This window comes from Parasteatoda tepidariorum, chromosome 3, assembly GCF_982258835.1.
Source record: "Parasteatoda tepidariorum strain Cologne lab strain chromosome 3, Ptep-v5.0, whole genome shotgun sequence".
Lineage (NCBI taxonomy): Eukaryota > Metazoa > Arthropoda > Arachnida > Araneae > Theridiidae > Parasteatoda > Parasteatoda tepidariorum.
Window position 1 is genome coordinate 95174443 of NC_141757.1, and position 144179 is coordinate 95318621.

The following is a 144179-nucleotide window of genomic DNA, read 5'->3' on the forward strand; positions in this document are numbered from 1 at the left end:
TGGTTGTCAATCTTTGATAAAATAATAGAATTAATTACTTAATTTTAGCAGTTGTAATTGAGACCAAACTTCCTTCAAGTGTTTTCATTAATTCACTCTGAAAACCAAGTTTATATTTTCTTAATAATTATGCTATATACTATTGATTACGACTATTTAATAAATATTATTTAAATGGCCGTACAAAGCTATTTCACTTTAAAATGCACTTTCACTATAGTCTCAGATAAGTATTCCCCCCCCCCAAAGTTTTTTATTTAACTAGTTGTACAAACCCACATCTGATACTTAATCACAAGCTGTGCTGATTCACATTCTTTGTGTGTTGATTTACATTTCATTGATACCACAAAATTAAATTTCTCTTACACAGATAGCATAATCACATTTCTTTAAGTCAGGGGTCACCAAAGCTGTCGATATTGAACCTTAGGGGGTCGATGAACTAGTGCTATTCAATCACAAATTGGTAATGCAGTATTGTATATACAGCAATGCAGTATATCCAAAATGCCATTTGTAATAACAATATACATCGTAAGTAAAATTTTTATAATAGTCTATATCTAATTTAATTTCTCATTCCAGCACATTTTTTAAAATAATTAGTTTTTTTTTTTTTTAGCGATTAAAGTGATTTAAGAATGAAACTAACAAATTTCAAGTAAACATTTCTAATCTAGCCAAGCATCATCAAGCACATCCTTCTCATTTATGTGGTATTTTTAAAATAAAATAAATTATTTAAAAAACAGGTAATTTCTTTTCTTTTTTATCATTTTTTTACAAAGGAAACAATATGATATTTTAAAAAAAAATTTGGTGTTCAGTGAGAAAAGAAATTTGGTGGTCTCTGCTTTAAGCAGTCAATAAGAAGCATGAGGAGGCTAGTAATTATTAAAAGATGAATGAAACAAAGAAAACCTAAATTTCTAAAACAAAACCGAAGTAACCCACTTACAAAGTTTGATAGTTACAAAAAACAATCAATTCTATGTGGACATGCAGTCAGCTAAATGTCAGACCACTAATTTGACACAGACAACCATGAGTTAATATTTAGTGATCCACTGGACTAGCCATAGGTATGAAGGAATTGTATACATTTTTGTTCTTTTTAATTTTCAATTTTGTTGTTTGGTCTGAGTTAATGTCCAGCATACTTCGTCATAATTCTAATAATAACGCATTTTGGTGTTATAATTTTTTATTAAAATTAACTTCATTAACTTTCCTTTATAAAAAAAATCAAATTCAGACAAATAAATAAACCAATGAAAATGTGTCCTAGTTAATGGTTTGCGAACCAGTGACTAAATTTTCTTAATTTATACCCCTGAATGGAGTGCAAACAGCGTTTATTATTTTCAAGACCTCATCAATTATTGAAGTCCTCTAGTTGCATTATGACAATATTTTATTCAGATTTTGGAAGGAGGGATACTTCAAATAAAAATATTCAAAAGAAAAAAGATCAAATAAATAAAGTTCAATTGTATTTTATTTATAAAAAAAATAGAAAAAATTCAAGATTATAAAGTTTTTATTTAATACTTTAGCAAAACTTTCTATCCTCTTATAGTCTTAAAGTCTGCAGTTCATCATAATTGAAAGAAATAAGTCAGTGCAATTTATAATCTCTATATCAAGCAGGGTTGGCAAGATTTTGCCGCAGGTGGAAAAAACCATGGTAAATACCGGTAAAAACCGTCCTGGCAAAAACAGGTTTTTGCCAAGCAAATTGGCAAAAAGTGGCAAAAACCTATATTTTCCAAGATGAGAGGACAAAAACACATTTTTGATACAAAATTGAAATATATACTATGAATATAAATAATTACAAAAAATTAACGAAATTATTATTCCATAATTAAATGATAATGTAATAATATATCATTTTAGTAGTAATTTAAAACATTATTGATTGGAAAATTTGTGATTATTCTCTTTTTTCCAGTGAAATGAACTTATTTTAAAATTAATATAACTATAATTTAAAGCATAAAATATCTATCAACATGTGCTGTTAATTATTGTACAAATAATAATTTTTTATAATAAATAATAATATTATACAAATAATAATTTATTTGTAAAAAAACATTTATTTTAGGATTCTAAAATGAAAAGAGATCACAAACTTTCAATCTTTTAAAAATTATTACCCTTATATTAATTATTAATGTGTTAAAAATAATTTTTTCATGTAATGTTTCAAAATTATTATTCCTTATGATTGATTTAAATTTGTTTCAAGTATTTTGTAATAATATTTAATCAGCAATTTAGATAATTTGGTTTTTGCCGGTTTTTACCAGTTTTTGCCGGTTTTTACCAGGTTTTTGCCACTGTCCTGGCAAAAAACCCTTTTTGCCGGCAAAAACTCCAACCCTGAATCAAGATAATTTTACTTTTCTATTTTTAAGGATATATATATATATATATATATATATATATATATATATAGTATAAAAAATATAAAAATACCAATACAAAAAAACAAAAGAAAAACTGTAATTGGTGATTAATATATTTTTACAAATTATATGAGAATGTGGAATTGAATGAAGGTGACAAAGTTAATACATAAATTACTTTACAAAAGAATGATATTGAACAAGTTTGGAAACACGAAGCCAGTGAAGCACATTTCAAAACTTTTAAGGTTTTAAATGTTTACACAGGCAGATTTTCGAACACTCCAGTTCATAATTTCTCCATGATTTAGTTCATTGCTTCTGGTAATAAAAAAAAATTATTTTAAAGATTTAAAATAATTTTGAAAAGGAAAAAAAGTTAGAAGCTTTCCATACTAAAAAAAAACTAAACAAACATTAAAATTTAATTTTTAAAAACTTTGAGACTATTTATTCTGTACAGATGAAACTGTTGTACTGAAATTCCACCAATCAGTTTCTCAATTTTTCAATTCAGATTTCATATGAATTTTTAATTCCTTTAAAAAAAGTTACAATAAAAATTATAGTACTAGAAACAGTGACAGATATTTTTTATTACCAATAAAAGTTTGTTACTAAAACTATTTATTTAATTTTAAATAAACTATTTAACTATTTATTTAATCGTAAAAAAAATTAGAAAGGTGAACAGGAAAATTAAGGAGGATAAAGAAATGTCAGAGAATTTTATCAATCTGAAAATTTAAAAAATACCCAAAAAGTCAGGAAAATTTTGAGTTTGTCTAAACTAATAACTAAAAATTGTAAATTTTTTTCTAAAAAAAATGTATAAATCTGAAAAATAATTTTCTGAAAGGAGAAATTATCTAGTCTTTGGCACTTCAGCAGTCTAAAAGCATTTTATATTATTTACAGACCACACCAATTTCAAAGATTTATAAAATCTGTGTTGAACAACTCGAGATTGAACCTCATTAAATGAATTACAAACAAATTAAATCAACTGAAGGGAGTCATAAATCTTGAACAGAACAATTTTTCTCAGTTTGCTTATTTCTAATACTAACATATACACAATCTTTAACATAAAACCTCAGAGGTTTGTTAGCCCATTCATCACCACAAGAATCAATTCCAATTCGTTTACAAGCAATAATGTCAGAAACATCTGATCCTTGCTCGAACCATAGATTATTAGAAACAGACAAATCATCCATGTTTAATTCCTCTTTAGTAATTTTGAATGCTTCACACAATTTTGATGGACCATTGCATAAATCCTTATGTTTCAATAAATTATCATTTTTTCGCTTTATGGACCTTAACTGCTGCATCAATGTTTCCCCTTGCAAAGGTTCAATTGATCTAATCAAAACAGCAGATCCTTCTTCAAGACTGGATATATTGAAACAATGGTACATACCGTATATTTTATAAACATACACAGTACCAGGTTTTTCAAACATGGCCCTGTTACGTTCAGTTATTTTACCTTGATAGGAATGACTCGCTTTATCCTCCTCTCCTAAATAGCATTCAGTTTCTACGACCCTACCTTTTAAAATTTCTCCAGAAGATAATCTTCTGCATAGTATTTTTCCCAATAAACTTTTTCCTAACACAGTACATGGCTTTTTAAAAAATTGTTCATCAAGTCTAGAATTTGAATAATCAGAAACTTCGCTTTCACTGATCTTTAAAGATTTATGAGTAACATCAGAAGTATTTTCTAGATTTTCCAAATTACGCTTTTTAACTTTGAAAGAAAGTCTAGCACTTAATGATTGGTGCAGTTTTAATTCGTTACTCATGATTAGATTTTAAATAATACATTTGGCAGAGTGAAAAGAACTGCATACATAAGGGAAAAATATTAAACACGACTCAATATATATATTTTTTTAATATATCGCGGAGTTCAGCGATTTATATTCAATTAAACATAAAACTAAACACTTTCAAAACAACTGATAAAAAAGTAAACAAGAGAAGACAGCAAATGGAGAATTTCAACGCTTCTGGTGGATTGTATTTGCTCAACTTTAGATTCAATTCGTTTCCTCATAAGATTGAGTTAGACAGAAGGAAACGGATTAAAGGAAGTTAATAACTTTGTAGTCGTTTGGCAACACATATGGCCAAAAAATATTAAACCCGATTCTGTCTAAGTTTAACTATAACCACCGAGAAATGAGGTGGCCGTTGAAATCATCAAGGTTGTATCGTCGCAAACAATGCTGTATAGCTGATAAGCTATAAGCCGCCAATTTCAAATATTGGTCATTCAATGAACAACAGCCCTGTTTGTCCGTCAGATACGTGATTCGTTATAAATCATCATTATAAATATATAAACCATTATTATACAAATTTTGACAATGCTATATACATGCGTAGTCCCAAAATGTAAAAGAAGTTACAAGTATATAAAAACAAATATATTAAGTTAAATAAAGGACTTGGAAAAGGAAGAATTATATTTCAACATGCGATGTACGATATTCGCTGTATTTAATTACCTTCACGTTAATTTGCAGTCTAACTTACGTAGGAAAATTTAACTCAACTGTAACGTGCCATTTTGCTCATAAACGATCAGCTGGCCGGGATAGCCTGACTGGTAGGCACTTGGCCTATGTCCAAGAGGTCGTAGGTTCGATCCCCGCCGGCCGAAGACTCCCCGTGTAGTAAATGGTGACTGATGCACGTTAAATCTGTCGAGTCGCTAAGTTCTCCATATCCTCGAAACAAATCAAACCTCTGGGGGTACTGATCCAGGAGTTTCCTTGTCTTCTGGATTGGTTCAAAATTACAAGGCAACGGAGTTGAACATCAGTAGTTGTAAACCAAAAATTGGGTCGGCTGTTCAACGACGGTTGTAAAATGAAAAGTAAAATGGACCAACCTAGCATGATGGATCTTTAAAATTGGTTAACATAGCCAACATTTTTGTAATGGCCCATTAAAAAATCCATCATGATGCAATAGAATTTGCTAATACCATTAAAATTTTAAATCACAAACCATCATATTTTTGTTGGGACTATCAAAACTGCCAAGCACCCCGATATTGAATTTACCCAGCTGTATTTACCAGCCAATACAAATTCCATCATAGTTTGATTGATAGCAGACATAAGTAGGCCCACATGGCTTAGAAGTGGGTTACCGACATTGGTCCGCATGGTTTATCCATGTGGGGCCCTTACAGGTTACCCACTTCAATAGCCGGATTATACCTTTCGTAGGCCCTAGGCATAGCCGTTTTGGGGCCCTCCTTCCCCCACTCCGCCCCTCTTTTCAAAATATGTGCTAAAATTTTCTTGCGTATATTTTTTTACATTTTTATTAATATGGATTTTAATTTACAAATTTGTTTATCGAACTTTATGTGCAATACCGACATACTGCCGATATTGCAGTTGATATCGATAATACCATTATGATTAATTCGATCGATAACTATGTAAACACTATATGTAACTATGTATAACTATGCAAAGAAAACAGTGAAATTGATAGTGAGATTAATTACAAGAAATATACGATATTGAATACGACATTTTGCGTAGTTTGGAATTCGACAGCATAATACAAGATTTCATTGAATCCAAAAATCGCAGAAAAGTAATATATTAGATCATAAGATTCTGCAAAATAATTTATTACCGAAAAATATTATATTTTTATTTGTATCTTCATAATTTTGCGCAAAATACGCTTGTTGTTTTTAAAGCTAAATTATTTTTGTCAACAAATTTTTTTCTCCCAAGTTTTTCGTAGGCCCCTGAATTTGTTAGGCCCTAGCCACGTGCCTATAGGTTAATCCGGCCCTGCCCACTTCTATACCATGTGGCAAAATGCATATGAGGGCACATGTAGGTTTCACACTTCCGTGCCATGTTATGCCCTAGCAAAATTGTTTATAGGAGACTCACCTGGTTTACTGATATATTTTTAAGTAGTAAAAAAAATGTGTTCTATTCATAATGACTATATGGTTTACTCAAATGGGTTCTTGGGAAAAAAAGCAACTGTTTTCTATTGGAAATATAGGATTTACTAATACGAAGCTAGTTGAGAAGACCCATAGAAGACTCTAAAAGGGGAAAAAAACATTTCTAGAGGTGTGTGTAATCCACATGGTTACTTTGATTACCTACCAGAAAGAACAAATGTCTTTAGATGTTATCAAAATGGGTCCAGGAAACGAGTAAAAGAAATGATAGTCGGGGGCCGTTCAAAAAGTACGTACATCCCGAAGGGGGGGAGGGGATTTGCTGTTTTGTACGATTTTGTACGATGGGGAGGGGGGGAAGGTATTATACAAAGTGCGTACTTTATAAACATGCATCAAATTTAAATGACTTTATCCTACACACTCCTTAAATAAATATTGAATTTGATTTAAAACATAATTATTTTAATTTTTATGAAAAAGGGGGGTAGACTAATAAAATGTACGTACTGTAAGGGGGGGAGTAAGACCTTTTGTATGGGAATGTACGAAGGGGGGAGGGGTTTAAAATTTCTCCATTTTTGTTTACGTACTTTTTGAACGGCCCCTCGCTCATCAATTTTTATATCATTTTCACCAATTCATTAGTGATTCATAAAATTTGCCACTTTAAATTGTAAAGTTGTTCAATGAAAATGAAAAATTGGTACAGAAAATATTTTCCAAATTTATTTTAATTTAGATTAATGCTTAAATATCAAAATCATATATATATATATTGTTAAATTTAATAACGCACATTTGAGATAGGTAGGTATTTTATATACATCACACTAGAGCTGCACAATGGGCTATTGGCGACTGTCTGGGAACGATCCCCGAGGATGATTCGAAAACATACCATCACAATTTTGATCCTCTGTAGAAGGGATGGCTCCTCCACTTTGATAACTCGACGACCTGCTCGCGAAGTTGACCACTTTACGGTAGAACAGTTTAACGAGGACGTATATCACGCACCCTTGGTCTCAGTACAGGCTGATGAAAGTGGTCACCTACCCGCTTACTGAGTGAATGCAGTGATGCTTGACTTCTGTGTTCTACTGGGAGCCGTGTCTATACGATCAGTCCACTGTGGGACGACACTCATTTGAACATAGATAACAGTAAATACCCTGTTAATTTTTTTAAAGCCTAATAAAGCTTTTTGGTATAGAAGGCATATGAAGAAGGAGCAAATGGAATTTCAACTTTAAAATTGAAATATTTAAAACTAAAACATTTCAAACTAAAATATAAATTGGACAATATTGACTACTGCTAGATTTTGTAATTGTAAACCAATTAATTTTAAACCCCAAGCTTACTAGGGAAAAGTCTTTCTGTTGTTGCTTTCTTGATCAGAAATAAATGTTAAACATTTATTTAAAATATAAAATAGTAAGATCAAAAATAAGACATTGTAAAACATTTCAAACTAAAATATAAATTGGACAATATTGACTACTGCTAGATTTTGTAATTGTAAACCAATTAATTTTAAACCCCAAGCTTACTAGGGAAAAGTCTTTCTGTTGTTGCTTTCTTGATCAGAAATAAATGTTAAACATTTATTTAAAATATAAAATAGTAAGATCAAAAATAAGACATTTATACAATACAAAAATACAATGCGCAATTGATTATATAATAAAATCTTCCTTCCTCATTTTCAATATCTACATTTTTGCCGTTGAGGTTGCCTTATAAGCTTTGATGCACCTTGAAAAAAATAAATAAGATTAAAGCAAGATTAAATCATGCAAGATTGAAGATTTAAACTTACTACCTTTTATAAAATAAATTTGAATAGCCTTATTTGTTTTGTTCAAGATTAAATACCATTAATATTTTTCATATAAAATAGCATCTAATATTTTCCTACAAAAGTTTTGTTTAATCATACAAAGTTTAGTTTTGTATTATCATACAAAACTAATTGTCCTGTTTTATTTTTTTGCATTCTTATCGGTTAGAATTTAAAGAAGACATGATTTCAAATACAATCCTAGAAAACCTAAAATTTTAGCAAAGAAGACTGGAAGCACAAAACAAAAGTTTTAACGGAATTTGCAGGTAATGCATAACTTCTCTTAGTAAAATCATTCCGTGTTTTTCTTTTCTTTTTTTTTTCTTTTGTTATTGATAAAGATTCAAAATCAAAGATTAAAATTAAACGCATATATTTTTGGAGTAGTAAGCAAGGGTATATACAATTCCTAGGCATCTGATTTCCTAAAGAATAGAAGCTATACCCAATATAGTAAATTTAACACAAATCCAAGAAACTGCTATACTACTTTCATACATACCATAACATTTTCATTCCATAACATGCTCATTCCTAAAAATTGGCCCTAGTGCCCAGAAATGTTGCCTTTTTATTAAAAAATAACTGTAAGCATTAATTTAAAAATACTGTATTAAAATATATTTTAATTAGCAAAAAAAAATGTTTTTTGTAAATATCGCAATAGATTTTAACAAAATGAGTATTTTATACGAATATGAAAAGATTTATAAAGAATGCCACTTTAATGCACCAAAATTTATCTAGCAAATTAAAAACGAAATTGAGAATTAACTTGTTCGATTGTTCTTATTAAATATTCTAGCAGTTCCTAAATAGTATTCTGCGAAACTCTGAGGTTGTAAGGAAGAGTTAAAAGTGTTCCAAGTGATACGAATTTCGGCAGTTTTATTTTTAAAGAAACATTTTTGATACCTATCATTCTATTTAGACTCGATCAACAATCGATTATTAACTTATTATTGCGGTTGCCTTTGTGCAATTAAAGTAAAATACCAATGGAAAAGAAATGAAAATATATACATATTCTAATAATAAGATATTGATGAAAATCTCAAGTATTTGTAAAAAATTACATTAGTATTTCACATTAAAATAAAATAACTGAATTCGCTATTAAAAAGAACCCTCCCTAAGACCTTTTTTTTAAAGAAAACATTTATAGCAGTTCATTTTGTTTTCATTTCAATAAAATCCACAATTCAGCTTATTTCATTCATTTTTTACACCAAAAACAAATTTATAGTTATAGGAAGTTTTATTATTGTCAGTTTTGCTTAAATTTACCCGTAAATTTACCATTCATAAGAGTTCACTGTAATTTAAAAAATTGTAGCAGATCGTGAGCCTAAAACAAATTTAACAAAATTATCTCACAGCATTAATAAATTGTAAAGTAAATCGTATTTTGAGTTTTATCCCTTATTTGGCTATGGATGGTGTTTTCAATAGAAATGTAAACAATAACAATCTCGAGCTTGGGACCTACTCTAGTTCCGGTTAAAAAGTTTGCAGCTGCTTACTACATGTTATTCTGATAGGCGATGTTTTCAAACGGATAATTTTGTTTTGAATAAAAGAAATAAACTAGATAATTTCTGAGCTCAAATCTGCCGTATTTCATAAAATATTAATGTTATTATGAAATTCTGGGGATTTTGGAGCGAAAATTTGTTTTAGTTATTTTGTTATTTATTATTAAAAAAGGTGACATGGTTGCTAGATTTTGAATAACTCGCTTTTTTAGCAGTCTTGATTTGGCCTCTTTCCATTTGTTTATTACAGTTTGTTCGTGTTGCAAGCTGTGCACCATCTTACGTTAGTGTTAACACTTTTAGTATTGTAAACACAAGTATTGTTAGCATTGTAAACATGAGTAATAAGTAATCAAATGCATTGTTTGCAAGAATCTCAAAACACAATTATGCCAAATGGCTTTAAAATACAACTGAAACAGTAACCCGGAAATTTAGGCAATCCCGAGCTTGCAGCGCTTCCTAGTGTAGAAAACACCATCCATATTTGAGTAAAATATCCCTGTTTTTGTTGTTTCGTTGAAAGTTAGATTGAAAGAATGCGTTATATTGGAAATTCAATGCATTATATTTCAAGCTGAGGCGTAAAAATCAGACGAAAGTAGTAAATCGGAAGTCTTAGCACGAATTTCCATTTTTAGCGCCATCTGCGCATAGTTTTACACGGTCAACTATCCATATAAATGTATTATTTCGAAAACGAAATTGAACTGAAATGAAAATATAAATACTGTTGTTGTTTTGTTTGCTATTTTTTTCGACGAAGATCGCGCCGTTTGTAAATTGCGTATATTAAATTCAAATTTAAGAATAAATTTATTTTATTCACTCAAGAAAGTGATTATTTAATCATGGTGAAACTTACAGCGGAACTAATTCAAATGAGTCCTCAGTTCATCAATACAGTTCGAGACAGACAACTAGATTTAAGAGGTATGCATATAAATTCTACAAGTATTATAGTTAAGGAAATAAAATTTAAAAACATTTATGAAATAAATATGTTACGTTTTAATTACAGAGTTTACAATTGTTTCAAAATTAAACAATTACTTGTAAACATTTTGTTTTAAATTATACCTTTTATAGATGCTCATCTCTTTCACAAGATACTCGAACACATCTTGAATAAACAAAGAGAAGATAGTTTTAATCGTTTAAGTTTTAATTTAAGCTCGTTTTTGAATAGTATCGAGTAATATCCTTATCGGGAAGCAAATTATTATTTTATTTCAAATGTATAATTGTTAAACCTGTGTCTATGATCACATTGTAGTGATCTTAGTTCATAATTATCTTATCGGAAAATCCTAGAAAAGCCCACCTCTGGCGACTTTTTGAAATCTTACCAAATTGGTGGTTATTACTGAGATCAACGTTGCCTTTTGATTACTTAAAAAAAAAAAAATTAAATAATTAAATTTTATTCAGCCAGTACTGCACAAATTTTTTTTAAAATTTAATAATAATGGTAGTAAATGAAATAACTGTTAGAAAATGAAATAATAACGATGGTTGTGACAGCAGGAGAACAGAAGCATAAATGGCAGAAAAATAAACTCTTTTCTTAGGGAATCTAACTTTCTAAGGTATACATATCAAAAAACCAATCAGGATTAGGAATTTTGGTGGTGTGATGAGACGTTCAAAATAATCTCAAAGAAATATCTTCCGGAAACCTAGTTTAACATGATTTCAAAAACTTACTTAGTGAGATTTCAAAAAATCGCCACGGGGTGGGCTATTTTAGGATAAACACATCTTATCAACATGATAATTGTTGAAAAATAGTTTAATCACTAATAGTATCAAATAAAAAGTAGGCATAATTATGAACAAGAACACTTAATGTACTTAAAATAAATGTAATGTTATGTAATATTAATTAAAACATTATATACAAATTTTAAAAAAAATTTAAAACTTGGAAAAATACTGTTCTAAAAAATACTCTGCCAAGCATTTGGCTGATCATTCAGCCAACTGAATTTTTGACAAGAGGGCCAAATACTTGTTACATCCCTGATCTTAATGAAATATTATTGCAACCTGAAAAATTCGCAATTGGAGGGAAACTGCTCAATGTTTGCAATTCTGATTTAAATTTTTTGTTCCTTAAGTGATCTTTTTTTGGAAAAAAAGGAAATCGTTTACTATATAAAAATCTAATAATTCAATAAAAAGAAATAATAAAGTACATTACCAAGTAAGTTTTTTTTAATCTTACTTTGAACTATAGTGGCTATGTTTTTATTTTAGGCTTTTATATAACCTTATAAATTTTCTTCAATTGAAATATAATAATGTGAAACTTAATGATGTATTAAATTTTTTCCTGTTTTCATTCTGTGAGCAATGCAGTTTTTTTTTTCTTCATATTTTTCATATTTTCCATCATAAAATTAGCTGTTGAATTCAATTTTTGTCCATGAAGCAGCATATCATTGCATTCTGCAGATTATTGAGTTAGCAAAATTCCATTTCATTTAGCCAATTATTGTAAAAAGTAACACCACAACAGTTAGGTAAAAAAGAAATATGGACTCGAGACAAATCCATAGTTTAACTTTTAATAATTTAGTATTAATTAAAATGATATTTTCTTTTTCTCCTCTGAATGAATCTTAATTTTTTATCTGATATAATAAATTCACTCTATTTCTGAATTCTTTACTACTTTTATTTTCAAATTATTTTATTTTTCTTAGATTCAAAAGAATAAATCGTTTTTTTGACTTTATAAGTCTCCTTAAAGTTGATTTATTCCTCTTGCAATAAAATAATTTCTCTATTGTTATTTTTGTATAAAACTAAGAAACAAAGACATATTTGTATTATTATGAAAAACGCGTGTGTATTATCTTCTAAGATACTTAGTTTTTTTTTTTTCCATTACTGCTGACAGCCTTACTTATGTAAAGAAGCTTTCATCTTGACTTTTACTGAAAGAGTTTTCTTTCTAGATCCTGGAATTGTGCAGATGGATGTTAAATTTTCAAGAGTTTTCTTTTCTTAATATCTTGATAATAATCTGATAAAAAATTGTATACTACTCATTTACCAATGTTTATTTCTTTAATTTTCTTTTTGGTTTCAATAATATATTTTCAATTTACAAAGGCAGACAAGACAGATAACAAAGGACAGAATAAGGAATTTTTTTAAAAATGCTATTTAAAACTATGACTGTTCATTTTATAAATTATATTTTTTATGGATAAATTAATGTGTTCTTAGATATAAAATTTATTTCTACTCGAATTAGATGACTTTGCATTACTCTTTTAGTAAAAGGCGAAAGATTAACTCATTCGATGAAAAAACACCATTGAATGTTATTTTAGTAAAATTAAAGTGGCTTCTTCAATTTGTTGGTTTTAGTGTACAATATATTTTTTATTCCTATTTTTAAGTTTAATAGATAAAGTTTTATTTTTTTAAAAAAAAAACAAGAAAGCTTTTAGTGTGTCAAGGTTATACTTGTCTACCTTTGTTTGAGTTCCCCATGGGCCCAGAAGCGATATGGTTAGATAATGTAAGATTGGTAACTATTCAAAAATAACATGCAGGGTCTCAGGAAAACATCAATGGAAAGGGACACTGCAGTGTTCAGGTAAGTATTTATAACTACTTGATATGTCACTTCAGATTTGCTCTTTTTCATTTTTATTGCATTGGCATATAGATCAATTGTCTAACTCTAAAATGTAAGAAAGTTTTTTTTTTATGATTTATAAAACATTAAGTTAGAAAGAACCTTTAAAATTGATAACATTTAGGTTGACACATCTTACTAATGGGTATACACATAGTAAACATATGTACATTGCCTGATATTGCAGTTTCAAATAAAGTTCTGCTTTAAATTAAATTTTTTTTATGTTTTGTTTTTAAGTTAATTATTTTAGTTAGGGATGCACAACCTGTTGTCTGCCAATTGTTGATGTGTAACCTGCAAGAGGTTCTAAACGCAATAAAAAAATTTTTTTTTTGAAAAGTAAAAAAATTTTAAAAATTCTATCATTCTATTTTGTTTTTTGATTGCTTTTTTTTATGGTTGTTGCTAAGAAATTCTGCATGGTTTTAAGAAACTTAATATTTTTAAATTGATATTATGATACGCAAATTTCGAATTTAAGTAACCGCTTTTGACTCGCTTTATTGTTGCTGATTCCATCATAAATTAAAGTGACGTTTTGATGTGTTTTTTTTTCTCTTTTCGTTATAACGCAATTTTCATGTGGTTTTTAAAATCCCTCTACATTTATTACAATATTATGACTCGTGAATTATAAATCACACGTTTAATTTATCACTTTTTGACATGTTTTATTTCTGCTGATTTCATCGTAAATTTAAATGATTTTTTTAAAGGCAGTTATTGCTATACTTTTCCATGTGTTTCGTAGCATAGTAGTAAAAATCCTGTATTTTTACTACTATGCTATTATGACACGTGAGTTTCAAATGGCACATTTAACTTATCACTTTTGGACATGCTTTCTTTCTGTTGATTTTATCTGAGGTCCAAGTTATTTTTTAATTTGTTTTTCGGCAGTTTTTATGCATTACCCGAAGGTTTTAGTAATTCTGATTTTTATTACGATATGCAAATTTTAAATCATGCATTTAAGTAATTACTTATAGATGTACTTCATACATACTGATTTCATCGTAATTCAAAGCAATTAAAAATTTAAAAAATAGAATTAATATCTCAAGTAAAATACCAAATAAATATGGAATCTTAATTTTGTACTAAAATGGTTCTGTTTTAATTTCAGGTTTTTGTTCAAACTATAAATTTTCTTTAAAAACATTTTTATCTGAATTTATATAACTTTTATATTATATATATTTATAATACATCTGTATTTTTTTTAACACTTTTATTCTGTGAGCATTACAGTTTTTTTTTTATTAAGAATTTATATTTTTCTTCCCCAATATGTATATAAGGATATATATAATTATATAATAATATTAATAATTTTTTTTTTTTGATAAATCAATTATTAATAAAAATAAATTTGGAAAAAAGCATGTTTTTTATTTTTTGAACAAATTCCAATAATTTAAAGTAATTTTCTACAAACACATTACTAAGTTTACTGATAAAAAATTTATTTCTTTGTACCTTAATGTTTACGTAAAAATCCTGATATTTGCCACAAACATGACTTAAAATGCGTGCGGCCCTTTGTTAGTCAACCTGCTGCACAAGTGGCCCTTCACTGAAAAAGGTTGTGCACCCCTAATAGATATATTATCTAATTTAGTTAAATGCTTTTATCTAGGGCTAATTCAGTTTAATTTTATTACCTTTTATTGGCAACTTTGCTAAACTTGCATTCCTTCATGAAATAAAAAATTCTTCAAAATTGAAATTTTTATTGTGTAGTATCTTCTAAAAAAATAAAAGTTATCAAAACTCAGTATGCTATGCTTTGTTGCATTTTAACTTTTCAGTGCTGCGAAAGGCATGCAGATCATAGCTGCCAAAGTAAAAATTATCTATCATGTTTAGTATGTACGCATTTGTTTTTTTTTAGAAGCCATTTATAAATTAGAGCATTTAATGCAGAAAAACTTTTTATGTATTGTATATTTCATAAATAAAATATATTTCACATCAATTTTCAAATTCATACACATATATCTACTTTAAATTTCAAATATAATCTAGAACTTTTTTTCAAAATGCTCTGTTAAATTTTTTGCAACTCTCAATGCTACCAAATTAAAGTGAATCAAAATTTCTAATTTTTGTCTCAAATAATTCACATTTTTAGTAAAGAAATGTGTATTATTTATTTTCAAATTTTGCACATTATTGAAAATATTGGTATATAAAATAATATGAAGCATTCTTTGTTGTTATGTTTTGAAACTCATAGCTAACATTTTGATGAATATTTTATATTTCTTTTAATTTCATATTAAAAATATATTTTGAAAAAAAATGTACTTCAAAAAAAAAGAGAAAAAAAAGGAAGCAAAGAATAGGCATCAATATAAATCTTGAATTGGCCTTAATAGTAAGCAAAAGAAACTCAAATCTTGGTTTATTTTTTCTTTCTTATATGCATTGTTCATATTAATTTTTTTTTTCTTTTTCTTGAAAGAGATAGTTTTTTATTAGTAAATTAAATGTTGTGTTTTATGAAAAAAAAATAAGTTTAATAAATACTGTTTATTTTTTATATATTTTACAGTTAAATTAAAGAAAGTTAGAAGGCAAATAAAATTATTAAACTGAAATATCTATCTGACTTTAAGGTGTGGTTGTTGGTTTTTGGTAGTTATAAGATAAACTTTCAATGATATATATTTTTAACTCAATGATTGACTTCACATTATAATTATATTTAATTTACTTTCTTTCACAGGTTATAAAATTGGTATTGTAGAAAATCTTGGAGCCACATTGGTAATAATTTTTTCAAAACTATTTTAAGATAATTTTTTAAATAAGGCATTTATCCTATTTTGATTTAAGTTTACTGTTTCTCAATCATAGGGTGTGCATTGCAACGATTATATGAGAATGAATGATCAAATATTAATTTTTTATGACAATTGTAATTCATTTTTATTTAAGCATAGAATAAAGGTTTTTCAGTGTTCTGCTCTTAGGAACTTTAGTTGAATAAAAAGTAATTGATTAAAAATAATTTTTAAATAATAATTTTATAAATAATAAAAATTTATTATTTATAAAAGCAATAACATAAAAAAAGTTAAACTTTTTTCTTGAATTACTAATAAGAGTATAAAAAAAAGTATAGTAAATTTATTAAAGATATATTTTTTTCCTTACTAGTTATGTTTTAAATGATGAGCATGCTACATCGCAGATTTTAATGCACATTCTAAAGGAAAAACTTGTTGAATATGAAGCTTTAATTTTACTCCAATGTCATTAACAAATTCTTTGAACATCATTAATTGTTTGGTTAAATTAAACTATTTGTTTAAAAGTATAGCTAGTCTTTTTTTTCCCCAAAGTTTTTTATTTTCAAAAATGTTTTGTTTTAGTGCCTGCTCATGGAATAATACTCTGAAATGAGTGTCCTAAAAATACTAGGTGATAAACGTATTTGTGTGTGTGGTAAAACATTAAATTAGCATCTATTTTTTCTTTTAAATTATAAAGTTTAGACAAATTACCTTGCTATTTAATAAGGAAACTGGCACACAGAATTCAAAAATTATTTGCAGTGCAAGAGAATTCTAAATAAGGCATTGACCAACACTGGGCAAATCTGGCCTATTATTCTGGTGATAATATTTTTAAGTTTAAAGTGTATAGTTGTCTTTAACCTGATATTTTATTTTAAAACACATCTCCAAGTTTAAAATAAATATTTTTAATTTTAATTTTGCTCATTATTCAATTAAAGAACGATTGCTTTACTTTTGCAATGCATTTTTTAATATTTTTTGTTGTATTAAAAATTTTATTAATTAACAAAATTAAATGAACAATACAATTCTTCATTTTGAGATGTAGCCAAGTTAACTGTTAATGAAGCTTGAAGCTGAAACATAAATTTACATTTTGTCTTTATGTGATGATGCAAATGGATGTATAAAATGTTTATGTTTGGTCTTATCTTTGCTCTGAATATGAACAAAAATCCATTCTGAAGCATACAAAGAGATTTCTCCTTTCCTCAAATATACACAAAGTTGATCTAGTTATGTATGTATATAACAGGTTGAACCTCTTTCCTGGCTTTGAAGAACCTCAATATGATGGAGGCATATATTTACATTGAAAACGAAACAGCTCAGAAGCGTCTCCTCCACATTCCTGTTGTGCATTGCTGATAGGAAAATTATTTTTTTTGATTTACGATAACAGTGACTTAATATTGAATGGAAAAAAGAACTAGGTTTATTATTTCCTAGAAAGAGTCAAATTTTTCATGCAAATTTCAATTGTTTTCTTTTTAGGATCAATTTGACTGTATTGATTTATCTGATAATGATATCCGAAAGCTGGATGGATTTCCATTGTTGAAGCGTTTAAAGACAATCTTTGTGAACAATAACAGAGTTTGGTGAGTTTATGTTATGGAGTTAAATATATTTATCTTTATTTTTGTTTTTAAAATATTACTAATATTTAATTATCATTGTTTCTTTCTCTTCCAACCTTCTTCTTTTTTTTTTTTTTTAAAAACTAGATTAAATTTAGAATGAAAAAATGGGAAAGGTTTCAATTTTTTGCAGTTCAATTTAAATAAAAGAATCTTATCACATCTAATTGAAATGAACGCTTTCCGGCAAATGGAGTGATAAACCACATTCTTTCCAAAGTTGCTATTTATAAAATCTAAGTGTTCCATAAAATTGTTTTCAGATAGGTACTTCACATGTTTTTAAAATTTTCACTAAAAATGCTCTTTTAAACGAAGTGAACTTATCAATACATTACCTGCAGCTTTTTAATTAATTGTAAGGATTACATATGGTCAATTCCATGAAAAGCAAACAATAAGACCACTTTTTTAAATTTTAGCTAAATAATCTTTTTTAGGTCTTAACTCAGAATTCTATGAAATTATGAAGAAAATACATTATATTAATGTTATTATATTTTTTATAATTTATTATCTTAAACTGTCTTAAAAAATCTGAGGGCTTTTGACTTCTCATATTATCTTAAAATTTAAAACAAATATTTCTCCTTTTTTTTTCTTGTATGAAACAATAATTTATAGAATTTGCAACATTTCTTTAAAGAATCGAATAAAAACTATTCAAATTTTTATGATAATTTTATTATTAGTTATTTTATTTAATAATGGTTAAAAAAAAAATTTGATGTATAAGGTGCACAAAATTTTGCATCATTTTGAAAAATATAGTTTTAAAGGGCAAAACAAAAGAATTGAACTCTCTTACACAAATAGAGTCTGAGTTACAAATCGGAATGTAAAAAGCCGCATAGAAACAACCTAATGAATAATATAGTAAATAGAGACAAAAGCATACAAGATTTAAAAAAATAAAGCAGTGTTAATTCATGATAGGATCATTGTGAATCGAGTGCATCAACGAGTAATGTTTTCGAGTAATCAACGAGTTTTTTTTTTTTTTTGTCGTAATAATATCGGATCTCGGAAACCCATGCTGAAATTGTCGAAATAATGATTAAAAAACCACATGAATTTATACAAATTGAGTATTAATTCTCTAGCTCTCCCTTAAGGGATTACTAGCAATTTTTGTTCCTTTGTTTTCTGTAATTAGCAATTGATAATTTACTCCTTGCTAGTTGACCAAGATCACACCATGCTTGTGTGCATGCACTTTATTTTTGTATAATTTTAAGTTTTCATTTTCATAGACCATTGCTATACTACTGTTGATGAAATTATTTCCTTTTTAATGGAAAATAGAAAATTTATTTCATGTTAGTTGGTTTGGGGAAAAATTTCTAAAACTATATCTTTTATTTACTTTGTAGTCGATTTGGTGAGAATTTGCAAGAATGCCTTCCTAATTTAGAATCTATCGTATTAACTAATAATCACATTCAAGAACTTGGTGACATTGATCCATTGTCAACAGTTAAGACACTTACAACTTTGAGGTTCGTATGATTTTTATATATCTAGTTAATTAGGTTTTTTTAATTACTGAATCCTGTTTTCATATGCTTTTGATTCATATTTTTTTATTATTTTCAGTTTATTAAAAAACCCAGTAGCTTCTAAGAGACATTATCGACTGTATGTGATTCACAAGTTACCTCAGCTTAGACTCCTGGATTTCCGAAAAATTCGTCTGCGGGTATAAAACAATTATTTATATATTAAAGATTATGCTTTTTTGTTCCAATTTTTATACAGCTTCAGTACATACAAATAGAGATTTTGTAATCTCAAACATAAATCAGGGATTAATGAATGTAATTTTTACTACTATTTATCAGCATCTTTGCAAAAATATTAATAAAAATTAGTTACCGCAATTTCGAGGAGATGCGCTGTGGCATTTATTATTTAAAAATAAACTTGTGGTATGTTCGTCGTATCTAATGGGGCGACCTATCCGATGTTTGTTCTTTTATTACTACTTGAGCTTGAAAATTATATTTTGTTGAATTGATTCCCCAAAATTTCCTTATTACATTTTATTGTTTGCAATGATCTATTTTTATAATTTACGATCAGTAATAATTTGAAGAATTAACAGTGTGGGTGAAAACAGTCACCAAGAATTTAACAATAGCACAACAGATGTTCTCCCTTTCAACCAAAGAAGCCATTTGTGAGTTCCCTTCCCGCAATCACCTAGCGAATACTTTCTTACGAGGAGCAACAGAGTACGATTCCCCCACCCCCTTTCTTCTGCTGTAGGTATGGGAAAAAAGTGAAAGTAAAATATACAAGTCATTCTCTTAAACAAATGAGTGGGGTGAAATGATTAAATGATCGATCTTGAAGGTCAAGTTTATTCCTACTTTTAGCTGAAGATTAACTTCCTTATTTTTACTTGTATTTTTATCGTATATTTCCTAGACTCGGTAATGTACAATTTTGAAATTTAGAGATTTTTTAATAAAATAATGCAACTTATGAGAACGTGGATAAAAGAGAAATGCGTGAACAGTTTTATTTTTTATATGCGTTAACAGTTTAATTTCTGTACATGTGCAATTGCGCATAATTGTACACAGTACAATTTTGCTTTCATTTGAAAAGTTAAGTTATAAATATTATCTAAATACATCATTTTTGATTTTAAGTATATATTATTTTATTGTATATCTAATAATCATTTTAATGATTTTTAAATGTTTAATAATTTATTTTATATATAACTTGTTATATAAAACAGAAGTGTTAACTCCTCGATTGATCACACCGTAAATTTATGTCTGGTGTATTCAACGGTGTGGCCTTTCTGAAGAAAAGCTTTTCCTTTTTAGTCAAATTTTACAGATACAGCGTCTATCCCAGGGTGGTATATCCCTGCAAAATTACAGTATTTTTGTTTTCTTTTTAATTCTCCTAAAAATTTGAATTTTAAAATTTCTATTCAATGAGCGACACTTTCAAATAGTAATAATGCTATTTGCTGGTAATATTTACTGCACTACAACTATTAGGTATTTTATGATTTTGATTTTTGTGATCTTCTTTAGATACAAATGTTGGATTTATAGGTCAGACAATCTATCTTGTTTGGCAATCTACAATAGATTTATAAAATTGAGATGGATTTTTTTTTGTAACTTTACTATATTTCATTTTTTTTTTTTTTTTTTTTTTTGTAATTTTATTTCTGACCTTTATGCTGCCTAGTTTGTGTGAAAAATAACAAACTTAACGAGCACTTGAACTTAATATGTTTACCAATGCTCACTAACCATTTTAAGATTTTTATTTTTGAAATCTACAATATGTCAAATTTTAGTTAATGCATGACCTTGCTGTTACCAAGTTTTTTTTTTTTTTTTTTTTTTTAAAGATAATATTCACACTAATTTAGTATTTGAAGTAAGTTTGTTATTTCTCACAAAAACTAGAAGTTTTTTATGTTTCAGCAATTTTATTATTGTCTTTGTTTTTAAGATATATATTTAATTACAGGAGAGAGAGGAATCTGCCAAATTATTTAAGGGTAAAAAGGGAAAAAAACTGGAAAAAGAAATTGGAAAAAGAGCTAAAACATTTGTTCCTGGTGGAGATTTGCCTAATGCTGCATCAACATCCAAACCTAGTGGTCCAACTGCTGCTGATATAGAAGCTATAAGAGTAAGTATTTTTTTTTAATGCAATTTTGATTATTTTAGCTTACAAAAAGTTCTTAGTTCAAATTAATATCAGACTGCATCTTATTTGTTTTTGTAATCTGTCAAAACATTTAAAAAATGCATTTATTTATTTCAATTAGCTAAAATTTTTTGTTGGCTTCTTTTTTTAATCTCTGTTATAGCCAAAAATAGGAGTCAATTCATTCAAGATCCTAGTACACATAAAAAATTCTCAGCATTCATAAAAAAATTAATACTTCATTTTAAAAAATTTATTTATTTATTTAGCAATTATAGTTATGTTTTTTTTAAATTACTTTTAAGATTTATATTTCCAAAATAATTAAATTTTTTAATATTTAAATGTTGCATTCTTGCACATACATATAACGACTGAAACCAATCAGCTGTTTAAAACACTTTTCTCTTCATGAAAATATAAAGCTTGTAACTTGAACTGTATTCTCACTGAATGGTTACATAATTTATAGCATTTTTTTTCTTGTATATAATTTTCACTGATTATTCACTAGATTAAATTAAAAATACCAGTTTTCAAATTATTGATTTTTAAGGAAAAGTGTTTAGATTGCATAATATTAAGTGTTATCTATTGAATTAAGAGTATCAATATTTTTGTATAAATTTATTTATATTTTTCTTTAAGGATTTAATATTAAATATCTATTAAATGATTAATCATCTATAATTTAATAGGCAAAACAAAATGTGCAGTTTAATCTGCTTAATTCATTTAAAAAAATTTAATAAATTAAACTATTAAAATTTTAGTCATTCAGTTTCCAGGGTTGATTGTAAGTTTACTGATTATGTTTGTAAAGATGTGAATTAAATTAAATCATCTGAAATATTTGTGTTGGATTACAAATAAATTGAATTGTCATTTTATTTCTTCAGGAAGCAATTAAGAATGCCACAACTCTGGAAGAAGTAGAAAGATTGAAACAAATGCTGAAAACTGGACAAATACCAAGAAAAGATTCCATTTCTTCTAGACAACGTAAGTTTTATAATCTTGTGTCATATTAATTTCTTACCAAAATTCATATGATGCTTATCTTAAATGTCAAATTTAATTATTAACATTTTGAACTAATGTGTATGTCAGGACATAGACTACATTTCAATAAAGCTGGAAAAGATAATTGTGAAAACAAGACCACATGTATTGCCTATTGCAAAAACATTGCATGTGAATTCGATTTTTTATTTATAATTTTTTTTTAATAGAACAAGACTAGTTTTTTTTTTTTTTAAGTGCTTGAAATTTGTTTTGTATGTATTTTACAAAATATGCATTTATGATTTGAAAATTCATTGAATCACATTTTCAATTCAATTATTAGTAATTCCGCTACTTAAGATCGCTTTTTCTTTTATTTACTGACAGCATGTAATCAAATTATTACCAAGTAATGAGGTAATAATTTGATTAGATGCTGTCAGCCATGTATTGTGTTTCACGAATCATCATTTTGAACTAAAGTAGTGCTCAACCTTTTTGAGTGAAGGGCCACTTCCATAGCAGTTTGACTAGCGAAGGGCTGCACACATATTTAGTCATGTTGGTGGCAAATGATAACTTTTTTGCAAACATTAGTGTTTAAAAGATTAATTTTTTTTTTTTATCAGTAAACTTAGTAGCGTATTTGCAGAAAACAAAGTACTTTTAATTGTTACAGGGATGAAAAACTTCTGCAAAAAAGCAGAAATCCGTTTTTTTTTCACTAGATTTTTAAAATTTTCGACCATGTTTCAAAAACTTAAATTTTTGGGGAATCCAATTAGTAAAACCTAAGCAGCCTGAACTATAGTCTGGCTTGGAACGAACTTTTTTCTCCCTGCAGTAGCCTCCTGAAAAAATGATCTTCAGACGAAAATGGGTGGTGCTACGGCAGGTGTGTCATTGTCTTGACAATTGTGACTTCCGCCATAGAGTGGGAAGGACTTCTAAGCAGTTTTGTTTCGACAGCCGATATTTAATTTATTTTGTTTTGCTGGTTTTCAGAATTTTAAATATTAGGAGCTGAGCGGAAATCTGCTAAAGTCGCGATTCTTATTCAGATGATTTTTATATCAGTCATCGATTTTCGTATTTAACTGATTTAAAAGTTACATGTTGCAATTCGTTTTTACGTGATTTAAAAATCGATTGAAAATTCCCATTCACGTAATTTAAAATCCAATATTGGGATTCATATTTGCAAAATTTTAAAATTGCAATGCATATTCACATGATTTTTAAAACCAATATCATGATGCTTGAAAGAAGTAAGTTTTTTGTTGAATTAGTTACTATAAAGATGTGATATTCTTCATTAGTTAGTAACTTAATTAAAACTGTTAGCTCAAAAAAATTATGTTAAATTTGAAAAGTGTATTGTTAATAAATGTATGGATATTTCGATATTTTTATGTTTTTGTTCATAATTACACCTAATTGGCTTATCAGGCTTTGTGTTCCTATTTTTGTTTTTGACAAGTTGACAGCTATGAGAAAGATGAATGTATTTTAACGATGGTAGTCAATTTGAAAGGCGAACACAAAGTGCATACGATTAATGCTATTGAAAAAAAGTAAATTCAGGTTTGATTGGTTAATTAAAACAGTCAAAGTGACTTGAATTGTTAGTAACAATCTATCAGAAGATATTGAGGTGGCAACTGTTTTAATTTTAAAAGATTGACTGGATTAGCCGCGACTTCCCAAATTGCTTAATTTTATAGTAGTGGTCAAAATTTAAACATTTTATTTAAGAAAAATTTCAATTTCACTGTGTAAATGCTTCTGCCACTTTAAATACAAGAAAATCTCCCAGCAAAGTTAAATGTTGCTTTTATATATCTCGTCGATATCACAGTATTATGTAGAACACTCCTCCCCCCCCTCCTCTCAGTGACTGTGTTGTAAAAGTTTATCTTTTTTTTATTTTTGTCCACTTTCATGTCTGTTGTTAGAATTCACTCAAAATTTCCAAAACTTATGCTTTTTTTCCCTTTTTATCATTAATTGATTTATCAAAAAAAAGTTCATATCTATATGTGGGGAATAAGAAATATAAAATATGTATTCTAACCAACAAAAAAAACTTTGACGTTCACAGAATGAAAATGTAACAAAGAAATGCGTGTATTTTAATGAGTAATATAAATTTGAATTAAATATTTTAATTAAAGAAATTATTTGTTTTAAACAAAAAGCAAAATCATTATAGTAATACGAAATAAGTTTAAATGTTTATTTGTTACTATACTTTTTGTATTTCTATTTCTTGAATTAATAGAGGTTTTAAAAATGTAAGATAAAAACTTTTCTTTTTCGTTTTTTGCACAAAAAAAGTTACAAAAACTTTAAAGCCACATAAATTGCTAGCTGTGAGCAATTTAAAAAAATCTCTCCACTTTTCGAATTTTTCATGTTGCAATAATATTATATTAAAATATCGAATTTCTAAATACAATGTACAAATGCAAAACTATTGCCAAGAAACCAGCAAAAAAATAAATAATATTGGTGATGAAATATGCTCAAATAAATTGTATAAAAAAATGATTATTTAAATGCATGATCAGAAATTCGCTTGTCGTAATAACATCTTAATTTAAATAACATATTAACTTAAATTAAGTTGACTTGGACAATTGTATGTAATATTGTACGTAAGAATTACAAACTATCAATTACTTGTCATTGTGATGTCTAAATTGTTTATTTAGCAATGTTTGTACTTTACTTCTTTCAATATAAAAGATAATTATATGCTGTGATTTGAGTCATCTCTTATTAGAAATCTTTTAATATTTTATTCAGAGAAATTGCAAGTGTAGCCCTTGTTTGCTAGTAATCCATTCCTTATATTTGTTTGTGATCATGATTATAATGGTAATAATAAATTATGATCACTGTATATAATTAAAGTTTAAATTGACTTTTGTGATTCATTTCCAACCCTGCTTTGCACTAATTAAAATTTCTATAAAATAAAAAAAATATTTATTAGTATTTCGCTTAGCATTACTTCCAGTGTGTGGTTGCTCTTGCAACCAATTTTTCAACTAATTGAATTATGTAATGATTAGTATATGTTAAGTTTTTATCTTTTAGTTTTAATTTTCTATAAGCTTGTCATATACCATTTCAAAGCAGAGATGGCAAGTTTCTCCCACAGCAAACAAAACTGCCGGAATAAATAGTTTTTTTTCCATCACAAGTGGGGAAAATGAAAGAAATTTTTCCAAAAAGAAATATCTAATATTAAAAGAGTTTTTCAATCTAGTTTAAATAATAGTATTAATTTTCAAGCTATTTAATATGTCATTTTTTAAGTAGGTGGAAACAAGAAAAGCAACAATTGTAAAAATATTAATTTAATGTTTTTTTTAAGAAATTAAAATAACTATAATTTTGCAATATTTTATGTAAATAAGTATAAATTTTTTTAACTATGAAAAATCTGTTAAAATAATGTGATCAAATTATATTTATACTACTAAATTAACAAATAGCATACTAATTTTTTACTTAAATACTGTTAAGTATGAATACTCAAAATGATTCTTAAATAATATGATGTATAAATTTTTAAAATTATGTATAAGAATAGTTTTGTTTTTTATAGATGCGAAGAAGCTATTAGCTTTCTGTTACTATATTTAATTTAATTTATTTCAATTTAAGCAAATCTTATATTACTTCTAAACATTTGTATTGGTCTTTTTTAATTTCTTCCATTTCGTCCTGTTTCTTCCATTTTTTCTAGTTCCTTCCAATTTTTTCCAGTCTTCTGGATGAAATTCTAATGCCCCTTTAAAACACTGAATTGTTTTGTTTGTGTCTGTTATATTTTATATTATTTATTCACACTTTTTTTCATCCCATAGATGATGAGGAGGAAATGGATACAGATGCTCCAACGAATGGAAAATGAAGTGTTTTTGAAAATGTAAGTTAATAGATTATTCAATGCTGACTTATATACAGAATTCATTAGTTTTTTTTATTTATATATTTTCTGTCTGTTAGTGAAAGTGAAAAAGAACTCAAATTTTAATTATTTTGATGAAATAGTTAATTTTTATTTCTTTCCTTTTTTCTAGCAATTTTTTTTATCAAAATATTTGCTTACTTTTTTTAGGGCAAAATATAGATATATATTTGTGTCCCTACAATTTATGTTTTAAATATATCACTATTTTTATTTTACTTTTCTTATCAATTCATTCAAGCTTTTACAACTTAATGTGTTGATCAATGCACCCAATGTTAAGGATTATAAAAAAAATTGTGCAAAACTTTTTATTTCTTTTTAAAAATATAGGAGAAGATTTTCTGACTCATTAAACAAGTGCTTTTCGTATGAATTAAGTAGCATCCATTAAAAGCATGTTTAAAATTTAATAATTATAAAAGGATTCAGAAAGGTCAATCTGTACTCGTTTTACATCAAAGTTTCATGACTACTTTCGAATGGTAAAATTTAACTGTAAATTCACAAGTTTATTGACTATACTAATAAATCAGCTTTACTAATTATCTTCCTTTTGTTTCATTTTTGTATGCTTTGTTAAAATGTTTAATTTGAAGCTTAATTTGTTGTATTCATTTTTATGGAAGTATGGAACTTGCTTTCAAAATAGAACAGAAATAAGACTTATGATAAATTTACATTTGTTTTTGAAAAAGGGCCATTTTAGCCCCTCTCGTTTTTTATTGCTCTGTGATTCGAAAAATAATTTACTGAGAGTATTAATTATTTCTGAGTTTTTCATAATTTGATCCAATTAAATGTCTAGTTAATCATTCAGGTATTAGTCTTAAGAGAGCGTACATATAAATAGAACATTTATACCTAGAATGATGGCAGGAACCAGAGTAGCCCAATGGTATTTTGGTAGGTACCCTCTAACCCCAGGTAGATTTGGGTATAAGGAAGTCTTTTAATAGGTATAAGATACCCCAGTTTCATAAAAAAAGGAGTATTTCAACATATTTTAAATTATTATTTACAGAGAAAAGGAGACAGTCTGAGAAAATAATGTATAAATTGAAAAGTCAGTGTTCCATTTAATAAAATATTTTCATTAATCAAATTGAATAAAATGCTATAGAATTTTGATGACTTAACCTGAAATATATTTATTAAAATAGTTAGAATTATATTTTAAGATTTTGGATGCCTATTTGATATGCACACAAGCAACCTGGGAAGGTTGATCAGTCTTTCTACTGTTAATAAAGTGAATACAAATCGTATGACTCTTAAGTGCTTGAATGATCTTTTAAACTTTCTGTTCTTATATGCTCTCTGATCAGGACGTTTCATATATAAAGTTGCATTTATTATGTCATGATAATTCTTGATAAATAATTATTATTTTCAGGTTGATTGCATGAAGTATTTGTTTTGAAGAACCATCTTTTATACTGAGCATTTTTGAGTCATAAATTATCCATTACTTCTTTTTTGTAAATAATAAGGAAATAAATTTCTTTTCATTTGTGAAAATGTGTTAATAATTCACAGATTGCTTTACATTTAAAAACAAATAGCTTTTTTAAACTCACCCATTTATGTTTTATTTATAATTAAAAGTTTCTTACTGGTTTAGTTATAGTACTGGTTTAGTTTCTATGTAAATATGGCATTCTATTAAGTGTTTAGTGGTTGAGTCTGTCTCACAATATGAATAATGACAGCTTTAGCCCATGGTTCTTTAGGGCTCTCTTGAACTAATGCTGTATGAACACTGAATTGAAATTTTTCTGAGATCAATTTATGAAGTAGAATAGTGGACTGCCAAAAACATTAAAATACAATGTATGGAGCCAATATAACTGAAAGGAAATGGTAAAGGAATTAAATAATATATATTAATATTGGTTTTATATTTGACTGCCATTTTTGAATACTTTACTACTTTGAAACTGAATGTAAGTTATTATTTTGAAGATAGACACAAGTAGATAAAATAAAAAAATTTAAATTTTGGAAGTGCATATTTTTTTAATATGCTTTTTCATTGTTCATTTTTATAATAAAGATTGATACTAGTAGAAAATAATCTCTGAATTAAAAGTTTTGCATTGTTAGTTTGTTTTTAAAAAATTAATTGCTAAATTTAAATAATTTTTTCTTGCATTATTGCTCACAGCAATATACTTGTAGGCAGTCATTATTAACCTAATTCGGGCAACTCTTTTGATTATAGCTTTCTGTGTTTTAAGATTTGAAAGTTTTTATTTATGGAAAAGCTTTTATAATATTTTTTAAGTGTCCCTTATGCCACTGAATATAAAGAAATTTTTTATCCAAAGTAAACAATGTTTTGGACAGCCATTGCCAAATTGACTACTTAAATACTTAATTCAAAGTTTTGTTTTAACACTTTTGGTGCCAATCCCCTCCAATGTGTGATGAAATTCTTATCAACAGTTTGAGTCAATTAGAGAGATCAAGTGGAAACAAGATGTTTACTATCATCCAACTATTTTTGCACAAAATTTGAAATTTTTTTCCAACAATAATGCATTGTTTTTGAAATAAACTTATTGTTAATCTTAAAAGTTTAAATTGTTGCTAAATTAAAAAAAATATAACTAATTTTATCTTTATAGATTACATTTTAATGATAAAACAATTATAATTACCTGTACTTGGCTGGCAGTTAATGTATTGAAGGTGGTTATGCATATCAATTGTTTAGTTTAATTGCTATTCTTAGAAATAGCAACTTTAAAACAAGGTGATCTTTTTAAAATGAACATAAATACAAAATATTTATCTTAAAATGTCAACTTCTAGATTACATACAGGGTATTCGCGCACCTGGAAAGTCATGAATTTCAGTGTTAAACAAAATTTGTCATGATTTTAACTATTTTTTTAAAAAAAATCATGAAAAGTCATGGATTTAGGTCGCTGAAAAATCTTATTTTTAAAATTGAATGCCCCCCCCCCCCAATTTCATGTTGTTCCGAACATCTGAATTTGTAACAAAATCCCCACTCCCAGTCATATTTGATTAAAATATAAAATGTTTTTATCGTGCTCTTTAAAAATTATGGTGTTCTTTCAAAAAATGAAAGAAAAAACATTTCTAAAGAGAATTGTCTTTTAAACTTCTGTGATTTCAGAATTTTTGTTATTATTATTATTATTATTTTTTATCAATTTAAAATTTTAGCTGAAGCAAGCCAGTCAATGGCAAATTTTTTTATTTCGAAATGAGAACAGAAAAATCAGGAATATTTCTTTCCTTTCCGATGAACAAGAAAAGTATCTTTAGAATGTAATTCTGCAGAAAAAAGATTTAAAAAAATTATTTGCTTATGTATTTTTTTCAGCTGTTTTATTGCTTCAACTCTTTCTTTACTCTGTTTTTTTAAATTTAAAATCTATAAATATGAAGATTCAGAGTATAACAGTTTTGGTTATACCTGTCATTTCAATGAATGTTATTATAATGCTTTTTTAAATTTATTGTTGTGTTTTTGTCGAAGAAAATAGTAACTTCATTAAGTCATGAAAAATTCTTGGAATTAATCATGAAAAGTCATGTATTTGAAAATCTAAAATGTAGCAGATAACCAGTACATATTTTATAAAGAAATTGAATAATTAATTAAATAATTATTTTTTAAATGCATTGTTGCAAGCAAAATTATGTTTATAATGAGATATTGTTAACCTAAATCTAACTACTGTTAAGTTGTTCTAAGATAGATGTTTTATTGTTTTTATCATTATTTAAACAATGCTTATACTTGATAAAATAATGCATGAAAGAAGTTTATTTCTCCTGGGATGATTTTTTCCACTGTACTTGCCATTCCTATGCCAGAAGCTTGAAGATTAAATTTCTGAGTAAAGTTCAAATAGAAAATATTTTTGTCTAAAAAATTTAAGGTGCTACATTAAAATCACTCTTAAAATTCAGTGATAATCTTTATAAATTCAGTTCAAAAATTTATCTAATTCAGGTTATTTTTTCACCAATTTAATTACTTATGACTGCTTGATTTTAGAAGAAATTGCCACTCATTAGCAAAGTTTAAGGTATATTGAAGATGAACACGATAAAATATTATCTACCTGAAATTTTTTTTTATTTAGAATTGTGCAATTTGTTTTGTCAATTTTTTAATTGCTCGCTATATCATTACATTTTGTGAAGTTATTTCACCAAAGTAAACACTTATTTTTGAATAATATTTTTAGAAATACGTACCAATAATATACAAATGTATGATACCATTATAAAGATAGACTGCAGGAGAGAATATTTATGTCAAAATTAATAGTTTCATGTTGAATTTTTTTGTTGAAAATTTGAAAATAAATTTAATTAGTATTGTTTAAAATCATTGTTGCTTGTAGGATTATGTTTGTAGATTAGATTGCAGCATTTTATGATATTATTAATCTAATGATAACAATTGTTAAAAAAAATTATTAAATCCTATTTGATTCCAGAAGAAATTGTAAATGGGTAAAAAAATCACTAACATCTTTGAATTTCATCAAGCAAACCATCTGGCTTTATTTTTTATTTCCCCTTCCTCAATAGTAATTTGATATTTTGATAGCGTTTTTGTTTTTTTTCTCCTCAGATAAATATTCATTAATTTTGTCTCTTAATTTCATAATTTTTTTTATAAGCTGACTAAGTCATGGGACTAAATAATGATACTCATTTTCCTAGGAATGTATTTAGCAGTCCCTTCTTTACTATAAATTATTGATAGATTAAAAATTCAATTTTAAGTTGATTCAGAATAATGTTATATACCTAAAAAAATTCTAAAAGGAATTTTTTTTTTGTTAAAACAACACGCCTTGTCCGAGAGTATAGGCTTGAACTGGGGTATTCTGTATTTATTTTAGACGTTTTCCAGTAATATTCGTAGATAAAGTAAGATTCTTGATGTAATGGTTTTGCATATAAGCTCTTAGATTAAATTAAGAAATATATCTAAGCCCATCTGTAAACATTTTTATTTTATTTGAAATAGCAATTGTTGCGCTTGTTTTCTACTTACCAGGTGAACTGATCGACCAGGCATTAGCTACTTTTTGATTAATGTTATTTGATTTTTTATTATTATTATTATTTCTATTTACATATTTCTTATTTGCATACATTTTAATCTTACCTCACACACTGTGTGTGAAAATTGCGGGCTCGATATCTGCTTTAACTACATATGAATTATCAACTATTTTCAGTTTCAGATGTATATTTTTTACTCACTGTTTTCAATTTAAAAATCGCTATAGAAAAAAATATATAATAAACGTAGATCGGTTTAACCTGTCTGCGTGATCACTGTGTAACTGTGCCCTCAGGCGTAGCTACTCCAAATTACTCATAAATTAGTAGCAGTGCTTAATTTACGTTTACGTCGAGCTAGAGTTGTTGAATGGGCTAATGGTGACGGTCTTAGAACCATCCCTGAGAATGATCCGAAGACAAACCATCACAATTTTGATCCTCTGCAGAGGGGGAGGCTCCCCTGCTTCAATACCCCGACGAACTGCGTGCGAAGTTGCAGCTTTTTACGGTAGAAAAGTTTAATGAGGTTCGATATCGCTCACCCTCTGTCCCTTCACACAAATAAGTCGTCCACCCACTCACTGACAGCTACTTGACTGCAGTGTTCTACTGGGAACCGTCGCGCAGTGGAATGATTGTAAAGACACGGTTCCCAGTAGAACACCGAAGCCAAGTATCACTGACTGCGGTCAGTAAACGAGTGGGTGACCACTTTGATCAGCCTTCATAGGGACCGAGGGTGAGCGGTAAAGGTTCTCTTAAAACTGTTCTACCGTATAGTGCTCGACTTCGCTCGTAGATCGTCGGGCTACCAAAGCGGAGAAGCCATCTCCTCTGCAGAGGATCAAAATTATAATTGCATGTCTTCGGATCATCCTCAGGCATGTTTCCCTGACCGTCGCCAATAGTGCTACGTAAATAAAATACGTACCTACCATCTACTAGGGACCGAGTCTTTACAATCAGTCCACTTCAGACCGAGTTTCTAGCAATTATTTAATGCTACAATTCGACCCACATCACTTGAGCACTACGCTTCTTCAGTGACATTTTGTCTCCTACCTCCGTGTCTTTCGACCATCATCATCCTCAATTTTTTTGAATCGCAACGGCAGATGTATCTCATACCATTGTCAATTCCCCATTAGAACTGTGGGCCTTTGTGGTCAAGGGGTATTGCCTTTTCGCCAAACACTTCGAAGTGTGGAGGCAGGTTCGAATGCATTTTTCTGGATGTATTTTTGTGCTGTTACTGTTCTACTCTAACTTTTGAAACTTGTTTTTCAATTTGGTTAGGGTTTATTTTATAAACCTAGTTTTGTTGTTGTCGTCGTTAAACAAAGCAAGGCCATTAAAGCAGGGGGTGCCATTTATGGCCAAGAATTCGACTTCTGCCACACCCGTTTATAAGACGGATCCATTCATTCATCGACAGATCGTAATTTTGACCTGAACCAGATAACTATCTATCTTCATTTTAGTACCCCCAGAGGCATAATTTGTTATGGGAACATGGAGGATTTAGTAACTTGACGGATTTAACGTGTACCTGTCAACATTTACTACACGGGAAACCAGCTGGATTCGAATTCCCGTTCTCACGAACGTGAGTTTAGTGTCCTGCCAACCAGGCTATCCTGGCTACCGAGTTTTGTAATAAGCATTTTATAATTACTGCTTATGAACCCTCCTCAAAGAAAGGAGCATATAGCACGAATGTGAGAAGGGTAACACAAAGAAGTGTACTAATAAATAAGTTACTTTACTGTGGGATTTGAACCCTCTACCTTCACAACTTTTGGTGAAAGGACTATTCAGAAGTTGCATATATTGAGAATGTAAGTCGGCAAATGCATTATGCATGTAAATAAATAGATAGTGCCTAATACGACTTCAATAATTATAGAAACTGAAAGGTTTGTTGAATAGAGAGACTTGAAAAATGAAGTAGGCTTTAATTCGTAAGTTTTTAGCATATATATTATTCTTACCATAGATCTTATTTTTCTGAAAATTTTTCAAGATTCGTTATATCTTATTTTCCAAGATAAGAAAGCTGTATTCTGATCTGTAAATCCTTAATATTTTAATTTTATTCTTGTTTATAATTATTATTCAACAAAAATCGAACTTAATAATACATGTTGGATGAAGTGTGTCACGTTCATTTTTATTATTTCTATGCTTGTTTCTTCATGTATAAATGGTTTATTTATCTCGTGTGGTTTGTCCCGCAGTGGACTGATCGTTAAGACCCGGTTCCCAGCAGATCACCGAAGTCAAGCATCACTGGCTGCGGTCAGTGTGCGGGTGGGTGACCACTTGGATCAGTCTGCGTAGGGACCGAGGGTGTGCGGTATTGGTCCTCGTTAAACTGTTCTACCGTAAAGTGCTCGACTTCGCGTGCAGGTCGTCGGGCTACCGAAGCGGGGGTGCCATCCCCTCTGCGGAGGATCAAAATTGTGATGGCATGTCTTCGGATCATCCTCAGGGATGTGTCCCAGACCGTCGCCAATAGCCCATTGTGCAGCTTTAGTGCGACGTAAATGAACAAAACAAAACAAATCTCGTGTGGTTTAAATGTTTATCTGAAAATACTTGAGGGAAATTTTTGAAAAGTCAAATTTTCTGTTATTTAAACGTTATTCGACAGTATGCATATTTCATTTTCATAGAAATTTCGTTTCCTCAAAACAATTACTCTTAAAACAGTGAGTTTGATTATAACTCTTTTAATTTTCAAACCATTTTTAATATTTTTTAATTCTTAATTTAGACTTTATCATACAATTCAGATTGTGTGTGTATATATATATATATATATATATATATATATATATATATATATATATATATATATATATATATATATATATTTACTTTTGCGTTCTATTTAATGAAACATGTTGAGATTTGTAATTCAATTTTACATAATTTAAAACGTTTTTAACGTTTTCTTCAAAATTATTCTACCATTAAGGAGTTAAAAACAACAAAATAGGATCTTTCACTGTAAAATGCGATTTTTTTTTTTTTTCATCACTTAAATTTTTTTCCACTACCCTTGTAAACTATGACTCAAAATTTCACGAAAACATCTATCTCCACTTAGTTTTTCCACCGTAATTCCGATTTTATAATTTACAAATACTTCTATAAAATATCCAACTTGAATTTGTACCATAAAATAAAATCTTTTGAGTGAACAATTCTATCAACGGACAGAATTCTTTAATGTTTTTCTTCTTTTTTTTTTAATAATAATTTTAAAATGATTTCTCTTATTTAATAATAATTTTAATTTTTCGTAAAAGTCCTCATATTTCAAAGCTCTTTTAAGGTAAAGTTTTCTGTAAAATAGTATAATAAGTATTCAAGTTGCAGATCAAGAGGCAAACGTTTTGCATATATGTTACATTATTTTGCAATTCTTACAAAGAAAACCATACTTTTTCTGACATAACATTTTGTTGTTATTTTATTAAAAACAACAAAACATCTTTTAGAGCAATATTTTGTAATATGATATAACAAATAGGATAAACAAATTTAGGGAAACAAAAATTTTTGGTCTTTTTACGTAGATCCCACATTATTTTTCTAGTACAAAGAAACGCTACTCAGTTTGAATATAATATTTTGAAGTAATTTTATCTCAAGTAACGAAGTGCTCCTTATTTTCGAAGCAATATTTTGTATGATGATAAGTAAGCAAATTTAGAAAGCGAACATTTTTGTACTTTTATGTAGATCATATTTTATTTTACTACCAACACAAGGAAATCCTTTATATATATATATATATATATATATATATATATATATATATATATATATATATATATATATATATATATATATATATATATATATATATATATATATATATAATATTTTGTAGTTGTAATTTAACTTAAAATAACAAAATACTGCTCATTTTTCGAGCAGTATTTTGTGAGTTAATGTAACAAACTCTTAAGAGGCAAATCTCTGTACTTTTTTAGCAATGATCTAAATTTGTTTTACTACCAGTACAGTGGAGTCCTTTTTCTTTAAGATACAATATTTTATAAGCAGTATTATTTTCGACGCAGTGTTTTGTGTGATGATAAGTAAGCAAATTTAGAAGGCGACTATTTTTGTACTTTTATGTAGATCATATTTTATTTTACTACCAACACAAAGAAATCCTTTATATATATATATATATATATATATATATATATATATACAAAAACAATATATATATATATATATGTACAAAATATATATATATATATATATATATATATATTGTAGTTGTAATTTAACTTAAAATAACAAAATACTGCTCATTTTTCGAGCAGTATTTTGAAAGATAATATAACAAACTATTAAGAAGCAAACCTCTGTACTTTTTTAGCAATGATACAATATTTTGTAATTTCTATTTAAAGAAAAAGACGAACAAATAGATTTTTAAAACATTTATTTTCATTCACAAAAACAAAAACAGCATGTACATAGCAGTAATGAAATGATAATAGAATAAATAAGTACAACGCAGTACTCGGAACGTCTTAACAACAGTAACTTTCACACTATACGGAATGAGAGCGGGAAATAATAACAAAAATTATCAGGCCGTTCCAGAAAAACTTCTGGAAAATTTCGAAATATATTAAGTCTTTAAATTTTAAATAAAATTTCATTAAAGATCTATCAGTACTGCGCTAATGAGGAGATGAGTAATAATAATAATAAAAAAATATACTTCTATAATAGTCAATAATTGTTTATCAATTTCACTGAAAATTCTCTTAGTTTTTAGACAAGAAGAACATTCTTAAAGCACCTTTTCTGCATTAGCTGAAATTAATATTTATATTAAAATACTATGTTTAATTATTTAAAATACGTAAGGAATTTTTACAAATCAGTTTAAAAAGTACCCACTGAGAGAATCCCTACAAATTTAACTGAAAAAGTTGAAAGAATTTTTAAAAGGAACTGTCTACTATATATCTGGAATAAAAAAAAAAAAAGTTCGAAAAGAGACTGTACATTTATACATCACAGAATGTGACATTTGTTTAACTAGGTGATTAAAAGTCATTAACAGCAATTGCAATACTTTCGTAATTAACTAAATACTCAAATGAATAATATTTAAAAAAAAAACCACAAAATATGTCCTGGGTTTGTGGACACACATTCTCTCATTATAAGGAAGATATGATGTCGAAAATCGTAAAATAAGATATCATTATCAGATAAGATATTTTATCGATATCATAGCTGCCCTGGTAGCCTTTGCACTGGAATGTATAGATTTAAATAGTCACTATATAGGCCAAGAAGAGGAGTTCTGTATCTCACATTTTTATGAATTGTGTTTGGAGCAGGCAGACTGCTTAGAAGGTATTAAAAAGTTCCAGTAACGAATTTTAGTTGAATGCTTCGTGGTCTTAAGACCAATATATAAATCTAAATAGCTACAGATGATACAATAATAATATTTAGAAAGGATACGACAAAAAGCGTACAGAACGCATTTATCCATCTTCTTGGCCATGCTGACATTTGATTTCCTTTCAAGGTAATGTTCAATAAAAAAGTTTATCATACGTCGCGCGTTAAACTGTCACACCATCTTTCAGCACTTGAACATTTTCTTACATTTTCCAATTTCTGGTGATAATGCACCGGCTTTGAATACATTCATTTTGGGTCTCATGTTTTTGGGCATCAATTTTTCCAGAACCCTAAAAGAGAAATAATCATATAATTCAAGTACACTTATTTTAGATGTCATAAATGTCAGTGTTCTCTGAAAAAGCACTAAGGAATTTCACTAGCAGTTTGAGTCATGCAATATTAATCATTAAAATTCGTCATAAAAAAGTGCGCTTATTTAATGTCTTTCTGGCTCCCCCTATCACTGAAATTCCTTATTATCTACTCAAAGAGACTTGAAAATGTTTAAAATACATATTAAATAAATATAACTGAAACCTCAATAAGTTAGTTGGGCACAACTATTTCAACTGTGATGAAGGAAATTAGTATGCGTCAATTGCATGGCGGTTATATTCTGGAATCTTGCTACAATTTATATGACCACACTAGAAATCATAAATAATGCGTTTTAGAATTTATTTTGAATTTAGCATTTTTTTATTGACACTCTAAAGTAATACGATGCTGGACTCCGCAGTAAATGACTTTTGTCATGTTAATTACATTTTTTTAATACGAACTGCATGTAAGAGTATATGAACGAAATATCTTTCTTAAGGAATATCGAATTTGAAATTTGCTTCATTAAATTTAAATTTAACGAATAAGTTGCTTAGAAAATTATTCTTCATTTTAAACTAATACTTGTTGGCAGCATTTGAACAAATGAAATTTTTCAAATAAGTAATTGATAGAAAACAGTAGATAAATAGCGAGTGAAAGAGTAATGTTTAATGCTTTTAGAAAATTGTTATTAACGTGGATGAAAGCCTCGTGAATGTAAGAAATCAATTTCAGTGGCCTTATAGAAAATTTATGATGGAAGTACAAACTACTTCAATATAAACTGTCGGAAAACTTACATCTTGTTAAATATCACCCTTATCCTTAAATGCTTTAGTTTATTAATTGAATTAAAAAAGATAATTTTATAATGAACTTACAAGACAACGGCTCCTTTGCCTTTAACATCACTAACTGCACTTCCAAATTCGCAGATGATTCGGTTCATGCATTCTTCTTTCTCAACAGCAGTTCTGTACAGGGAATAATATCGTTCTAGCTTGTCTTTGTATTCGCTGATGAGGGTCAAAGGATGAGCTTGTGTGTCAGTTGACCTCTTGGTTCTACTTCCCAAGTTGCTGGTGATTGTAGGTACCAACATAGTCAGACCTGCCAGAGCTAGCATTGGCATGATCAAACTACCAAGACCATATCTTCTGCTAGGTTGCCCATAGCCTTGAGGTACTCCATATCCAGAAGTAGCGGCCTGATATTGGTTACCACCACCAAACCCAGTTAATTGAGCAGCATATTGGGCTAGGGTTGAAGGTTGTGCTGCGTAGTTGGCAACGGCTGCACTGCCGGCTGGATAGCTGCCAATTGCTCCTGTCGAGTAAGCTGAAGCTGGGATACCTGATGATGCGTAACCTGCAGGTGCCATTTGAGCAGCATAGGCTCCAAATGCATTACCTCCAGCTCCACCAAGTCCACCGGTTCCTAAGGAATAACCATTTGCAAGTCCATATTGGCTTAGTTGGTTAAGTGCTCCCACATATGATGCATCTTGTTGGTAAGCGTCACCACCTTGAGAGGTGTGGTAACTTGTTTGGGAAGAGTCTTGAGTTTCATAAGGTCCCGAGTTTGCAGGTGCAGTTGCATAGTTGTGGGTGGACGAACTAGCAAAGGCATTATCTTGACCTTTATCTTGAACTGGGTAATAGTAGTAATAAAGGTTTCCTTGGGATTGTTGCGGAGATTTGTATGCCCCGCCATTGTCGGATGAATCGAATGAAGCGCTGCTGTAGCTATTGGAAGATGCTGATGGAGAATAAACTGGTTGTCCTCCAGATCCTCCGCCGCCATTTTGAGGATCTTCTCTCTTAGTACTCGTGGGAGAAGATGATGATTGTGATGCAGGTGCGGCTGCATGAACTGCCACCACCATCACCAACAGGCCGCACCAAACGGAAATCATGACACCTGAAAATAAACAAGAACTACATGAATCTCGAGTTTTTTTTAAAATTAAAACAATATATAAATTAACTGAAACTCTTGAACTATGAATGATAAATTCTACTTCAATAAACTATTCATTACATTTTACTTTATTTTTTACTGTCATATAAATGTTTATTACTACATTGATAAACAACTAATGTATAAGAGTTTTGTTGAATGTTTCTATTCTTTAAATTCGAATCTTCTTACGTATTATATCATACTTTATTTATTACTTTTTGTCAATAAATTTCAGCTTATATCTTAAGATAAGAACAACGATAGATTTAAATTTTATCAAAGATGCGTTAGAAATAATCAGGAACACATTTAAATTTATAGATATTTAATGCTCAAATAAACACAAACCAAATATCTCAGAACTAAAAAAACTAAATATCTCAAATAAACGCAATTGACAATTAATAAATTTATTTTTTACCATAAAGTTATTATTATTATAAAGTATTGCTATTATTTCATAGAGTTATTTTATTTTATGATCTTGCAACTTCGCATAATTTTAATTTCTTTAAGTGAAAGCTCAATATTATCTTCAAGAAATTTTAGGAAAAAAAATCTTAATTTAAAAATTTTAAACAAGTAAAAAGATTTTGAATGTTTTTCGCATAAATTATTAAATATAAAATCAAATATTAATTATTAAATTTAAAAAACAGTTAATTTTACTACTTGAAACATTAAAAAAATTCAAAATATTCTTTTCAAGCTTAATAAATGTAACCAAAACGGCCATTAAAATGAAATCGATTGGCCGAATTAATCCCTAAGATAAAAAATAAATAAACATAAAACAAATAAAAACATTAAATTTTTTTCGAAGTAAAATAACTAAGGTAACAAAGAATTATTTGACATGGAACGCGCAATCGACTTTCAAACTAAACATGTATGACAAAAATCAGATTTAGCTTAAAACCTAATGGATTGAACGAGTTTAATCCTCTCAGTAGGAAAAACAAAAAAGGAAGGGGAAAGAAAAAACGCTCAATAAATATATGTGTTGAATTAATTTCAAGTTAAATCAATATACTAAAATTTACATTATTCGGAAATTAAATAGATTTCACAAACTTAAACACATCATAAAAAAAAAAAAAATAGAATAAATTTTTCAGAAAAAGCAATTTTTTTTAAAGAAAAAATAAGAACGAAAAAATTTCTTTTAACATGGAACAAAATCAATTGAACGAGTCTAACCCTATCAGGAAAAAAAAAAAAAAAAAAGACAAATAACCATAAACATAACCTACTTTCAGGCAACCAAAAATAAAGCAAGAATTATTCGTGGATAACCAAGTGCTCTTGAAGTTCTTTTTGAATGGGCACAAGACACCTTCGGAAATCTAAGTATAATTCAATGTCACGGTCGTCAAGAAACCGGTTCCAAATTACCCTCCCATCCTTTTCCCGTGACTGGGTTGGCCTAGTGCGCATGCGGTTTGTCCTATCAACCGAAACCGGGGTCTGGTCAACCGGTTTCTAGAACTAGGAAGATAGTTTACCAAACATGCGGATGTGGTCCCGTTACCTGGGATCAAAGAAGATGATGAAGGAAGAAGAAAAAAAGAAGAAAGAGGGTGAGAAGTGTTTTTTTCCTGTGAGCAATAATAACGTCTTGCTCTATAGACTGCTTGGCCTGAAACAGTGGACGAAAGACAAAAAATTTATGACTTAAAGGGTGATAGAAATTTTCTGAGGCCACCTGGGATGAGCTGATGACTGATTCGGCGAATGATTAGAATATTGATGAGTATGAAGCTTAATCCGAACTTTGAATTAAGGATATGCAGAATCTATGTTACAATTTAAATTTTTGTTTCGTATTACTATAAACATTTATGTTTTCTTTCTTCACGGCTACGTTTTATTGCTTAGTAATATGAATGAAGTGCTTCTCAAATGGTGGAAGGTTTTAGGATTCTTACAACTGATTAGTTAGAAGACTTCTGCATTTTGTTTTGCAGAAGTCTTCTATATTTTCTAAATATTTTGCTTCGTATTAATATCACATTTCATTTGTTAGTTCGAGTTTATGAGTTAGAACACCACTACACTCTAACACCTTATTTCATAACTGGCATAGAACAGCTGACCCTATTCTAAGTTAACGACTATCACTATTCAACTCCGTAGCCTTCCAATTTTGAACCCAACACCGAAGACAAGGGAACTCTTGGACCGAGCATTAGGATAAACTAGATTTCGTAGAGGACTTTTTGATGGAACTACGTACAACAAAAAAATCAACTGTATAAGGCTTATTAACTGTGTAAGGTTACAAGGCTTGATGGTTATTGATTAATTAATCAGGGAAGAAAATTTAAGAACGTATTTACTTCTAATATATTTTCAAAATTTGTCGATATAGCGTATTTACAAGCATATTTCAGTAAATTTATAATGCTATATGTATTGTTATAAATATTTGGCTTAAAAATATCTCAAACACGCAGTTGTGCCAAGATCACTTTTAGGTTTAAATATGTAGTTTATAATTTGAAACAATTTTTTAAATTTCAAATAGGTAAATGATTGTTCTATTTCGGCAATTGATGAATAAAAATCCATCAAATCTAATGATGAGTGTTATAGTAAATTATCAATAAATAAGCTAAAAGTTTAAAAATTCTGTTTATTTTTGAACAAAGGGTGTAATAAATATCAATTTTTTACTTTCATATCGAGAAAACAAATTATGTTTATTAACTAAGCAGTTTTACTTAATTCTATCCTGAAAACTTAGAATTAGAATATCTATTAGACTGATTAAATACCGTACATTTTGATTTTATTACCAGAATTATGCTTTTTCTTTCACAGTAGCGTAATTTAGCCAGAATTTTTTTCTCTATGAGAGATCAGAACCTATGAATAATTTAATATAATGAATGCTTTATTTTCCCCAACCATTTTCCAAACTAAAACCATATTTTCTATTAATACATTATAAAAAGCTGTGGTCCGTGTTGAACTATAATATTGCAGAAACTTAATACAACCATAATATGGGGATAAGTTGAACAATATTATTATACATTTTAAACTCGATTAAACGTTATGATTGTTTAAATAGAAGTGAAACATAGTTTATTTTAACAGTATATTAAGTTTGTAGCACATTTGAACTGACTTTTCAGATAGTGTCAACATCACCCGATTTTGGTGAAGGAGTTTTCTTTAATATTTTAAGTATTAGTCAATTTTATGCTTTTCTATTTTATTTTTAATTTAATATACTAGATTTAAAATGATTTTGACTGCCTCTACATCTAAGCAATTCAAACAAATAAGACCACATGTGTTAGTGCAAATAAATTTTTAAGAGCTACCAAAATTAAACTAATTGAGCTTAAAGATTAATTGATATTTTCTTATCGCAATTTATATTGTATAGAGCTAGAACATCCGGGTAGGCATCTTGCTTCAAATAAATAAATAAACTCTAAGAAACATACAATAAGAAAAAACTACTAATCATAAATGAGCTTCGAGAAAGAACAAGTTTTATGGTATTTTGAAAAAAAAAAAATTTAAGTTTCAAATCAGTTATGGTTAATACATTAGTTATAAAAATAGTGTAGTATTTCCCGAAAAGCATTATTTTATTCTATAACAAAGCTTTCTAAGAAAATTTCTAAATTACTACAATTTTTTAAGTATGAAATTAATTTTGGAAACAGCTTCATATACTAGCACATTTATAGTCTGGTTTCTTTCAAACCAACTAAACATATTCTGCCGTTGCTTCAGTTTTTTTTAAAATTCTTAAATGTTAAATGCTTTATTATTTCACTTGCTGCTTCTGGAGGTAAATTAAAAGAACAAGTAATTTAGCAATTTAAAATGCATTAAATGGTTAAAATTGTATTAGACTGGTTGGGTGCCTTCCTCAAAAAGCAAATAGCGCTAATGGCAATTCCAACCAGGATTCTTGCATGACCGAATTCATCCATGACAAGAAAAAGCGTGAACTGAAAAAAAAAGAAACTGATCGGCATGCCAAGAACAACATGACATAATTATCCTGTTTTTATGAATGCTCAATCAGGCGTGACTAATGTTTCTCCAACACATTTGCATCATCTGGCAGGTCGTTCAGCTTTCGACCGTGATCTTGAAAAGGTTACCTGTGTGTTCGAACTTCCCTTGTAGCACTTCAGATTCAAGAACTTCCGGTTTTTAATAAGATTAATTAGTGATTATCCTTTCCGGAAAATTGTCAGAAATGGAACTCATAATTATCTGAGAATAATGATCAATTCTGCTTTTGGACTTTTAAATAATTGCTATTATTATCGATTCAATTTTTACAGTTTGAGGAATCTAAAATAAGGTTCTATCTATAATAACTTACATATTTTATTTGAATTAGTAATCTACATTAGATTGCATGAGATTAGATTGCATAAGATTTGATTGCAATAGATTGCAGCGTTAATTTGATTGATTAACGAAGATATAATAGTTACTTTTAGTCTTGAATGAGTTGTTATTCAAGTTTTGCACAAAATAATAATTATAGTAACAATTTTTGTTCATAAATAATAATATTTATGAAAAAAAGGTTCAGTCAGGCATGATTAATATATTTATGAATACATTGATTAATACATCGTGATTAATACATTGATTAATACATCCCTTATACATTTGGATCAAGTAGCTCAGCATTCGACCGTGATCTTGAAAAGGTTATATGTGTTTCGAACTCTGCTTGTAGCACTTCCGGTTCAAAAACTTCCGGTTTTTAATAAGAGCAATAAGTGATTATCCTTTCCGCAAAATTGTCAGAAATGGAACTCGTGATTATTTAAGAATAATCGTTTGAGATTTTAAATATTCGTTTTTGTTATCGCTTTATTTTTTACTATTTGAGGAATGTAAAATAATGTTCGAGTCTAGAGTAACCATGCCTTTTATTTGAATTAGAATTCTACTGCAGTGTTTTACAACGTGAGTTTCGTTGAGTAAAGAAGATATAAGTTACTTTTAGTATTGAAGGACCTGTTATTTAAATTTTACTTAAGAAAAATTAAACCATTTTAGAAAATTAAAATTGTAAAATTTATGAACAAAGGTTTAGTTAGGCGTGATTAATATTTCCCTAACATATTTGAATTAAGTTGCAAAGCTTTCGACTATGATCTTGAAAAGGTTTCCTTGAGTTTCGAACTTCACTTGCATTTCAGGTTTAAGAACTTGCTATTTTTAATAAGACTAATTAGTATTTATCCTTTCCGGAAATTGTTAGAAACGGAACTGTGAATTGAGAATAATGATCACTTCTGCTATTGGACTTTTAAATAATTGCTTTAATTATCGATTAATTTTTTACAGTTTCACGAAATAAGGAATAACTACGTCTTTTATTTGAATTTGTAGTCTACTGTAGTGATTTACAACATAAATTTGACTTAGTAAAGGATATATAAGTTACTCTTAGTTTGAATAAGCTGTTAAAAACTATTTATTATGTTTTCCTTAATTCAAAAAATTTTCAACTCAAAAAAATCATAACAGTCTTTAAAAATAAATATTATAAAATTTATGAATAAGGTTCAATTATTACGAATAAAGGTTAAAATATTATGAATAAAGGTTCAATTATTATGACTAAAGACTCAATTAGACGTTATTAATGTTTCCTTAACATATTTGCATGAGGTGGCTCAACTTTCGACCGTGATCTTGAAAAGGTTGCCAGTGTTTTGAACTCCGCTTGTAGCAATTCAGGTTCAAGAACTTCCTGTTTTTAATTTAATTGATTCGTTATTATACTTTAGGGAAAATTGCTATTGAGTCATAATTATAATCATAATTATTTGAGAATGATGATCACTTCTGCCATTGAACACTTAAATAATCGTTATTACTATCGATTAATTTTTACAGAATCTATACTATCGATTAATTTTTACGAATTTAGAATGAGGTTCTAGTCTAGACTTTTATTTTGCACTAGCAGATTACTGTAGTGTTTTACAACGAGTAACCTACGCCCCTCTGAAGAGCGATTTGATTGGTTAAAGGAGAAATAACTTACTTTTAGTTTTGAATAAGTTGTTATTTTGGATTACCTTAAAAATTAATGAACATTTTTTAAAATTATATACAATTTTTAAAATGTCAGAAACTGAACTCATAAATACTTCAGCTTAATGTTCAATTGAACTTTGGAAAACCGTTATTATTATTATTAATAATAATAATTTTTTTCAGTTGGTAAAAACTGTAGAATCTAGAATAAAGTACTAACCCAAAATAACTGCGCTTTTTAATTTGTGTTAGCAAGGGTTTCAAAATCAGATCACACAGATCGGAAATCTGATTGGTCAGACGGAAATTTCTACTTGCTTTTAGTCTTGTATAAGTTATTTAGGCTTAATTCAGTAAGTAAAATATTTTTTATTCATAGAAATTATAAGATGTATGAATGATGCTTGATCAAGCGTGACTAATGTTTCTCTAATGGGTTTGCATTTTCCAGCCGGTCGTTCAGCTTTAAACCCTTATCTTTTAAAGGTTACCAGCGTTTTGAACTTCGTTTTTAAAATTTGGGTTCAAGAACTTCTGGCTCTCAAAAAGATTATTTTGTGATTATTTTTACTATTGAAGATTTGAAAAATCATTATTATTATTAAGAATAATAATACATTTTTTTTAAAATGGGCATTTTATGTCGACAGAACTCGTATCGATGAGTCATCGCTGAGATTCGAACCTGACTTACTTCATTGAGAGGCGCGCACTGTCCCATGAGCCATTAAAACTCAACTGTTTTATTATGTAGTGAGGAATTTTGCTAGAATATTGCAACATTTTGACAATAAAGTAAAATCGCAGTTTTATTTATGCGATGCTCAAAATCACAAGGCAATCGTTAAAAAAAATAAGAGCAAGTATGGAAAATAATTGTAAAATGTTAGGTAAAGTTGTATTACGATATGCAGAACTGCATGGCAAAAACTAGAATTAACGGATCTTAGAAGAATTAATTAGAAAGATTTTGCGGATAGAAGGGTGAAAAACTACAAAAACTGTATTGTCTTCATAAAAAGTTTTAAACAGTTAAAAATACGGACCCCCCCCCCAAAAAAAAACCCAGGTATTTTTACAGTGTATTTTAGAATGGGATGTTATGTAGGCTTAGGAATAAAGCATTATATTTCTCCGACACATTTCCATCTTCTGGTAGATAGTTCAACTTTTGACTGTCGTCATCATAAAAAGATATGAAATTTGTTTACAGTTACTTAGATTAATTGGCGTTTATTCTTTATGGGAAAATGTTTGCTTAAAAACTCATGAGACTAAACTCATAATTATTTAAGCTTAATGATCCCTTCTACTATTTAACTTTTAAAATTTAGTTATCACTTACATATTTTTTACAGTTTGAAAATTCTAAAATAAGGTTCTAGGTTAGAACAACTACGGCTAGAATAGTACGCGCTAGCAGTCTACATTTTACGAAAAATTAGTTCAAGTTTGACCCACAATGCAAGTTCAATGCACCCATAATAAAGTGCTAAATTGAACCTTATTTCTATTCAAATCAGATCACAATAAGCAGGGTTAAAAAGTGCAATAATAAGGTTCAATATAGCACCACATTAAGATTTCATCAAATTAGAGAAACATTATGGTCATATACGCTCTGAAATTTCAAACAGTATAGCGTTTCACAACGTGGAGCCAATGATATACAAAAAGAAATTTAATTGCTTAAATGAGCTATTACCACTTGCTTTGTATATGGAATAAATCGTTAGTTATGGTTAGTTCTGTTCATTAAATAACGATTTTATAAATTTTTTGTTTATATTTTTGTTGCATAATTACCTATAAATTGGAAAAATATATCTGAAATATATGATGATACGTATGAAATTACACTTGGAAACTTCTGTACCAAGATATTTTTTTTAACAGATATTAGATACTTTTGCATTTCAGATTTAAAATCTGTAATCGGTTTCTCTCTCCGAGATCTAGCTTTGTCTTTTTTATAAAATTTTCATTCTATTTTTTTTTTATCGAATTGTGCAATTTAAAGAAATTTTATTACAAGGATTCCCATAAACATTTTCTTTTCAAATTTCAGGAGAAATTTAGATATGTAATTAGATTTGAAACTGTATAGAAATTCATGCCGGAAATGTCGTCATACGTCGCTAGGAGCGCTTCGCTTTTTTAAACTCTTTCTTTGTTAAAATCGCAATAGGTAACTACTTCTAGTCATGTTCTACGGAACGTGTTTCTATCCAATTTTAATCCTGATGATGTGTCCTAACACCGCTTAACACACCAGTTTGTTGCCAAATTTACGCCACCTTCTGTTATATAAAAGTTTTTAACCTTGTACATTTCGGCAAAAAATAGACTGAAAATGTCATCTTAAAAAAAATCTGTAACTTTAGGAGCGAAACTAATTTTTTGAAATCCCTTTATCCTATTTTGGCAATATCAAATATTTGCATAAACGCAACAAAAGATTTATTACTCAATTTTGCCAATAGTTTGGCAGAACCACTAACTATTTAGAAAAAAAATATTATTTTATACGTAAATGACTATAATTATTTAAAAAAAAATAATTTGAGCAATAGTACCTTGAATAAATAAAATATCAAGTACCCTGTCGTAAATTTTAAAACACGTTGAACCTTAATATCACTTCATTTTGATGCATACGGTGCTATATTAAACCTTACTATGAAGCTTAATAAACTTTATAATACGGTTATACTTAAATTAAAACATGGCTCAAATTAACACATTGGTAAGCTATTTTTATAAGCACTTTTCTATTGCTTATTCGTTCGAGATTTCAAAAAGGCTATTTAACAGGTCTTCTATTTAACTCTCTAATTGTAAGATGATCAACGTAATAGGAAATGGAAGAATGTTAGTATTTTAACAAAAAGTCAGAAACTGTTAATTACCCACAAAAGAATTCTGGTGAAATTATCGTACTGAATGGTAAGGACATTTCTGGTAAAAAAACACCATAATACAGGCTAATAAAACCAAAATATATGGTATTTAAATCATTCACTTGGTAATTTTTCTATTCATATGGTAACGGTTAACTGGAAATTACGGTTTTCAAAATTATAGTTCTTATTTCCACATATTGAGTAAAAAATACAAAAACAACCAGTAAATTTAACCGCATAAATGGTTTTTATGCCATGCTATAAGGTATCCTGATAAAATTAACATATTTTAATATATTTACCGAATTTTAATACATTTACCAAATTTTATCATACATTATCAAACTGTATTTAATTGTTAATTTTTTCAAAATCATTATCAAAGCCACTTCGCTAAAAATTACAGAGCATTTTACTGTTCTTAGAATAATGTAACCAGCAATATGGTAAATTTTACCATATTCTGGTAATTTTTACCATACTTTTTATCCAAGTGTAATTAATCAGGATTAGAAAATTGATGCATTCGTCTTTAAATTAAATTCTAATAAACTTAATTTTTCCCCTGACTGAATAAGTCATGCAAGTTACCTTTTCTAACAATCTTATTTGAAAGTTTTAATTATAAAGTAATTTATAAAGTTTCCTATAAACTTTTTTGAAACTATAATAAAGTGGATCCTTACACTAAATTAACATTAATATCCAAATCATCTTAAAAGAGCATAATGATACAATTCAAATATAAAACATTGTACGTGACTTAAACTGCCAAAAGAATTATTCATAATAAATTGAAAAAAGAAACAAAGAAATCATAGTCATTTTCTTTTGATTTAAAAATGGATAACATTGCAGCACAAATAAGAAATTAGACTTTTAAAGGTTACATTATTTAAAAAAATAATCAGAACAATTATAACAATACAATTTTCACTATGACGTGATGGCTCAGTTGTTAAGGCATTGTATTGTCATTTTAAAAAACTGGGTTCGATCCCCAGTGGCGGCTTGAATACCCCCTCAGATCGATGGCTACCAGTAGAGCTGACCATATTGCCCCAATCATGCCATTGGTCACGAAATTGTGAAGCTTTTACCTCAATGAGCCCCCTACAACGGGCTGTTACCCTTACTCTATGTTCACTTTTCCTCATTGTAAAATTATAATTTTTGAAGATATTTTACACATATTTAGCTTGTATATAAATTCCTGTTTCAATTATCTGATGTAAGTAAAATATTAAATTTGCTGTAAGATAATTTTACAGCTACAAAAAGTTAAAAATTCTAGAAATAAATGCATCAGTAATGTAATAGTATCAATAAATCAAATTCACTCCAGTGAATTGTTTTCTAATAAATTTATCTTATAAAATTGATAGTGAAATGCAAAGATTTTTTTATTTAATTGTTAGGATAGTTAAAATATATTAAAGAAACAATTTTCAGAAAAAATTATCTTTATTTAAATAATTTCTTAAAGAATAAAAGCATTCCTTCAAACGAAATAAATTTTTTTTATTTCGATTTTAATTTTGTACATTACTAGCTTATTCAAGCGTTCGAAGAATTTCCGGCAACCAACATATTTTGAGAAAAATTTTAATGGTTCAAATTATTCACCATATTAAAAGCTTTTTTTTTTTCTCGAATAACAACTAATTTTGCAAATATAGCGATGATTTTGATTTTCTGTAATTATTTGTAAAATCTACATAAATAATACCTGAAAATAATTTCACAAACAAGACATTTCTCTTTTTATGCAGAAAAAATATTTAAAAAAATATCGAGAAATAAATTTAACGGCAGCACGATTGGACAATTATATAAAAATTATCATAAGTGTTAAGACAAGTACGAGAATAAATTTAAATTAATAAAAGACCGTACTCGAGTCTTACACGAGGACATTTAGTAAACTAATTTATGCATCGATAATATTTAAACTGTTAAACTGTTTAAACTGTTATATTATAATAAAGTGCTTTAAACAAAATCTATATGCGGATAAAATTATATGCATACGGAATTCGCGAGAAGTTTTTTTTTTTAACCATTTTGTACATTCAAATATCGTTTTGATATAGATAAATCCATTCATTAATATCAAATTTATAAATGATAAATATTAAAATTCTTACACAGAATTTTGATTTAAAATTATTTTGTAAAATTAAATAAAATTAAATAATTTTAAGAACTTTAATTTAAATAAATTGTAAACTTAATTAAATAGAATCCATAAGAAAGAGATGATTATTAAACTATTAGCTCTAAAATATTTTTATATACACGGAAAGTTAATTTTAAAGATGTGTATAATGAAAATAGTTTCTTCATAGTAATATTTAAAAGTAATTTAAGTACTACTACAAAATTTGAAAAAACTTTTATTCAATTCGTATAAAAAGTTTAATGATATACAGTTGCTTACATTTATCATACCAATCAATGATAATTAAGCTATCATAAAAATTTCCAAAAATATCAATTTTAAATTTTTAACACTTTTAGCTCAATAATTGTTGAAGGGATTAAAAAGGCTCATAAAAGGGGATTAGAAAAGTTCATAAAAGGAGTTTAAAAAAAGTGCATCAAAGTAGATTAAAGCACAAAAGGAGATAAAAAAAAATAGCACAAATACATTTTTAATGCTTCTTAAAGCTACATTTTAATACTTTTAAAACATAAAAAAAAAAATTTATTTTTAATTTTTAGATAAGATCTTGGTTGTAAAAGCAGGCTCTTACAGGCGATAAATTTAACTGAGTAATTTAACTCTGTAAAGTTTGTTTCTTTTTCTTAAGATGCTTCTAACTGAAAAAACAACTTTACGAACTATTGGTTAGTATCCGTTTCGAAACAGGGAAACGATATTTGACGCAAAATTCCGGTACATCAATTTATACCCTATTTATAACCTATTTATTACTTATAACCTCATACTAATTTATAAAATATTTGACAAATATATTTATGATTATCGAATTTACATAAATCAAATATATTTATGGTTTTTAATGCTTTTGATTTTCTTAAAACATATTCTAAATATCAAAAACAGACGCTTTAAGTTATTCCTTTTTTAAACATTTTTTTTTTATATTTGCAACAACAGAAAGATCAGTTATCGACCAATGTATGAATGATATGCATATAGATTACTGAAATATTTTACTTTAACAATAAATGAAAACAATTAAAGAGTTTCTTTTAGATAAAACTTAATGGTAAGTTAAAGAATAACAGACCTCACAGAACTTTATTAAAAGTTGACTCTTAAACTCTTACTTGAGCTACATTTACACACAGTAACTACTCCACATTAAATGAATTTATAGTTAAATTTAGGTCAAATTGAATGAATTTGTTACAACTAGCAGACTTCCATTGTATGATCTTCAAAGTTTTAAACTAACATTCATGCATGTAGTAATGGGTAATTCGAACTTACTCGTATTTGTTATTAAATACGATTTTAATCTATAATTATACTACTTCACATATTTTAGGATAAATTAATATTTTTCCTGATCTTATAATCATGTTTAGAGCTTTATTTAACTAAGATATAATTGTTGAATCTTTAGAAAGATTGCTATAAATTATTTATATTACAATCGTCTCCTTAGTTTGTTTATAGAACTAATCTTAATAAAATTAATATTCGAAACATTTCGACATCAGTAATAATATTTATAATGTTGTTGTTTTTTTTAACAATTTTAGTTTTTCGTAACATATTTTTTCTCTTTAATAATTTTTCTTATTCATTTGATTCTCGTTTATTTTTACTTTTTTTCTTCCTTACATATTATATTAAACTTTGAAACATTAAATTTTCTAAAATAGCTTCATCTTTGTTTAATTGAAAAATATATATTTTGATATATATATAAATCAGATTCTAGAAAGTATTCTACCTAAGAAATTCAGCAGGTTTTAAACAAATTGTTTTAAGCCGATTTTAAGCAAAAATTATTTTACACTATGATTGCGAAAATCGTTTAGCTCTAAGTTACTGTTTAATTTTCCTTCTTTTTTTAAGTAGGTGGAAAAAATTTAAAATGTGCTCAGAACATATTAGTCAACAAATGTTCTGTAAGCTTTGTTATTCTATTAACTTACCATTTTTAGAAATATCCAAAAAAATCCAAGAACACTTTAAGAGTAATCCAATAAATCCACATAACACAATCGTTCGTCAAATCCTACCTACCTCGAATTAAGTTTGAACTGTGTATTTTCAAAAATCAATTCTTTCTCTTAAGGTGCACGTCTTGTTCCTTCAAAGATTCAAAAGTTTTTTGTTGCACTTTTGAAGAGTGCTCAATATTATTTAAAGCGGCCTCGGGAATCTGGGCGGAGTTACGCATCACGTGGTCCATATACGTCATTCATTAAGGTTGTGAATAAATAAACTTGGTGGTCATTGGTCGGATTTGCTACCCCTGAGGAGGGACTTAACTGCCTTGCTCATATAGCTATAAGGTAGATACACGCTGTTATATTTTCGTGGCTATGTCCCTAGGCAATACGGATGTTACCTAGATTAGAAACGGGAAGATAGAGAAAAAAAAATAATATAAAGATTGCTTCATAGTAGAAAGAAAAAAAGATGAAATAAAAATGATCATTCAGGTTTCTAAGTCTGGCGATTTATCTTTTTGTTCTTTGATGAAATTATATATATATTTTTTTTTAATAAATTATGTTGTTATATATATTTTTTTAGTAAAACTGATTTGAATAAATTTAAGATATTTAAGGATGATTTATTTACCCAGAAATTTAGAATTTTAATTAAAATGTGTTTCGAAATATTTAAAAAAACAAAAAGAGATAAAAGGTTTAATATTATATAACAGTAGGAAAACAAACCTGTCTCTTTATAAAATTGAAAGTCTATCTACCAATGTTTTTATGTACTCTATAAACTTCTGAGCCGATGCACTTATTTGGAAAATGTTTTTTAGAATAATCGTGACTTCCCTGAAAATTGCAGTTTGCGCATTATACCGAAAAAGAAAAAAATAGAAAGTCTTCTGTTTAAATCCATTAGTACAGATTAAATTTTCCTTGATATTTTTTGTATGACTAGACTTGCCGATGTGATGCATAAACTGAGAATAATTTTAGATTTAATTTTTCATCCTACTACATTAATTTGTTTGCATACAAAAAAAAAACATTTTTCCCCTTTTTTTTTATTTTGTTATAAAAAAAACATTATTAAAAAATATTTTACTTCATAACCATCGTTGAACAGCTGACCCAATTTTGGGTTAACGACAACTAATGTTCAACTCCGCAGCCTTGTAATTTTGAACCCAACCCAGAAGACAAGGAAACTCCTGGATCAAGTATCAGGTGAAATTTGTTCTCGTGAACCCTCGAAACCCGCGAAAACCTCCAACGGTAAGCCTGACTGCAATGGAACTCTAACCCCTTATCCGTCTACCACTGAGGATATCTTACGTTAGCATTGTGGTCGATGCGTGCCGGCTGCGGTATTCGTATCGAACCGCCATCGCTGGCATTTGAACCCTCTCACCTCATTGGAAGGCGAATGCTTTACCTTATGAGCTACCAAGGCTCCGAGTCAATTATTAACATTTAATCAAATAAATCATTTATATTTATTATTATTTTTTAAAGGCAGACACCGAACTCTCATCCTTCGCCTTGGAAGATGCCGGAAGTGCTGCTCTCTAGCTTTACCCGATGGGCACACGTGAACTTAAGTCATGGGAGCGATCATCATTACTCACGCCACACTGCCACAGATGCCCGTTCATGGGGTGGGTGACATTCACACTCACACAACATAGAACAATACCCAGAGAGAAACATCCATGCCCCCAGCGGGGTTTGAACACGCAACCATAGGCCTCAGTCAGACACGCTGACCGCTCTGCCACCTGGCTGGCTATTTATTAAATGCTATAATCAATATTTTTCAACAGTTCAAAAAACATTTTTGTTCCTTTTTTTCACTTAATTGTTTAAACAAAATCAAATATGATATTCTCAAACACGAAATTCCACTATAGTCTAAATTTATTCGCTTTTAGTTTAACACATTGGATGACCTAATTATTTATTTATTATCGCTATACATATTATTTTATTTTTTTTAAAAATACTTATAACTTACAGAAATTAGGTGTTTAAATATTTTCATTTCTAAGACTTAGATTAAGTACACTCCAAATCCCGGGCCTCAATATGTAGATTTAGAGAAATGCGTAAACTTAGAAAGTCCATTTAAATTTCAAAACGTAAACACAATATAAAGCTGAATTATTTTTTTACCTTATTGAATTTTTGCTTTAATATATTATTGATATTTTAGATGTAAGTATATTTCTTTACATAACGACTTGAAATTTATAATTACTATTTGAAACAAAAGTCGCTAGCTTGCGAAAGAAAGTTTAAAATATTAATAGAATGTTAATTAAAAATAAGCACACAGATGGATATTTTTTTTAAAAAAACGTGCTAATTTGTTATAGTTTCAACATTATCAGCTAAAATATTTTTTTTGTTTAAAATGCAAAAACGTTCCAAGTCTACTTTAAATACGTTATTTTTCCAAGCTAAAGTGGTAGATAACAGTAAAAAGCATCCTTTCGGTTTAAACAAATTTATGTATATCATAAGTGTTTTTCATATTATATAGACCACTCTTTGTAATCAGCCATTAGTGAATTAATAAATTCCTGACAGTTACAGGTAAAATTGCTTTTCATATTATGAAAAATATGTATTTATTGTCAATTAAAACTTCGATCATTGTCCAACTAGCTAGAGTTTTCAATTATAACTATACTTCTGGGTTGGAAGACAATCCTAGTTTTAATAGTTTCTAAAGTCCATTAAAATTAATATCGCTATGAAAAAAAGAATTTATTTTGCTGCTTTATCACCAAAAAGAGATCACTTATCGAAATTCACACCTTCTTCGTTTTTCTAGGATTCTCAAATTTTAAATGGACTAGTGATAATACAAGTTGTAATTGTTTCTTAAATGGTTTAAGCAGCTTCATGATCAAACTGCAAAAAGAATTTCAGTTAAATGTATTGGGTGCATCATTCATGAAATCTATTTTTATCGTAAAATTTAATACTGTAAGTTTTACAATAATATTTATTTAATTACAGTGATTTTACCGAAAATATTACTATGAAAATTACGGTATATCAAACTGTTTGTTCGATAAATTTTTACGATAAAAAGTACCGTCTTCCCGAAGGTTCGTATTTTTACTGTAATTAGATTCAGAATTTTTTACAGTGCATTTCCTCGTTACTTTAAATTATCGGCCATTTTTGGACTTGAACAGACGCAAAACTTATTTTAAAAAAAGTTTGAAAATAATGAAATACTGTTACAAATTTAAAAACTGCATTCAAGTATATTTTTAAAAAGAAGAAAATAATTTTTTTGTCAGACCTAAAGCGAAAAACGTAGAAAACGCTTAACTTTAACAATAAACTTTTATTTTCACTAAAACTCAATTCCTCCAAATTTTTCAAAAATGATAATCCTCTTATTTTTTAGAACTAAAAAAAATTTAATTACTTATTGCAAGTTGATTAAAAATTAAATATTTTCTAATCAACTTGCAAATAAGTATGGCGGCAAGTTTTGAGTTTTCGCCAAAATTGCCAACTGCACTTTATACAAGTACCTTTTAAACTGATACGTAAGAAATATGCAAGAAGCAATTCCTTCTTTCAATAATAATTCTAAGATGCTCTTCTAAGGACTCTAAGAATAATTCTAAGATTCAGTAAGTTCAGAATTATTCCATTAAAAAGTAAAAAAATTAATTAAAATTCCAGAAGCCTCATGCATTGCAAAAAATTCCGGATCAGATTACAGTAAAAAGTACCCGTTACTTTTTTTACCTTAAAACCTATATTTACCGGATCTTCTTTCGGAGCAAAAAATCTGATATACAGTAATTTTTGCAGAAATAATTACAGTAAAATCACTGACTTGCTCTAGGTAAATAATTATCACTGTAAAAAGTTCTGTATATTATTTTATGGTAAAAATGAATTTTTCGCATCCAAGGAGCAGGTACTTTATACAGTAATTTTTACAGTGTAACATAACGCATTCATTTAATTGAGAAAGTGCTTATTTGCATTGAAGATAAATTTAAATAGTCCTATAAATTAAAGTTTTTTTAAGACTAAAAATTTTAACTGAAAATCATTTAACTATTCATCTTCTTAAGTTTTTTATTTAGTTAGCATACAACTTATTTATTTATAAATAGAGTATTGATAATTATAATTTGAGTCAGAAATTTTGTTCGCATATGTTTTTATATTATTAATCAATGCATGAAATTATAATAATATGAACTGATTAAACAATCACTTATAAACTATATTTATTAAATTATTGCATATTTATTTAAGCTAATAAATCTAATATCTATTATTTGCATATATTTTTTGATATGAAATATACTTTATTTATAAATAACTATCCATTGGGTCAAACTTTTGTTGTTATGAAGACATAGAAATAATTCATAAATTTAAAATCATTATCCGTGGAGTTAGTTAAGCTCAGAATTGTGTATATGTATGTATTTGATATTTATATGATATAAATTAACTAAAGTTGTGCGCAGAGTATAGTTTTTAAATATTTTCAATAAAATCATGTAAATGGGGAAAATGTGTTGAAACAAAGATATTGAAGAGATTATACTTTTTTCAACTATACATATCATATACATATGCATTTGATATTTATAAGACATAATTAATTATATTTGAGCCCTGAGGATATTTTTTAAATATTTTCAATAAAATAATGTGACTTGGGGAGAAAGTGTTAAGACAAAGATATTGCATGGATTATCCTTTTTTTCAAGTATACATATGTATAGATGTTTGATATTTATAGGATATAAATTAACTAAATTTGTGTGTGGAGGATAGTTTTCAAATGTTTTCAACGAAGTCATGTAACTTGGGGGAATGTGTTAAGAAATAGATATTGCATAAATTATCCTTTTTCTCAACTATTCCATTATTTCAATCAATTTTAAAAAAATTAAAATTTTCAAATATATTTCTCTACATATTTATTCATTTATTTTAAATTTCTCTATAGATTTCGATTAAAATTTAAGGAAAGTGAATTGATAATAATTACTGGTTTGACTGATAATACGAGGTCTACATTTGCACGGAGAAAAAAAATTCTGGTAAAATTACCCTACTATACAGAAATGAAATTACTGGTAAATTTTACCATATTCTAATAATTTTGACCATTCTTTTTTTCTCAGCGTGGTTCAAACCCACATTCACTTAATTTTTTCTTAATGTAAAGAAACTCAGATTAATAAATACTTTATTCATTATGCGTCTATAAATTTACAACTTTACATCGTTATAAAACGTACTTTTTTTTTTTTGGAAAAAATTTGTTGGTTTTTCTATATCAAAATTTTCAATGACAGCAGATATCAAGATTAACAAGAAGATAAAGAATACTTTATTTTGCTTTTTTGCGTCACTGATGTCTGAAAATACAGTGCGCAAAATAAAGCGGACCATCCTAAATAACTTTTGATCTAATGATCAGGCTCTTCACGTTCTAGAAGGTTAGTCTGAATGGTTTGAGAGGGTGACCTCAAATATGGTAATTAATTAGTGCGGACGATATTTTAAGTTACGAAATCAGACACAAGAACGTACTTTCTCGGAAAAAACTTACATTATTTTTTTTGACGGATTTAAATTTTTGACTCCCAAAATATAGGGGGTAGCCTCAAACTGGAAAATATGCTTCTCATAGCTTCTCATAGTCAGGAAAGAGGTCCAAACTTTGAACCCCTTAACGTTAATTTTATTTCAAGCGTATTGCGTCATATATCGAGAAATTTTTTAGAGAACGGAAAATCTTTTGCACACAATTATGAAATTAATTTTTCCAAAGATCATTCCATGCGAAACATAACTGTTAGTAAATATTTTTCATTTTTTACTATTTTATTTAATGATAGTTGAAAAACTACTGAGTTACAGGGTATACAATTTTTTACATCATTTTAACAAATGTAATTTCATATGGTAAAATGGAAAATCTGCGAGAAATCGGTCGAATAGTTTGTGAGAGATGGAATTTTAAAAGAAATTTTAAAAATAAAAAGTAATTTTAAAAGTAAGATGGAATTTTAAAAATTTGATTTTATTTTGTTCATTGCTCATAAAAATAATAGATAATGACTTAATATCTATCAAACAAAGTTCAAAATAATGATATAAAATTAAATTATTGAGATGGACAAACGAGATTTAAATGTAAGAAGAATTTTTTTTTTAATTAAATACTAATTTGTGATTCATAATGTGTACATATTTTTTGAATTAATTTTTGACAAGGATTGTTTAATATAAGAGAGTTGTGATAACGAAACATCCTGTATAACCGAAGAGAAGACTTAAATTATTGACTGAAACAGTACTTAGTTTAGCACATCTGCAGTGTAAAAGAAAAAAATTCGTTTTCTTTAACGCCAAAAATTGTTTAGAAAAATACAAATGAAAATTTTTGTGGCAACCAAACATCTAGAAAATCTTGGTATAGTGAAACATCAGGAATGTTTCATTACATTTCTTTTGGCCACTACTTTTGGCGTTCCAGTATTCAATTTCTTTTAAAGTTGTAAGATATAAAACGCATAAGCATCAGTTACGTTATTATAATACGATTTGCAGCTAGACAAGAGTTGGGAAGAAACTTAACCATTCTATTCACAAACTCAACTATTCTTGATATAAAATTAGTTTGCATATAAACCATTCCTCCGGGATGTTTCCCAGACCGTCGCCAATAGCCCATTGTGCAGCTCTAGTGCGAAGTAAATTAACAACAACAACAGCATATCAACCATACTCACAGCCCAAAGAGAACTTTGAAACAAATTCGAACTAAGTTTCATACAACTGTCGCATATAAAATTATTAAATTATTAAATTATTTAATACGACTGCCAGATATATGTAAGTTATCTTTCGAGAACTCAGTTATTTTTATTAAACAACTACAAACATACATGCCTTTTGCAACAACGAGCTTCAATTACTGGGGATGTTTAGCAGGGTTCGAGGCGACAACAAACATATTTTTATGCTCAATAGTAAACAATTTACCGTTGCAAACTTATGATTTCTAAGCGTACGCCAAAATTGGTACTTTCTGTGGTTAAAATAACTCATAAATGGTGCACAGGCTTGGTGGTTAGATTTAAATACACACTTAAATATGTATACGAATGCTTTTTATTTGTCAACTTGAAATGAAGTATTCATCCGCACAGTTTTTGGAGTTTTTCAACGTAAATTAGGATAGGTATTACACCCCAGATTTTACGAGGATAGGTACTTATCCATTTCGAAGAACCGTAAAAAAATGGCCAAAATATTATTGACACCAGTGATGCTGAATTAATTCTGGGAGCAGTTACTATTGGTATTGTGGTAATAGGTTTAATTAAATGCTGTTATAGGTAGTAGGTACTACTATTATCGCCGTAATAGGTACTGTAATAATAGGTACCTAATATACTAATATAGGCACGTAATATATGTACAGTAGAAGTAGGTTTTTACGGCACCTGAAACTGAAAAGTACCTAATTTACTTTAGAATATATTTTAAATATAGATCAAAACACATAGAATCACTTAAAATCATTTTTTATTTATAGTTTTACTTAGCGTTATCATTCAAATATGCGTCATTTATTGGAAAAACCTTATTTTGATGTTTTTATTTTCTATTTGTTACACTGACAGCAAACATCAAAATTAACAAGAAGGGGAAGGAAATAATATTTTATTTTACTATTGTGTTTCGTTGATGTAGAAAAATTTATTTTTAAAAAAGGAATAATTTCTGGCTCTACATTTATCGAAGCGAGTCCAAAAATGATGGTATGTAATTAAATTAATGAGATGGGCAAACGAGTTTTAAATGCCTGTGGAAAAAAAGTCCCGAGTATTCAGAGCGAAATGATGTTTCATTAAAAAATATTGTCAATAGAAATTTTTATTTGATGTCAGTGAAAACTCATTCTTGGCGTTCTCAAAATAGTGCCAATTGACATAGAAATTAAAAAAAAAAAAGTATATTCGCAACTTTAACTTTATCATTTAAATATTTGCTCTTCATTTCACAATTTCAGGCATGACGAGTTAGTTTAATTTAAGTTTTCAACACATTGACCGAGAAAATTTGAAAGATTTTTACAGCAACCTTCTGAAACATCCTGCCAGTTTATTGAGATGCTTAAATGTTTGTAAAAACTCAAATCTATTTATGAATTATTTTGTTTTTTTTAATTGTAGAAGTTAGATATTTCAAATATTGACGTTATAATTTGATGAAATTTAATGCTTTATTTTGATTTGGATCATTAGCTCGAAGAAATAACAATAATTTTTTTGAAGCTGTTTTATATAGATAATACTTAGCGTAAAATTATATGGCTTAGTAAGCCTGTAACAGAAAAATTTATTGAATTTTTGTAGTGTTTGGTTTTTTTGTTCGCCTATTGACATAATTTATGAAGAATAAATTAGATTAGTTATTGTGTAAGAAAACGATGTTAAAATAACCTAAATACAATTGATCTTAAATTAGAAAAATATAGTTGTTCGCATGATGTTTACTCTTCCTTAATAGAAAAAAAGTTATCGTATTTCCAAAAAAGGATTATAATTTCTTCCAGCTCAATATTTTAATGCATTTTAACTTTTACAGAACCCTTTAATTTTGGATATAATTTGTATTGTAGTTATCTTATTACGGTATTTCACAAGATATTTTCTTCTTTGAAAAAATTCATTACATTTTCTTATAACTTAAGCAGTGTTTCCCAAACTTATGACTTTTGCGTACCCTTTCTAAATTTTTCGTAACTCAGTGTACCACTAATAAAAAAATTAATGTATTCTTTTAAAGACATTTTTCGTATTTGGTTCAAAGTTTCTTAGATACTAACCAGCCATCTATATTCCATGTTAGGGATAAATATTATATTTTATAAAAATAATCAAAATAATTATAATCAAAATAATAATCAAAATAATAATAATCAAAATAATAATCAAAATTATTACAAATCTTTACTATGAAGAAATTGCACAAAAATAAAAATCACAACTATCTGTTGACATCACCCACTAATTATTAGCTGTTAACTTTGCAAAAAATAGCCAATAGAAAAATACGCATTCGTAAATTTTCATGACTAGCTTTGTTTTCAAATAATTTTTTTTTAAATTTTCGTTTGTTGCAAGATATTTCGCTTAAGAACGCGTACCCCCGCTAAACAGTTCCCGTACCCCTGGGGGTACGCGTACCACACTTTGGGAAACACTGACTTACAGTATAGTTTCTTTTTTTACAATATATTTTAATGCATTTTTACCTATTCAGAAGCCTTTAATGTTTGCTATAACTTACAGTGTAGTTTCCTATAACTTACAGTGCAGTTCCCTTTATTTTGTGCTTTGCAGTTTGCTTTCTCTTTTACGAAACCCCTTTAATTTTTGAAATAACTTACATTTTCTTTCCTTTCTACTGTACCTTTTCATTTTTGTAGTGTGTCACAGTTTAGTTTTATTTTTACAGCATCTAAAAAAGCATTTTTTTCTACTTTCTCTGAATTTTTTTATTTTTGCAATATCTTACACCCCTGTTATTTTCTCGCAGAATCTTACAATGTATTTTCACCTTTACAACATCCGATCCCTTGAGCAATATTTTGCAGTGTACTTTCATTCATATATTATCTTACAATTTAGTTTATTTTTTGATACTATTTCATGAAAAACGTTACATAAAATGCTAAAAATTCCGTTTCAAATTACGATAAAGTACCAGCTCTTAGGATGACTTATATAATTAATTTTTGTAATTGCCAGTCATTCAATTAAAAATTATTAAAATAACATTTACCTAAATACTTTCGTCCTTTCATTAAAAGGCATTAGAAATTTTAATTAAATTAAACTTAATGTAAATTCAAATATTTAAAAATCATTCATTATGCTTTATTAGAGAATATTTTTTCAATAATCTTTGCTAATGCATTTTTTTAAAAAGACATAATGAATTTCTCGTTTTATTTATATGTTTTATTTAATAGATATAAGACTGGAATGCAGTGGGTAAGTTTAATGGTATGAAAATGTTTAATTAAAATTATTATTTAAAAACACGGATTTCTTATTTTAATCGATTTTCGAATCATGAGAAATAATTAATATCATAATTTCATCATTTTATATATGCCGAGCTGTACTATTCACATTTGACACAGAGTTGTTGGTTTCGAATTTAGTATCATTGTTATTATCATATTATATTCAATTTCCCTCAGAGTTTGGGAAAATATATTACAAACTAATGCTCGTTTCTGATCTTACATGCCTTCAAATATTCCATTGCACTAAGAAGAAAAGTACGGTTAGAACTACCAGAATATGGTAAAATGAAGCGAGTTATTTGCCGTGACAGTAAAAATCTCGGTAATTTTTAACGAAGCGCTTTGGTAATGACTCTTGGTAAGATTAACAACAAAATATGGTTTTGTAATATGAAATAAAATTTTTTGAACGTGGTAAAATTTGGTAATTTTGTGACTTTGTTGAAACTTTAGAGCATGGCATAAAACCATTTATTTGGTTAAATTTACTTTTTGATTTTATATTTGCTACTAAGTGTTAGGTAATAAGAACTGTAACTTTGAAAACCAGAATTTCCGGTAAAGAGAAAAATTACTAATGAATGGTTTAATAATGGTTATTTTTTTTTCCTTTTTTTTTTTTTTTTTTTTTTTTTTTTTTTACTAGAAATGTCACTGCCATATAGTACGATTATTCTACCAGAATTTCCTATATTTAAATTCTTACATAAACGATATGTTTTACCTAATTTAAAAATTATCTAAAATATAACGCTTTATTACTCAAGCAACATATAAAATTACATAAAAAACATTTTTAATAAGGAATATTCAGTCAAAAAATACATAAAAAGTTTATAATACAAACTTGTTCAATTAAGCAAACAAGAAAAAAAATGATAAAATTAGGTAAGATAATTATTTTTATTAAAAAAAGGCAAACAAATTTTTAAAACAATTCAAGCGGCCTTTAACTCGATTTAGATTAATAAAAGCGAATTGAATCTTAAAATAAAACAAAAACTTTTAAGAACCCTCTAAATCACAATATCATGAAATTGTAACAATGGAATAAAAAAAATATATCATAAAGTTTAATGTGCATTATATTTAAAAGAATAATTTTAAGTAACAAATTTTATTAACAAGGAAAGAAATATATTTAGAGCATTTCAAAACTTATCACTTATTTTATTATGGTAACCCACACTTTTAAAATTTTTATCTTAAAATTTTGGTAAAATTACAGGTGGCAGTCTATCTATCTAATCAACCGTAAGGTTTAAGGCAAGGAACATTTTTTATCTTTATGTTTTTAAAACCGTTTATAACAAGTATAGTTTTATAACCATTCACAACTAGCATAGTTTCAAAACCATAAAAAAGAAATTTAGTTGAAAGTTGGACATAGTTTAGCAACTTTATAAGCCTGTCATCTATTCGTGAGTGAGAATATCGTATTCTAATAACACAGTGTCACAAATGGGGACTGCAGGACACTAGAAACTCTTATTTTGCTGACAGTAATGAAGTGTTGTGGTGTCAACACTGGGACTCTAACCACAGTTCTGTCAGTCAAGAGACTGACAGATTAACCCTCTAGGCTATAATATGTACCCATCGGCAAGGAGCTAAGTTGCTTCATTAGGTAGATTCAGTTGGTCCGATAAAATTTTGGTTGTTTAACCATATTATGTGAAAGCAGTTAACAAACGGTTTTTCTCACAGTTAACAGTTTGAATACCGTCTCATTTACGGTTATTTGACCGTTTTCTTTTAATACGGTAAAGTAACAATTAAATTAATTGTTTTTAACCATTTTTTTAAGACATTTCTAACAATGCGTGAACATGTGTAATAATATTTGTAAATGCCAAAAAAATCACACCATCGAGAAGCCAAGCATGTTGTTTGTATAATAAACTACCATAAGTTAAAATTCTAAAAACTCGTTTTTTTTTAAATTTTTCTAAACATTTTTTATACCGACTTAACGCTTCACTTAACGTATTTTCAATTTTATGTAATTTTTAATTCTACCTTTAGATAAACTTCAATAGTTTTAAAACAGTTCTTCAATTGAATAATTGTTAAACCCATCAGGAAGAAAAAGAAGAATTTAAAATTGGAAATAAATATTTGTCTTACATTTAGTACATTATTTGCCTTACGTTTTACATATGACGCAGAAATTCACCAAATTAAGTTTTTAAAAACTGTTAATGCAACGCAAAGTCTTCAGAGAATATCAGCTTGAAATATTAATATAGGTGTTACATTTACTAATCGAATATCTTGTTTGTCAATGACATCATCTATGTCCAAGAATATGATTTTAGAAACACACACACATGTCACAGCCCGTTTTGCAGGTCGGACCCATTTATACATACCTCCACAGATAGTAATTTTGACCAGAGCACCATCAATCTCCAATCAGTACTCCCTGAGGTATTGCTTTGTTATGGGTATTTAGAGGTCTTTGCTACGCCGACAGATTTTGCGTGCACCAGTCACCATTTAATTCTCGGGGTTTCTACGGCCGACGAGATTTGAACTCCCTTTCTCCAACGTTTTAAAAACTAGACTATCCAGGCCCCGTATCAAGATCTATTGCATAAATACCGTATATATCGGGGTGTAATTCGACTTTTTAAACCTCTAAAATTTTATTAAGATCAGGGGGTCGACTTAAACACAAGAAATTAAGTCGGGCATTCGTTGATGGAGAAATATGTTAAAGACTGGTGACTGAATCTCAATCTCATAATGCCTCATTAATGAGATAGATCTGAAGTATTCATATCTATAGCATTATTAGGAATATGAGATTATTTTACTTAACTTTTCGTACTTTTTTATGCTGTAAATCATTTAAAAACATTTATTTCGATGTAAGTTAATTCCTGACCCTCAAAATATGGGGTCCCGCAGTGAACTGGTCACAAAGCCATGGCACCCTGTAGAACACCGAAGTCAAGTATCACTGGCTGTTGTCAGTAAACAGGCGGGTGACCACTTTGATCAACCTGGGTAAGGACCGAGGGCACGAGATATCGATCTTCTTTAAACTGTTCTACCGTAAAGTGCTCGACTTCGGGAGCAGGTCGTCGGGCTACCAAAGCAGGGGAGCCATCCCCTCTGCAGAAGATCAAAACTGCGATGGCTTATGTCTTCGAATCATCCTCAGGGATGTTTCCCAGACAGTCGCCAATAGCCCATTGATCTAGTGTGACGTAAATAAAGTACCTCAAAATAGTGTGGGGTAGCTAAAATATTACAAATATGGTTACAATAGTTTAGGCAGGAAAACGAAGAAAATATAGGAGCTTTAATGTGAAAGTCACTTTTTGCGTATTTGGCTATCTCAAAGAAGTCGTAATTTTATATTTTTATTTTTTAAGAACTTTATGAGATATTTCCTTCAAATTTAATATTTTGCAATTTAAAATTGCGTAGATTAAATCAGTGTAAGAAATTTGCTATACCTTACAAGCCAAACTTCTTTAGTTCGAATAATTTAACTAACTTTCTGAGTAAATTAAATAATCAAAAAGGAAATTTTCTTAAAACAAACAAGTTTTATAATTGCGTGATGTCACGAAATACACAAAAAATCAACTTTATTGACTATATTTTTCAGATAATGGTTACCTACCACCACCTTTGTTTTGAGGGTCAAAAATTCCAATCCGTCCTAAACATTGTGTTCTCCGTCATAAAAAGTACTATATATATATTATAAGTAAAAGCACACTAATAAGTATCGTTTTCATTAATTAATTAGCATTATACGGCGCCACTGGAAGAAAGAGAGAAGCACACTCTTCTGCCTTAAAATAGGCTTGTCAATATTAGCAAGTAGCATAAGACAACAACAACAACAACAAGGCAAACAAAGTAAGATCTTTAACATTGAGTTCAAACGCGTAATTAAGGATCATTTTTCGCACAGTGCATTTGGTTCTATGTTACTATCAGTTCCTCCTCAATTTTGTGCATACATAGTCCGGATTTGTAAATCAGGTCCTGACCTATCCTAAATAAAATATAATAACTTGATATATAATAACTTGCATATAGTAACTTGTCCTAATATAATAACTCGAATTTTATCCATTCATCACAAAAATCTGGTACTAAATGAGAGTTTTAAAAAAAAAAATTTATTTGTACTTTTTTTTTTACGGTTACAGAACAATTTTTTTAATATTTTAACCCAATTATTAGCTAATTCAAATATATTGTTATACATTTGGATTTATTGATTGATCGAATCAATTTTTTGTTTAAATGTCTCATTCATCACCATTTGCCTCCTCTTCATTGCTATTACTTTCTAAACTTTTTCAACGAAGATAATTCTTGAAACGTCAAAAATCAATAATCTTATCATGTAAATTACTGAAAGCAAATGTAGTTTGAATATGATTTTTATAGCGACATAGCGACAAAAAATATGATTAGATATATTAGTTAAGGTACAATTTGAATTATAAAAACTAAGAATAAAAGCATTTTTAAATTAAGTTTTTTATTTATTATAAATTTCAAAAATATATTTTTGTCTTTAATAACTTATAAGAGTATCTTGTTTTTAATACATTTAAAAAATGATCGAGATTAAGATAAATTCAAATAATATATATTTACGAAAATAATGAATATGAATAATATATTTGATTGGAAATATTTATAAAGCTATAATTCGAATAAGTTAAAATCACTAATTTAAGATTACATTTTTTATTTAATGATAACTTAAAAAAAAAATAAACTATTTTTATTTTTAATAAATCGTAAAAAATATCATACTTTGAAAAAAAAAATAATCAAGATTAGAATAAATTCAAATTTCAAACATTTTCGACTATCATAAACATTAGTGATAAATATCATTAGGTATATTGATAAAGATATAATTTGGTAAGCTATAGAATCTGTATAAAAGCGTTTTAAATATAAAATTTTGTATTTATTAAATTTTGTATTTTGAAGATTTTTTGACAAATCATAAAAATGTTTTGTTTCAAATATAAAGAAGAAATGATCAAGATTAGGACAAATTCGAACTTTAAGAATCCTGAGAATCATAAATATCACTATTTTCTTGACAGTTTGGCGGTGTTTAATGACATGAAAGGCAACCCTGGTTTTAAATGGGTGACGATGTTACCTGTCGTCTGCAGCCTTGACCGAGACCGTACCCCACAAACCGGAAGAGCCTTGCCCCGGGGTGAAGCAGTAAAAAATTATAGAGCTCAATCAAACATAACAAATCAGTTTCTACATTTATGAGTATGCCCTGAGCATTAACCTCTCATTTCCTTAGACTAATTTTCACTTTTGGAAGTTTTATTAGACTTCTATTTTTTTCACACTTTTTTATTTAAATATTTATTGCGTGAGTGTCATTATTTTTCATTTTTTTTAAACTTTTAAATTATATCTCAACATAATTTATCATTGTTGTATAATATCTATTCACATTTAGCATAGATATTAAATAACTTTTAGCATATATATACATATATTTATAGATCCAGCTTATGCGCAGTAAATAGAACTTATTAACTTTCGTCATATATATATATATATATATATATATATATATATATATATATATATATATATATATATATATATATATATATATATATATATATATATATATATATATATATATATATATATATATATATATATATATATATATATATATATATATATGATGCAAACTTTTTCTATTTTTAAAAAATAAAAATTTCTTTAATTTTTTGATTAAAAGGGGATTATTTTTTAAACTTTTCGTCATAAAAATACAAAAAAGATAATGAGCTTAGTTGTTAAAAATATTCATATTTAAAAACGATTCGAAAACGTTTTTAAATATTAAGCATTTTTATTAATTCTTACCACTAAGCGTTTTCGTGCCTAAGTGACTCCAACACAAAAATATTTTTCATATTTAAAAAACGGAATTTTTCCCAAATACAGACCATATTTCATAGTTAATTTAACCAAAATCATTGCCAAGGGTGTTCACATAGAGCCAGAAACACAGTAAATTTTAGCATATTATGGTTGTTTTGACCTTTTCTTTTTTTTTCTCTCAGTGCAATTTTCTGAAATTCTATTTTATCATTGATAGCATTTGCAACAAGAAGATAATAGTTTTCAAGCCACTCTTTTTCCGAAATCGTAGTAAGGCACTTTTTTAATAATTACACGCCTGCATTCTACTATTATTAATTGTAGTTATTTATAGTTATTAAATTTAAATTAATGACTAAATTTGATAATTTCATATTTTTATATAATCTAAATAAGATTATCAGTGTTTTAACATTTTTAATTGTTTAAATTGTGCGAGGGAGAAATTGACAAAGAAACCTTGATATTGACATCAAATCCTTCATTCATCTCTTTTAACTCATGCCATGTGTGTGAGGAATGGCATTCTTCCGCGTTCCCTCTCAGGTCATTCATCTCGTCCTAGGTCAAGGACACTTCTTCATTTGGTCCAAACTAAAAATTTAGTGAAAATACACTTCCCTACTTTAGAAGAATCCCGACAAAAACTTTTTTTTTCGTTTAAATTCATGAATAGTTCTTTTTTATGAGTTTAATTTTTTGACCAAAAATCTGTCTATTTCTTCTGTCCAAAAAATTCTTCTATGTGAATGTTTAGGGTGATAATGAAAATTAAAAAAGTAAAGGAAAAAAAAGAAGAAGAAGAATTTTTTTTTTAAAAGACGTTTTTATAATTCAGTTCGACCAAATAATGTTTTAAATTCTCGAAGCGAAAGATTCGAAACAATATAGTGATAAGTTAACTTTTTCTAAAGATGACATTTTGTCATTATAGATGACATTTCCAATGCAGTAGCATTACCTGTAATTCAATACGATGAAAAAATTCAGTTCTTCATCATTACCTGTAGTTCCATATGATAAAAAAGCATTCTTTTTTTAGCTCTCCTGAAGCTTAATATAGTTTAAAAAAACATTCAATGCTTCAGCATCACCTGAAGTTCAATATGATGAAAAAAAATTCCATGCTTTAGAATCAAATGAAGTTAAATAAGTCGAAAAATAAACATTCAATGTTTCAGAATCAAATGAAGTCAAATATGATAACAAAAAAAAAATTCAATGCTTCAGAACCACCTGGAGTGCAATATGATGAGAAGAAAAAAACGTTCAAGGCTTTAGAATCACCTGAGGTTAAATACGTCGAAAAATAAACATTCAATGTTCAGAGTAAAATGAAGTTACATGAATAGAAAATTCAACATTCAATGTATCAGAATCGAATGAAGTTAAATATGATTTTAAAAAATTCAATGCTTCAGAATCAAATGAAGTTAAATAAGTCGAAAAATAAACATTCAATGTTTCAGAATCAAATGAAGTCAAATATGATAACAAAAAAAAAAAAAAATTCAATGCTTCAGAACCACCTGGAGTGCAATATGATGAGAAGAAAAAACGTTCAATGCTTTAGAATCACCTGAGGTTAAATACGTCGAAAAATAAACATTCAATGTTCAGAGTAAAATGAAGTTAAATGAATAGAAAAATCAACATTCAATATTTCAGAATCAAATGAAGTTAAATATGATTTTAAAAAATTCAATGCTTTAGAATCAAATGAAGTTAAATAAGTCGAAAAATAAACATTCAATGTTTCAGAATCAAATGAAGTCAAATATGATAACAAAAAAAAAATTCAATGCTTCAGAACCACCTGGAGTGCAATATGATGAGAAGAAAAAAACGTTCAAGGCTTTAGAATCACCTGAGGTTAAATACGTCGAAAAATAAACATTCAATGTTCAGAGTAAAATGAAGTTACATGAATAGAAAAATCAACATTCAATGTATCAGAATCAAATGAAGTTAAATATGATTTAAAAAAATTCAATGCTTCAGAATCAAATGAAGTTAAATAAGTCGAAAAATAAACATTCAATGTTTCAGAATCAAAGGAAGTCAAATATGATAACAAAAAAAAAATTCAATGCTTCAGAACCACCTGGAGTGCAATATGATGAGAAGAAAAAACGTTCAATGCTTTAGAATCACCTGAAGTTAAATACGTCGAAAAATAAACATTCAATGTTCAGAGTAAAATGAAGTTAAATGAATAGAAAAATCAACATTCAATATTTCAGAATCAAATGAAGTTAAATATGATTTTAAAAAATTCAATGCTTTAGAATCAAATGAAGTTAAATAAGTCGAAAAATAAACATTCAATGTTTCAGAATCAAATGAAGTCAAATATGACAACAAAAAAAAATTCAATGCTTCAGAACCACCTGGAGTGCAATATGATGAGAAGAAAAAAACGTTCAAGGCTTTAGAATCACCTGAGGTTAAATACGTCGAAAAATAAACATTCAATGTTCAGAGTAAAATGAAGTTAAATGAATAGAAAAATCAACATTCAATGTTTCAGAATCAAATGAAGTTAAATATGATTTTGAAAAATTCTATGCTTTAGAATCAAATGAAGTTAAATAAGTCGAAAAATAAACATTCAATGTTTCAGAATCAAAGGAAGTCAAATATGATATGAAAAAAAAATTCAATGCTTCAGAACCACCTGGAGTGCAATATGATGAGAAGAAAAAACGTTCAATGCTTTAGAATCACCTGAGGTTAAATACATCGAAAAATAAACATTCAATGTTCAGAGTAAAATGAAGTTAAAAGAATAGAAAAATCAACATTCAATATTTCAGAATCAAATGAAGTTAAATATGATTTAAAAAAATTCAATGCTTTAGAATCAAATGAAGTTAAATAAGTCGAAAAATAAACATTCAATGTTTCAGAATCAAAGGAAGTCAAATATGATATGAAAAAAAAAATTCAATGCTTCAGAACCACCTGGAGTGCAATATGATGAGAAGAAAAAACGTTCAATGCTTTAGAATCATCTGAGGTTAAATACGTCGAAAAATAAACATTCAATGTTCAGAGTAAAATGAAGTTAAATGAATAGAAAAATCAACATTCGATGTTTCAGAATCAAATGAAGTTAAATATGATTAAAAAAAATTCAATGCTTTAGAATCAAATGAAGTTAAATAAGTCGAAAAATAAACATTCAATGTTTCAGAATCAAATGAAGTCAAATATGATAACAAAAAAAAATTCAATGCTTCAGAACCACCTGGAGTGCAATATGATGAGAAGAAAAAAACGTTCAAGGCTTTAGAATCACCTGAGGTTAAATACGTCGAAAAATAAACATTCAATGTTCAGAGTAAAATGAAGTTAAATGAATAGAAAAATCAACATTCAATGTTTCAGAATCAAATGAAGTTAAATATGATTTTGAAAAATTCTATGCTTTAGAATCAAATGAAGTTAAATAAGTCGAAAAATAAACATTCAATGTTTCAGAATCAAAGGAAGTCAAATATGATATGAAAAAAAAATTCAATGCTTCAGAACCACCTGGAGTGCAATATGATGAGAAGAAAAAACGTTCAATGCTTTAGAATCACCTGAGGTTAAATACATCGAAAAATAAACATTCAATGTTCAGAGTAAAATGAAGTTAAAAGAATAGAAAAATCAACATTCAATATTTCAGAATCAAATGAAGTTAAATATGATTTAAAAAAATTCAATGCTTTAGAATCAAATGAAGTTAAATAAGTCGAAAAATAAACATTCAATGTTTCAGAATCAAAGGAAGTCAAATATGATATGAAGAAAAAAAATTCAATGCTTCAGAACCACCTGGAGTGCAATATGATGAGAAGAAAAAACGTTCAATGCTTTAGAATCATCTGAGGTTAAATACGTCGAAAAATAAACATTCAATGTTCAGAGTAAAATGAAGTTAAATGAATAGAAAAATCAACATTCGATGTTTCAGAATCAAATGAAGTTAAATATGATTAAAAAAAATTCAATGCTTTAGAATCAAATACAGTTAAATATGATGGGGAAAAAACATTCAAACCCTAATTTCAGTATGATGAAAAATTATTCAAGGCTTCAATATCATCTGTAAAAAAGGTATTCTTTGCTCTAGCATTACTTAAAGTTCAATATAGCAAAGAAAACAGAAATAAATATCACATATCTTGTTAATTAGGGGGGGAAATTTCGATATGAAAAGCATTATTTTTTAACTTTAAAAAATCTCAATTTTCAGGATTTTTATTTGAAATTTCCAACCTAGTTTTGCCTATTGCTTTTCGAAAGGAAATTTATTGATTTATATTCTTTCACATTATGAGTATTTCTGCTCTCTCTTTTTTATAAATTGCTATAAATAATATTTCATATTAATAGTAATTTTATAAGAGAATATACTAGTTTATGAAACAAAAAAAGAGAAACTTGTTAGATTAATTGTTTTAAACGTTGAAAAATAATTTTTATTTTTTTAACAATATTGAACATAAAAAATGACATAAATCAAAGAATTTTTGAGAAAAAAAATTTGAACTGCGTCATTAACTAGGACACCACATTATGAGAAGAAACTCCTAAGGTCATCGAGAAAATCTTTCGTGACCTCTGATCAAAGAAATTGCCCATCTCGTGTCTAACCCTCCTAAAAGTGGATTTTTTTATTCTCTTATATGGTTAACTCTGTAACACCCCTAAATACTTTCCTTCACGTGGTTGACCTCATTTTGTAAAAGCGAAAAAGAAAAAAAAATCTCTGATACTAAATTTGATTTTGTGATCAAATATTGGCTTTTTATGAACAGTGCTTCTCTTTATTTAATTAACATATTAATATTCTTTAAAGTTTTATAAATTAATTTCTCATGAATAATTTCGTTTCGATTTCAACGAAGGTATTAATAGTGTTTAAAGCTTACACACATTCGAGTAATTTTTTCGAAAAAATATTGTTTTCCTGTGAACAATGTCTTTTCTCCTTTAATTTAAGTACCACTAGTCTTTAAAACTTCAATACAACTAATTTTCTAGTCAAGTTTGGAAAACAAATATTGTTTACTTGTGAACAATGTCTTTCCTCATTTAATTAAGATACCATTAGCTTTTAAAACTTTAATACAACTAGTTTTCTAGTCAAGTTTGGAGAACAAATATTGTTTTCTTGTGAACAATGTCTTTTCCCCTTTAATTAAGATACTATTACCCTTTAAAGCTTTAATACAACTAGTTTTCTAGTCAAGTATTGTGAACAAATATTGTTTTTTTTTATGAAACGTGTCCTTTTTTTTATTTGATTAAGCTATTGCTTTAAAGTTTAAATACAGTAATTTTTAGAGTATTTTTTGTGAACAAATATTGATTTTTTTAACAATATCTTTTCTCCGTGAACTGTGTGATATTGATAATTTTTACAACTGTAATTTAACGCGATTTTTGAGAACAATTATTGGTTTCCTCAGAAAAAGTGTATTTTTCCCTTAAAGCCATTAACCTTTCGACGCAGAAAATTTATTTTGTAGTACTTTTTTGTATTGTTTAGATACTTTTTCTTATTCTTTTGTATGAATTTAGGTCAAAGTGAGTAAGAAATATAATTAGCAGTTTCATAATTTATGGTTATGCATAAAACACAAGTGTCTTTTCTACGTTAAAGATAAAATCTTTCAAACACTGCACACTTCCAAACAATAATTTTTAAAATTTCACTTATTTGTAATTATTTAGATCTAAGAGAAAAAGTTATTCATCACTGAAATTTCTTTAATTTACAAAGTCAATTATTTATAAATTTCTTAATATGAATGAAAAAGCAATTTTCAAACTACTCTTTTTTTGAATTTTATATCTTAGTACAAATATAATTCCGACAATCGAACAGATTTTTATTAGTAACTATTAGACTGTCTTTTATAATTAAAAATACCAAAATATATTTTTGCTTTAATTAAAACGCCAGAAAAATATATATATAAAAGGTACACCAGTGGATATGAGTCAAAAGGTTAGGAATTTACCAAGCTTTAATTTTATTTATTTCTTCAAACGAATAATTGAAAGTCTATTTTTATGAACATCTGCTGCTCTTTTTAAGTTATCGTATAGTTTATATTAATAACTACTAGTTGATCTAGTCTAGTTACCTAGCCCCCTAATAGTAGATGGAAGTAAAAAAAGTTTTTCTCATGAATTAGATACGTTTCAAAATAATTACTTACGAACTTTTTAAAAATTTCTTGACTGATAGCTTTTAGAAATCAAACATAGTTGAAATTTAAACTCGAGAACGTTCTAAATAAGATGATTATAAAACATATACTAGTTTCGGCCGAGCATACAAGAACCGTCAACCAATGAACTATTGATGCACTGTGGTGGTTTTCCGATTTGAAGCATATTTGATGTTAAAAAAAACTAATTTTTATTTTAGAATTTAATTATCTGTTGGCTTAGGTGTTTGTGATTTGACAAATACGGAGTGAATCTGATGCAATCATAATAAACTGTTTAATTGTTCAAACCTGAGTTATCTGTGGTGGAAATTTATTTTTATCTTGATTAGCAGACCGACATAATACATTTAAACATGGATTGTAATGTAATAAATACATATTATTATTAATTGGTGGAACATTTATAAAAACTTTTATAGTTTTTGCACAAATTTTAAAGGAATTTAAAGGAGTTACATTTCTCACTACAAAAAACATTTTCAAATATCAGTAAGAAGTTTCATTTTGTGTGAGGAGATAAGCACGATAACACCAATTGTTATAAAAAGTATTACTCACTGATTGTGATAATAAACTATGAATCAAGTTTCTCATGAAAAATTGTCCTCAGACTCCCGGATGAATAATGTGTTTTCAAAAGTTCATTTCCTATAATACGACTCCCGAATTAAGGAATTCTGTATCTGACAGCTAAGAAAGTACTGTAAGCCATACATAAATTTTATTATTTGAGCCCACCCATACACGAACTGTCAATCCATGAACTTTATATGAACTATGAATCTATGGACTAAATGCAAAACTACTGTAGTCAGCAAGGATTGAAGATATGATACAAATTTGACAAACCCCCATTCTGACCTGAGTCTTCTTAGTGAGTAAAGAACCCTTATTTCTAATTATTTCGTTATTTTTTTTATTTTGGTGATTTTTTTTATTTTGGTGACACGTTGCTTTTATAAGTGAACTATATATTTATAAATATATGATTGAAATTAAGAAACTTCTGGTCCAAGGGACCAGTAACTAAAAGATATTAATAATCCACGCACATTTTAAGTGGTCTCCTTACATGCCTCTAACATGTTATTTTTTTAAAATTAATTAAATGGATATAAATAAAAATTAACTACACAAAAAATATTCAATGGTTACACTTATGATGAAATATGCTATTTTGTAACTAAAATAGTGACCAAAAAGCGAAACCGAAACTCTTAAAACCAAAACAGCATACCATCCCTTTGCATCGATTATTGGCCCAGGGGACTTCTGACAGTTATCGTTTGGTGGTAATTGTTAAATTCTAGCGGTTCCGAATCACCCGATCACCGTTAACTTCGATCCCTGCAAGTACTACGTATATTATAAATTTTTGTAAGTACATTCTAAAATAATCTTTTATTGTGTTTGGAGCAAATTTTCCAAGAATTAAATCCTACAACGAAAGACATTTTCAAGTGGCAGTAGCAGGAATCATGTTGTGAGAGCACGATAACACCAATTACAAGAAGAGTATTACCCACTGACTGTGGTAATGGACTGTGAAACAAATTTCCCATGAAAAATCATCTTCAGACTCCCGGAGGGATGGTGTGTCCTGAAGAGTTCATTTCCTATGGCGCGCCTCACGAACTTAGGAATTCCGTCCACTGACAGCTACCATTTGTAGGTCACCACCCAATGATGCGAAATCCTCGTCATTTGCTACCTGAATTCTTTTTTTCTTCTTTACTTTTAAAAAGTAATTTGCCCTCGGAATGTCACCAAATTCCGCTTTTTGCAAAAGGCACTCGCCTGAAATTCCATTTTATGGTAAAATATACAGTATGTAGGCTAAAGATTGAATTTATTTAATGACTCAGCATTTTTGAGATTTGTTTTGAAGTAAGAGAGAATGTAGACTATTAAGGCTGCTTTTCAATGGCTCTGTCAACGCTTGGAAAAACACTTTTTAGAGAATAATACTCGAGTCTGTAACAGTTATTCATATCTGTTAGGTTAAGTTTGGCTTTGTTTAAAACTAGAACTTTTTATGTTAATTATGCGCATGGTGCAAAATGAAAAAAGCCGCAGTTTTGTGGAACTGAAAAAATCTTTTTATCTAATTTTGTTTAATTTTTTATCTTCAGTACTGCTTCGTATAAGCACACAAAATACGTAAAAATCTGAAATTAATCATTGATTTTATAATTTTCATCTAGTTGGTAAAATCTAGAAATTTGATGAATTTTATATTAGATTTGATTATATTTGATAAATTTTAAGTAAATTAAGTTTAGTTTAATTTATTAAGCTTAGTTTAAAGTCATAGAAATTAAGTTTTTTTTTTAATAAATTTGAGCTTTTCTAATAACTAGGTGATTCGTTACGACTTAGATAGAATACATAATTTAATTAATTACAGCTTTGTTTCGAGTTTAAGGTATTCAAATTCTAACTTTTTTTATTTTCCTTAGCGAAAAACACATTTAAGTAAAATTGGAAACTGGTTAAATATCATACCGTTGTGTCATAAATATTTCCCTACAGTATTAGAGGCATCTATTTTAGCAAATGTTGCACTAAAAAATTATGGTCAAAACAACCAGAATATGGTAAAATTCACCCGATTTCTAGCTCTACGGTAATACCAATGAGCTCGGTAATTGTTCCGGTAATGATTTTTGTAAAATTAACAATAAAATATGGTTTTTTAATATCTATTAAAATTTGGTGATTTAATCATGATACCTTAGGGTATGGAATAAAAACAATTTATTTGATTATATTTACTTTTCAGTTTTGTATTTTTTTTAAGTATGCTGTAATAGGAACTATAATTTCGAAAACAAAAATTTTTGGTACACCATGAAAGGAAAAATTACCAAAAAAAAAAAAAAATAGTTAAATACCGTTTATTCTGATGTTATAAATCAAAGTTATGTTGTTGACTTTTTTTTAACCAGAAATTTCAATGCCATACAGTACAGTAATTTTTAAAAAAAATTTCTCAGTGTACTACGGTAGATATTTTTTTATTATTTATTTGTATGCCTTATATTGCAATAATTTCTTTTCATTATTTATTTTTAGCTAAATAAGTTTGTAATTATTTCACATAACAATGCATAATAATAACATGGAACATAACAATAAATAACAAGGCGCATCTTGATAAATTAAAAGGGTCAATTTTTGCACTTGAGGTTTCTTCGAATCCATTTCTTACTGAGTTACTCACATATTAAATAATGAAAAAAACACATAATTTTTAAGAAGATTTTGGACCAAAAAAAGGCTGTTTTTTCAATTCAAGTAGGAAATCGTATGGTTGTTAAGGGAGAAATGAACATTAAAACTTTACCTTCATTATTATGAACCCTAAATATTTTTATTTCACCTGCATTTGGCTTACTACATTTTAAATTGCTTTTAAGATGTTTAGGTTTCATTTCGTAAAATACCACAGTCAGATAAGTCGACCGATGGCCCTCTTTTTGCTCTAATCTACAGATTCTACATGCAAAATTTTAAAACGACTAATAGCTCGTGATTTTTTCTGGCTATATTTTCTTCAACTTTAAAGCAGAACGTTTAACTTTTATTTATTTACTCATTAAATTAATGCAAAACAAATAGTCTCCTGATTAACTCTAAAAAAATGCCTGATATTTTATGACATTGATTCTAGAACTTCATTCTTTATATTTCATGAATTTACGTAAACAAAGTACAATTCTGATCACCCCTATAAACAATAATATCAAAATTACTGGCATCTTGAGACGGCGTTATTTCTAGAATTAAACTTTCTTTTATCAAGATTTACATTTTATTTTCTTATTTTTTTTATTTACTAATTATAAAGTACTATTCTTAAAAATACAATAATAAAAGTACCAAAAGGACTGACATTTTATAGAGTTGTTTCAATGACTGTATTACTTTTATTATAATACGACTTGTCTCCGTGATTAAATTTTTTTATTTTAATTAACCTATGTATATAATCTTATAATAACCTACATCAAAATGTCTGACATTGCAATTAAGACTATTTTTTTATTATAATATGCAGTGAACATTCTTTTTTTTTATTTAATGAATGTTGAAAAAATCAGTATTATCCTGATCAGCACAAAATATAAAAATAAGGTATAAATTTATGGCGTTGTCTCTAGGACTATATTTTTTCCATTATAATCAACCAACGTATAATCTATTACAACCTATTGTAAACTAAATTGTACTTTTTCATTATAATGTATAGTTTACATTTCTTTTTTGTATAATGAATAGACGCAAAAGAAGCACCATCCTGTTCAACACTTTTAACACCAATATTAATTTGTATGATATTTCATTGCATTGCTTCTAGTACCTCATTTTCTACAGCTATAATGTGCAATGCACATTATGATATTTCATTACATTGCTTCTAGTTCCTCATTTTCTACCACTATAATGTACAATGTGCATTATAGATTTAATTTTTCCTTTAACGGATAGACTTAAAAGCTCTTGATCAGCACCCTAAACACCATTGCAGGGCAATAGTCCACCATAAATTATACTGACCTTTCAGCTATTTATATCTTATTTACAACCATTTTTCAAACATGTCACGGATTTGAGAGTTCGACAATAATACTGTCAGCATAAAAAATGTTATTATCGCGACATTCAAATGTGTGTGATCGCGCTTGATTTTATACAGTATCTCGATTTATACATTTGAGCAAGTGATTTCCCCTTCAGATAGTTGAGATTCATGCATGGAATGCTTGATTTTGAGCGCATCTGCGTGCTGTGACCATTCGGTTCCGTTTTGCTTCATTAATAGACAAGGCAGATATTAAGATTCTAGAGGTATGTTTTGAAAAATGAAACTAGGTGAATTACATGTGTATAAATATATTTAGCTCAACTCTTCTTCAATTTTTATTTCTTCTTCTTCTTCTGGATACATATCGCACAATTATTCACTTCATGGTAGAAGAAATCTAAAACAAATAAGAGAGATATTTGACATACTTGCTATTATTATATCATTAATGTGTCTTAAATACCTTAGAAACAAATATTGCATATTTCTGCTTGAAAGAATTGGGTGCAATGGCAACACTACTTGTAAAGAAGTAATTACTTTTAGTTACTTGTAATTATTATTAGATTATAGCAAATGAGGAAAGTTACGCGTAAATCATATATGCTAGTAATCATGATTATATTTTGACATCTAATAAAAAGTTGCGTGAAATCATATTTATATTTACAATCATGTTTACATTATAACGCATAATGATGGTAATATTTCAGCAAATTCGCATTTCATAATATTCATAATAGTTAACATAAATTAGAATTAATTAGAAGCAATCAGGTACTTGTTATCATTCTTACAGCCTGACAAATTTTGGCAATTACGATTGCATAATAACACCCCATAAAGGTTATAGAAACGGGCTCAACCCAGCCCGACGCTTACTTAGGCTCATTTACTGAAAAAAGATTTCGAGCTCGGAGCGATGATAAACCTTTCATTAACTTTTTTTTTTGCTGCTTGGTACGAGCCGCGATGACTGAGGGGATAGAGCGTTCACCTTCTAATGAGGCGAATCGGGTTCGAATCCCAGTCGATACGAATTCGGCATCAACCACAGTGATGACGTGAGATATCTTCAGTGGTAGACGGATCATGGGTTAGAGTCCCCGTGCCGTCAGGTTAACCGTGAGAGGTTCTCGTGGACTTCCTCTCCATGTAACAAAATGCGAGTTAGCTCCACCAATAAGTCCTCCACGAAGGCAAATTTCACCCAACTCTATCCAGGAATTCTCGTGTCTTCTGGATTGGGTTCAAAATTACAAGGCTACGGAGTTGAATATTAGTAGTCGTAAACCCATAAAATTTGGGTCGACAATTCAACGACGGTTATATATATATGTAAAAAAGTTTGAATCAGTTATAAAGAATAAAAATTAAAAATTTATTAATTAATTGTGATAAAAGTGATGAGGTTACGAGACAGTGAATCGGTAGTGACAGTACGAGACCTTTATCCGACGTATATCTTGGGTTAGAGCTTTCAAAAGTGAGCCCAAACTTATTTCTGAAAGATTGCATTCAAACAAATAACATACAATCAATCATAATGTTTGCAATCTTTAAGCATGATTAGATGATGGAATTGTTCGATATGATGAAATCGTAGTTCAATATGAGGACTCATGATGGGATTGTAGTTCAATATGATGGATCAGGATAGAATCGTAGTTCATAACAAACAACCGTTGAGCATGATTAGATGCAGTTCTGGATCATAATTACTTGTAATAGTTGATCATGATCGATTGAAAGTGTAAATCAAGATCAAACAATTAAAATTGACTAATTGTAAAAATATCTACAACTATAATCGTAAATTATAATTTCACAAAATCAGAATTAAAAATTTAATATTGTAAGGAAATGATTGCCTGTACTAGTGAAAAATGATATTTTTCCCAACATGTCTCAACATATAAAATGCGTCATTGCTTTAATTATAGCGTACATTATGATTATGTTCCATGTACAGTGAAAATGCGTTATAACGACAATTCATAGTAGCTGGTGAAATTGTCTCTATTGCGAACTTGACGTTAATGTATACGTATTTAATTTTAAAATAGCAAAAATACTATTAAAAAAGGAATTATGTTTGTCTCTTTTTCTTTCATTTTGAACAACTATTTTGATTTAAAATACTTATCTATAGTAGACTGCATTAATGTAAAGATTGTTGACTGAATTACGCAGTTCTGAACTTTATGAATGGTCTGACGAACTACAACAGAAATGTTTGAACAAAAAATTGCCAAATCGTAACAAATTTAGATATTTTACATGGAAAGAATTTTTGCTGTGTCTAAAGAGCAAGTTTTTGCAAGAAGAGAGTGAAACGAAGTGTAATACTTTTTGATATCAATGACAGTTAATTTTTATGAATGGGAATAAAAATGCTTTTTAAGTATGTGGTCAACAAAAGACGCATTAATAAAATAATGAGAGATCTTTTCTTTTCTTAGGAAAATGGTAACTTAATCGGTGGTTGCACACTCATTGCTTTTTAAAAATAGGGAGATAAAATTGTGAGAAAAAAGATGTTTATTTTCCTCTTTTCTGTATTGATATTAGAAATAAAAAAAAATTTGTTCCTTTTAAATCTTTTTTTGGATAATATTGCTCAACTAAACGGTAAGATAATGTATTTCTCTAAAAAACAGAAATTTATCTATTGAATAAGCATACAATTTTTGCATTTTTGATATCAGAATAAGAATGCGTGACAGCGGACTTTTCGTAGCATGCCGCACTCATTTTATTGAACTTTTAGTGTATTTTCAAATTGTATATCGTATATTGTATATCGAATCATCATACCCGATAAAGATAATAATTAAAAAGTTAAGTTTTAGTACAAAAACTATTTAAACTTAAAATTACAAAACTAAACATAAAACTACAGAACTAAACTTTGATTAATTTAATTTAATTATAACTTTGATTAAAAGTTCAACTCCAATAATTAGCTTGTCTCTTCTACTTGTAGCTAATCACGTTCTGAAGATAAGACGATAAGTATTGAGATTAGTTGCTTTCATAAAAAACTTTTTTGATTTGTTTTTTTAAAAATTAAAGTTTGATTTCTGAAATTTTTTTTAAAAGCGAATCTTCATTGATTTTATAAAATTAGTGTTTTAAAAAAAGATCACGAGCTCATAGGCTAGAAAGCGTTTATTATTCAGTCTTTGCCATAAAAGACCTCAAAAGAAGTTTACGATTATCTTGTGGATAGAGTGCTCACTTCCCAACAAGATGACCCAGGTTGGAATCTCTGCGATGGCTGATTGATATGAATTCAGTCCCCAGCTTGCACCAACCATAGTGTTTAAGTAAAATATTTCAGTTATAGGCAGGTCATGAGTTAGAATTTAATTACAGATAAGCTAACCGTGGAAGGTTTTCATAGTGTCCCTATCCATGTATCGCAAATGAGGGTTAATTCCATCAAAGGCTAGTTCTCCCAATTATTGATTTTATTTTTATTTTATTTATGTTTCTTATTTATTTTTATTTTTTTCATTTTTCACTTTTTAATTTTTTTATTTGTTTATTTTTTCATTATATTTTTTTACTTTTTGTTTTTATTTTGTTTTATAACTGGTGCTGAACAGCCGACCCGATTCTGAGTTTACTATAATCAAGGTTCAACTCCGTAGTCTTGTAATTTTGAACCCAATCCGGAAAACAAGGGACTTGACTATGGATTTCGACTAGCATTTTATAACCGTCGTTGAACAGACGACACAATTTTCGGGTTTACTCAACTTCAGTAACCGTAGTCTTGTAATTTTGAGCCCAACCCAGAAGACAAGAGAACTGCCGGTTCAAGTATTGGGAGAAATTTGCCTTCGTGGAGGACTTTTCGATAAAACTAATCCGCATTTGCGTTACATGATAAGGTAAACTGCGAAAACCTCCCACGGTTAGCCTGATTGCAAGGAGACTCAAACCCATGATCCGTCAACCACTGAGGATGTTCTACGTCAGGTCTGTGCGCGGTGCGAGCCGGGTGTGCAATTCGTATGGACCAGCCACCGCAGGGATTCGAGCCCGGTCCACCTCATTGGAAGGCGAACTCTCTATCCCCTAAACCACCATGGTTCTGCACGAGTTCCATTGTCTTCTGGGTTGGGTTCAAAATGACAGTCATAAGCAAAAAAATAAATTCAAAATAACAGTAATTGGTAGTAACAGGCACAAAAATGGGTTGACTGCTTAACGCCGGATATAAAATAAAATAAAACCTCATGTACCTGAGATGAGTGGATATGATTTAGAGTTTTATCGAAAGATGTAAAAATTAAAAAAATACTATTTTCCCTAAAAACCAGTGCGATTCTAGTACACAAAGTACTCTGCAATAAGTTAGATATGCACCGTTTCCTCAGGCTTATAGCATTATTTTTTAAATAAGCAACTGAAAGCTATTAAAGTTGTGCTTTACTATTGCACGTTTTATTTCACTAACTTAGAGGGTAAAAATTCTTTAATAAAAACTGGAACGTGTGAGATTTGTAATCTTTTCTTATTTATATTCAAATTATAAAAGTTTTGAAGATTACAAATGTAGGCTACTAAAAATGACTTTTAGAGTGATATCTGATAAATAATAGAGTAAAATGTGTGTGGTCCGATTTCTTGTGTTATGTCTATCATTACCATTTCAGGAAGTGCTAGTTCTACAACAACTATCTAAAATCAAGTTTTTTATCACTGTTTATTTTTATCATAATTTCTATTATTGTAACTTTCACTGGTTAGACTGTGGTGTTTTCAAGTAAAATAAGTTAATACAACCAGTTTTACTTTTTAAAAATAAAATTAATCATACTTTCACCAGTTTACTACCTTTCAAAACACAATAAAACATATTTTTGCTCTTATTATTGTATTTAGAATATATAAATCATAATTTCTTCAATTCCATTTCCTTTTTAAATACAAAAATAAAAGTTTCACAGAATTTTAAAGTACTATAAAAAACTTATATAAAATTTTCTTGTTAAATCTTCTTAAAATATTTTAAATATTATGTAAACAATAGAATGTAAATAAATTAAATTTCATTTCAATAAGCAATTTTAAAACATTAAAAAAAAGGAAATATCTTCCTCTGCATGGTGTAATCAAAGAAAAATTATTTAGTACGTTTTTAACAGCATACTTCATTTTACAAAAAAAGTATTTATTATTGTTCTAAAAAAAGGAAATGTTTTTAGAAATTTCTTAAATAGACATTTAATTAAATTCTGGAAGTTACTATAGTAAAAAGGCTTAAATGAAACTCACATTAGTGACATAACTTATAGTTAGAAAGATGTTAATATCAATTTGTAACAACATTAGTTTAAAGCGTAGTTTTGGTACAAATATGAAGAAAAAAATTTGTAAGTTTTTAAAACTATGGAAGGAAAATGAAATATTGATTTTACTACTATAACATAAATTTTAAAAAAAGGATTATATTCACAAATGTTGTAAAAACTTCTTACTGCCTTTCAACTTGGAAACTATATAACAAGTCGAATAACTACATTTTTGATTATCTACCTCATGATTGGGTAGCATTGGCAATTCGTAATCAAAAGTCAATGGCAATTCGCACTCATGATTCGGTGATTGGGAAAAATTGGGGACAAATACTTCTTCATGACGATGGCATTACTAAATGAACTCTGTCCTAATTATACTGATAAATAATAATGCTGATTAATCTACCATCATAAAGAACGAAGGCAGTATCTCCGCAAACATCGTAGAAAATATTTATTATTTATTAGCATAAAATATCTTATGAAAAATTGAACTACTATAATTTACCAGACCAGTGGGTATCCTTAGCAATTCCCATATATAATTGGTAAAGCCTATACCGCTTCCTATCTTCGTACTTAATATAGTATAAGAAGTATTAAGAACATACTAAGAAGAAATGCTAAACTGGCAAAAAATAAAGATATTGCCTTCTTGATTACAACGACAGTACTAAAGAAGCGTATCTCTGCGAAGCGTATCTCTGTGTCTCTACGAATGTAGAAGAAGGTTTTTACTAACTTTTCAATTTAAAATTTGCATTCATCAATGATCAATGGCAATTCCTATCGCAATAGGGGAACATTTACCGCATTCTATTTTATTTCTAAAGCGCCGACCAGGTGGCCGAGTGGTTAGCGTGCCTGACTGCGGAGCCGATGGTTGAGGGTTTGAATCCCGCTCAGGGCATGGATGTTTCTTTCTCTCTGTGTTCTATGTCCTTTCTCCTTTGTGCGAATGTGATCCGCCCTATAAACGGGTTTGTGGTTGTGTGACGTGGGTGACGCTGCTCCACCGCCGTGGCTTCGCCACAAGTGCCCACTGAGTAACGAGAAGAGAGTAGCAGTTCTGGCACACCTGGCCAATGGGAAAATACATCCCAAGTGCCCGCCATTAAAAATAAAATAAAAATAAAGAATTTCATAAAGTACCATATAGAAGAAACCCAAAACTGGTACAAATTAAAGATATTTCCATCTTGTTCACAACGGCAGTAAGTGTGTCCTAAAAAAATGGCAGTACCTCCGTAAATGTTGCAGAAGGTTCTTACTATGTATTAACTTTAAATATCTAATAACATAAATACACAAGTGGGCGACCTTTGTGCTAAAATACAAACTAAGGTAAACAACGTTAATGAGCACAAAAAAAAACTTTTTTGTGCTCCTTAACGCTGTTTACCTTAGTTTGTATCTAATAACATGTTGAATTCTTGCAATTTTTACAGTCTACCAGATAGATTTGGTAGCATTAACGTGTAGCAATTACCAGTGTTAGATCATTTATGGTTTCCTATCTTCGCGTATGGTATCGCATAAAACGAATTAAGAATTTGTGTAGTAGAAAACCGGAACTGGGGAAATTGTAGATTAAGAGATCCTACTATTTAGTTTCTTGTTTACGAAGATAGTACTAAATGACGCATATCCTCCGATATTTATTTCAAGTAGCTTCCCTATTTAAATATTTTAAACAAACATTCGTATTAATAAAAATGAGTTGTTTGCTTGTCTATAAATAAATGATGGATGCGCAAATTTCAAGCGTTACCTCTTACTTCAATCGCGTTCTCCGCTGAAATGCGAAGACAATTAATGTGACCTTGAATTTCCTGGCGTGTATTATGCAAAGGCTAACTGTTAGATAAAAACAAAGGGAGAAAACCCACTTTATTGCTCTTCCTAAGGAAGAATTGAACTTCTCACAGACTTTTCGGTTCACTAGATTAACTCGCCTAAAGGTATCAAGCAAATCAAATAAATTACTCTTATTCAGACTTTGCACGTTTGAATTAATTTCATCAGATGCGGTTCGGGAAAGAAGTTAAGTGTTGAAAACATACTAAATGTTGCAGGCAATCTTCGCGTTCACGAATATGCTGAAAACTGCAGAGCGAACAAGTTGAATTTTACGTCGTGATACCTTTGTTTTCGCCAAGACAATCGAACTTTAAAACTTAGCCAACTAATACAAACACCATAACTGATAGCAGCAATGTCGTAAATTTAACTTTCAAATATTTCAGAATATTTTGCTTTGGTAAGTAGTTAATAAATTTGCGCTCAAGAGATCCCTTACTAATCTCAGAGAAAATGGATTCCAGAGCTTGATGAAATTTGTACAAAGGAAAGATGTTAAGCATTTTAATATTTAACATTTTTCGATAATATTTTACTAGTTTATCAATGAATTCACGTTCAAGATATGCTCTCTCAATGCTAAAGAAATTAGAAACCAAATTTTGATTAAGTTTGCAATATGGAAAGATAACAAGCATTTTAATACTTAACATCTTTCAATAGTATTTTGCTAGGTTATCAATACATTCACGTTCAAGATATCTCTCCTCAATCCTATACGAATTGAATTCCTTAGTTTGATGAAATTCGCACTAGGAAAAGATGTTAAGCATTTCAATATTTAACAACTTTAAATAATTATTTTACTAATTAATCAATAAACTCACGTTAAATAGATACTTCTTCAATACAATGAATAATTTATGACAGAGTTTGATGAAATTTGCCCTTTGGAAAGATATTAAGCGTTTTAATATTTGATAATTTTTAATCAATATTATATTAGTTTATCAATAAATTTAAATATCTTTCCTCAATTCTGAAGAAACTAAATACTAGAGTTTGATGAAATTTTCACTAGGGAAATATGTTAAGCCTTTCAACAATTAACATCTTTCAATAATATTATACTAGTTTATCAATGAATTCACGCTCAAAATATCTTTCCTTAATTCTACAGAAACTAAATTCCAGAGTTTGATGAAATATGCACAAAAGAAAGATGTAAAGTATTTCAATATATTTTACATATTTATTGATGTCTTACTAGCTAGTAAATAAATTCACGTCAAATAGATTCCTCATTAATTCTAGAGACATTGGATTCCAGAATTTTCTAAAAAAAGGTATTAAATGTTTTAGTATTTACGTATCTTTCACTAATATTTTACTAATTAGTTAATAAATATACGTTCAAGAGATTCCTCACCAATCCTATGGAAATCGGATTCTTGAACTATTTGATGAAACTTGAACTTTTGTCATATGTTAAGTTTAAAAAATAACGAAATCAAAATTATTTTGCTATTACTATTAACAAAGTTAGACAAAGTTAAAATTAAACTTAGCTATTTAATAAATAGCTAAGTTCAGAGGGCTCTTTTGAAACCAAATTTCCATATGTAGTTCCTCGCCAATAACAATAAGGATTTCCGAAGAGTTGGCTCAAATTTGGGTAAGTAAATACGTATTATTCGATTATTAAATCATAAATAAATATAAATTATATTGCTTAATAGATATCTATATAAGATAAATTTCCATATGTTATTCTTCACCAATGAGAATAAGGATTTCAGAAGAGTTGGCTCAAATTCGGGCAAGTAAATACGTATTATTCGATAACTAAATCATAAATAAATGTAAATTATATTGTTTAATAGATAGCTGTATAAGATAAACTCACATTCCTTTTCCTTCTTAAATTCTTTTTCAGAAGATTTTGCTGAAATTTGGATTTCTGAAATATATTATAAATATTCTGTTCAAAATAATCAGTTGTTTCAGTAATACGCCTCTCTCTCTCAAGTAAATTAGCAAGAATAATTAAAACTGAAATAGAGCTCCAAATTATTATGCAAATTTTGTAAATTGATATTACAATTAAAATATAGCGCAGTTTGATAACATAAATAATTTGGTTTGATGTTTTATTTCTGTCCAGCTTATAAATCAATTTTCTTCAACTCTTCATTGCCAACAGCAGAAATCAAATTTTATCGATTTTTTAGACCACGTATAAACGTTTTTTTTATGGCGTATATTACCGCTAAAGATTAGAAATCACTTATTTTACATATTATCGAGCTGATGCGCAGATTAACATATTAACTACAATAATCCGTTTAAGTGCCAAATTTTTTTTCACTTCTCAAATTACTTAAGTAATTTACAAACTACCTAAATAATCTGCATATTACATACCTGCTTCTGTTAAAGAGAAAATAACATTATTGCTGGAATGAGTACAGCTGTACGCTTAAACTACCATAATGTTATTTATTTATTTTTCGCTTCCTGAAAGATATTACTGCAATCAAAAATCAACAGTTTAGTAGATAGACTCAATCATCAATACCTTTAAAGGCTAAACTAAGAACCAAACGGGTTAAATTATTATTTCAATTGAAAAAATTTACATAATGTCGTTGATATATTTTTAAATGTGTAAATCGAGTCTATAAATACAATCAAGCAATCAACAAATTAGTTGATAGAATGGTCCCAGTTTTGAATTTAAACGATACGGAAACAGTTATGGCGCATATATGTAAATTGTAGAAACTCCCCGATTCCGCACTTTAATGAATTACCCGAGTAAATCTACAGATTAGCTGGGTAATGTACATATTAACGGCTTTCGAGCTTTAGCTGTAACATATAGATAGATCCCAGCAGATTTTTTTAAATTTAAATTTCTTTAATTTGATATCATTAAATAAAATTCACATGTATTTAAAACATAGAAAATCACATATCTATACCCTTCATTTATTAACATTATTTTCTTAATTGATGCATCGCTTATAAATGACACTGCTACGTAATCTACTCTCATTGAGTAATAAAATCAATAAACACAAATCTTTGAGTTTGTTATTCTGCTCTTCGTTATAACGCCTCTCTCTCCTGCATCAATTATTAAGCATCAATAATACAATCAATAATTTTAAATATAATGTAATTATATCTCAAATTATTATGTAATCTGTGCAAATTAACAAACGTATAATTAAATCGAAACTATAGCACAGGTTGTCAATATGAATAGTTTGGGTTTCATACTATATTTCTATCTAGCTTATGGCTCTATTTTCTTTATCTCTTTATTGCCAACACCAGAAAAGAAATTGCATAAGTTTTTTTAGAATACGTGTGTCTTGAAAAGAATGTTTATATTGTTGAAGAGCTAATGATACCTTTGCTACAACTGAGGAGCTTTGTTTTTGCTTTCGATTGCATGATATTTTTTAACATATCCTAGATATTTTCACGTCGATGAGTTCAAACCCGAAATGAATTTCTTCTTCCAAGCTACAGATTTTTTTAAATAACATTTTGGTCTTTTTTTGTCACAATTTACAAGTTTAAAAACGTTTTATATAAGAAGGAGTCGCATAAATGTTGCAATAAACTTCTAGTGCAATTAGGGCGCATTATCACCAGTATCGAAATTGTATACGAGACCATGCCCGGGAGTATCGTCATACGGAACTAGAGGCGCTTCCTTATTATGAACTGTTCCTTCCTGTGCTTCTGAACAGGCCATAATAGGGAAGAGCCCCTAACCGCGTACACTAACATTTCCGGGCATGGATTCCTATGCCGCTTCAATCTTCACGATGTACCCTAATTCCCTTAGTGTGTCGCAACATTTATGCGGACCCTTTTTACATATAGCGCTTTTAAATTTGTACTTTTTGACAAGAAAAATATACTGAAATGTCATTTTAAGAAAGCTGTAGCTTTAGGAGCAAAACTTATCTCAGATTTGAAATCCCCACAATATAAGCAGGCAAGATCAAGTATTAATACAAATGCAACAAAAGATTTGTTCCCCAGTGTTTTAAATCATTTAGAGCAGTAAGCTAGCAAACATCAACTATTTTATCATTTAAACATTTAAAAACAACAGTCACCTGCAGTCAATGAACACACACGGTCACACAAACAGCCAACACACACAGTCACAGTTAATGGAAACATTCTCGTTTTCAAATGTCTCCTCCAAACGTTTCTGGTATCGGAGGCAGAAATAGCCCCTTGCTATCGCTCTTGAAATTCCAAGATGTTAGAATAAACCATTCTAGCGTTATGAAAGAGGCAAGTGGACAGATATTGTCATAGATAGATAGATTAATTCCAAAAGTTTTTTTTAATAAATTTATTTATTTTCTGTTTTGATACCATTAGCTACAATTCATACATACTAAAAAAATGAAAAATGGATGCATATGCCCTTCATTTATTTATAATTAACCTATTTTGAAATCGGAACTTAATCGGAAACGTAGCGTATAAATGACACTGTTACGCAATCTACTCGCACGCAATAATTTAGTCTCCAAACACAATTCAGTGAATCAGAAACAAGAACAAAAAAACACGAACATCAAGGAATTGTTCTCGATAACGAGCCTTGTTGAGGGTTATACGCACAAGTTATTTTTATTTTCGTATCAGAGCGAATTTATGATGCAAATCTAATTACATAAAAGTATTCCGTACCTTAAAGCATTTTATTAGTTTTGCTTATTTGAATATTAGATTATTATTTATAGATTTAACAACATGATTGCTTATTTATTACCAGAACATTGACTTCAAACCATTTGTTATATACTGACTTCATGTATTGTATAAAAAGTCAATCGCGCATTTTAAATGTCAAATCTTCTATTATTTCCCTTTTTAACTTTCTGTTTTTAAAAATGGGTCAGAGACTTAACCAAAATAAGTAAGAAAGTTGAATTAATGAATTTTTCAATTATTTAAAAGATTATATATTTCTTTCAATTATTCAAAAGCTGCTATAAGCGTGATTCTTATAGTTTACAACTCTATTTAATCAAAATGATAAAAATTTATATCCAAACTAAAAAAAATAGTAATGATAAAAATATAATAATGAAAAAATATGATAAAAATATCGAAGATTCAAAAGATTAAGAAAAATATTTTAAATATAAAATCCCGCAGAAGTTAACAAAAAAATCAAATTCATATTCATTTCAGCGTAAGTTTGGAGCAGTTGAAATGATCTAACTCTCACGATCGCCTGGTAATTTCCCAAATTTAACGAATCTCTCATTTTAAATCTATTATATCATATTTTATCATTTATTGATAAATTGCCAATCGTTGTGCTGGCTTATTATAAGTGTAACTGTAGTACTTTTCTGCATAATCACTTAATAGATGTATACCTTTATATACCATGTATAATTCTTTTCAAATTAAACGCTGCAAAGCTTAACACTAACTAACGCAATGTTATCGCAAGTCCCTGATAAAGTATTTCTTTACTTTAAAGAATCTCCCAATTTAAATCAATCAAAACATATTTTATCATGATTGATAAATTGCCAATCCTTCACAATTTATGAAATTGCCAATGAATGACTTATTATTAGTGTATCTAATTGTAGCACTTTTCTATATAATTAGCTAATAGATGTGTATCTTAAATTACCATTTATAAAACTTTTCATATTCAACGTTACGGTATTCAACACTAACTAACGCATTGTTTTTTCAAAGGAAAAAAACTAATATTTTAAACTAAATTCTTCTCTTTTTTAAAGAATCTCTTCTCTTTAAATCAATTATAACATATTTTAACATGATTGATAAATGGCCAATTATTGTCAATTTATCGAATTGCCAATGAATGACTTATTATTAATGTACCTAACTGTAGCACTTTCCTACATAATTATACCTTTAATTACCATTTATAAACCTTTTCAAATTAAGCGCTACAGAACTTATTACTAACTAATGCATTATTTTTGCAAATGAAAAGCTCCTATTTTAAATTAAATACTTCCCTATTTTAACGAATCTCCCATTTTAAATCAATTATATCATATTTTATCACCATTGATAAACTGCCAATCATTGGAAATTTGCCGAATTGCCAATGAATGACTTATTATTAATGTACCTAACTGTAGCACTTTCCTACATAATTATACCTTTAATTACCATTTATAAGCCTTTTCAAATAAAACGCTACGGACCTCAACACTAACTAACGCATTGTTTTCGCAAATCTTAAGATCACCGGATGAGGTGACGCGTGACAATTCTCAAAGTGTATCATACCCGACAGTACTGCCTTTTGGGCACGGAAATGAATATGTACACGTACAAATCATTAATTCTTCGTGGGTGACTTGCCACTATCGATACTTCTTTTACCATCTCTCTTTTTTTTTTCTTTCTTTCCACTGCTTATCTTTAAAACCCGTGACACGTCTTTCCGTGTACGTTTGACACCAAAACCCCAAGTGCACCCGTCGAGGGAGAGTATGGCAGTGTTTTAAAGACTCTGAAAGAATTTTTTACCGTTAGCCTGGAGATATAGACACTAGTTCGACAGCAATTCTGAGATCGACCTTTCAAGTTCGGGCTTGAATACTATTCTGCTCCGAGGGAAGTTCAAGAGCGAATATTAATAATCACTCCCGGATTAATGGGTCCAAGCGACATGCGACACGAATTACCGTTACGTGAGGGAGTAGTCGAAAGTCTTCATCATTTCTAGAGTTATTTGGCGTGTAAAATAGTGTTCTATTTATACATTTATGATTGCTTGGGTTTAAAACGGGAAAGGCAGCTTCAAAAAATATCAGTTCTTTTAAATTTTTTTCTCTCCATATTTTGTAAATACTATCTTGAAAGTCCGGAATTAGGTGAATGTCGATTTTTCACTTTATGAAATGTCAAAGCTATTTGTTAAGTATGTCAACATTTTTCAGATATCTGAGCAGTGGTCGAAAATCTTCTTCATTTCTACAGTTATTTGGCGTGTAAAAGGAATTTATGATTGCTTGGATTTGAAACAGGAAAGGCAGCGTTACAACATGACAGTTCTTTTCCTTCTCTTTTTTTCCCTTCATATTTCGTAAATGCTATTTTGAAAGTCCGAAATTAGGTGAATGTCGATAGTTAAATAGCCACTTAAGAAAAAGTCAAAAATATTTGTTAAGCATGCTAACTTTTTCCGATATCGGTACACTGTAAAAAATTACGGGTCAAATTACGATATATAAAGTACCGGTACTTAGGGTGCGTCATCCGTAAGATCAGTTTTTACCGTAAAATATTATATCGTATTTTTTATAATAATATTTATTTAATTAAAGTGATTTAGGGACTTTACTATAAAAACTACGGTTTATCAGATTTTTATTTCGTAACATGTTCCTGTAAAAATGGGTCTTACGATAAAAAGTACCGGCTTCCTGAATGCCGATACTTTTTATTCAGTTCTTTTTGTACATACTTTTTATATCAGGCATATAAAAGTGATCTAGTTCAGATTTTTAGAAACTTGGCTGTAAACAACAGAAGTCACAGAATTTCATATTTATATACTTTTTCATATTTTGTAATTCATATTGAGTTTGATCCCCACCAGCCGAAGAAACCCAGCGTATTAAATGGTGAATGATCTACGCTAAATCTCTCGGGGTCACAAGGTCCTCCAAGTTCCCATAACAAATCAATACCTCCGGTGTACTGGATCGGAGATTGATCTTGCTCTGGTTAAGGTCAAAATTTACGATCTATGGATGGATGGGTAGTGTGTGAATGTGTCCTCCCTGTAATATTGGCTGTGACGTATGTGTGAGGCAAATGTCGAATTCTGGGATATAGATGGCGCCACAGGACCCTTTGACTTTGAAATAGGCTCGTGAGTAGTGGCCTAAGACAACTGTAATACAATAACTTTGAATCCACATTTTGTGACGCTTCTTGTATCATTTGACACATGACTTGTATAAGAGCAGGGTGGAAAATTTCTGTTTTTTTAAGCACTTTTGGAGAAAAATATTTCTAAATTGAGACTATTTTGAAGATTTTTATATTTATTTAATATTTAAAATTTTTAGATACATCTTTTTTTTTTTAACAGTCCACTTCTGTACCCGACATACCAGAAATTAACTGTCTCAAAAGCAAAAATAAGAGTGTGACTTATACCCCGAGGTATACGATATTAGACAACAACAGAAAAAAAGGCAAGTAAAAAAAAATTATTATTATTTTTTTTAAATTTGAGTTTCTATCACAAATACCAATGCGTAATTTTAACCTGAGAGACCAGTGCCTCTGAACTTCCCGAAGCCTTTTAAATTTTGCAAACACAGTTTTTCGTTTTCTTAAAGAATTGTGCTGTTGTTGTTGTTGTTTCAAATGCCACTTGCTAATATCAGTAAGCCGGTTTGAAATCATGCGAATTTTTAAGGAACTCGTTGTGCCTTACTCCTAATGCACTCCATGTTTTTCAATGGTGCAAGAATTCGAAATTCCATACTTTTCAAGAGATTTTACAATACTAACGCTAAAGCTGTCGAGGGCACAAAATCCTTCAAGTTCCCATAACAAATCAATACCTCTTTAGCTGCTGAAGCGGAAATTGATCGTGCTGTGGTTTAGGTCTAAATTACGATCTACGGATGGATGGGTGGTGTGTGAATGTGTCCTTCCTCTAAAACGGGATATGACGTATGTGTGAGGCAGAATTCAAGTTCTTGGCCATAGATGGCGCCACTGGAAAACCAGAAGAGGAGCACCCCTCTTGCCTTAAAATAGACTGACAAGTTGCATAAACCAACAACAAACGTAATTTGTAAACGTAATCGTGAAAGTACGAAATCTGGAAAATGTTAGCATTAAAATATTAGTTTTAGTAAACTTCCGATATATTCGTTAAGTATGTCAGCATTTGTCAGATATCAATCTTTCACATTAAAATATATATTCAATTATCTTAATTAATATTTCGTTGTATTTTAAATAATATAAAGAAAAAAGGCTTTAGCTTGATGAATACGAGTGTTTCACAATTAGTTAATTTTTTATCCATGGTAGATATAGCAATGAAATTTAATTTTTACACATACTAATTTTATTTTTAGTGTTATTTTGATTTGATATCAAACCTTAATTTAGCCTTAATAACAAAGTTTTAACTAATTATCATTTTTCCAATTGAGATAATTATCTCTATTGTGGTAAGAGCAAATGTTTATCAGAACATTGTATCTGGGTCTCTTTTGGCGAGTCAAATCTTTCTATGAACAAACATAAATTTTGTCTTCAAATTTCCTGTATTTCACCAGGTCAAGGTGGCTCAAGGAATACAGAACTCTCTTTCGGGACAAGTGACCCAGGTTGAAATCAGTGGTATGACTTGTTGATTTAGTTGATTACTCATTGAGTACTGATTTTAGTTGGCAATAACCATAATTCTGATGCCAAATAGACCTATTTGAATAATGTTCTAACTTAAAAAAAACTAAGTTATCCTGAGTTTCATGTTCAAACAATGTATCATGCAATGTGTTCATACATGGATTTAATTTTCTAATAATTGGACTAACTCTACTTATTATAAAAATTAAGTTACTCACTTTCATATTCAAACAATGTATCATGTAATGTGTCCATAAAAATATCCATTTTTTCAATAACTGGGATAACTCTACTCATTAATAAAATTAAGCTTCTCTGACTTTCATGATTATATAATGTATCATGCAATTTGTTCATACTCTGAGAAAAAGTATGTAGAGAGTATGGTAAAGTTTACCATGTTTTTGCCTCTATGAGAACATCAAAAATCTCGTTGATTTCTACTAAAGAGCTTTGGTAATGATTTTGGTGAAATTAACAATAAAATATAGTTTTATAATATGTGATAAAATTTAAGAAGTGTTGCTAAATCAAGTAATTTTATAATGATACATTAGAGCATGACATTAAAGCTATTTATTCGGTTGAACTTACTCTATAGTTTTGCATTTTTTACTAAGTGTGTGGTAATAAGAACTATAATTTGAAAGCCAGAATTTCCAGTAAACCTTTACCATATGTACGAAAAACTTGTCTCATTAATGGTTTAAATACTGTACATTTTGGTTTTATTAATCAAAATTGTTTTTTTATTAAGTTTTTGCGGTAACTTTACCAGAATGTTTTTTCCGCGTACAAGGATTCATTTTTTTTATAATTGAGGCAACACCAATTGTTTTTATAACAAAAAAGAAATTACACTCTCTTTTCTATTTATACAAGTCTTATTTTATTTATTATTATATTCATTTCTATCTTATTTTATTTAAAATCCGTACCCTTCCAGCTTGTTTCGACTGCTAATAACCGAAAATCAGACAAGATTAAAAAAAATATACATTCATTAGACTTTAGGAATCCGTAACTCAAAATAAACAAAGGTTTTAAAATCTTTCAAATATCTGCGAAAATGTACAAAATATGGATTATACTGCATTGTCACCAAACGTACTGCTGGAGGCTTTCCTCTCATATAAGTTATTAACACAGATGAACTTCTTCATCAAAAGTTGACGAAGGAGTCCCCTTGTCTTCCGAGTATGTTCAAAACTACGAGAATAAGAAGATTATTATTGACTAAATCCCAATACTCAGGTAGACGGTAATGAAATGAAATAATAATATTCATCCCAAACATGAATTTCAAACAATAATGATAAAAAAAAAACTGATTTTATTAAGGGAAAATCTGCACTGATGACATACATTTTCATTTTTTGAATTTAAAATGCAAGACAAATTGCTGGTCTTGAAACGAAAGCCTCATCATGAATTCATTGTATCAAATTCAGATCTTAAGCAGTTCGATTTTTAATTCATTTACTCCTTTGGGGCACTATAAGATCTGAAAGGGCACCTTTATAAAAATCCATTCCCTTTTCCATCTCCATTAAAAAAACATCAGTCAAATGTTTTGACTTTTGGCATGTCCTCCTATTCCTGCTCCTTTCCACTAGAAATATTTGATTTTTGTTCTAACGGCATCTTAGGTCAACACTTGTTCAGTTCTGGAAATTCATGAAGAAAGAGTTGAGCAAAGGTGTTTTTAGGTTTAGAGGTCGCCGCGTACTCTGAGGCCCATTGAATGAATGCGCCGGTTGGAAATAGATACATACGAATGCCGCTTCTGCAAAGCCTCAGGGCCATTAGGCATACACAGCTACGGTAACACCTGCAAAATATGCTAATAATGGCCTCAGGTTCACGACCTCTTCTTCAAACTACTTTTTTTTTTAAAGTTTGAGATTTTGATTAAAGTTTTGACCATGTGAGAATGTTCCTTAATGAAAATCTTATTTTTAGTCTTACAATACAGTTAAGAATGCAAGATTGCTTTTGAAAACCTTTAGTAAGGTTAAAAAAAAATTATAATTTAGCGGTTTTTTCTGAATACTAATTTAAATAGTAATTTATTTGAATAAAAAAAGGTGCTTCAAAATATGATTAGTTGTTTTTAAAAATTCTTTATAAGGTTTAAAATGTCCCCTTACAGACAAATGTGTCGGGACATATTATAAGAGTTTATATAAGGAATAAGATAAATATTTAAGCAAGTTTTAAGCTTCTAGCTGTACAAATATATATGCTGTTATATATTGATAAATGCAGTACAACTTTATATGCTGTTAAGTATTGATATATTATGTGCAAATATTGATCTAAATCTTCAATAAGCTCAAAAACATTTTCATTTCGCTAAAAATTAAAAATTAGAAATTAAATTCTAAAAAATAATTAAAGTGTTAAGAAATGAAATTTGGTTTGTTCAACTACAAGAAGTAACTACATCAATACAGAAATTTAATCTTCACAAACCTTAAAATCTTACTTTTTAGTTCAATTACCTTCCAATTATGTAACCTTTTTTCAATGTATATGCCATACCTTAAAAATTACAGAAAATAATTAAGTTTTCTTTAGATAAACATTAGGGTTTTTTTCATATACACCAAAATTTACAAGAAAATTCTAATTATTTTCTGTGATGTAAAAATAAAAATCTAAAGCATCAATACGCTCAAAACAGATTTTTGTTTATAAGAAAACTAAGAATTAAAAATCAAATTTTTCGAAAATTAAATTTTTTTTTTATTATTTTTTTAAGCTGACCTAAAATTTTATTTGTTTAATTGTGTCATAATATAAGTTTCAAAGCATTGTTTTTATTTCAGTTTATTTTGAAAAGGAAATCAACTTTGATATTCCAAAATAATAAAAATTTAAAATATGTCTTCAATGAATTTTTTAACAAAATAAATTTACTGTGAATAATATTTTTAAAAAAATATCTTAGTCAATCTAATTCCTATTTTCAATGCATTGAAAAAATTCTAAATTTATCTTTTGAGAATCTTTAAGCAAAATTAATCTATATATCAATAGTTCAAAAATACAATTTTACTTACTTTAAATCTTAGCACCATTTCATATTTTATATGCATAAAATATAAATATTCAAAATTTAATTTTTATGATTACTTTTAATAAAACTAATTTATTATGATTCTCAATTGAAAACTATTCATATTTTATGTGTGCATTATCAAAATTCTAATTTTGATGTTTAAAAATCTTATTTAATAAAATAAATTCCTTAGTGTTAAAAAGATACAACTTCAGTCAACCGAACTCCTACCATTCATTTCTATCTTACAAGGGCGCATTATCCTAACCTTGTTTTTTAAGACTCTTTTTAACAAAATTAAATCATTACGATTCCTGTTTAAAAACTTATATCTTCATCTCTATCCAAGCATCCAATCAGATTTTGTACGATAAAAAATTTCTAAATATGTCATTAAAGATTCTTTTGTAACAAAATGAATTCTTTATTGTTAAAGCTTTAGCCAACCTAAATCTTAGCATACATTCCTATTTTAAAAGCAGGCATTATAAATATTCTAAATAAATCTATTCTAATGAATCTTCCTTAACGAAATTAATTTATTATAATTCCTATTCATAAAACTAGTATCTTAGTTCATCAAAATCTAAGCATCCATTCATATTTCGCTCGTTTACATTATAAAAAATTCTAAATTTCTCTTTTGAGAATCTTATACCGAAAGTAATTCATTATGATTATTATTTATAAACTAAATTTGAAACTCTTAAAAATATATTTCATATGATCAAGAAAATCATTCGTTATGATTCTTATTTAAAAACTAAATTTGAAATTATCAAAAATATAATTCATATGATCAAAAAAAATTCATTATGATTATTCTGACTTAAAACTGAGTGTTAGTTAAAACTCCATCCAAATCCAAACATACATTCATATTTTTATAGGCGTTAACGAAGCAACTTTTTCACGATGTATGTATGCCGTGGGAAAATACATGATACGATAGTCCATCATAAAAATACAAAAATAGTGAATACTCATAAATAAAAACAAGTTCTTAAAGTGGAACTATCAACATTCAAAAAACGCTCCCAGGTAAATAGAATAAAAAAGCGTGGTCATTCAAATAAAACACTAATTCAAGCACTTTTTATTCTAAGGTTAAGAAAACATATATTTTGACGTGGGTTTTAAACGACAGAATGGTTCGCCTAAGCAATTTTTTTAAAATCTTTGTATTATTTTTCTGAAAGTTCATTATTATTACTTTAATAGTCATTCATTTACATTCATAGTAATTTTCATACATCTTCATTAAATAATACGCATTTCTTATTTCTCAATCGGATACAATATACATTTTTTTTTTTTAAAAATTTCTATTTTTGATTCTTTTCAGTTTTCAAATCAATTCTTTCATTTGTAGTGCTACATATTTCTTTAGCAATAAATTTTTTATTGCTTCTTAGTGATAATTGGATAATTATTAATAAGTACATATTTATAAATTCAAAACATAAGTTATTTTTATATCAATGTTATTTCTTACAAGAAAATGATTTTAAAAAAGAAAATTAAATAACCTTCTTAGTGAAAATGCGCGTTTTAAATAATTTAATTATTAGAAACCAGTAACATTCATATATTGGACTTTGGTTTTAAAACTAATTTAATCCATTAAAGCAAAGAGAAATTGAAGTTTTTGACTTGAAATCTGTATTTTTCTTTCTGCATAAGGCTTTTTTTTTTTTTTTTTTTTTTTTTTTTTTTTTTTTTTTTGGATTGAATTAAATTTTAGTATGAATTTTTCTTTTGGTTGAATTAAGTTTGAGCATGTATTTTTCTTTTGGTAGAATTAAGTTTGAGCACGTATTTTTAATTTGGTAGAATGATTAATTTAAGGTAGTGCTCAATGTCAAAAGCTTTTAAGCTTCTTAAAAGCTGGTAACATTACTTTATAGAGTTTTCTGCTAAACTAACGGAGTTTGTTTGTTAACATAACAGTACTTATCTGCTTAAAAGCAGGCGTCTGTATTTAAATAACAGTATTTTTCTGGGAAATAAAAGGTTTTTATACAGCACACTAGCTGATTGTTTTTTTTTCCGTAAATTCAGCAGATATTTTTTTGCATTTTACAGTGCATTAGAACTTATTGTTAATTGAAAACTTTAAATTTCATTTAAAGTCTAGTAAGATGTATTTTATTATAATTATTTTTTTCCAATAATCTGAAAATATCGAATTTATGTGATTAATTTTTTTTTAGTTTCTCATTTTTTAAGGAAATTTAGTTAAATTTTCAAGCAATAAGAGAGGACTCTTACTTAGTTATATTTTCAAAATACATTCTACTATTTATTATATTATCATTCATGCTTAGCAAATTGTTTTAAAAAATTTATGTAAGGAATTATTCATAATTTAGGTCGCTTTTAAGATGTAAAAATACAAATTACTTTTGACACAGTTACATAGTATCAATTTGTATATCATGGTATAAATCAAATAGTTTTTTTCTCAACAGTTTTGTTAAGTTCAGTGGTTATAAACAAAAGGAAAATGAATCGCAATAAGCTAAGAGCTAAAACGTGATAAAGCTGTTAATAATACATAAGTTAGCATAAATTCTTTAATGAAGCAATTTGTATTCATCTAAAGTACTCGTCTATTAAATTGTTTCATACAATAACATGTGATAAGAGAGATCCGCTTAAAAATAAATAAAATAATGACTTTAAGAGAGTTTAATAAAGACTGTTAAGGTGAAGATTTTTAACCTTAACTATAACTATAACACAATACTCAGGAAAATATATTTATATTGACCTTGATTTTCAAATAGAGAAATTCAAAGATACATTTATGACGAAGTATCATTATATGAATCTTAGAGAACTCAATTTTAGTTTCATTACATATTGTTTTTAATATTAGTTTGATATTCTGTTAAAACTTTATATGTGTTCTAATTTTTATTTAAAAGTTTCAATTGAATTTAATATGTAACAGAAGGTATTTGTACCATATACTTATAAGTTCAATCTAAAAAAATAAAGCAAGTTCATTTTTAACAATTTTTTCATTGAAAAATCAAAATATTGTATTTATTTCAAAACACAATTTTAAAATGAAATGAATTTCGAAATAAATAATTTTTTAGATAATTTTTTTTTTAAGTTTTAAATTACCTTTTTTTGTTTAATGTTTCTTTTAAGCCTATCCGAAGTTTTATAAATTCCAAAGTTTGATAAATTCCAGCCTTACTTCCAAAGTTTGATAAATTCTTCTAAACATTTGTTTCAATTAGAAAATTATTTTTTTATTTTTAACTGATGATAATACTAGTTACACACAAGGTATTTGTACCATATATTTATAAACTCAGTCTAAAAAAATGAAGCAAGTTCATTTTTAACAATTTTTGTATTGAAAAATAAAAGTCTAATATTGATTGTTAAACATAATTAGTTTCAAAATAAATTATTTTTCAAATGATTTTTTTAAGTTTTAAATAACCTTTTTTTGCTTAATATTGCTTCTAAGCCTATATGAAGTTTTATAAATTCCAAAGTTTGATAAATTCTAACGTTGTTTCCAAAGTTTGATAAATTCTTCTAAACACTCGTTTTAATTTAAAGGTTATTTTGTTTTTAACTAGCATGATAATGCTATTCATTGTTAGCTACTTTTTTTATCTTGATTTTTGAGGTTATATGCTAATGAAACATATTCACTTAGAAATAATGGTCAACAGGCAGCGTTAACAAAATTTTAAAATCTTCACTATGTAATTTCAAATGTTCAGCTTAAACATTTATTAACTAGATAATTTTTAAGTTTTCAGACATTTCAAAATAATTGCAATCAAAAGAAAAGTTTTTAATTCATTTTAAAATGTCAAAAGTAATATTTTTCATTGCATGAAAGTGAAAAACCAAACTAGTTTAAATTGATTTCATTAAAAAAAATCTGTCAAATCTACGAGTTGATTTTTTTATTATGGTAATTATACACAATTTAAACTGCTGTTATTGACTGTTTCTTATAGGTTTATGAATCAATTTAATTTTATTCGTAAAGTTTGTATCCGTACAAAAACAATTTAAGTGCTTTAAGTGCTAAATAAAAACTTTTAGAGCTGCATAACGCAAATTTTTTTTAATGTTAATGAGACCAAACTTTATTATTTTATAATTGTTTTTTTGCAGATATTTAAAAATGTTGTTTATGATAAAATAAAGATTAATTACCGTAACTCTTGTTATTAACTCTATCTTCTACGAAATTAATAAGTTAAATTTCGATCATTGCTTGACGAATATTTGTGTTACATATATGTATTTCCATTTATTGCAAAATTTTTAAAAAATGATTTGTGAAACGCTATTCATTATCTAAAGGAATATTTATATAGAAAAATTCTTAAAATGTAGAGTTTTGGTAAGATTTTTTTGAACAATTGTTATAACGCTATTTGTATAAACCTGAAATAGCGCTAAAAAGAAACTCAAGTCCAAAATAAATCTCATTATCGAAGAAGAAATTTAACACAGCAATAAATCCCTGAAGAAGAAATTCAACTAAAAACAAAATCTTATTACTTAGAAAGAAACTTAATTTAAAATGAAAAATCATTACCGAAAAACAAACATAATTTAGAACGAAATCTCATTATTTAATTTAGAAAGAAATATCATTAACAAAGAAAAAACATGTAGAACAAAATATCATTTCTTAGAAAGAAACCTAATTTAGAAAGGGATATCACTACCGACGAAGAAATATAATTTAGGATTAAATCTCATTACTTAGAAATTTAATTTAGAAAAAAATATCATTACCAAAGAAAAAGTATGAATTTGAACGAAATCTGATCTCTTAGAAAGAAACTTATTTTGAAAGAAATATTACCGAAGAAGAAACATAGTTTAAAATAAAATGTTGACTCTTTGAAGGAAATTTAACTTAGAAAGAAATATAATTACCAAAGAAGAAACACAATTTAGAAAGAAATATCATTATCAAAGAATAAATATAATTTAGGACGAAATCTCGTTACTTAGAAGGAAACCTAATTTAGAAAGCTATGTCACTACCGACGAAGAAATATAATTTAGAATTAAATCTCGTTGCTTAGAAACTTACTTCAGAAAGAAATATTATTATCGAAGAAGAAATATAATTTAAAATTAAATCTCATTACTTAGGAACATAATTTAGAAAGAAGTATCATTACGAAGAAAAAGTATAATTTAGAACTAAATCTGATCTCTTAGAAAGAAACTTAATTTAGAAAGAAATATAGTTTAGAACAAAATGTCAATTCTTTGAAAGAAATTTAATTTAGTGAGAAATATAATTACCTAAAAAGAAACATAATTTAGAACGAAATGTCCCTACCGAAGAATAATTATAATTAAGAGCAAAATTTCATTACTTGGAAAGAAATTTAATCTGGAGAGAAATATAATTACCAAAGAAAAAACTTAATTTAGAAAGAAATATCATTACCGAAGAATAAATATAATCAGGAACAAAATCTCATTACTTAGAAAGAAATATCATTACCGAGGAAGAAATTTAACTGTAGAAGAAATTTCTATACTTAAGAAGAAATTAAATTTGGAATGAAAAGTCTTTTTTGAAGAAGAAATATTTGTTCTGATGAAACAATTTGACTTAAGAATTTCCAACTAAAATATGCTCTTTTTGTGTTTTTGAAAAAGCGTAGGTTGTTATGGAATTTCCATGAAGCCACAAGAACAACTCAGACATTGACTTTTTCAAAAATAGATCGCATTACCCATGGGTTAAATCTAGTATAAAATTGTTGGTATTTCGGCCAACAACTCAGATGGCTCAGGGTTAAAATAAACCACTTGTGGATTATTAATTTTGTAAGACTTGCTGCAAGGTGATATGTCATTAAAAGATGCCACTTGTGTGAAAAGGAGAACATAAACCAAAGTGAATGCATTGTTTCAGTAGTTTGTGTCCAGGAACCTAGCCTGTGGCTTAATCACTCAGTTTAACCTTTTCCTTTCAGTTCTCAGCCTTTTTCGTGAAAGAAACACGTTCAACTTTAAGACAAAGGCAAATAAGATGGCAAGTTGATAGATCGTTGGGCAAGATAAATCATAAAAGACGGACTAGATTATGGAGAAAAGCATTGATTCCTTTTGTTTGCTAATTAATAGCATCTCTTTTTGTTGACTTCGGCCAAAACTTAATTAATTGTTAATGGTGTGGTTACCAGGAAAAGGTTTGGCTGCTGGAATTATTCTGGGGGAAAGAATGAAGATGCAAAAACTGTGTCAAATGATATCATTAAATGAGATGATCGATCTGTTTAAATGTTTACGAAATTGCGGCTGTCAAATTAATTCAATGTCTGACGTCTTTTCAAATGCCGCATGGTTAAAAATAATATTTGCCGAATGTTAAATATTATTTAAAATCCGTTTTCCTGCAGTCAATTTTGGTAAAGTAAACCATTTTTTATCCTCTACAAAGCTTGGTTATTAGATCAATTATTTGACCATCACCAGTTTTGAATGTTGAACACTTAAACTGTGTAGAAGGTTGAAATTGACGAATATTTAGGAGTGACTGCTTCAAATACAGTTGAACTTTTATTTAGCGAGTTTCTCTTTTTTGCAAACTTTTTTTTTAGGAAAGATGAACATCTGAGATTTTTTTTTTTCATAAAATAACTTCTAAAAAGCGCGATAAATCCTCTATTAAGCGAACTTAACTTATCTTTGTGATCCAATTTTTTTCTGTCTCGGTAGCATAATTTTCGGAGTAATTCCACAGCACTATCTCCATAAATCGATTGAAAATTTGTCTTCAGCCCAAGCGCAGTCAGACAGAAATTATTGTTGTAAAATTTCAGCTTGATCTAACAGATATGTAGCAAAATTTGCAAAGATATCTACAAATTATGCATAAAACTTTCTTCTTCTTCTTCTTCTTCTTCAGTGGCGCGACAGCATTGAAAGGGCCCTGGAATTCTCCAAAAGTCTTTTCCAGGTTTTCGGCGACTGTCCTCCATTTTTTGGTTTTCAGAATATCTATGTCCTTTTCAAGACAATCAATCTATTTATAATATAAAACTTTATGTCTCTCTAACTTAATTTGAATCGTCAATGATAAAAAATTAGTCTCTATATTCCCCCCCCCCTTTTTTTTATTCTTTTTTTAAGAATCTGAGACGAAAAAACTTTCTGTGATAATCTGCATCCCACGCTGCCATACTGCAGGACTTCTGCTACCTGATTTCTACCTGTTTCCCAAATTCTCAAAATATTTTTCAACATTTCGAACTTAGTTTTTTTTTAATATATTTTTTAATGAATAACAACCTTTGGTTAAACGGTCACTTAATTCACTGAGATCAATAAATTCTCTGTCACTTTTCGTATTTCATCCAGGAAATGTAACTGTAATGCTGTTGACAAGAAGTTTGGTGGTTAAGTTGTATAAAACAAGTAGATATTAATTTACAAAAATAAAGTACAATTTATTGCTTTTCAATTATATCTAGTGTTTTCGAGTTCAAAATCGTTTTTTTTATACTTTAAAGTATTTTTAAAAAAAGGGAGATAGTCTAGGATCATATAAATTTCTAAAACTCAACATTTTAAAGTATGAAACGTACTTGCCATCCTTAATTAATTGATCGCCGTTGGCGAGCTTGAGACTGGAAATTTTACGTCCTGCTCCAAACCATATCGGTATGGTACAATAAGCAATATTGGGGGAGGAATCTGTTGCAATCTTTACATGGTGTTAAATTGAATGAGGTTTCTCTTCAAGCTGAACCTTAGTATCGTGTAATCAAGTGGAAGAAGTACGATAATACAGGGTGTTCCAAAATTATCTTTACATCACCTGGCTTTAAATTGATTACAGACTGGAAGTGCTTAGGGCCACCAATGGTGCGCATGTGTAAGTGTACTAAACAAAGCTTTATTAGTTGCAGTAATACATGCAAAAGACAGAATATAAATATCTTGTTTATTTTCGAAGTTATGAATTTTTGTAGTTGTAAAGAGAATTTTGGAACACCCTGTATGATTCTACTTAGCACCATTTTTAGGTTGCAGTAAATTTTAACAATATTATCCTAATAAAACGTGTTTTTTATAATATGTGATAAAATTTGGTAAATATGGTAACATTTGGTAATTTTATAATGATATGTTAGAGCATGGCATAAAAACCATTTATTCGGTTAAGTTTACTCTTCAGCTTTGTGCTTTTTACCACGTTTATATTAACTTGCCTTCGTGTCTGTCTGTTCGGGTGGAATTTTGTAATCGATTTTTAGCTAACTTCTCGACCAGCTACAGACTTCAAAATTTGGCACATAGTTCAGAATTGGATGACAATGCATGAAAATGAAAAGAAAGGAGACATACAAAGTAAAATAAAATTAAAATGAAAGAAAAATTAGTATTTTCGAGATTGTCTTTTGTTGTCGATTCAATTATTTCAAATTAGTGTCACATGTCAGTTGAAAAATTTTGTGTACAGTGAGTGAAAAAATTGAGATTTTGGAAGTGAGTACAAAAAAAATCAAAATAAAAAATAATATTTTTAAAAACCACGTTTTTGTAGTGGAGAATAATAATTAAAAAATAAAAATTTTAAAAACGATAAACGTGGGGCGCATGAAATACATTACAGTACATATACACATACATATACACATTTTCTTACTCATACACATGTGCAGCCACATACACATGCACATATACATCCACATCCACATACACATGCATATACATAAACATATTCCACATTCACATACACATTCAGATACAATTACAATTACAGATATATATACACATATTCTCACTAGCACACATGCACACACTAATATAACATTACTGCTATGCATTACTATATGTTATGTATGTGTTACTATCATGCGCCCCACGTTTTTCGTTTTTCAAATTTTCATTTTTTAATTATTATCTCCACTACAAAAACGTGGGTTTTAAAAATATTATTTTTGATTTTGTTTTTTTTTACTAAATGAGTAGTAATGAGAAGTATAATTTGAAGACCAGAATTTCTGGGAAACCGTTACCATATGAACGGAAAAATTACCAAACGAATAGTTTAAATACTGTATGCTTTGGTTTCATTTACCAGAAATATGTCCTTACCAAACAGTGCGGTCATTTTACCGAAATTTTTTTTCCTTCTCTTTTTATTTTTAACGGTAAGTAGGCAATCGTTGGTACCATTTTTTTTTTTGGCCCTTTAACGCATGGTTCACGAATTGAGATTTGAAAATCACACGCGGTTATTATGATTATCGATTACGGCAAATCCGGATATACCTGAAATGAGAATTGATGCATCACGAGGCAATGGGAGAAATGTATGATATAACGCTCTTAATTGATATTTTGATCCTAATCAGCGAATTTTCTTTCCGATTTCTTGAATATAAACATTAGCATACTCTTCCCATATGTCTATTTTCAAGTTGGAAGGAAATCAGGTAACCAAGTATATCGAATAATAGAATGTCGGAAAATGAAGATTATAACATGATATATCTTTTACGTTGTTTTTTCAATTACGAAATAGCCCTAAATCCTTTTTTATTTTCAATTTATTTAACTATTTTTTCAGTTGAAGGTTTGCAAGCAAATTGGAGAAAAGATATTAAAAGGCAAGCAAAGAGCTTGGAATCACAGAAGTATGGTCAGCAATTCACTCAGAAATAGAAAAAATAGAATAGAAAAAGTAAAATAGAAAAAATACAATAGAAAAAATACAATAGAAGAAAACTATTGATCCTAAATCTCTTAAAATGCATACCTTTAATGTAAGTGAAAAAGAAGAACTTTTTGGTGACATTTAGAAGTTTGAAAATGATACCAATTGTTGCTCTAAAATTCGATTTAGCTATCTTACACTAAAACAGGAGTCGTATAACTGAAAATCAATTTAATTTAGAGCGGTCAATTTGCAGATAATAAAAATAATCAAATTTAAATTGCCCATGAAACAAGAAGAAAAAAAATTCCGGCAAATAACTGTACTGTATGATAATACATCTCTGTTTTTTTTCTTTCCTTTTTTCATGTTTTAATAAAAACCAAAATAAATGGTAGACAAACCATTCATTTAGTAATTTTTCGTTCATGTGCTAACGGTTTACCGGAAATTCTGGTTTTCAAGTTTTTTCTAAGCATATAATAAAAAATACAAAACTGAAAGTTAAGTGTAAACGGTTTTTATGCTATGATTTTAGGTATGATAAAGTTATAAAATTTTATTACAATTATCAAATTTCATCACACATTATAAAACCATATTTTAGTGTTAATTTTAACAAAATCATTACCAATACACTTCAGAGAAAAGTACCGAGCTTTTTGGTGCTCCCATAGTGCTAGAAATTCGGTAAATTTTACCATATTCTGGTAGTTTTGTCCATACTTTTTTACAGTAAATTCAGATCTAATACTTCTACAAGAGAATAGTTTCAGTTTTAAAACATTTTTACTGAATTTATAATTAAAATTTGTAATTATTAAAATTCATTCAAACAATTATTTAATGTTACAAATCTGATAGCAAATAATTTTAATAAATAAATTCGAATAAAATAAATAATATAACATTCTTACTTCTATATTTTAATAAGATGAAAATTTTAATAAAATGTATATAAATTCCAATAATATGACTGCATAATGCTGTAAAACATTCCTACGTTCTAATAAATTGAATAATACTCGTATAATGACATACACTGCTTTAGATTTTAACAATATGAATATTATCACTCACTTCTGCATCTTAATAATATGAATACTATATAATCACACTTCTATATTCTAAATTGATGCAAAAAGGAATCGAAATTCATTCTCTTTTCAATTCCTTTTTCATTTGAAAAAAATATGGGAAATTATGTTTAATATTTCCTTCATCACAGAAAAAACTTCGTGAAAAGGGTGAAATTGTAATTATTTTTTTTTTTAATTTCTAAAATTGATTTTTTTGATAATGGGGGATATAAAAGATTTCTTTCATATGTTTTCCCTATATGTTATAACAAAGTTGTTTTAAATATATTCTGGGATAATAGATGAATGCTTCTAGATTTATTTCTTGCAAATATTTTTGCATGCTTATTGGATTTTTCTTAAATATGATATTTGGTTATAAAATTAAATTTGAACGACAAGATAATAGGGGACAATAACTCGGTCAATATCGGAAAGCCGTTTACTTATGCAAAGTTCTTTTTTTAATCAATTAAGAACGCAACATTTACATCCTATATTTATAACACTAGGAAACAAATTTTTTGTTGTAATTATACAAATACTTGATTTTGCCTTATTCGGTTGTGGGGATTTCAAATTTAAAATTAGTTTTGTTCCTAAAGTTGCAGATTTTAAAATAACATTTTTTAAGAAATTTTTGTCAAAAAGTACTAATTTAAAAGCGTAGTAATAGGGAGTCGCATAAATGTTGCGACAAACTAAGAGAGCTATAGTACATTAACAGGATTAAAATTGCATAAAAATCCATGCCCGTAATGTTCTTATACTCGACTGGGGGCTTTTCCCTGTTATGACCTGTTCTGAAGCACACAAAGAAACAATTCACGATAGAGAAGTGCCCCTAGCGGCGCACGACAACATTTCTAGGCATTGTTTCCTATGGCATTTTAATCCTGATGATGTGTTCTAACTCCCTTAGTTTGTCGCAGCATTTATGCGACCATAATGTTTTTAAACTTACACGTTTTCACAAAAAAATAGTACTAAAAATTTCCTTAAAAAACTATACCTTGGGAATGGAAACCGATTACTTATTTGAATTCGATGATACAAAATTATCTAAGATCTATTAAACAATCTCATGCAGCGGAAAACAAAAAAAATTGTTTCCTAGTGTTATATGAGAAAATATCAATGGTGTAAAAAATAATTGAAATTATATCAGTGATGAATTCATAAATAAATGGTAAGATTATTAATGATGACAAAAATAATACAAAGTTATTAATAAAAATAAATGAGTTCATTTGAAAGTTAAATTAAAACACAATTAATCTTAGCATTTTTCAAAATATAAAAAATAATTGATGCAATTTTAACTATACCATAATAATTAACTTAAAAATAACTGAAACTACTTTGTTAGATCATTTGTGTAAGAAACAAAGCCAGAGGCGGTTTCTTGCTTTAATAACAATTAGATAATTCATCTATTGTTTAAAGTAGATATAAAAATCAAATATAATTTGCATATGTCGTTATCAATAGAAACTCAAACAAATTAATTGAAATATTAGAATGAATAACATTTTTTCCTGAAAAATAAAATGTAAATCCTAATTTTTGGAAAGTTTAAAGCGTGATTTTGAAATTGAGTTAATATCTTCTGAATTTTAATATTTTTAATGGAATTCTCTGTTCTAAAAAAAGTAATAGTAATATAAAACTAATTAAATCATTCTCATTTTAAGGGAAAAAGCTTATAAAAGAGAAATATCAGAGTCTAATAAATATTTACATTTTCAAAAATGAAAGTTGATCAAATAAACGTGTACAAGACAAATTGATGTCAATGAGGGCTAAATTTTTTCTCTATAAATTGGAAGACGAAATCATTGCACCATTATGTTTTATTTTTGTAAAAAATAAGACATATTCAGATACTTTATATGCTACGAATATTTTGTATCAAATCTATAAGTTGAGTAAAAGTTATGAATTTAACTTATGTTGTGCTTGTAAACTTTGAAAGGATTCAAAATCCCGTTGTTTATCGAATTATTTTTCAAACAAATTGCATTTTCCTTTTATTGTTTATTCAGAAGTAATATTTTTTATTTAAATGTGGCACATACAGACACTTTTCGTGTAATGAATTATTTTGCATTCAGACTGTAAGTTGTGTGAAAGTTATGAGCTTACTTTACTTATACTTTACTTTACTTTACTTTACTTTACTTTACTTTACTTTACTTTACTTTACTTTACTTTACTTTACTTTACTTTACTTTACTTTACTTTACTTTACTTTACTTTTACTTTACTTTACTTTACTTTACTTTACTTTACGTAAACAGCACAATATGGAGAAAAAACATACTAACTACTTTATGCTTATTAAAAAATATACTTTGCAATGAACAAAAAAACTCATGGTAACTTGATAACTTTATACGGAATAAAGAAAAATATTTTATATCACTTAGAAGACTTACTTTGCGATGGACAAGAAAACGTATGATAACTTTATATGAAGAGGAACAAACAAAAAATTTTTTTTATTAGTTGAGTATAGCTTGCGTTTTAATGAAAGATTTAAAAAAATTGGAATTTGTATTTGTGGCTGAAAATACAGAATAAAAATACAATAAAGTTTACATAGATAAAAGTACGATTTTCTTTAAAATCTTGTAAAATAATTTGTGATTAAGTGAGTTCTATTTGAAAGCGACGAGCAAAATTTCAATAAAATTGTATTTACCGACTTCTAAAAATACCGTCTACCGACTTCCTTGAAATTTTATCTACTTTTGATTTTAGACTTCATCGACTTCTAATCAGACTTTTACTTTTAGACATTTTCACTTAGGCTTTCATTGATTTTAGTTTTGAGATTTTTTTTTATCTCTTGTTTCCTTATTATTATAATCATTTAATTCTCGACATTTACACCGGCGCTATTGGATTTCATTTCCCTTAAAACATGTTTTTAACTGTCAAATGTTATTGTTAATCCACTTTTAACTAATCACCACCACTGTCATTTGGCAAAATTCTATTGTAATTTTAGCTTTTAGAGAAATTTTTTAATGTAATAATTTAACTTTTATCTCCGTATACCCCCTTGGGGTGGGTCGGTGTTCAACCTATCTTACCGACTTCTAAAAGAAAGTTTTTAGAATTTTTTACTATTTTTACTCTTATGGGAAGATTTTCTAGTTATTTCTCTCCAATAATTTTTCTCTGATTGACTTAAAGTTTCGTAAAAATACTATTAATAGGTTGGCCTGTTAAATAGGAAAAAAAATAATAAGATTTCTTTGTAATTTAAGACAAATCTATCTCTGGTGGAATTAAAATGAATCATGATGCAGTTTGAAACTGTTCTAAGAAATGTTTCAAACTTAGTTTTACAAACATCATTAATACGACATCATTATCATCTTCCCATTGAGTTGCAAAAACACAGCATTGCACCGCAACAAAGGAAACAAATACTATTTTTGTCTAAAGTAACAACAGGCTAAATAACCCGTCTTGTCTTTTTCTAAAAATAAAAGTTTAACTGCATCAACCAAAATCTAGTAGATTGTTTTGAATAGATAAATACAACAACATTGCTTTTTAATGACTAGCATCAAAGACACACATTCTTGAATAAAAGACGGCGAATTATATACACACTGACAAGCTAACACTCTCTTTTCGAATTCTTTTTTTTTTCTTCTTCGTTCTAATGATGCAATATGGTCTTATCCTTACAAAGGAAAAAGTCCGTCTTGTTGTCCTATTTCTTTTTTTAAATTGGGGAACAACAAAAGTTAACTTTACAACTCTCTTTCTGTAAGTCCACCTTATAACGTAGATCTTGACCTTCATCTTTTGGATCTTCTTCTAGCGGGAGTAACGCACCTGCGTGAGGTCGAATTAAAATCCTCGGGCGGGATTCTTGGGAAAAATTTTTTATCTTTCATCCTACTCTTTTAGGCGGAATTTAATTGGAGCTTTATCCTGTTCTTATGTGATGTGTTCACGTATGTTTCGTTCTCGTATGTTTCATTCATCGACGACCCCGATTTTCAGGTGTATGCTTTTGTTGGACTTTTCAAGCATGATTAAGCTAACTTTAAAACACTAATTAGCATATGAAAATAGCGATTAATTATAGGCTCAATTCAATTTTATTTAGTTAGTTTCCTTTTAAGAGAACACTATACCGCGGTTTGAACTCTTCCCGGTAAATTAAACCGCAAAAAAAATTGCAGTACATACTAAAATAACTACAGAAAACTGGGACTTAAACGTTAATGCATTAAACACACTATGTTTAAAAAGTTTAATGTAGTAACAACGTTACAAGAAAAGTCTATGGAATCAAGGTTTCCTAAAGATTTTCTGGTATTACTGTGTATTTGTCTTTTTAGAATGTAAAGTGCGCCCAAGAACACAGACCACCCTGGATAACTTTTGATTTAAAGCTTGGTTCTTCACGTTCTAGGACTCCCTCCGAATGGTCCGCGGTTGTGACCTGAAATATACTAATTAATTAGTGCAGACGATTTTTTAAGATAATCAAACAGAAAAACGCAATTTCTCAAAAAAAAACTTTTTACAAAGGATTCGGATTTTTGAACCCCAAAATATAGGGCCCCAAAATATACGCAACCGCAATCTGGGAAATACGGTCCCAATAGTTTGGTCAGGAGAGTGATCCAAAGTTTGGACCACTTAGTGTTAATTATATTTTTTTGCCTATTTCGTCTTATCTCGAGCACTTTTTAAGCAAATAGAAAAATTTTTGACCACAATTATAAATTTCGTTTATCCAAAAATAATTCCACGCAAAAAAAAAAATTTAGTAAATATTTATCATTTTATTAAGTAATAGCGGAAAAAGTTTTGAATTGTTAGATAAACAATTTTTTATACTATTTTAAAGTATGTTGTTTTACAAGGCAAAATAGATATTTTAAACTAAATCGGTTGAATAGTTACTGAGAAATCAAATTTTTAAAGAAGTCGTATATTTAAGAGAGCATATTAAGTAAATAATCTTTTATTAAATGGTATTATAAATCGTGAAGATCCAATCATTAGATCAAAAGTTGTTCAGGGTGGTCCTTTTTCTTCTTTTTCTGCCGCAAATGGATTCAAGTAAAGCAAGAGTAAAACTATGAAGTTTCAGATAATGATAGGTTTTTTCTTCTTTTCAAAATATCAAACTGCAAGCAAATTATGTCATTTTAATTATACTTCAGTTAATTTATTTTATCTTTAACTTCAACCTTGTGATAAGTCTGATTATTGTGATAAGTCTGATATATATTTCTTTATTTCTTGCATGTATTTGTTTTCACACTATTCTAAAGTATGTGTCAAGCCAATATATGTATAGAATAATTCTTACAATTTATTAGTTTCATCTAATCCTTTTCTCAATAAATAATCATTAAAACATTTTTTTGTAATCACATTTGAGTGAAAATCATTAATTTGTCTTGCTACAACTGTTTAATTGCATTTATATAAATATTCGAGACCGTTAAACACTAACCATAAAAAATTTACTTTAATTTTTTAGGGCTTCGAGAAAAGTTTTTTTTAATTTAACTCGTTTTAAATTTTTAAATCTTCTGTTAAAACTAAATCATAGGCTTGGCTATAATTAATAGCTGTCCAGCCAAGTCACAGACTACTTTCTCATTCTTAGAAAAGAATCTTATTAATTCTAATTACCATGATTCTATATTAGTTGATGCATTGGAAGGTTCCATAACATATTCATTTTCTTCTTTTCTTCTAAATTTGTATGCTCGAAATTTTGTTAAACTTAAAAATGACCCTTTTAATCAAAGGAAAGTGCTGATAATGTGCAATAAATATATATAATTTATTACAAGAATGTCTTGAACTTGAATCTTTTCTACTTTGTTTCCATCAAAATGAAAGAAATGCTAGAAATAACAATGTTCAAAGTCCCTAATTAAAAATCTTCACTAACTAGAAATCTACAGAATTAATGGTCTACTGCATTGAGAAAAAAGTTTGGTTAAGATTAGCAGAATATGTATAAACTTACCGTGTCTCTGGCTCTATGAGGTATTTTAGAATTAATAATGTTTTCAAAGTCCCTAATTAAAAATCTTCGATAACCAAAAATCTACAAAATTTATAGTCTACGGCACTGAAAAAAAAAGTGCGGTCAAAAATATAAAAACGTGTGTAAATTTATCGTGTTTCTGGATCTATGGGAACGCTAACATACTCTGTAAATTTTACCGAAGGGCTTTGGTAATGATTTTAATTAAATAAACCATTAAATATAGTGTTGTAATATGTGATAAAATTTATTAAATGTTACTTTTCAGTTTTGTATTTTTCACTAATTTTATGGTAATAAGAACTATAGTTTTTACAATCAGAATTTTTGGTAAACCGTTGTCATATGAACGGAATAATTACTAAATGAATGGTTTATAAATGGCATATATTTTGGTTTTATTACAAAAAATTTCATTACAGTACAGAACATTGATTTTGCCATTTTTTTCGTGTTAAAATCAATCAGCAAGTTACTGGACAATACATCTTTTCTTCAATATGAAGTTTCTACTTCTAAATTGAATAATTTCTGTCTTCAGCAAAAGGTTTGTTTGCATTTAAGCGAATTCATCGTTTTCATAAAGTTCATTCTGCTCCCCAATCGTTTCGCTCACCTCTCTCTCAAATTGTTACAATCATTTTTTTTTTTTGTTTTTTGATGATTAACAAATTTATGCATCTAAATTTAAAAATATCTAATTGAAGGATCCCAAAATGTTTCATTGTATTAGCACAGATTTGTTTTCATAAAATTAACAAGTTCACTACAATTTTGTGTTTTAGTTTTACTTTATAATTAAAATGAATCCCTGTTTTTTTTAGTCTTAAGTCTCTAATTTGGAATAATAAATCAAAGTAAAAAACGTAACAACAGCACATTGAGAGAAAAATTTGGATGAAATTTTCGTATAGTAATGATATTTAGTAAAGACATTTCTTGTTTAAAAAAATAAATAAATGAATAAAAAAACAATAATTCCAGTTAATAAAACCAAAATATGCGATATTTGAACCATTAATTTCGTAATTTTTCCATTGATATGGTAACGGTTTATCGAAAGTTCTGATTTTCAAAATCATAGTTCTTACTACCAAACATTTACTGAGAGTTACAAAACTGAAAATTTATTTTAACAGAATAAATGTTTTTTTTTATGTATGCTCTAAGGTATCTTAATAAATCAGTAATAAATCAATATGTATCACATTTATTTAGCAAATTTTATCACCTATTATAAAACCATATTTTATTGTTAATTTTACCAAAACCACTACCAAAGCTCAACGGTAGAAATTACCGAGCTCTTTCTTTGCTCACAACACGATAAATTTTGCCATACTCTTGTAGTTTTTACCATACTTTTTTTTCTCAGTGCAGATAATAATACAACGGAAGAATAATTAAAAAACATTTAAAGCAAAACATTAAAATAAAGGATAAAAAAGATTTCACAGATAAAAATTAGTTTACATAACTTTTTATTTATTTTATTATAATAATAACCAAAGAAATCTGTATCTTTTTCAATTATTGAAGATTCTATCAATTTTTTTCTGCATAATATGCATAAGAATGCATTTCCGCATAAGAATGCATATACATTAATGAGAAACGGTTTTAAACCATAAACTTTTTATTTTATATAGAAATATATAATTTTTTAAGAGAAAATTTTTACAATATACGTAAGGTTAGCTGCACGAAAGTTACAGTTAAAGCTTACTTTGTCTATGGATCACATTATCGGTATAATGAACTTCGTTAATCAAATATAATACACAAATAAAAAATATATGGCTTATAGCAATGCTGCAACTTTCCTTCAGAATACTAATTTGAATCTAAAATATTAGAAATCAATTAGCTTTTATCAATCAGTTTTGATAAATCAGTTATTTTGTATTCCACCCCTTTACAAGGTATGCATACTTACTGTTCAAATTCTGCTTTTGATGAAGAAAGATTCTTTATTGAAAAGATTACTTTTTTTCATGAAAAAAAGAATATAGAGAACTTTTCGAAGAGTACGTAGTTTGCATACTACTTGAAAATTGTTACTTTTTTATTTATTTTTTTCGTTTTCTGAACACAATATAATTTATTGCATGAAAAAAATTTGATACAGAAATATATTTTTAAAAAAATATAGAATTCATGGAAGTACTCATAATAGTTTATATCAACAACATAAATAATAAGTAATTTATGAGATAGATCGTAATAAACAAAAACAATTAACGAAAGCAGTTATTACTGATCCTAAATGATACAGTTGTTGTCTTTGAATCAAAATCAACGCATATAAATAAACTTATAATGAACTATTTTTTTTACTTCAATAGTACTTGGAATTCTGTTTAGAATAAATAGTCTCCTAGAATTCATTCAGAATTCTAAATTCCTTCTTCTATCATAAGCTGTTAAAATGTATAAAATCTAAAGAAAAATGTAAGAAATTTTTTTAAAAAAAGTATAGTAATAAAGTATATTAAATGCTTTGGTGAGCATTCAACGCAAATAGCATAAAAATGCTCTATTTTGAATATTCCTGAAAGCACAAGAAGTTTGAAGGCATAAGAGTGAATAAATTAAGTGAATTGATAGATCTACTTTATAACAGTTGTATTTTTGGTCAAACTCCATTAATTCTGTTCCTCTACAGTTTAGTTAAAAGTTTTCTCCCTCCAGCGCATATTTAAACATTATTAAAAATAAATACAGCTCTAGATTATCACTTAACCTTCGTGAATTATTAAACATAATTTAAAAAACTGCAGAAAGTTTATTTTCATATAAAAGTTGGCTTATAACTTTTTTCAGATTATAACTCAGTGTTTCTTTTCAATTCTTTTGCTGACAACGCATGCAAACAAATTTCAGCTTCTCAGTGACCACGTTGGGCTATTTATATAATATGAATATTATTCGTATCCTTATTATTTTTCGTCTTTCCTACAGCAAAACGAATGCAAAAAAAAAAATCAGGCTTGAAGTAGTAAAATAAAAATATAGAGGAAACATGGAGAAAAGAGATATAAAGATTTTTTTAAAGGAGAATTAAAAAACTATTAAAAATTGTTCTTAAAAATATCAAAAAATTTAAAAATCAAAATATTTCTTTTTTAATTGAGAAAACAAAATATGGAACAGATATTGAAAAAAACAGTGCGGATATAATCGTGTAAGATGATGACGAGATTATATCTTTTCCTTATTTTATTTTCAATTTTTAAAAAAATTAGTTGTGTAAAAACTTTACTTAACTTACTAAACTTCACTTTAATTTTTATACTTTAAAAATCATTTTTTAATAATTTTTTTCTACCCCTTAAAAAATCTTTAGATCCTTCTCCATGTTTTCTCGATATGTTTAACTTATTTTATGATTTCTATGTACCAGTAGTTTATGCGCAGTAAATGAAACTTGATTTTTTAATTTTCTTGATTAATCTCACGTTTCTTAGATAGATAGATAGATTTTACGGTTACAACATTCATCATTTATATCATTTGAAATCAATTTTCTTTAATTTTGAAGCTTTGAATCAAATCTCCCCTAATACGCAGATAAGACACCATATCCACCACACAAACGAAACTTTTATTATGTTTCCGAACTATTTAATCTTTTTTTTTACGAACATAAAAAGAAAACACCATAAATCTTAGTCTCTCTTAAAAGCGTTTAATTTTTGAAAAATAAACTTTTTATTATTGAAGTTATGACGGCATTCATTGCGAATATACATCATCAGAAATCAATTCTCTTTAACTGTAAACCTTCGAATCAAAGCTCTATTTAATGAGCAGTTAAGACATCAGATCCAACAATATAATTAGAAAAACGATCGCATAAATAACCAAGCTTCGATCTAGTTCCGTCGCATTCCACCTCTCTCTTTTTTATAATTCCCCATTTACTCTTCGAACTTCCCAAATCCACGAGCTCTTCCATCTTCAACTGAGAGGAAGAAGTTAACTCAAAATTCGCTGTCTGAACTCGCGAACTTGACCCAAAGACCTCAAGGATACGGTCAATGCCTTTTACCTTGCAGATAGATCGGAGAAAATACCTCCAGGTTAGAAACATTCTTCCACGGTATTCGGGTAAGGAATCGAACGTGTTATTAATTACATAAAATGAAAGCTCCAATGGAGAATGCCATGTTACACGCATTTGCGCAGTTAAGGGATCTTTTTTTTTTCGGATTATAAGCGCCTGCCAAGTCTTATTGGGGAAAAAAATTTCAACATTCTTTTTTTTGTGAAACCTTTCTGACAATAATTTGACTCCAGGGTGGGCAAATGACAAATACCCATCGCAATCTTTCGATGGGCTTTCAAAAAGTCGTTCTAAATATCTATAATCCAGATATATTACAGAATTAAAAAAATAAATAATGTCTCGCTTGTTCATAACAAACGCATATCATCCATCTTGATTTCTTTCATCTGACGCTAATGCTTACGCTATGGAAAAATACAAAATCGGGTGAGTTGTTCTCGAGATATCGTATCTTAATTACATGACTTTCTTAAAATTTGATAACTCAGAAACTATTCGACTTATTGTGCTCATATTTTATATTTCACCATTTACAATTGCATTCTTTTAGATAAAGCGTAAAATAAGAGGTAATTAATTAGTATATTAAGGCGAGGCCTTCGAAGCACGTGACTCCTAGCACGTGATAATCGATCATTAGACCAAAGGTTATTCAGGTTGTTTCTTTTCTTCGCACACTGTATGTTATTAAATAGTCTAGTAATTTCTTTCTAGAATTTTATGACCTTCCGGGACGATATTCGGGTGAGGAATCGAATACGATATTAATTACATAAAATTAAAGCTCCAATGAAGAATGTCATCTTACATGAATTTACGCACACAGTAAAAAATTCTGGATCAAATTACGGTTTGAAGTAACGGCACTTTGGGAGTATCATTCATAAAATTCCATAAAATCCATTTTTACCGTAAATTATCATACCGTAATTTTCACAGTAGTATTTATTTAATTAGAGTGATTCTGTGATTTTACGGTAATATTTACTGAAAAAATAACAGTATATCAGAGCGTTTTGCTCCGTAACGTGTTCCATTAAAAATGCATTTTACAGTAAAAAGTGACTATCCAGTCGGATTGGGAAAAAATTTCAACGTTCTTTTTTTTCTGTGGCATTTTTTGACTTCACGTGGACAATCCCCCTGAACAGAATGTTTCGATGAGAAATCAAAAAGCAGCTCAAAATACCCATAATCCAGATATAATATAGAACTAAAAAGTAATCTAGTTACTCCAACTTAAGAAGAACTCTTACCATCCATCTAGATTTCTGCCATCTGACGCTATAATGTTCACAATATGGGAACATCTCAGGAAGTAATTGTTTGATTTCAATGATGTTTTTTCCATTAGCACTAATTTATAGCTGGTAAAATACTCTTTTGTTTCCATTTCAAAAGTTCTCAATTTTTTCGACATCACTTTTTCTGTTGAACATTTTCGTCAATAATCTGACTCTGTGGTAATAAAAAAAGTACCCAACTTAGTCATCGATGAGGTATCAAAAATGGACATTATAGATTATGAATATATCTATAATTCAAATATATTAGAACTAAAGAATAATACAGGCACGCCTGCTTATACTACGCTTACCCTTTAGCCCTGACCACCCACCTAACTTTATGTAACCCAATTATAATGATGTTCACGCAATGGGATATTGCGAATTCCTAGTACAGATATCTCAGAAAATATTAGTTTGATTTCGATGATGTTTTTTTTTCAATCTAGCCAATTATAACTCGTAAAGCACTCTATGGTTTCCATCAAAAATTCACAACATTTTAAACAATCCTTTTTCTCTGTTAATTTTCTGACAATAATCTGGATCTGAGGTAAGAAATATGCAGTATAATCATCAATGAATTACGAAAACTAATTTTGTGGCTCAAAATATCTGTACTCCAAACATATATTAAGAGGAGCTAAACACCTGGTTAAAAATCACGCATACCATCCATCTAGATTTCTGTATACCTAGTAATAATGCTTAGGCGATGGAAAAGCTTATAATTCCTGGTACAGATATCTCAGAAGGTTAATATTAAACTGTAATGATTTGTTTCCAATGGCGCTAATCAATTGCTTTTTTTTATCACACGCTCCTTGCTGAAAACCTTTAACCACAAAGCACAAAGTTAAAACAAAGTTAGTTTTTCGGAGATTCGTTCCATTAAACCTAGTTTTCTCATTTTAAATTTTAAGTTTATAATACTTTTCAAAACTTGTTAGTTGAAAAAAACTTTTTATCAGCAGCAAAATTTTTAATTTGATAACTTGGTTCAAAAGAATTCATTTTATTGAATAAAATTGAGCAAATATGGAATATTATTAACTAATAACATGATAAAAAGAAAAATGTGTTTATATGAACCTCCATAGGTTAGCATGGATGAAAGAAGTAGAATTAATTTTCTCTCTAAAGAGGTCTATAGGTTATTTCGCAAAGAAAATCCTACGCAAGGACCAGTTTGTCCAAATTCTTCATCGAAGAGTTCCGTTGTCTACTGAGTTTATTGTTGTTGTTTCTAATGACGCTTGAACAAGCCAAGCTTGCCAGCCATTGGCCTTTTGCGAATTAAGTCAAGCAGTTGCTCTTTTCGTTTGACAAGAGAGCACCGCAAGGGTGAAAGTATGCCTTAGCTGAGAAACCTACGAATATATGGCAGCACCGCTCATTCGTGAAGCCACTTCCTCAATTTAGACCTAGATCTGAAGTGACAGAAAAGTTTCTCCAGATCCCTGTACCCATGATACTGCTCAGTGACTGACCACAAGGCTTTCAATTCCACATATTTTACGAGCGCATATAAATCAAGTACTCAATGGGTCTTAGCGGAGTCGAGGATCAATAATCAAGAGATGGTTTTTACTTCATTTATTTCTTTATTGATGATTAACAATTTTATGCTTCGAGTTGAAAGATCCCAAATGTTTTATTGTATTAGCACAGATGTGTTTTCTTAAAATTAGCAAGTTAACTACAATTTTGTCTTTTAGTTTTACTTAATAATAAAAATGAATCGCTGTTTTTTTTAGTTTTAATCCTCTAATTTGAAATAATAAATCAAAGTAAAAAACATAATAATAGCACATTGAGAGAAAAATTCTGATGAAATTTTCGCATGGTAATGACATTTAGTAAAGACATTTCTTGTTAAAAGAATAAATATATGAATAAAAAAACAATAATTCCAGTTAATAAAACCAAAATATACGATGTTTAAACCATTCATTAGGTAATTTTTCCATATGGTAACGGTTTATCAAAAGTTCTTATTTTCAAAATCATAATTCTTATTACCAAACATTTACTAAACGGTACAAAACTGAAAAGTTAATTTAATAGAATAAATGCTTTTATATGCATGCTCAAAGGTATCATAATAAATCAATTTATATAATAAAGTATCATAAGGTATCATATCAAATCAGTAATAAATCATTATTTATGACATGTAGCAAATTTTATCACCTATTATAAAACCATATTTTATTGTTCATTTTGCCATAATCACTACCAAAGCGCCACGTTAGAACCGAGCTCTTTGTTCGCCACACGATAAATTTTGCCATATTCTTGCAGTTTTTACCATACTTTTTTTCTCGGTGCAGATAATGATACAACGGAAAAATAATTAAAATACATTTAAAGCAAAACTTTTAAATAAAGGACAAAAAATTGTTTATATTATATTACATTTATTTCTTTTGTCTTTGAAAATAAAACTAACGAAATACGTATATTATTGTTTACAAAAATTATCATCAATTTAATATGAAAAATTACAATGTTCCTTTAAACATCAAAATAATTTAAGTATTTGAATTCTACAAAATATGTTTTGAAAATTTCATATTTTTTAGTTCTCTTTTTAAACAAGAAGTTTTATAAGCAAATATTGCAACGTTTGCAGTATAAAAATGATAATCAATAAAATGTATTACAAATTTAGTAATTTACGGAGATGAATCATTAATTTTCGAAAAAATTGACAGCTTGCTTAAACATAAAAGCATTCTAAATCTTCAAAAAAATTCTTAAATATTTTAATTTTCTTGTATGCAGAATTAGATATAAACAAAAATCTGTGACATTTACAGCTTTCATTTAACAAATAGGAAGATGTGAAAATCTTAATTATCAGTGGAGAGACTTATAAAAATAAATAACAAAAATCAAAATATTCTGAAATTTCCATAAACATCAAAGCATTCTAGGTATCCAATTTTTTATCTTACAATTTTTGAAAAAATTTATGTTCCCTGTTGACTAAAAAAATTTATAAGCAAATGCACAGAACATTTACTGTTTTTTTTAAATAATAATAATGAAACTTAATTAAAAGTGATTTAGAAAGGTAACCCAAATATTTCATTCAAGAAAGTACACTTTCTTTAAGAACCAAAACTTTCTTTGGGTATTCAATTTCATGTAGATAGGTGAAACATTTGCGCCTTTAGTGATAGAAGCATAAAACTTGTACAACAAATTCTGGATATGAGATCATCTTAGATTTAGATCATGTTGTTGTTGTTGTAGTAGTAGTTCATTTACGTCGCACTAGAGCTGCACAATGGGCTATTGGCGACGATCTGGGAAACATCCCTGAGGATGATCCGAAGACATGCCATCGCAATTTTGATCCTCTGCAGAGGGGATGGCACCCCCGCTTCGGTAGCACGACGACCTGCACGCGAAGTCGGACACTTTACGGTAGAACAGTTTAACGAGGACCAATACTGCACACCCTCGGTCCCTACGCAGACTGATCCAAGTGGTCACCCACCCGCACACTGACCGCAGCCAGTGATGCTTGACTTCGGTGATCTGCTGGGAGCCGTGTCTTAACGATCAGTCCACTGCGGGACAGATTTAGCTCATAGCAATAATGGCATACATTCAAAATGGCGGACTCTGAAACGTTCTGATGAGCTCTTTTTAAATGCTTTTTGAGGATTTTGAATTATATCTATTAAAGAAATGACTGTTTTGAATATTTTGTGCATGCAGTTTTCTATTTTTAACTATGTATGTCACTTGGGACAATATATGTCCCCTGACTATTACTTCTCACCCCCTCTATTACTTCGACTATTACTTCTCAATCATTTTCATTTCTTGATGATGATGATTGTCCCATTAAAAGTATTATGTATTATTCTATTTTTTAAATACTTACCTTATTTCATTAATAATGTTCTTATTGATAATGTTTATGGATTAATTCTTGGTAAGTTATTTAAATTCATTTTATAATAAGCCCAGTAATTATAGCAAAATAAGGGTGCTTCTTCTGAAAAATTAGTGCTGAAGGTATTTTGGAATGTTTGATGTTAAGGAAATGACTATTACACGTATTATGACTGAAACCTTATAACTTTCAAATTATTAATCCTACAAGCTCAAATTTTATCTTATTCAATTCAATATGAAAAGAAATGTCCGAAAATGCATCTTACATGTTTAGATAGCAAAGTGAAAAGAATACATAAGTCATGTCAAAAATATTACTATAATTATATAACACTTATAACTATTCAACTATTTGTTCTAAAGGCTTGTGCATAGTTTAATTCAATTCAATGCAGAAAAATACACTGGAAATTAAGACTCATTTGTTTAGATCCGGTCGTTTCAGAATTTGTCTCATTCATTTCATTTGGAAACAATGCCTTACTTACCTGTCTAGAAGAAATTCAAAATTTTCGCACATATTACCCCCCCCCCCTCTTTCCTCAAAAAAGGGGGAAGTTTACAGAGGAGAGTATGGGAGTTTTCAGGTATCATTTATAATAGCAATAGCTAGGCTTTTTATTAAAAAATACCTTAAGTATTAATTTTTCAGAAGAAACACCCTTTTTATTTTGCTATAATTACTGGACTTATGAAATAATACTGTAATAATAAATATAAATGCGCCATGGACTTATTATAAAATTAGTTTACCATAAATTAATGCATAAAATATGATTAAAATACAAGTACTATTAATGAAAAATTTCATAGAATAATAAAAATAAAATAGTATAGCATGATATACTACAATCATTATCATCAAGAAACAAAAATTATTAAGAAGTAATAGTGTCAGTCAATAAGCAAAGTGATCAGGGGACACATATAGCCCCAAGAGCTCAAATTGCCAAACTGATAGCTTAAATCGATAGAAAACTGCATGAAAAGCTTAAAATTAATATATAGCATGATAACAGAAAATTGCATGCACAAACAATCCAAAATAGACATTTCTTTAATAGATACCGTTCAAAATTGTAAAAAAAATATATTAAACTATTCAGATCATCAAAACTATTCAGAAGCCGCCATTATAAACTTGCGCCATTATTGTTTCGGGCTAAATCTGAGAATGGCCTCATATCCAAAATACAAGCTTTATGTGCAGTATATATATATATATATATATATATATATATATATATATATATATATATATATATATATATATATATATATATATATATATATATATATATATATATATATATATATATATATACATATATATTTATATATATATATATATGTATATATATATATATATATATATATATATATATATATATATATATATATATATATATATATATATATATATATATATATATAATACAAAAATTATAAATACTTTCGTATTAATAAAAGCATTAAAACTCTTTCGTTTTCATAAAATATCTTTGGTAAAGGATAAGTGTAGAAATTCTAGTTTGGGACTTCAAGGTTGAAAACATACCAATGAATAATAATTAGATTTATATTTCAAAAGAGAAGTTATTTTAAGATCTTTCACTTCCATATAAGGAAGGATTAAACGATTCTCTATGAGTAATAATTAATTTTGATGAGGCGCAAGGATACAGGGAAGGCAATATGACTGGCCTCTTCACACATTTTAAATATCATGTAAGACAGAGGAGCAATGGTTTTTGCGTGGCTTTTTGGTGTATAATGTTTACCAACTGAACTCCGTCAGATCTGACGGGAACTGTGTCTCCCCCTCTCCAGTCGGGAGAGCGGGGATGAGGTTTCTGCTTCACCATCGATTACTAAATAAAAGCTTGTGCACAACATGGCCTCATTATTCCTGTTTTCTTGACTAATAAATCCACCAAAATATCGGGATTGTTACCCTGATATTATATATATATATATATATATATATATATATATATATATATATATATATATATATATATATATATATATATATATATATATATATATATATATATATATATATATATATATATATATATATATATATATATATATATATATATATATATATATATATATATATATATATATATATATATATATATATATATATATATATGTTAAGTATCATGACATTCTTCTCGTTTTTTTTTAGTGTACTATCATGTCATCAACAAAAAATCTAAATTTACGATATCCTTGTAGACAAATAAATTGTAAATAATTGCTAATTAAAATGTGTAATAAATGGTTTTTAAATAAACCGTCATCACATTCAGCTGTATTTTTTTCTTAAAAATAGGTTAATTACACTGGAAAAAATTTATTTAGCATTAATTGTCTATGATATATTTATAACGACGTCAAAATTGACGAAGATGGTGCTATCAATTATCCTATGCCAAACCTTGCAATCCTAATTTGTCTCATCCCAACTAACTTTGATAGAAAAAAACATGTCTGATTTTTTCATCTAAATTAAATATCAATTGAGAGTAGTATTTTCGTGATTAATCTGCGGTTAAAACTCTCATTCTGTTATGCTTGAATTCATTTAATGAGAAAAGAAAAATCCAGTGTAAAACCTGCGCAATTTTTTTTTTATTATGCTTAAACTGCAAAACGTTTATGAAATAGTTCGTTTTTTACTTCGTAATTACTCCAGAAAACTCTCGGTTATCCCCAGGAATCAAGATGAGGGACAGTAATCATGGATAATTTGCAAAACAGTCTGAAAAATTAGACTCGTTTTTGTTATTTTCGTGTTGTAACATTTATTTTTGTAATAAATGTTATAACTTGCCTGCTAGTATAATTAAAATGTATTGAAACAGCAAATATGATACTTATAATGACAGTTTCATTAATACAAAAGATAAAATGTTCTATCATCAAAGCTATGTGAGAAAATAAAAATGAAGCCAAGGAGTACCTGGCTAAAATCTCAAAGTAAATGTTGCGCATCGAGTAAGAAAATATCGAAAAACTAAAATATCCCGTTACAAGATCTCAAGCTTAGGAAATATTCAGAGACGAAAACCCGAGATTAGAAAATAAGGCGAGAATAAATTTCAATGTTACAATAGAGAGTAAAAATAAATCTTGCAATTAAAATATATCACGAGAAAAAGAAATTCAAGGCTCACACCGAAGACAGTGCAAAAGTAAAATATCCTCAGTGGTAAACGGATCATGGGTTAGAGTCCTCTTGCTGTCAGGCTATTCGTGAGAAGTTTTCGTAGTTTTCCTCTCCGTGTAACACAAATGCGGTTTAGTTTCATTAAAACAAGTCCTCCACGAAGGCAAGTTTCTCTTAATACTTCATCCAGGAGTTCTCTTGTCTTCTGGATTGGGTTCAAAATTATATGGCTACGGAATTGAACATTAGTAGTCGTAAACCCAAAATTGTGTCAGCTGTTCAACGACGGTTATAAAAAAAATTTTGAAAAAGTCTCGAGAAAATATCGAGGAAATATTGAAGTGAAGTATCGAGATTCATAAATATCGTGAGGTAAAGTATCGAAACTCATTATTATCACTTAAAAAAAATCTCGCGAGTGAAAAATATAATGGCAAAAACATCAAAAATTAAAAAATATCGTGGAAATAATTTTCGAGCTTACAAAATACCACGAGACAAAACCACGAAATCTCATAATAACACCAGACAAAATATAGAGATAACAACTTACTGCAAATAATATAATTACAATGATAGAAATTTCTACATGAATAAAATATATTGGTGATATGATTATAAAAATTACTATTTTAAAATTTCACTGACACTAAATGATGAATGCTTAATAGTAGGCCAGCCAAGATTGCTCAGCGGATAGATTATCCTAATGAGACGACCCAGGTTCGAATCCCAGCTACTCTTCAAATCTGGTGAATTCGACTTCCACTCAACGACTAATGACGATATAACTTTTTAGTAATTAATAATTGAATTTTTTAATAATTAATAATGAAATTTTAAATATACTACTAATTTTTTACTAATTTGTAAGAAAGTTATAAACATATTACTGATTTAGAATAAAATTATAAATATATTACTAATTTTTTACTAATTTATAATAACAATTATAATTATACTACTATTTTTAATTAATTCATTATGATTTTTGAACTAGTAAATATTTTGATCAATCGTAATATTTTATAAACAGTAAAATATGCTTCTTTGGTATGATAAATTTAATAATAGAAGTTTAGATTGTTAACTATATTTTGCATTTAGGAAAAGATTTAAATTATTTTCTTGAAAATAGTGTATTTTTTACTTTTGAATAATTTACACTTAGATGAAATTAAATTTATATTACGGATGTGAAAATTTTTTCAACGTTATTTCAAATTGTTTCTTTTTCTCTACAATAGTTACACTCATCTTTTTAGGCGCATCTACCATAATCTCTGTCGTTATTTTATAACTGTCGTTGAACAGCCGACCCAATTTTGGGTTTACCAGTGCTCAACGCCGCAGCCTTGCAATTTTGAACCTAATCTAAAAGACAAGGGAACACCTGGATCAAGTATTGAGAGAAATTCGCCTCTTTTCGATGAAATAACCCGCATGTGCGTTACATGGAGAGGAAAACCGTGAAAACTTCTCTCCGTTAACCTGACCGCCAGGGATCTAACCCATGATCCGTCTACGAATGAGGATATTGTACTTCTGTAGAATGGACAAAGCAAGCCGGGTGCGAAATTCGAATCAACCAGTCATCGCATGGGATTCGAACCCGATTCACCTCATTGGAAAGCGAACTCTCTATCCCCTGAGTCCCCACGGTTCTGTTGTTGTTATTGTTGTTTTTGTCATATATTAGTTCTCAATATTATCAAGTCCTTTCCATTTAGCTCAAATGCGGATTAGTTTCATCAAAAAGTCCTCCACGAAGACAAATTTCCTTTTAATTAAATTTAATATTGTTTATTAATTTCAATATTATTTATTTCTATTAAAATTAATGCTAATTTATTATTTCCTTTCAACAATATTTTCATATTTTGCATTGATACACCCATCCCATATCTTTTTAAATGCCTGCATCGCTCAGCAACCCCCTCCCCCCAAAAAATATTCTTCTCCTAGCCCAGGGCCTCTAAATCTATGGAACAGGTTACGCTGTACCAATGTGACTCTTAAATCGTGAATCCCTCTTTTAGCCACGCACAATGACCCATATAAAGCAGGGGCGTATAGTTAATAGCATTTGCCTTGAACTTAAATAATATGAAATTATCAGAAGACATTATAGAACGCGAGGACCAGATAATTTCTATAAATAATGCAGGACCTCTTAATGCTTGTTTACAATGATATTTATTTTTGTTTGAAATATTTGACCTAATTCTCAGTTCTCTCTTAGGAATCTTAATCTCTAGTTTTGGATTTTTTTATTTTTTATTTAAAGCATTATTTATTGTTATTATATAAACGCAGCTTATTTCGGTTTTAATTCTAGCAATTACTACCAAATTCATAAATGAAATATACCTTATAATTTTATGGTGATACTCTTCACCTTTCCAACTCTGCAAAACACTTCAAATAATTATAATAATAAAGCTTTTTTCTGAGAAACGTTATTATCAGTTTTGAAAAAACTTTCATACATATTACACTTTGCGTACAATAAACAAAACAAAACAAAACAAAACGGAAGAGAAGAAGGGAAAAAATTACCCTGAATAACTTTTTTTAGTCATCAAATATTTAGTTATCAGATATTTTATTATATTAATATTAACATCAAATATTTAAGTTATATTCAAATATTTAATTGCTCATTAAATATTAGCACCAATCTTAATTGTTCAGATATGCAAATTAACTACTGTTTCTTATTATTTCACTTACGAAATCAGACACAAAAACATACTTGATAAAATAACTTTTTTTTTTTACGAATTTGAAGTTTTGACCATCAAAGTATGGAAGGGGTAGCCGCAATCTGAAAACGATTATCCCACTAATTTAAGTAGGAGAACGATCGTAAGTTTAAGATCCTTGATGTTATTTTTACTTCTTGTACATTTTACCATGAACGGGAACTTTTTAAGCAAAGAGGTTTCTCCCACAATTATAGAATTCACTTATTCAAAGGTCCAAGAATCCATATCAAGAATATATATTAGCCGTAAAAAAAGTCTTGGTTATTCAGAGAAAGTACGTTTTTTTGTCTGATTTCGCAGCTTGAAATATCGGCTACACTAATTAATTAGCAAATTTGAAAACAGCCCCTCGAACCATTGAGATTGAGTCCTAGAACGTGAAGATTCCATCATTAGATCAAAAGTTATTCGAAGTGCTCAGCTTATTTTAATTTATCTATTTATTTGTTTTGTGCGCTGCAATTTTGTATACATATTCGTAACATAATTAAAATTAATCACTAATTAATTAGCATATTTGATGTTCGCCCTTCGAACCATTAAGATTGATTAAATTATAAAATAAAACAAAAAATAGCTAAATAATAACGACAATTATTAGTTATTGGCATAAAATTCTCATGTTTAAAATATTTAACCACGAACCCTTAAGTTGAAGATATAAGTATGACGGCAATGATTTTTCTCAGTACCTGATATTAATTTGGTTTGGTCCATTGAAGCATGTTAAAAAGAAATTATAATTTTCCATGAAACCATGGATTTAGAATCTTTTAACTGGACTGCAACTTTTACATTTTTATGAAAATCTATTCAATATTTTGACACAATAATCTTAAAAGGATAAACTATCGAAAATTGCAATTTTTTTCTCATTTTTTGAAAATTTCACTGTGTTGTTCCCCCTTAACTTTAAAACTAATTCAATACCTTTTTAACAAATATAGCTACGGCATAAGTGCGTGTTTGTTCTGATATTTGATGCGTCAAATAAGTGCATTTGCGTTTTAAAAATAATATTTGTAAAGCCCTTCATATAACAGGTCAGTTTTTTACTCAAGCAGTAAAACATTTCATTTCCTTATTTTTTTCATTTAAAGGCTAAAAAACAATAAACCTTCTGAGAGTATCAAGCGAGTACCTCGTAAAAATAATATTAACGGAGAGATAAACCGGAAGTATTCCAGACATAAGTTCTAGTTTTAGAATCATTGATGTTGTTTGCACTCAATTAACCATCTTCTATCATCAAAATCACTAAATCAAATACTTAGTGTCATTTAAACGCTTGTATGTTATTCACTTCTTTTGTTTTACTCCTCTTAATGTAATTTTTACCTATTAAATTTTCTATGTATATATATATTTATTGTATTTATTATTGTCATATGTACTTTCAGGCCGTAACTTGCTTACCCAATGACTCTTTTTTTTCGCTGATCCGCATTCATTGATTCTCATCCCAGGGAAAATTATCATGTTTCCACCAGTCACTTCCGATCGAAAAAATGAGAATCTGATTACTGAAGTATATTCTTCCGCGAAAAACTCACCAAACAAATTCTCCTTTTCTTTCAACAACGGTGATTGGTAGTGCGCGAACAACATTCAATGAGAATAGCTCTTAAACCTTCTAGTGAAGATTCTCATTTTTCTCTGGGACCCATAGAGGACTGATCTTAAAGATACGGTTCCCGTTAAAACAACGAAGTCCAGCATCACTGACAGCCGTCAGTGAGTGGGTGGGCGACCACTTTGATCAGCCTGCGAAGGGGCTGAGTGTGTGCGGTAATGGCCCTTGTTAAACTGTTCGACCGTAAAGTGCTCGACTTCCGCGCAGATCGTCGGGCTATCAAAGCGGAGGAGCCACCTCTTGCGATGGCATTACTACACCTACTACTCGAGGGGAAGTCTCCATACCCATTTTTTGGGAAGGGTACTGTTTTTAAAATATTTTTTATAATTTTGTATTTTTAAAACTTTAAATTAGATATTTAAGGAATATTTTTGATTATTTAAGGGGTCATTTTTTTTTCTTTGAAATTAATTTTTAAGAATCTTTTTTAGTTGGGGATATTTTTCTAGCCAAATTGATTGCCATACATTCGAAGTTCTACTTTACAATTACAAATAGCAAATGTACAACTTACGGGTTAGTTTGATGGGAACGGGAAATTTTTAAATAATGGATTAGATTTCCTTTATTTTATTTTTTTAAAAGATATAAAAAGGAATACTTTTGAGGGTTTTGTTTTTAGTAGGAATCATCCGTTCCAGCTATGTTCATTATATCTTTGACTCAAAATTTTCATAATAAGAGGAGCACATTTATAACCAATGCATTTGTTGAACTCTTTTTTCTTGAACGGGAGGGGGGATATTTTTCACAAAGACTTTTTTTTTTTGGGGGGGGGGTATTATTTTGATAAATTTTATTCTAATTTTCCTTACATTCAAAACAGTATTAACGAGTAACGAGTCTCCTTTCATTTACTACTCGTACATATCGATAGAACTCTTCAATTTTGATGGAAGAATAAATGCAGCATTAACTATTGCAAATCGTTCAGCAAAAAGTTCTCAAAATAGGTAAACTTATAAAAAAGTTAAACTTATAATAAAACTTTTAAAATCCGTCATATTTGAGAAATGGTATTCACATAGAGGAATAAAATATTTAAAAAATAAAAAAAGCGCAGTGTAAAAAGCCCGGATAAAAAAGCAGCACAAAAGTAAGCGCTACAAAAAACCACACGAAAAGAACGTCACAACGCAAAATTGATCCGAAATTAATTATTTTAATTAATTAAATAATGATGAAGTAATTATATATTATTTTAAAATTAATAAATGCTAGTAGCCTCTGGCGAACAGCTGGTCCGTCTATTTAAATAAGTAGAATTTTAAATATTTCGAGAATTATAATCATAGTAAAAAATTAAACAATGTGTAAGTATAAATTCACATTACTCTAGTAAGAGCGGATTTAATTTTTTCCTCTTACATGTTACTTTGGCCATCTTAGCCGCTCTGAAAATTTTTGACGGAAACGGGTATCGTTGTGAATTTTTTATTAAAAAGTTCAGTACAACATATGCTAACACTTAACACAAAACAAATACGCTAATTAGTTCAATTGCGCTTTCAATGAATGATAAAAAATTAGCAACTTCGTTATCGTTATATTGACAATCCAAACGTTCCTTTACGAGGTAATAAATTTTATTTATACGGATTTTATTTCAAGTTCACTTGGAAAAAAAAAATTTAGCTCAGCATTGTTGAGAAAATTAGTCTTTTCATTAAGTTGGCATTAAATGGGGTTGCCAATCACTTTCATTTATTTATTTTTGTTTAAACCTGGATTAAATATTTCTTGCTTATATATATATATATATATATATATATATATATATATATATATATATATATATATATATATATATATATATATATATATATATATATATATATATATAATATTTAAAACTAGGATTTGAGACTTAACTTTTCGATGCCTTTAATGTGAGCAAACAAACATATAATTTTTTTACATTATGCAAAAAAAGAAGAGAACAAAAAATGAACCTTCCTAAATAACACTTAATCTATTGATCGGATCTCAGTGACCTTTCAAATATTCGAATTTTAAACATCTGATTTTTTTAACAATCAATTTCTCACTCACTATTCGACCAATTTCGTAGAAATTTTGCATTCTCCCATATAAATTTACACATTAAATAATGTAAAAATTTTTAAACCTTACAATTCAAAATGTTTCTACTATTATTAAAGAAAATTTTAAAAATTAATAAATTCTTGCTAAAAGCAATTTTTTTAATGGAATTATTTTCGGATAATCGAATTTAATAATTGCTCGGAAATATGTAAAAGTAAAATTAACATTAAGGGTACCAAGCCTTAGATCTCTCTCATGACCAAATTATTAGGATTATAGTTCTCAGATTGCAGCTACTCTTATGTTTTGATGGTCAGAATTCATAATCTATCGAAAATGTGTTTATTTAGAGAAAGTATCTTTAAAATTGAGTCCTAGTACATGAAAATCATTAGATCAAAATTATTATTTTTTTTTTTCCTTAGCGCACTGTACGTTTAATGCATTTAGCTGCTGATGGTTTCTAAATTCACTTGTGTTTAAAAAATATCAGAATAATTATTAATATTTGGCAACAAAAAATACTTTGAATTAGAATTTAATAAACTTAAAATTATCTGTGACATTTAAATAATATATGTTAAATCGTCACAATACATTAGTATCTCTTCAATTTTTGTTAACTTGTACTAGTTTACATATTTGTTTCTAACACGCTTCTTGAGCTTAGCGAGCTTTAATAAGGTATTTCATTTTTCGCAAAATATCACCTTTTTTTGTAACGGTGCCGTTTTTGTAACAGCGTGATTTCAAAATTAACAAGGAACCCAGTCTTAAATATTGTATGCTTTAGAAAATACTGCAAAGTTTCGACAATAAAATTTCTTATTTACTTTAATTATTTAGAAATATATAAATTTTAAAAAATTCCTTTTCATTCCCTTCAAATTAATCCTTGTAAATAAATTGATATTTTAAAAAAATATCTAGTTACATTTAGATAAATGTTTAATTACGTTAAACTTGTGCTCAAATGGCCTGAATCGCATTGATAGTTAAATTGATAGTTATTGGTCCTCGTTAAACTGTGCTACCGTAAAGTGCTCGACTTCGCGCGCAGGTCGTCGGGCTACCGAAGCGGGGGTGCCATCCCCTTCGCAGCGGATCAAAATTGTGATGGCATGTCTTCGGATCATCCTCCGGGATGTTTCCCAGACCGTCGCCAATAGCCCATTGTGCAGCTCTAGTGCGACGTAAATTAACAACACCAACACACCAGTTAAATTGATATTATTTTTAAAGGGAACATCATGTTTCCTTTGTCGAAGACTTGAGCTGCAGCCTGTGAGGTCATGCTCACGTTTGATTCTTTTGAAGTAGCTATTCGGCCGCTTAGTTATTGCCAGTCCGAATGTATCGGCTCAGAATCGGAATCAAGATAGAATAAAGCTATAAGCGTAAAACAAGTCGAATAAACTCGAAGTTCATAAGATACCCCTCACTCAACCGTAATCAAAACAAAGAGGTTATTATTACTAATATACTAGTTGAAAAAAGGTGATTTAAAATTATTATTCTTTTATAATTTTGTATCTGTGTTATATATTTTCTTTATTGAATTGATATATGTATCTTTCTAAAGTAGTTAAGTTATAAATAAATCTCATTGAAATATACATTTGGCCGTAGAAATTATCCATATTTAAAAATTGAGTTTCTATGTTTTGTGCTTTCTATAGTAAGGGTATATCCTAAATATTATCTTTTTATTTCTTGAAATTTAGCGTTATTATTATTTTTTTTTATTAAACTACATATTCTAAATTTCTGGATCGTTGTTTCAGAATACAATTATAAATAATCATTGAAAATTATTTTTTACATGGAATTAGTTTTGGATTGACAAATTGTATAATTGTGTTTAAAAAATTTAAATTTATCAACATTAAGCTGACTAAACATTTGACCTCTTTCCTGGTTAAATTTTTGGAACCACATTTTAATGTTAGTGGATATCCCTATACTTTGATATTCCAAATCCCTCAAAAATTAGGTATGTTTTTGTGTCAGATTATCTAATATAATTAACACTTAGCATGCCAATTAATTAATGCTTAGAAATGGGGATATTTCTGTATGGTAATCTGTTGCGCCAACAGCAATGGCCAAGGTGCCAAATAGATTTTAAACTTTCTCATTTTTTTAAAAAAGAATATGTATATGATTGCCCTGGGGGTGGCTTTGAGTTATACAGTTCGAGTTGGTCCCTTTCTGTGATGTTTTTTTTTTTTTTTTTTAGTTTCTCTCGGGCCGCTGCCCGAAAGTTGCCAAGGCTTGACGATTATTTTGCCTCAGATCAGGATACGGAAATCTCCCTTTAGTATTAATTAATTGATGCATTTAAAGTCAATTATAATTTACTTCAAGTTTTATTTGAGCATTTTTGGGTCACTGTTCAGTGTTTTCATCTCAGAAAAAAAATGAGTGAGAATTTCTCACCCTTTCTCAAAAACAGGGTGAGATTTCAAAAAGTTAAGTGAGACTTCAAAAAAAAAAAAAAAAAACACCAAGAGACTTGAAAAAAAAATTCATTTCTTTAATCATAATGCATTTTTAATATCTTCTAATTTTGAAAGCATTGAATATTTTTGCAGCATCATCATATGGAAAATGTTCTACATCTACTTTTTCATCAGCTATTCTCATTAGGTTGTTCAAATGCGTATTTGTTTCGTTTTGATCGTTTCTACCCACATTTGTTTCATTTTCATTTGTCTGTTTCGGAGTAGAAGATATTGGCTTTACAAGGTATTTGTACATCTTACATTAACGAGCAAAAAATTTGAACATCTTACATGAAGAAACCTTACCTATGGTAAACGCGTGGTTGCAGAGAAATGCGCTCTGAAAGAGGTTCCGTGGTTCGGAAGGATGGTGTTCTGTTGTTCTTAAAGGTTCTGAACAATACTGGTAAATAGGGAAGCTAGATAATGGGGCAGATGTGGAAAATAATAAAAGATCCAGGAAGAAAAGTGAAACGGATTTTATTCTAAATGGCGCAAATGAGAAATTTTTTTCAAAATGTGAGAAATTCGCCAATTTTGAAATTGGTTTATAGAATACGCGAATTTCTCGCGGTTATCATTTTTTAATGCGAGAATATAAAAAAATATGCGAGATTCTCGCGTTCTCGCGCTGTAGTGAAAACACTGCTGTTTAACAGAACTATTGAAAAAATTTGTAAAATTGAAAAAAAGGTTAGATTAAAAAATTTATGTAAATCAATTGAAAAGTAAATTTAAATTTACATGAAAATGAATTATATACATCATATTTGTAATAATTCTTTAGTTCCAATATATTCTAGTAAGAATCTTCCAGTCTGTAGATATTCATAAGTATGCAAGTTTAGCTGAGAGATTTTGATGTCCAGTAGTTCTTTTCCTATAATGGTTTTACACACTTTCAATACTGTAGACAAATAACCGGGGTTTTTTCCCGTTATTATTTCAGCTGTTATGTTGTAATATAAAATGCCATTTCAAATAAAATACCCCTAACTCCAACCGTAGATAAAAGAAAGAAATATACAATATGAAATTAATATTTATTTAGAAATAGTTTTAATTTTATTTCTATAGAATACAGAACTACCCTTATAAAAGCATACCTACAGCATATTTAGACAGCAAAGTAGGTAGATAATTTTTGTTTGATTATTAGCAATTTATATCAATTGTTTAAAAATTATTAATTAGTTTAAAATCAATTGGTTATCTTATTAAAGATTGCTTAAAATTATGTAAAAAGTATCAAATAACAAACTCAATAACAATTTATTAAAATTTTTAAAAAATTGAATAATTTCCTTCTTTTAAGTGCCCTTTAATCTAATGCCCCACCCCCTTGAAAGACAATGTGCAGTACTTTTTTTTTTTTTCAAAAAAAGTAAACTAAAAAAATGGTAACTAACTTGAAAGCTTTTTTATGTAATTTATTCAGAAAATGATGAGAAAATGAGCATTTAATAGTAATAGTAAAGCCTCCAATAAGTAAAATAATGAACTGATTTTGTTTACTCTTGATTAAAGTAATTAGAGACCTTATTAACAACCTAAGTAAAAGTTTTTTGAGCATCAAAGAATTTTTAATAAGACTTTTTTTTTTCACAACCTACAGAATGGAATCTCCTTTTCAAGGATCGGGTGTTGTTCAACCTCATCTGTCTCATCCAAATCCGTATCCAGCTTCTCAAGAATTAGTGATTGGTCAGAATGCTGGAATGATGCCTGCTGTTGTACAAGAAGGTCAGACAGTCATGGACACAACTTCCGGAATGAGCCAGGCCGATATGGAGGAACAGAAGCGTAACAATCTTAATATTGCCATCATATGCCGAATGGGGCAGGAGACTGTACAAGAAATTCTGACAAAAACGTCTGAACTCTTTACACTTTTAAAAAGCATGCAGGTATATCTCTATTATAAAATTTATATTTTATTGTTATATAGCTTAAAGATCAGAGCTATTGATGATAACTGGTCAATATTTTCACTAGTTGTGGAGTTTAATATTAAGTATACCCATAGGTAGTAACTAAGAAAATTTAGTTTCTGGTATGAAAGGCCAATAACTTTAGTTAACCAGCACCCCGGACAAACTAATAAACTAACAATAAATTTTTTTTAGAAAGCATTCGAGCACTCACAGCTTTACTTTTCCAATTACTTAAAAAAATTATTCATCTTAAAGACTCTCTGCCAGGGACTTCATAGAATATTATATGGAATCGTAAAACTGTGATTTTCCGAATATTCTTTTAAGAGCTTAGCTTCCAGTTTTTTTAGTTTTCCCAAATCACTAGTCAGCTTACAATAACTGAAAAATTTCACTACTCTATACCCATTTTTTTTTTATTTATCTATTTTTTTTTTTTTTTTTGTCTGTTTCTGTTCTCATTTCCTGATTTAACATTTAAAAAATATTTTATTATTTATGAAACGAAAGATTCACATGATATTACAATATTTAGATTTTTTTTAATTAATTCTAAAAAGCAAATGAAGAATTCTTAGTAATTAAATAAATTGTAAATTAATTTATTATGTTTTTATTTACCAATCTTTAAAATTGTATGCGCTTTGTCTTTTATATTTTTCTCATACCCAGTCTTATTATACAGTTGTTTGAAGTTTGTTATTATTATAATTAGTGTCTAACTATTAATTCTTTGCCAGCACATTTTAACTTACAATAAAATAATTAAAATATTTTCAAAAGTTATTTTTAAAAAAAGAAAAAAAGTAACACACACAAATCAAAATAAATATTCTTTACTATTCGATTGACAAGGACTTCACAATTTTGCAAAGCAGAACAAAAAAGCATTATTTGCAAGATTTTTCGTTTCACTATATGTATATTTTTACCTTATTCACCAGAAGGCCTGGAAGCTAAAGCTTTTCACTAACTCATGTGTAAGACATGAAAGATCCTAATCAACATATCAGTTAGGCCTGCAGTCAGAATTTCGATTCAGAAAAGGCACCCCCCCCCCCCCTTTGCAGGTGAGACATCCCACTATGAATGGGGTTGGCCAACGACATTATATATTTAATTGGTAAATTTTTTATCTAGATTTGTTTACTTATCTACAATATTTATAGGTTAATTGTTAATAAATAAATATATTTAGTGTAAATTATACATTAATCATTCATAATAAATATTAATTTTGTTCTGTAAAATTTAATTTTTTTAAAAAACCTTCTAGAGGAAGAAGCAAATGTCTGGCTATGGGCCTTTACCTCCTAGAAAAGAGAAGGCTTCAGCATCGGTTACCGTAAACAAGAAATTTAATCCTTAAGTAACTAAAATTTAATTTTTTTAAAAAACCTTCTAGAGGAAGAAGCAAATGTCTGGCTATGGGCCTTTACCTCCTAGAAAAGAGAAGGCCTCAGCATCGGTTACCGTAAACAAGAAATTTAATCCTTAAGTAGTCCAATCGTAGTGACATCTTTCTTATTTTCATCCACTGGACAGTTTATGTTCATTACGTCAGACTACTAAATTAATATGTGCTGAGGCTTTCTTTCTTCTAGGAAGTGTTGTATGGGTCTGATGCCATCCCTATACACTCAATTGGCAGAGATCAGCCGTTGATCAGGAAGGCCTCTGGTTACACTTGACTTGGTAATACTTATAAAGTATTTGAGATATGTAATCTCACTAGCTATTTTTAATCCATACAAAAACTTTTATTGATTAAATGACAAAATTTTTTTATCAATTTTAAAAAAATATTTCTTTGTCATTTTGTATGTTTCATCTAAATAATTTTAAAAATAAATTAAATAAATACTTGTTCCATACATTGAATTTTTTTTTTTTTTAATAAGGATAGAATTTTTTTTCGTTGCATTGCTGTAATTATTTTGTATTGGAATTCATTTCAAACTGAATCTTTTATACTTTTACAAATAAATTTATTTTTTGATCTGAATTAATTAAACTCATTCATTCTGATCTTTTATATACTCTGATTGCTGATCTTTATGTGTCATGCTAATTTAGGCTAGTTTTAAAAAATATAATTTGTCATATGTTAATTAAAAGTTTAATTTTGCATTAGATGTATTACAAAAAGTGGTCTATAAAACTATTACGTATGAAAAATGAACTCACCTCGCTATAGTAAAAATCAGAAACCTATGTAAAACTAGTCACTATAGTAAATATCTTATCTCAGACTAGTAATGTCTCCAAGAAACTATTCTTCTTTTATTTCTTTGTTCAGGGATTTGATCAAACTTAAAGTGTTTTTAAAATTGTCATTAACATAAATAAATTCGTTTTTGCTGTCTTCTGATACATGAGATACTTTATTGTTTCACATCAACAATCTGTAATTAATGAAAGGGTAGAACTTTTTCACTTTGTGGATTCATTTATAAATTTGTGAAAATTGAAATAAATATGTATAAAAAATTAAAAACAATTTACAAAAGCACTAGTGTCAGGTATAAAAAAAGCTTTCATGAAACAATTTTTCTTTCTACTTATCAATACCACATATTTAGTATTTTAATAAGCTTTCATAATCCTATGGGAAACCAAATTTATAATTTTAATTGCCCTAATCGTCTAAAGCATACCTATTCTAATTAAATGTGTACTTTCCTATAAAAGTTGATATCCATAAAAGAAACTTGAGCTTTCAATATTAATACAAGATATTTTCTTAAATAATTGTCTTATACTTACATTACAGCTTCCTAATGGCACAGTCCAGAGTATCAATTCCCAAGAAGAGAAAAAGTTGAAATTGCAAGATTTCTTAAAAACTATTTCTTTGGGATTCCGAAAGTTAAGGCGTATTTGTGAAAAATGCAATTACAATGCTGTTACCATGGAATATACACATATTGAAGTTGATGTAAGTATCAGAATTCATTATCATTGAACTATATTTTAATGCTGCAATTTTATTATTTAAAATTTACCTCAAATAATGCATACACATCTTTAGTTCAACAAGTATTTATATATTTCTTCGATGTTTATCAAAATTTGATATTCATTCTTTATATAAGTATTTGATTTTTACTTTGCACAAATTTTAAATCTTAATTTTAAAAAATGACAAAAATTACACTCATTGCAAGCCAGATTACTGTTTGTCAAACTAAAGAACTTTCCTCACAAGTTATCTAGGACACTATGATTAGTAGGTGAAATTATTTCAAGGAAGTTTTTTTTAATGTACAAGTTTAAAAACGTATATAACAATGATCATGTAGATGTTGCAAAGCATTTTTTGTCTTTTTTTAATTAAAAAAAAATCCAATATGTATCATGACATTTTAGATTTCTTTATTCAGGGTGACATGAAATAACTTGTACACGTATGTACTGTAATTTTAATGCTTATTAACCGTAATTGTCATTCTAATATGAATGAAAACATTACTACTTGTAACACATTTACAACAACATTTTAACCCTAGATAGCTAAACTAAACTAGTGTTAGATGTAACTAATCATTTGACTAATAGACTACAAAATAAAAACTAGCATATTATTCTATTTCATTTATTTTAAACAAATTAGCTTGACCTCAAAAAAGTATTGTAATATTTTAATTAAAAAAAATATAGAAATATGGTAGAAATTGTTTGCACTCTTATCAGAAGTGTATTATTAATAGTGTGCTCTCCATAAAAAGCTTTGTTAAATACATATTTTGTCATTCATCATTTCTTAGAAGGACAGAGTTTGCCGCACTTGTGTATTATGTAGGCTTTCCCATGCTTAATTTGATGGAACTAAACATTTGACTGTTAGGCAATGATTGCAGAAAACCTCAAAATGTTGCAAGTGTATAGCAGTGCTGATCAAGTTTGCATAACTCATTTTACTAATTATGAAGATACTGTGAGTAGGGTAGTGTGAGCGCTATGGAAACATCTTGAATTAGCAAAGTTGGTTGGGGTCTGTAGTCTATTAGAAGAATGTTTATAAATCTAGGGCTAAAGTGATCATCTTTCACCTTAATGCAGAGCTGTAAACATGTCAAACAATTTTCCTTTGAGCTGCAACTCCCCTCATATTTTATCCTGTTTCTTACATGACTATCTTTTTAAGGATGCCAAATTCTTATGAAGCTAAACACAAACCCTTGTTTTTAAGATGGTTCCAACAGAAAATCTACTGTATTCAAACCTGGTGAATAAGGTTGCTATTCTTGTGCTGTAAAAAAGTTTGGATAGTGTGTCTCGTCCTATTTTTGAGTAATTATAGCTCTGAGTGCTAGAGATGCATAATGGATAACACAAACAACTTTCATATATATGTGTGAATCAATACTTTTACAAAATTACATAAAAACTTTTAAGGTAGATAAAAATATTGTGTGTTAAACTTTGTCTCAATTATTTTTTGTTATCTTGTATATTATATTTCATTAATTGTATTTATCATGGGAAGTTTGTTTAAGCATCGCATTCAGGGTATCATGTATTGTAAAACAGCAAAACAGAAGACACATAATTAGGCATTATAGAAATGTAAAGTCTTAGAAATATTTAATTGACTCTTGTAGCTTGTATTGAAACGTTTTACAAGTGATGTGATTTAATATTCATATTTGGCAGGAGTTGCTTATAATGGTGAAATTTTTTAAAAAAATCCTCTTAATTTTCCCTGTAATTTGACAGTTTTTTTTTTAATATTAAAAGAAATAAGTTTTTTACTTTTATCTTTATAGAGCTTGATTCCCCTGAAAGATGAGATAGACTCAAGACAAGAAGATAGGAAACCAACTGATATTGTCAAAGCATGTAGTTTAGAGTATCAAGAGTTGATTGAAGTAATTACTATTTCATATTTTATTTATTGAACTAAAATGTATTTACCTTATTTCTATTAATATATCTTATTTCCATTACAGCTCGTGATGTTAAAAAATAGACAACTTAAGGAAGTTATTGATAATTTGAGGACTTTTATTTGGGATATAAACACGATGCTGTGTATGAGGAAACCTTAGTAGCTTCTGTTGTCAGTTGTGTAGTATTCATACTCATGTAAGAACTTTCATATCATCTACTTTTTTAGAAAAATTTTGATGATTTAATA

General features: G+C 28.2%; 4 protein-coding genes across 6 annotated transcripts in view; 2 read left to right on the plus strand and 2 right to left on the minus strand.

The window, feature by feature from the left end:
• Positions 1 to 1483: 1483 nt before the first annotated feature.
• On the minus strand, positions 1484 to 4471 carry LOC107451407 (uncharacterized). Its single transcript, XM_016067485.4, has one exon. The coding sequence runs from the start codon at positions 4229 to 4231 to the stop codon at positions 3434 to 3436; it is 798 nt and encodes a 265-aa protein (XP_015922971.1). The 5' UTR covers positions 4232 to 4471; the 3' UTR covers positions 1484 to 3433.
• A 6132-nt stretch (positions 4472 to 10603) lies between these two features.
• On the plus strand, positions 10604 to 28062 carry U2A (small nuclear ribonucleoprotein polypeptide A'-like U2A; the record flags this gene model as incomplete). The annotated part of the gene is made up of 10 exons (XM_087160184.1): positions 10604 to 10695; positions 13332 to 13375; positions 16152 to 16192; positions 17722 to 17828; positions 19241 to 19366; positions 19464 to 19566; positions 21372 to 21536; positions 22454 to 22556; positions 26438 to 26499; positions 27938 to 28062. Coding segments are annotated over 9 exons (828 nt in total), but the record flags the coding sequence as incomplete, so codon positions are not given.
• Positions 28063 to 36060: 7998 nt separating this feature from the next.
• LOC107451406 (uncharacterized) lies at positions 36061 to 52783 on the minus strand. 2 transcript variants are annotated; one of them, XM_016067483.4, is made up of 3 exons: positions 52520 to 52783; positions 38272 to 39310; positions 36061 to 37353 (listed from the first exon to the last, which is right to left on the minus strand). In XM_016067483.4, exons 2-3 carry the CDS (start codon positions 39303 to 39305, stop codon positions 37245 to 37247), a joined length of 1143 nt encoding a protein of 380 aa, XP_015922969.1. In that variant the 5' UTR covers positions 39306 to 39310; positions 52520 to 52783; the 3' UTR covers positions 36061 to 37244. The 2 variants fall into 2 exon arrangements, with proteins under 2 accessions (XP_015922969.1, XP_042897253.1); XM_043041319.3 differs by lacking the exon at positions 52520 to 52783 and adding an exon at positions 40606 to 40864.
• An 83175-nt stretch (positions 52784 to 135958) lies between these two features.
• The window catches only part of MED30 (Mediator complex subunit 30), an 8512-nt gene continuing 291 nt past the window's right edge, over positions 135959 to 144179 (plus strand). The window contains exons 1-5 of one of the 2 annotated variants that reach the window (XM_016067481.4): positions 135959 to 136098; positions 138721 to 139012; positions 141813 to 141977; positions 143809 to 143910; positions 143992 to 144127. In XM_016067481.4, the coding sequence (XP_015922967.1) occupies positions 138722 to 139012; positions 141813 to 141977; positions 143809 to 143910; positions 143992 to 144090 (657 nt within the window). In that variant the 5' untranslated portion in view covers positions 135959 to 136098; position 138721 and the 3' untranslated portion in view covers positions 144091 to 144127. Of the gene's footprint in view, positions 136099 to 138720; positions 139013 to 141812; positions 141978 to 143808; positions 143911 to 143991 lie in introns of both variants that reach the window. The other variant, XM_087159812.1, reaches the window with a different exon arrangement.

Bases quoted from the DNA above. Each gene is read 5' to 3' on its own strand.
- LOC107451407 (XM_016067485.4), bottom strand. From the start codon at position 4,231: ATGAGTAACGAATTAAAACTGCACCAATCATTAAGTGCTAGACTTTCT.
- LOC107451406 (XM_016067483.4), bottom strand. From the start codon at position 39,305: ATGATTTCCGTTTGGTGCGGCCTGTTGGTGATGGTGGTGGCAGTTCAT. The intron at 37,354-38,271 runs GTAAGTTCATTA...TTTCTCTTTTAG, and splicing joins GGCAAAGGAGCCGTTGTCTT to GGTTCTGGAAAAATTGATGC.